Here is a 134,677-nt window from a genome sequence, read left to right as displayed (position 1 = left end):
ACAAATTTTCGTTGAAAATGGCAGATTTATATTCTAGGGCATATGAAGAAACTCACGGATTTAGTCAACTTGCATGGAAAAAAAACCTGAAAAACCAAAGGGGAAAAAAATCCTGCTGCAAGCAGTATTAGCTGCCAAAGCCATAATTGTTCAAAGCTGGAAATCTCTTGCTCAGCTGAACCTAGCACATTGGTATAGCATCTTAAGTGAATTAGCTGGCATTGGAAAGCTAGCGTTTCTTATAAATAATAAACCAAATGTTTTTTTCAAGTCACCCTGACAGTTTTCTTGGAAATCTGAAAATACAATACTTTTATGTTAACCAGCTGTGTCATCTGGATCAGCATTTCATTTTTCAATGGGAATTATAAAAGGTAACATCTGTAAAGCAGCACAATTCATATAGATTATGAAGTACTGCCTCTAATGCAGAAATACATCAGCTATGAAGTGCTAATTTAAAAATCATTATCCCTGTAATTTATTAATATGTTCACATTACATAGTAATTTATGCTGTTATTTTGTCACTTGTTGTCGTTTGGCTTTTATTTTTATATGTTGATCTTGTATGCACAGACAGGCTACTCAGCTGTCTGCCCAAAACACTCATGCATGCTGCAGGTGGGACTCCCTGGTCTGTGCTTTGGGATGATCCCAATTGCTCCTGCAGGCTTGGGTGCATTCATAAATGTTAAGATCAGACCAAAAAAGGAGGCAGGGCAGTGTGATCGTTGTGTTTACTGAAGGAAAGATTCTTGCTTATCTTGTTCTGAGTGTTTTGAGACTGCGAGGAGTGAGGCTGTTTTGCCAGCATGATCTTTCTTAAGAGAGATCTTTCTGCTTCTACCAACCAGACCCTTGGTACCATCAGATCCCTTCTGCAGTCACTGAGACTTTCAAATTTTGCCACACTGGGTAGGGACAAACTGCCCTAACCCCTTCCTTGTCTGAGACTTACAAAAGCCAGAGAAGGGTCTCTGTGATGAGAACTGCTGGTGGTTTATTTCCCCTTCTCTGTCTGGTAGAACTGTTCTCCAGCACATGCCCATCCTGAGTAACTCCAAAAACCCATCTCTCATGTCTGTGTGTCTCAAACCTCAGATAACAGGACTGAAGAAATAGGCACAGAGGAAAGATGTCAAAAAGGCCCACAGTGTAGCTCAGTCAAGCACTCTGATGTCTCATTTTGTCACCAAGAGCAGTCCCATGGCCAGATGAAGTCCCAGGGTGATATGTATGACTCTGGTTTCCAGAGTCTGGCTAGAAGAACTGGCATTGAGACTCCTTTTAAATCTTGAGATAGGAAAATGGCCCTGGAGAGGGAGGCCCCAGAGCAAAGCATCAGGGTTATCCTGTGCACGGTGGTGATGACAGCTGTTAGCAACCATGGAAGATTTAAATTTATTTCCATGCCCACATACATTGTCACCACTCAAATTAGAAAAGCTATCCCACAGCAACGTGAGAAATCACAGGGCTTTAAAAATACATGGTAATTAAAACTATTAGAAAAATTAAACATTTTTATACCCTCATTTTCTCAGTCCCCAGTGGGATTGTGGTACTGGTAATTTAAGATTAGGGGAGGGAAAGGAGAAGATGCACCTATCTTTGGAAGTTAATTTGGGTCTGAAGTGAAGGAGTCCATCATGTGCTACAAAAATTATCAGCAACTGCAGCTGAAGGAAGCAGAAACCACTCTATCCCACTTTTCATACAATTGTCCATATGGAAACACTTATTCGAGAAGGAGTAATTGAGAGCCTTAATATGAAAATCATTTCAGATTTGCCTCTAAACCAAAAGGTCTTTCTCCTTCAAGATGAAAACTTTGCATTAAATATTAACAAAAGAATGAAAGCAATTTCTGCTGAGCATTCCTGGTGTGCTTGTGAAGCCATGAGGAAAGAGTTCACATGGGGTTGCAGCTATGGGCTGCCCAGGGCAGGGCATTCCAGCCTCATGGAAGGCAACTGGACCCTGGCAGGGCTGAGATCACAGCCCAGAGTCAGCCTGCTCACATAATTTGAAAATGAAAAATGAGTTTCTGTTGTAATTTAGATGTATTGAGATGGTATGTCCCTTGACTCCTGTGACCCCTGTAATACCTATGGACTGGCCTTATCTCCTCTGCCTTGTCCTATTGGCAAGGTGCCAATTCCCCCTGCTTTTTCCTGACCCTAGAAAAGACCCCTGTCTTACAAGTTTCCAGAGCACAGAATGAAAGAAAAGCAGTTCCCCTCTTAGGAGGCTTACAGTTGAAACAAAGCATTTTGGGGTTGAGCTCTTTGCTGAAAACCTCTGTGTGCCCTTGGTTTTGCACAGGGTCACTGCAGCATTGTCAGGATTCAGTCTTCTCCCTTCCTCCTCCTTCTCCCACTTTGACAAACAGCAATTGTAAATAATTCAAGTCTGTAAATTGTCCAAGTCAGTGGCTACCCTTTTGAGACAGAGTTTTTAAGTGCTCTAATGTAATTTGTACAGTAGTTTGAAGTTCAGGATTACAGACACTAGGTTTTCTTTTAGGATGTTTCTGGCTACAGTAGCCTGGTTATTGGAGAAAGTTTTTAAAAAGCATATTTTCATCTCTGTCTACTTTTAGGAATGGCTGGATCTAGGTTCAGTCCATCTTCCTCTCCACATGCTTTTTGACTATAAAATTGGAAGGCTGTTGAGACATTTGAGCGCGTCCAGAGGTGGCAACAAGGCTGGTGAGGGTTTTGGAACACAAACCCTGTGAGGAGTAGCTGAGGGAGCTGGGGTTGTTGAGCCTGGAGAAAAGGAGACTCAGAGGTGACCTTATCACTCTCTACAACTTCCTGAGAGGTGGCTGTGGTCAGGTGGGGGTTGTTCTCTTTCTCCAGGCAGCAGCTGATAGAACAAGAGGACACAGTCTCAAACTGAGCCAAGGGAAGTATAGGTTGGATATTAGGAAAAGGTTTTATATGGAAGGAGTGATAAAGTACTGGAATGGTCTGCCTGAGGAGGTGCTAGAGTCACCATCCCTGGATGTGTTAGAAAAAGACTGGATGTGGCACTTGGTGCCATGGTTTAGTTGAGATGTTAGGGCTTGGGTTGGACTCAATAATCTCGAAGGTCTCTTCCAGCCTTGTGATTCTGTGATTCTGTGGTTCTCCCTGTGCAAAGGTCACGGGTGCTGGAACAATGCCCTAGATGGTCCCACCACCTTCCCCCTCTGCCCTTAAACTAAGCATTGGAAGAGAGGATGATGAGCTCCAAAAAAATGAAGATAAAGGCAAAAACTCCAAGCACATTGTCTGTCTAATTCCTGGCACAGAGCCAGGCTTCCATGCATTTAGAGCAAAGGATACAAGAAAGTATTTATTTATTGATTGAGAAATGGTGCAGGTTTCTTTGACCCGCTATCGGTTTCCAAATCTGATTTAAATAAACTCTTCCAGTGCATAAATCCAGGCAAAATGTCATTCACCATATGTTTATTACTAAAACTTGGCGCTTGCTTGCATCAAAGTAGTTTTCACACGCAGGCTGTTTGTTACAAAACCTCAGTGAGGCAGGTATAATTAGCACTAGCGCTTGAGGGGGAAAACTGGGGCTGAGAGCAGAGAAAATAATTTCCTTGCTGCTGCAGAGGGAGTCGGCGTGGGGATTTGGATTAGAAACAGCCTCTCCTACCTTCCTATTTTCTTCATGCAGATGACTAGATTTGCATCTTTTATTAATTTATAACAATTGGGCAACTGTACCAATTGTACCCATTTTAACAATTTTACCTTGCTCATTTCTTAAAGAAAGAGCTTAAAATGCTTGTAGGACTAGCTTAGAAATATCCAAAAACATGGGCTTCCTACCCAAATGGCCACAACTGCCTCAAAAGAAAGAGGTATGATTAGGTGCTGTATGCCATTTTGCATACAATTAAAGCTTATCTAGTGAAACACAAAATGCTCTCTGAATACATCTTTCATGTGCGCTTTATAAATGATCCACTCTCATAAAGCTGGCATAACTCATTCTGACAAAGCCACACAAAGAGCCTCAAAAAAACAAGTAGCTAAAGCAAGATCATTTTGTGTGAAACTCCTCCAACCCTTTACGTATCACCACTAGGATTCTTATCAAGTGCTCTGAGATGCTGAAGTTTCAGATTAAGTTTGTGAGCTCTAAGGAGGCAAAATTACAGATCTTTTTCCTTTATTTTAACTTTAGTGTTCATATGTGAGCAAACAAAATGATAGGCTGATTTTTGATATTTTCTTGTTGGCAAAACAGACCAATTAAAAGATTAAATTAATGTCCAGTTGTCCCCTTAGAGGTAAGTTCCTAATAAATATGAATCCTAACCCCTAACTGTTTGGAGGCACTTAAGTTATAAGAAAATGTTATCTGCTGCACATACTGTAGGTGTCCTTCAGCATGTGCTCAGGTAATTAGAGCTCCTGGTTTGTGGCTTCAAAACAGGCACCTGTGTGTGGTGTAGTGCCTAGCTTGCAATATACATCATGTCTTTCAGAGTTCCCATCATGTCTTGGCTGCTCCTATTCAATCTAGCAGGGTGGCATTTTGGATCATGCTTAGATGGAGGAAAGGTGTTGCAGCCCAGGGTTAATTGGTAGCAATTGCAAGTGCAGAAGGATGGTGCAGTTGGTGTGAAACATATGATCTACACAATGTCACTCAGGCTTTTCCCTGGGTCTTAGTGCAGTATCAAAGTTAAATTAATCTAGTTCCTGTTCCCAAGAAGAACTGGAGGCTGCAAAGTTATCAGTAAATTTAAGGAATATTACACTTGATGCTACTGTAATTTGGTTATAGAGCATACTATTTTAAAAGCCCTTATGCTACTATTTTACAAAAGCATTTTTAGTGCATCCAAAGAGCTACTTGTGCCTTTACAGAAAGGATGTTACCTGTCTTGTTTTCATCATTGTGCAAGAAAGAAATAAGAGCTAGATAAATTATATTTTCAAAGGATTTGTTTCCCACCTTTGGCATATTGAATTTTCTGCAGCCTGGAAGTGAACCTGCTGGAAGGGCTAAAAACCAAGCAGTATGTCGGGCTCATGGCAAATGGCTCTGATGTTTTGGGCTTATCCCACTGCCAACACTGATTTCCACACAGCACCTGCTGGGCTTGCTTATCTGCTTTTGGCTGATACTGCAGTCACAGGGGGAAAAGCCTGGAGCCAGCCATGAAGTGCAGGGGGAACACCCCAAATATTCCAGCAGACGGAAGACGGGCACGGAGAGTGGGTTATGTCTGGGTGTGCAGCTGGGCAGGTGGTGCCCCTCTGATACACTTCTGCAGGGGCAGCTGAGGTTATTCATCAACCCCATTTCCTTCTTTCCAACTTCTTTACTGCTGTTTTGTTTTGTTACAGGGGCTTTTTTCCCTTGAGGTGTTGCAAGTGGCAAAGCTTTCGCTGGTACATTGGTGGTCAGCAGGTTAGGAAGAGCCAAGTGCAGGAGAAGGCACCTGGAGTGCAGGTTGTGCTGTCAGCACGAGGGCAGGCAATGCAAGAACAGAGGGGAAAAATCATTTACCTCCTTCCTCTGCATGGGGAGGGCGCAAAGGGCTGCTCCTGCTCTACCTGTGCAGCCGCCTCTGGCTGAGCTGCCTTGGCATCTCCAGCAGAAGCAGCCTGTGGAGGGCACAGCTCCAGTGGGTTTGTACCTCCTGCCCACAGCTGTAGCACAGGACCCAGCCCTCACCCATCCACTGTCCTCATGTGCAGCAGGGATGGGGAAGTGGGAAAGAGAGAAAATGCAAAAAACCCCAAAATTCTGACAGAGGTATCAGTTTAAATATTGTATCTTTTAGAATCACTTTAAAAATCACAGCTCAGAAATGAACCACAGACTAAAACCCTGATCCAGAAAACAATTATCTCCCCATATCAGCCCACTGGGACTATTACAGAAGATGGGTTGATTTCAGAACAGCACTCTATGGAAATTAGACTTTTATAAAGTCTCAAAGGGGAGGAATCAAAAGATGTGGAAAATGTTTTTTAAAAGTGTATCTTGTGATAAGAACTGGAAATTTTGGAGCAAGGCAATTGATTTTTCTTGAGGAATTGGTTACTATTTTGGTAGGGGAAACTGAAACTGAGGAGAGGATGCCAGATTCTGACAGCATGGATGAGGCTGTAGCGTGTCCTCTCTTGGATGTCTTTCTTTTCCTGGCTGCTGTCAGCATGGCTGAGATGGTGGGTCATCTTCACACGGGCTTTAGCTGGGTGTTTTCACTTCTTGGAAGCTCTGTTTTGATTATTCATCAAGATACAGGGAGGGGGAGGAGTTAAGTAAATCCTGCCACCTTAGGACAACATTTCCCTAAGCAACAAGGTTGTTTGGAAAGGAAAATAAAATAAGCCCATGTTAGATGATGCACTGAAATGCAAATAGTTGTTGACTCAAACGTGCAGGGATGAAATAACAAATTTTACATCAGCATGGTCAAAAAAAAAGAAGGTTGCAAACAGAATAAAAACAGGGTTGGGCAGAGGACAAAGAGGATAAAGGCCTTGGAAATGATCAGAGAAGGTGAAATGCTCCCCCAAGTAAGCTATGCTGGAAGAGTGGTAACAATGGATGAGGAGAAGGCTGTGGTACTCAAGAACTTTTTGTCTCAGTATTCAGTGGCAACCTCTCTTCCCACACCTCTTGAGTGGATGGACAGCAGGATGGGGACTGGGGAGCAAAGTCCCTCCCACGGTGAGTAAAGATCTGGCTCACGACAGCCTGAGGAACCTGAATGTGCTTAAGTCTATGGGATCCAATGGGATGCATCCCAGAGTCCTGAGGGAACTGGCTGATGTAGTTGCCAAATTACTCCATGACATTTGAAAAGTTATGGAAGTCAGATGAAGTCCCAGGTGACTGGAAAAAAGGAAATCATGTACCCATCTTAAAAAGGGTAGAAAAGAGGAGCTTGGGAACTACTGGCCTGTTAGCTTCACCTCTTTGTCTGGAGAGATCACGGAACAGATCCTTCTAGAAGGTGTGCTAAAGTACATGGAGAACAGGGAGGTGATTTGGGATAGCCAGCACAGCTTCACCAAGGGAAAGTCCTGCCTGACCAATCCAGTGGCTTTCTACGATGGAGTGACTGCATCAGCAGACAAGGGAAGGGTTGCAGATGCCATCTATCTGATCTTGTGTAAAGCCCACAACATCCTTCTCTAAATTGGAGAGAGGGGGATTTGACATGTTAGATGGATATGAAAGTGGTTGGATGGTCACATCCAGAGGTCAGTGGTCCATGGCAGGTGTCTCTACTGGGACCAGTGTTATTTAATATCTTCATTAATGGCACAGACAGGGAGATTGAGTGCACCCTCAGCATATCTGCAGATGACACCAGGCTGAGTGGTGCTGCTGACACACCTGAAGGATGGGGTACCATCCAGAGGGATCTGGACAAGCTGTAGAAGTGGGTCAATGGGAATCTCATGTGATTTAACAAGACCAAGTGTGAGGTGCTGCACCTGAGTCAGAGCAACCTCTGCTATCAACACAGACTGGGGATGAACAGATCAAGGGCAGCCCTGCTGAGAAGGACTTGGGCGTGCTGGTGGGTGAGAGGATGGACAGATCACAAGAAAGGTGGAGGGGTCTTTTTACAGGAGCCTGTAGTGACAGGACAAGGGCAAATGGATTCAACCCAGAAGAAAATAGGTTTAGATCAGGCATAAGAGAAAAAATCTTTACTGTGAGTGTGATGAGGCACTGGACCAGGCTGCCCAGAGGAGCTGTGGATGCCCCATCCCTGGCAGTGTTCAAACCAGGCTGGCTGGAGCTCTGAGTAACCTTGTCCAGTGAAAGGTGTCGCTGCCCATGGGCAAAAGGGTTGGAACTGGATGATCTTTAAGGTTCCTGTCAACCCAAACCATTCCATGATTCTATAAAAATAAGGTTTCACAACAGCCCTGTAGTAGGCAAATATGAATGGAGATGATGGGAAACTGAATTAGGTTAATTAGGAAGGTAATTTTGCAGACAATTACATTATTTGTTTGAAATGCTGGATACACGCATTTAAGCTTATTTCAGTTGCCATAACAACCCAATACAAGCATCATATAATCTTTTATCACATTATCTTGGATATGATTACATTATTTTACAACTTTGGTTGCTAGGAGAGCACAGTACCTTCCTGCATGCTCCAAACAATTCTCACTTTGCAGAGACATCAGCTTCTGGCAGCTGGCCTCTGAGATAGCTTATAGAATCATTAGCAAGGCAAGAAACTGAGTTATATATGTAGGTGTGAGTTGAACTGGGAAAACTCTCTGAGAGAGGATGGATGGGATTTTCTTCTGCCATGGGGCTGGCAGGGGAGGCTCTTTTTGAAGAGCTGGGAACCAAGGAGGCAGAAGTCTGGGAGGGCAGCCTTGGAGGGAGTTCTGAGCTGATGAGCTCCCTGTGCTCTTGTTTTGATGAGTTTGTGTTATAGGATACAAGTTGCATTTCATGCTATCAGTTTCCTTCGATGAAAAGGCCAATAAACGTGTAGTTGTGCTTCCCCAGTTGCTTCTGACATGACAGCAGAACCCAACCCCCTACCAGCAATGCTTCTCTACCTCTGATATCTCTGGAGGTTTTGCAGATTCTGGACTTTTCTGCCTTATTAGGTCTGTGTGTGGATGGTGGTTACAAGAGGTAATATGGAGGTCTGAAATTAATAAGAACATGAGAAGAACACTGAAATATTTTTAAATGTGTTTAAAATCCAGGAGTGTTAGCAGGAGCATAACTTTTATTCTCTTGTCCCTTTTAGATTTATTTATGATTACAGAAGCTCTCTGGGAAGACTTTGTTCTTAAACCACACTTAATAGCAAAAAAGGGAAGAAAATAAGTTGAGGTTTTCTTTTTCCCCCTTTGATTTCCCTCCATCCTGTGCCTTAAATTGAGATTGCAATTAAAATGAAACCCCAACTGCCCAAGAAACAAACCAGAAATTCACAAGGCAGCCTAAACATCAACCTCATCTTGTTTTCCTTTAGCCTTCTGCTTTGAGAGTTACAGCAGCTGGGGAATACAGGCAGCAGTGTGAAGACAGGGATTTGAATAACAGCGCGCACATCTTCAAAGAAAACATGGAAACACCGTGTTCACTGGTCCTTGTGACTGCTGCACCTCCCAGAGCTGCGGAGAGGCAGAGATTATGGGCAGGGACCTGCAGGAAGAAGGTTTTGATCTCCCAGACCACAGTGTGCTTGACAAAGCTGCCGAACTAAAGTCTCAGCAGCGTGGGACCTTCCTCCCTCTGCACAAAAATGTCAGACTTTGGCACCTGCAGGGGACCTTGCTTCTTTGGAATGAGAGCACAGCTCTCCAAAGTGTCACCAATGGCCCAGTCCTCAGTTAACAGCATGGCTTTGTGGGATTCTGACACTATTCTTAAAGCTCCTGTGGGCTGCTGCAGCCTACAAGCCAAGGATCATTTCTGCTTTGCAAGACTCAAAGGAGAGGAAGGGAAAAGAGCTGGGAAGGGAAAGCTATGGTTTCATTATTCCATGCTAGCAGGATAACAGAATACATTTCCTTTATTACTAAAATGTGTCATTTGAGAAAAGATCCTGCTGTCTGATCAAGCTCTCCATTAGTTATTTTTGCATGTGCATGCACAAATCCAGCAGCTAAGCCTAGAGCACTGCTGTATATTGGAAACCAGAAAATGCTGCAGGGTGTTTCTAAAGAATAGCAATTTGGAGGCTGTGGGTGGTTTGTGGGTGTAATCAAAAAGGCTGCATACCGAGGCATCTGAATTAGGCTTCTCTTTAGACTGCTTACAGCCTCTATCAAGATTGTTAAGAACCTCATTCTGCCACTCTTACCCTCACCTAGTAGAATTTTCTCCTGTGAGCAGTTTTGCTGTCGTACCACCCATTGTATGAAGGGGCCTAACACAGAAGCTGAGCTCCAGCGTGGCTGAACACAAGTGGAAAAACACTGAACTTTCCCATGCATGCTGCTACTCCCCATATTTTAGCAACTGCTGAGAGCTGAGATCAGCTGGTGAGCAAACCATGGTGCACTGGTGACACACTGTGTGTGTCACCCTTGTGAGCAGCATCCTGGAGGCTGCAAGGCCACCACAGTCAGCATCAACAGAGGGTGAAAACCGTGCAATTGCTTTCTGCTCTTCTGACTTGTGTTAACCCCTACCCACCATGTCACAGCAGTGGCTCCATGTCCTGCTGCCCTGGCAGGCTTCCCCCCACTCCCACCCATGGCGATCTGCCACAGCCACCACCACCTCAACATCCTCCACAGCTCTTATCTTCCTGGCTGATTTGTTGTTGTTGCTGTTCTATATTGGGTGTTTTCCTGGTTGTGTTGGAGAGATTTTTTTGCAGAAGTGTCCCCTCCTCTTCCCACCGAGGATCCTTGCTCTTGTTTGTCTTGAAGGGACCCAGCGGAATGTCACCTGAGAATCCTGCACCTCGTGCCCTGTGGCAGCCAGCCCACAGCACAGCAGCTGACTCCAGCCCTGCCTAACCTGGCTGATCAGTTACTGTGGAGCTAAAAGGGACTAAAGAGTCTCCAGGCTCTCTCTCAAGTTTCTCCTGGCTGTTCCCTGCACTACCAGCACGCTCCCTGGGCTGCACGCTCCCACCACTCATCAGCGCCGGAGCAGCGCATGAACCAGCTCAGCCCAAACCAGGAGGGCAAGAGCACGTCCAGCAAGCTCCCTCCATAATTTACAGCCCTGGTTTTGCTAATGGAAAGTTAATAATTGGTTTGAAACATTAAAACGTTAAGGGAGAAAATCACAAGATCACAGGAAGAACTCCAATGTGTTTCCTAGTATGTCGCTTTCATTTGCCTCCACAGATCGTAGTTCTAAATACCTTGGGGAGAAATGTGTCTGAGCATTTCAACACCTGGCAAATATTAACCACCTCAGAACTGGCTCAGACAAGCAGGTTTGGGGGATGCTGAGGTCTGTGGAAACAGCCACTTTCAAATTCTGCCCTTCATTTCAGTATTTTTCTGAACGACCACTGCAGGACAAAGTAAAGCCACAAAAGCGCTTACAATATTCCAAGATCCTTCAGATCCTTCAGTGCTTAAAAAATATATTACTTCTTTAAGCTTTTTAATACCCTTCCAAGGTAATTATGGCATTGTTATCTCTTCCTGCTTTTAGAAATAGAGAAATTAAGTATTCTCAGAGAGTAATGCAGAGTGAAACTCAGTAAAATTGGCTTGTGATGTCCTGATAGTTCTTTGCAGGTCTTCTCACTGCTACCCAGCACTCCTGACCTGTGGTGCAGAGAAGCCCACCTGTGTCCTCTAGCTAAGAAAGGTAAAGACCCTGCTAGATGAGCTCTTTTCTTGCAAAAAGGGGTTGGGGGAAGAGGGAGGAAGTCTGCTGAACTATTTTCTTTCTGAATCTGCTTTTCCTGCTTAGAAGTGGTATGGAATTGACTGCCCATTGGAAGCAAACAGTAACGTGAACAGCAACCCATGTATGAGGAAGTTGAACATGTAGGGTTTCTTAAAGGTATGCTCTTTCTTATTTCCTAATATTCGTTGCTGTCCTTCCCAGGGAATAGTGGATAGTGGGCTGGATGGACTTCATCAATATGTATCAATTTTCGTGACCTATTTGGTCAAAGGAAATATGAAAACAAATCTGTAAAGTCTTGAAATGTCCTTCTTGGTTGACTGGGGGTACTAGCCCTGTCAACCACACCTGATAATGTCTTTCTCCGTCAATAAAAAGCAAATTCTCTTTGTACCTTCTTTTTTTTCCCCATGAAATGTCTTCTAAACCAGGAATGATATACAGCTGATTAAAAATGCATATGGCAGAGAGAAAAATAAAATTCTGCTGTTTATGCAGAACAAGCAAACAGAGAATGTGAAGTGCTTACATGCCTATTGGTATTTTTTTGTGAGGTTAGGGTGTTTTTTGGATGTTTTTAGAGAATATAGTCTGGCCACCCATAGAGAGCAAACTTGAGCCCTGGTGGGTGGGTGTGTTTGCCTGGCAGCAATGCAGCTGTGCTCTTTAAGGAGCAGCATCCCAGAGAAATACAGCCACAAAAAGGCTGGCCTTTTTCTTTCCTCAGATTTGAACCACTTGAACAAGCAGGGGGGAAAAAACTATGGAAAGAAGGAAGTGAGGCCGAGACAGGATATTGCACACCTGGATCCACAGGATGGCAGACATCCCAGACTCCGTGGTGGTGCTCAGGATTTTTGTAGCCATGTCCCTCCCCAGAGCTCCCCTTGGTACATGTCCAGTGAGATGTTTGCCAGGGAAACAGCACAGCTGTGGTGGCCTTGACAGCTGTCCCTCCCTCAAGCACCCAGTTTTCTCTCTGCAGCAACGTGCATGGTGGAAGTGTGGCTTTGGCATGTTTGCATTTTAGCTCGCTTGCTTTAGTGATTTAGTATAAATTACTATGATTTCTAGCAAACCTGAATGCTTATAAACTTAATGAGGCAAGAGAAGAGCACTTTAGGTAAATGCCAGGGAGCAACCTGTACTTCTGTCTTTTATGGTTGTATTTTTCACTTTATTCTGAAAGCTCCCATTGAGGTACAAACTTCTCCATGCTGTAAAAATTTTAAGACCTTAATAAAAATAAGATTGAATACAATGGCCAAGAACTAGACACTTAAACAACACTTAAATACCCTGAAACCAGGCACCGACTCACAAAAGAGTAATTATCCTCTCTGTACTGCTGTGCTCCTTTCTCTCTGGTGAGTCACACGAGGTGGCAGGAGAGCAATCATCTTACTCTCTGGCTGGATTTCATGACAGCCCTCCTAGACAGAAGGGGCGATTGATTGATTGTTTCAAAGAAATGATTAAGGGGAAGCTTGTCCCTGAGAAGGCTTTATTTGCTGCTGTGCACTGGCCACTGTCACTGCACCACGGTTGATGGTGACAGTCCCAGGGCACTGATGTGCTTGGGGGCGGCACACAGTGTGTCCTGAGCCAATAAAAATGGAGCCAGCTGCAATTCAGAAACTGTACTAACTTAGGTTCCCACAAGAGCTGCTCCTGGAGAACTTAATTGTCTTTGTGTGACTCCTCATTTCTGTTGTTCAGGCACTGATGAAGGGGATGTCTACAGTCCCACCTGCCTGTACAGAACACTGGTAAATACCTGCTGGTTCATTCCTTCAGGCAGCAGCCTCCTCCTGCAAGGGAGCAGGCTAACCAGCACTGACTGCATGATGTACTCTCTCCATAGCTCACAAGCTATTTTTTCAAGGGAGCTTTTGTCTTAGACCCAAACAGAAAGTCAGTAGATTTTCCCTCACCTGTATGACCATCACAAAGTCACAATCACGAGTCCAGAAGTAATTTCTTTGACACATGACAAAATCTACAAGTGGAACAAATGCATGACACCATGTCACACAAAGTTCCTAAGCAGGCAGCCCAGATATGCTGGCCCTGGGTGTGACCAGTCAAGAAGGTACCTCACACTGGGAAAATATTTCCTTGTTTATAACTTTATCTCATATTTTTTTCCAGCTGCTGTGGTGCTGGCTGAAGCTGCTGTCCCTTGCATGCTGTGACTGCTGCCTCCAATGTGACAGTGTGGGGGATGAGGTAGGTTCCCTCAAACCTCTTTCCATCCAAAGGAACAGAGAAAAGAGATGCAGCTGATGGCAACTGAGATATGGTAAGAGGCTACTGATCTGAGAGGACTGCAGCATCTGGCAGAGATCAGTGGGGAGCACAGCTGTTGTAGGGGAGATCCCAAACTATGCGGATGCCTGAGGTAAAACTCTGGTTGGGACTGTGGTTTTCAGTGTGCCTCACCCAAGGTAGCTCTTCATTCTTTTCTTCAGTTTTGGCAAAACAGCCTCTTGGATCAAGTAAGGCTTGAATCTAAAGAAACTTGATTTGGACAAACCATAGCTGCTATTTCATTACATCTTCTTAGTGTGACCTTCTAGAGATTTGTGTCTTTTATTTTATGGTAGGGTGTTAATATTGCTGTGCAGTTAGTGCACCTACTTCTGAATTTAATTTAATCCTCTGAGATGCTCATAATTGCATCCCAGAGGAAATGATAAGTGTACTGTAGACAAACACAGGAGTACAGTTGCTCTTCCAGGTCTGCCATATGCCCTGGCAAAAAGAGGCCTCTGTGGATGCTCAGTCGCTCCCAGAGCCTAAACTGTCCCTCTGATGTGATCACAGTTCCCAGACCTTCTGCTTGAAGACCCCAGACTGTATTTCTGGCCCATGCCAGACAGGTACTTTAGATTAAGGTTAGGTAGTTACACTCCACAGGTGTATGAGCTACTTAAATAGTGTCAGAGGTTTGTTGCAGGCTTTTTACTAACACCTGACTTGTTGCCTGGATTCAGTCAGATGATGTTTACCAGTGTGGGTGGTGGTCCTTGATTCAGGGCCCTTGGATTTAGATAATGACTGGAGATGTTCAGCTCTTCTAGTGCATCTGTGTCCAGGTGTCAATCTGAAGCAGAGAACAATTAATTGCTCAGCTGGAGAGGTGTTAATTGCTGTGTTGTTACAGCTACAGCTGATGAGCTGAGGCAGTAAGCAAACTGTGCCACAGTACCTTCCACCCCCAAGATGGCTCCTGGTGTCCATGTGGATTTCTGCAGCACAGAAACCTTTGCCATGACAGAAGATCCACTGAAAGTACAGATAGGATAGAAGGGGAGTGAGTGCCCCTCCAGCTTGCTGGACTGGCTTTGACAAGAGGTGTTCAGGCAGCCAGAAGGGGGGTGAGCTGCAGGGGTGCCTGCTGAGCCTCTGAACCACAGGCTAGAGGACGTATCTCATGTCCTGTTATTTTAGTGTTGTGTTTTAAAGACGCTTCAGTTATTGAGCTCTGGGGGTTTCCATGCTGTTGGAAATTTGTGCTGTCCTGTGCAGGCATCATATTTGCTTTGGGGAGACAGCAGCACACAGGGCTTGCTGCTCATGCAGCTCCACAGCCCCAGCCAGCAAAATTACCTGCAAGTGCTGCCTGTGGCTTGTTCCCTTTCCCCTCTGCTGTATCACAGTGCAGAGCTGTAGCAAGCAGTGTGTATCTGAAGTGTTCCCTTTGTCCTAATGGTTTCTTAATCTGGAGCAGGGGTGGTGTGCTGACACTGTATGAGCAGCAGACAGCTCTGTCCTCAATACCTCAAGGTACTCTAAATTAATGCTGATAAAGCTGGCAGCCTATGCTAATCCTCAAGCAAATGCATGAAAACTGATTAATAAAACAAAGCTTTAAGCCCCGGCAACTCCTGCATTCAGGTCACCGACCCTATTTTAAGAAACAGGCTTTTGTGCTTGTCCATGGCTCCCATTCCTGGGGTGGGAAGGCAGAAGTGACAGCCAGGGCCACATGCTGGTGTCTGGTCTGGCTTCACACAGGTGGTTCTTAGCTGGATAGAAAAGAATTGCCATTACATGCTCTTTTTACTAAATCCTTCTCCTAGTCCGATAAAATGTTTCCTGATGTTTTGAACTAATGTTCTCATTATTTAGTAGTGACAAAAGAATATATTTTGTTTCCAGGAGAGCAAAAGCCTTATTTTCTAACTGTGTTTATCTCACTTGGAAATTTATTCTGAATGCAATGCTATTAAGACTGCATAAATTTAAGCCAGGAGTGGTTTATGGCATGCTTAAAGTGTATCTTAATTTGTTTATGGTGGTAAACTGGGCAGGAGGTAAAATGTGTATTACTTCTGGACACAATCTGAGGGCTTAGCTATATCCAATTCAGCCAAAGCTAATGAAAAATTTCAGTTCAAGAAGGCTCTGACTTAAGGAGCTGCCCTCAGTGGGGAGGGAGGGGGCAATGGGAATCTTTCCATTTATGCTTTCAAAATGTCAGATTTGAGGAGCGGGGGCAGCAGCAAGATGCTGCTGCCACCATGGTCTCTTGCCTGCAGAACGGCCAGGAAATAATAAAGAGGTGTAGGTTTGCTGTATTTCAAGGCCAGCACATTTGTCACATACCCCTTAAGAACTAACCTCATGGTTGACTGCTTTGCTGTGATTAAGCTGCAAAGAATTTAGAGATCCCACCAATCTCAGCACTGGGATTTGCCTTTATCCTTAAAGAGGGCTGTTATTATTATTATCATGTTCTTTGGCAGGACAAATTTGGTCAGAAAATACAGATTGCCATCCCGTCCCAAACTATCCAAACTTGTAAGCCATCACATGGACTGCCTCTGTCTAACCTTTGGATCTCGCTCAGAGCCAACTGGAGCTTGCCAGCAGGCATGACACAGGGGACTCTCCAAGGATTAAATACAGAAATTTTCTGGCCAAAGTTTATATCAGCTGAAGGCTGAGCCTGCCTTTGTGAGCTGTTGTCTCAGCAGAGATCTCTACTTCTATGAAATGTTTAAAGGCACACATTATTCCTGAGCATGGGAATTCATGGCCATTTTCTTCAACCTCTGCAGGGAACTATAAGCTGCAATTTGGAATCTCTGCAAAGCCCTCTGAGTACAAAGCTTTGCACCAGTGGCTAATGTTTGCTCCTGCTGCAGACTGAAGAGTGCATTTGCAAGCAACAGGGGCCCAGAAAACATTCATCTCCTAGGAATTCTATAGATGCTACTTAGCATCCCAGGTTCTGACTTCCAAGTTCATTCTTTCTTCAGTGAGACATTTGTGACAGAAAATTTGATTTCACTGAAGTATGAGGGGTTCAAAACTCTCATTGCTCCTGTCTCACTTGAAAAACAGCTCTCTCTCAGCCCCTAATATATTACAGTAATTTCACGAATACAAGCCGCACCAATTTGACTAAGATTTTGCTCCTAAACCGGAAATGCGGCTAATAATCAGGAGTGGCTAATACAACCTCAGAAGTGCCTGCCAGAGTGCTGAGCCGAGCAGCTGCAAAGTCGGCATTTTGCGATTGTTACAAATCGCTACTCTGTTGCACCGCGGGTGGAGCCTGGCTCCCTGCAGGCAGCACAGGGGGCGGGGAGAGAGGCGGGAGAGCTCTCTTTCCTCCTCTGCCACAGCCCAGGGGAGAGACGGGGGGGGGCCCGGTGCCGCCATTGCCGCGGCCCGGGGAGGAGAGGGGGGACCCGGGCCGCCCCTACCGCGGCCCGGGGAGGAGAGGGGGACCCGGGCCGCCCCTACCGCGGCCCGGGGGGGCGGGGGGGAAGCCCGCGCCACCATTGCTGCAGCTCGGGGAGCCGACGGGAGCCCCGCGCTGCCATTGCTGCGGCTCGGGGAGCCGACGGGAGCCCCGCGCTGCCATTGCTGCGGCCCAAGGAGGGGGGGGGAAGCGTGCGCAGCCATTGCTGCGGCTCGGGGAGCCGACGGGAGCCCCGCGCAGCCATTGCCGCGGCCCGGGGAGGGAGGGGGAAGCCCGCGCCGCCATTGCCGTGGCCCGGGGAGGGGGGGGAAGCGCGTGCCGCCATTGCTGCGGCTCGGGGAGCCGACAGGAGCCCCGTGCAAGCCATTGCTGTGGCCCGGGGAGCCGACGGGAGCCCCGCGCAGCCATTGCCGCGGCTCGGGGAGCCGACGGGGTGCTTTGTCCCCGCCCACCGCCGCCGCGGCAGGAGCGGGGAAACTCCGTCTCTGCCCGCCGCCGGTGCCACGGGCGCGGGAAAGCTCCGTCCCTGCCCGCCGCCAGCGCCACGGGCGCGGGAAAGCTCCGTCCCCGCCCGCCGCCGCTGCCGTAGGAGCGGGGGAAGCTCCGTCCCTGCCTGCCACCGCGGGGCAGCGCCGACCCGGGGTGACCGAGCCCAGTGGCAGCGGCGGCCGGCCCCGAGCGGCAGCACCGGGCTGGGCCACCTGGCCCCGTCAGTGGCCCCTAGCGGGCCGAGCCTGCACAGCCTTAGCTCAGCCAGTAAACCCCGCCCTGCCGCGGTTCTGTTACTAATTGCACGCGGGTCCTCGCTGCGAACGACAAAGCGGCTTATATTCGGGTGCGGCTTATCTATGGACAAAAACCGAAATGTTTGCCAACACCCAGAGATGCGGCTTATACTCAGTGCGGCTTGTATTCGTGAATTTACTGTAATATCCTTCCCCTGTCACTTCCCCCAAGTTCAGGTACAATAGGAATGAAATTCAGTGGAAGTTGCAAGTATTGGATTACGTTTGGCAAGTGATGCTCCATGATGATTTGCTGCCAAGTTGCATTTAATCAGCATTTTTCGGAGACTCACAGACTCAGACTGTTTTTTCCTCCCCTCTACCTTCTCTCACTAAAGTAAAATTAAGTTAATTCCAGGACTGGATGAACCTTCTGTGTTTGCTTAGTCTAGTTTTGACAGGGAAGTCTAAGTTAAATGAAATCTGCGCTGGTCCTGAACTTGAACCAAGGAAATTGAGAGGCCCAGGGGGTCTGTGCAAAGGAGAGAGCACATCTCCATCCGATGTGGCATAGAGCTCATCCCTCACTCTCCTTGGGCCCTGGAGATTTCACTCTGTGCTGCTTTTCATGGGGACCAGCATGCAGGCCCTTGAGGAAGCTGCGGTGCGACTCATATTGCTGTTAGAAGCAAAATCTAAATTAAGATGGTGGAGGTGGTGGGTTTCCAGCCGAGGAGAGGAACAGAAAGACTTGCCTCCAAGAGGAATATAACCAGCCAGGCTCTGTAGAAGGATTTTAGGACTTGCTAGACATTTCTTTTTTAAACCTACAAAATCTGAAAAGCAAATTAATAGGCTCTTTGAGTCATTCTGTGAAACCCATAAAAAGGTGTGAAATTTCACTCAACAGCTAAACTTCTGTGTAGATTGTTTGGGCTATTTTTCCCCCATAGAGAAAGGAAAAGTGAGAGCTGGAAGTTACCAACTGGGAAGGACTAATGCCAAAAGAGACCTTATTTCAGAATTTAATTTCATTCCTCTCCATCATTTCAGTGGAAAACCCATGAACAGCTTTAGTCCCAGAAGGCTCAAGTGGAGGACCATATGTGATACAGCACTTTTGCACTGGACAGGCACATGGAATGGTGAAAGGCAGCTTACAAAGCTGACCCCTGACAAGGGGTGTATAATGATAAGACATATGTGTGTGACAAGGCATACATGTGTGCTGCATCCTCTGGAAAAACTGGGGCAGTGATAAAGGCGCTTTGTGTAAAGGACAATGAGCGTGGGTTGTCTCTGTTTCATGCTACTTTAGATCAAACCACCACTGTATCATTTTGGTTTTTTTATCAGACCAAAACTTTGAGCACTGTATGTCATCCATCATTTTATTCACATGCCAAAACTTTTGCTAGAGTGAGAAATAATGAGACATAGTACTGTGTCCTGGTGAAAGATGTCCTGGTGTTTTCTTAGGATACTGGAGCACAAACAGGCACTAGGCCCTTTTGCTCTGATGGTTCCTTATGGCGCCTTTGCCTCCATGCCCTTCTTTTCTTACAAGAAACCCAGCTTATCTGAGGGTCACCCAAGCATCTGCAGGTAGAACTGTCACAGCTAACAACCTTCCCCCATGTAATAATGTTTTTCCTTTCCCTGGCTCCTTCTACGTTAAATTCACTGCAGGGTCAAAGAAACCTCATGTTCTTCAGAAACACATTGTGTGGTATTTTACGGTCTAGCATTGACAGAAAGTCTGTGCTCTTCAGAACCTCCTGAGGGGACTGGATGCTGTTGCATGGGAGATCTGTATTACTCAGGCTCCAAAACATCCCAACCCCACATCTCCGCATTTTTTGAGGAAATGCAACTGTCTTCAGAAAGAAAAGAATTTTCTTCTACTGAAGGACAAAGTAATATCTTCTGTGCTCAGGGCAAAGTTCTGCTCTCAGCATGACAAATTGTATCTTGGGATAGGAGCAGCTTAGACATATGGGGAATGGGATGAGGAGCTGTTTTCCATGCAGCGCGCCTGGAGCCCAACAAGCCTCGTGTCAGCCTGGCGAGCCAGTAGTCATCCCCTTGAAGTTTAAGCTGAATAAAAATTCAGCAGCTCTAGTCATTATTTGAAATTCTTGAACTGGCAAGATTATTCTGGTATTTCAACCTCCAGACCCCCAAGTTCAATCCCCTAGGATTTCTGATACTTGTTATGTCCTGTACTGATGGAGCACAGCAAATGGACAAAGCCAGGCATTCTGCTGACACAAGGTCACATCATTCCAAGATGAAACAAGATCTGTTCCATGCTTTTACATAAGTAAAATTCAAATTTAGGTTTAAAAAAATAGCAAGGATTGGAGAATCCTCTGTTCTTTTTCTCTCTCTTGCTCATCCCATTACGCTCATTATTCTGCTTTCCTGCATGACATCTGTAGGAGTCCAGCCACTATCCCAGGGGTGCAGCAAATCTTTCCTGTCATGATACAGAAACACAGTACTGGAGAATTCTTTAATGCAGATGGAACTGGTTCAGTTTTAAATAAGTCTGAGGAATAATGCTGCCCAGTTATTATAGAAAAACTGAAGTCCTTTGCTATCAGTATCTTTGTCCCGTTCTATATAACATTATAGCATTTCTATGCTGTATGTAAAGGCTCACCCTTACACACATGTAAAAACATTGTTTGGGTGAAAAAATTGATTTTATTCCCCTTGTATCCTTCAGCTTACTCTAATGAGAAGTATGAAAGTCATTAACATTCCATCCTGTGGTGTTTAAGCAGTCAGTGTGAAAAGCCACCTGAGCATAGGTAATGGGGCCCAGGTCACTGACACCCACACTGTGGCTGCTGAGAATCTGAGGCTGGAGGATGCTTTTCCCCCAAGACTTACTCCTTCTGGAGGTCCCCTCGTGCTGCACAGGGGACAGAAAGGAGAAGGGTTCCTGTGTTTATTAGAATAAGAACCTGCAGTTCAGGGCCTGTGATTTCCGCCCAAGGTTTTACCAGAACCTGTAGCAGATTTCCCTTCAGCACCTTCTGTTTCTCTGCCCCTACTGTGCTCCTCTCCCAGGGGTGAGGGGAAGAAAATGTTCTGACGTTTCAGAAACTGAGAACACAGTGTGAAACCACTGATCACTGCTCTGCATCACAGTAAGACTATGAACCAGGGTGACTAAAGGATGGTCACACAGCTTGGTCTCCTGCCTTCCCTGCAAGAAAAATAATGCTTCCTGGCATGCTGCTGAGAGTGGGAATATGTTGAGGCCTTGCATCTAAATCTTTCAGACTTTGGCTTAATCATTCCTCCAAGCAGCTGAGTAGGAAGTTAAAACAGCTGGAGCCACAATTTCAGGGTATTCCTGAAGGTGATTAGTCTTTTGCAGGATTTTTTAAAGGGTATAAATATATCCTGTGAAAATTTTAAAATCTTGCCATGGTGTCTGTTACAGACAAGGGAAAACACTTTTTTCCCCCCAAAAGCCCATCTGAGCCCTAAATCAGAGCAAGCATGGTGACATGTTTACATTTGGGGGGGTGGTGGTGGTGGAGGAGGAAGCATAATTAATGCAAGAGAAGATTGCCTTGGCACTGCTCTATTCTGCTGGGAAACTCAGCACCTGAAAAGCCTTGGAGTCACTCTCATGCAGGAGAAGAGATGCTGCCATGCTGATGAGCTATGACTTGTGGGGAAACAAGTCCAAGAGAGAAGTCTTCAAATCACCCTGAGTTTGAATCTGGTGTTAAGAAAAACAAAAGCAGCCTCAGGTATTTCTGCTAAAAAAAAATGGAAATGTAGTTATAGGGAATATGGGAGTTGGGGGAGATGAGAGCTATGAAATGCATTTATTTCAATCTTGTGGAGTACCATAGCATATTGAAGCACTTCAGTGAAAATCAGGAGAGATGGATTTTGACACAAATGTGTCTTCTAAATCAGCTAGATGCACGTCTCCCTGCCAAGATTATGCATAGGTGAACTTTGAAAAGTGCTAGCCTCATCAAAATGAAAAAACCAGATCTCTCCTTCCCATCTCCAGACAAGCTAAGCTCTGAAGGAAAGTATATTGTTAGCTGCAGGAATACGAACTTTGATGAGCATATAGGGCTGGATGGACCTCTGGAGATCAGCTACTGATTTTTTTTTCCCCAGAGTGTCTGAGTAGCTTTACAAGGAAAAGGTAATTTTGTGTTACTGAAATAAAATCAATTTCTCATTTCTTCCTACTTTACACAGGCCCTAACTTTACCAGCTACTGTTGCAAAAATAACTGGAGTGTTCATAACTGAGAATTTAAATGGAATATAAGGTGCTACAATCTGTCAGCACACTCAGCTTTTCTCACACATGGTGCAACAGCATTATCTGGAGTAGAGGCAGAACCTCTCTTCTAACACCACCAGGATCCACTGTGCTGTTGTAAGCCAAATTACTCAAACAAACTACAGGGGTCCTACTGGTGCCAGGAAAAACTTTCAGCTTCTTATCTTTTCCCCTCCAGTTGTCCAGGTGGGTATTTTCAGTGGAGTCACTACCAAACATAAGGCACAACCACACTGGTTAAAATGCTGCTGAAAATGCTGCTGTGCTGCTCAAGCAGCAGAGAGCTGTGTAAGGGGTGTGCAGGAGGATTAGGGAGGAACTGAGGAAGTGGACACCAAATCATCAGGAGCTTGAACACCATCGACAGCTGCTCTGGTCTGATTAGGATTGCCGTGTAGATGAGCAGAAACCATGGCCTGTCTTTGCCTTTCTGTATTGTGTTGTGATGCTGGCAAGATTTGTGTTTGTCTGCACATCCAACACATTCTTTTACTTTTTGGATGTTTTTGTGGTTGAATTATAATAGAAAGAGATAAATTATGAATTAGAATATTTTCTTTTAAATTTAGACCTCAGATCAATGAAAGAATGTATTTGAAAATTATATAAGTAGATTTTGAGTCTGCAGAATAATTTATTTTGCCATGAAAATGACGAGTAATGTTTCCCAAATACTTAATTTTGGTTCAAAACTCACAAAATCGTGCTCTGATGTGGTGCAGAGGAAGGTTTGTAAGATGATCTTCTGTGATGTTCACACCAAGAGTGGACCCATAATTAGCTAATGTTCGCATGAACACTCCTTCTTCTTGTCTTGCTGTTGCCCACTGGGCATGCTCCAATCTCTAGTGCACAGGTTTCCAGCCAAGACTGCACCCTAAGTCTGAAATTTAGGAAACTTCAGGCTTTTCAAAGAAAAGCCACATTAATTGTTGGTTACCAGTGACCCTGTGCTTCCTCAAGATTGTGCCTGGGAGCAATGACCCATCACCCCTGTCTTTGCTGACACGTGGTAAAAAAGAAAAACATTTTTCTGTTGACTTCAGTGAGGCAAGGAGTGGGCCCAGCTTCATTCACACCCACACTCTATGTTTAATTAGAAACTATTTTCCTCTGAGAGCAGGCATTTGAATTTCTTGAGATGTTGCAAAGAGCTTGAAGTAGGAGCTGCCGAGAGGTGGGGGTGTTTCATGTAGGAGGAGGCAAATAACTGTTGGAGAAAAAAAAATAATTAGGGTCTTGGATCAGTGTAGTTTTGTAATGTTCCATAATTAAAGGCTGTTTGCATGTTCTTCATGTAACAGAAGAAGTGTTTTCCATCCCTTTCAGTATAAATTTGACCATTATCTGGCTACATCTATTTTCAGTTACTGTGGGCTAGGATCGCCCTGCACCAGGGAAGGTACCACATCTATGAGGAACAGCCACCTTGAGCTGAAACTTGCTTTTCTTTAGATGTCCCTTCCTGGCCTGCCAGGACATTTTTGCATTGTGTGCCTTCAGTCTTGTCCCAAAGGGTAATAGTTATTTATTAGTGTTATAAAGAGAAGGTTTGTGCTTGACTAAATTTGCAGAGGCTGTGTCCATAGCCTCCTTACTGCTCGACCATCAGGATTTAGGAAGGAGCCATTAACCATTTGCCTTGTGTGTGCAGTTATGTATGGAATCACTGCAGGTTACAGCCCCTGTGTGGCAGCAGTAAAACACAGCTGAAGTCAGAGTTTTCACCAGAGTCATTCTAATTTGTGCCCTAGAGACATCCTTGGAAGTTTGCATTCGTAAATACCCTTGTGGCTTGCACAGTGTGCAAAACACAGAACTGGGGATTGGAAGTCGATCTCTGACCACAGGGGTATAAAAAAGTACCCTCCTTACTATGGCCAGCAATATCCAATCCCTACAATGGGAAGGTTGCAACTGAGATGACATTTGAGACAAAAGCTTTGAAAGCAGATGGTAATATTTAGAGAAGTGCAAACATGGAGTGAAGTGTCTCCAAGGCTGCTCCTTTCCTTGGGATGTCTAAAGGAGAAATTGCCTTTGGCCTACCAATTGAACCTTTCTACCCAACATGAAACCCAGTGTGTCTGTTCTCAGCAGGTGGAACTCAGGAGGGATGGTGAGTGCTGACCAAGAGCAAGCACTGCTCTCAGTTAAAGATGTGAGTGGGGCTTGCTGGGAGTTCATAGCAGTTCCAAGCCTTCTTATTAGGCTCTTCAAAGCAGATAAAGATAGGCAGGCATGTGTGTGGAACCATCCCACAGAGGCAAGCTGGACTGACAGCTCTTTCTGGAACCTGGTGATGGGAGTGGCTGGATGTGCTGGTTTCCTGGTGTTCTGGAGCTGCTCAGAGATGCTGTCTGATGGCAGCGGATGGGAACCCAGGGGATGATGATAAGAGGGAGATGTGCAGTGACTCCCTGAAGCACTCCAGTGCCCACTGCTTTATTGGATCCTGGCACAGCCCTTCCCTCTGCTGCTTAATTCGTTCTGATTACTTGATAGCTGACTAAAATTGAGTAAAACTGTCACTACCAGCAGTGAAAATTGAGATGTGCTGTGCTGCTTGTATTTATTTTCCTTTCATTTGGAGGACAATGTGGTGCTGAGGCACAGTGGTGCTGTGCCTGTACTGCAGCCTCCCTGTTTTGCTCTGGGGGTCCCTTGGGAGTGAGGAGGAGGAGGAGGAGGAGGAGGAGGAGGAGGAGAAGGAGGAGGAACTGGTGGTGCAGTACAAGGAGTTACCCTCTGAGCATCTCTCTGCTGAGGAACAGGGTGTTTAAACAAGCTGCTGTAGGCAATGCACTGTGTGCAGCTTGTAAAGTGGAAAATTACTGCTTCACACTGCAGGGTGGAGGCTACCTTAGAAAAGATGATGGTGTTATTTATCCTCAGCATGCCAGCTGTGAGGTCTTTTGTAAGAGGAACCAGGGAGTGGGATGACACTGAGGATATCAGGGAGGGTTTAAGGAGCATGAGTATTTCAAGGGAATGGCCAAAAAAAAGAAATAAATTACTGAAAGGAGACTAGGAAACAGTGCCACCTCACTCTGCAGTTTGCCAGCTATTAAACCCTCTTGCACTTGATATTAATGCTCCAATTATGAAAAAAATTTAATCTGTTACTGGATATTTTAATAGCTGAGTAGCCCCTGTTAGTCTCATTGCAGTCCTGTCATTTGCTTGTAAATATCATTCATTAGGAATTTCACATTAAATGTAGCTCTTCCACAATCAAACTTTTACAAAGGAAGAGTTTTGGTTTTGTAGAAAGGAAAATGCAAATTAAATTTTTCATTTACTGTAGGGTTAGCACTGACTGATATTTCATGTTTGTGGCATAGAAACAAAATCTAATTTCAGATTTTTGCCCAGGTACACTGTAATCACTGATGATTAGTTTGGGACACTAGGTTCTGACAATCACTGTTTTTCTGTATCAATGGGTAAGTAAAATATGTTTGCTACAAATAGCAGCAAACTCACTTGTGGGGAGATAACCTTTAAATGAGTAGAGATTTTTTAGTGCCATTTTCTAGCAGAAAATAGGGACCAGGGTACAAGTTAACTTTGGCTTTCTGATCTGCTCTAATGTTTTCTTCTGGCTTGACCCAGAATTGTTCTTTTCCTCCTTTTGTATTATTATATTGTAATTTTTTAAAATTATGTTTTTGTGTAATTACTACTCAATAAAGGGCCCTGTCCCTCTATTGTAGAGCTTCTGGTACAAGGGGAAACTAAGCATAATTGCAGCTTAAATATGTGATCATATTATAACAAGGATTTTATAATCAGGAACCCATTATAGATAGAGGTGGAGTTTTATCAAGATACAGTTAAAATTGTCCTGGTTTCAAGAAAAGCTTAAAAAGCAGTGTGAAGTTGATCTGCTAGAATTTTATTTTGGATAATACTAATTTCCAATACCCCACAGCCAAGATCTACAGGCTCTTTTCATTTTGGGGAACTATATAATAGAGGTTGTAGCAGTGAGTTATGTGTCCTCTGTGGTAGCAGACTGTGATTAAGGGGAGCTGGATTTCCTCCTCACACAACTGAGAGACCAGGAAAAAGGCCATGCTTCTCTCATGGAGCAATCTGGTTACTTGCTGCACAGCACAATCATGACTAAGTAACCATTCCTGCTGATGCTGCAGTCACATGGGAAACCCAAAATGAAACCCCAGCCAGCAATCAATGTAGCTAATTTTCTTTTTACTGTTTCTTACCTTTTTTTTTTTTTTTTCCGCTTTTGTGCAGTGGAAACAAATATGCCATGGACAGTAGATTGCTCCAAGAGCTGTATTTTCTTCCTCCCAATAAAAATCACAGTGTATCCTCTCCTTTTTAAAAAATCTTTTATTGAGCTGCTCAGTGGGAAGTTATGAATCCTTCATGCAATATTAGGGAATTTATTCAAGTGGAAAATTTACCATTCCTAAGGACCAGAAGTGTGGCATTGACAATCACTAAAGCAGTTTTGTTCACTCAGGACAATGAGTGTAGCCAAGTTTTACCTTCTTCAGATGATGAGCAAATTCACACAGAGAAGATAAGGAGCTTGTCTAGGGAGTCTCAGCGGGGGAGCAAAGCCCCAATTAATTTCCCAAAAATTATGTTGCTCTCTGAAGATATTAATAAACAGGGAGAAGTTCCTCATTCTGTTGAGGTTTATTTTATTTTGCTACTGCTGCTTACTGTGAAAACCTCAATTCAAAGGTTTAGTGCCATTCTAGACAAGGGAAAAAGTTAATAAATGCTTCTAAATTGACTCAACATTTGGTTAAGGCTGACATGTCAACCAACAACCTGCCAATTTTTGATAGGTCATTATCAAGTGATTCTAAAACTGATTTACAGTCTTGGCTTCTTCAGTGCTTGGAGAACTGGAAAATTCAGAAGTAGAAGTTTGCTGCTGAATCTGGCCTGCTGAGTCAGTGAACTTTGAGGAAGGTGGCAGTGGAGACTGTATTGCTTATTGTCTTCTCATTCGATGAGTTATGAAGAGAATTTTATAATAAAAGTCAAAATTACATGTGGGAGTTTAAAATTAGGCATGAAAATGCAAATATATTATAAAAATGCAAAATTTGAGGTAATAACCTGAGTGTAGGTTGGACAGATTCTTCAATCAAAAAAAAACCTTAACATTTTTAGACTGTTAAGGGTCCTTCAAAATATAATATCTGAAAAATAGCAGAAAGAATGAGGATGGGATAAGAAAGGAGGATGGCAGTAAAGCTCAGAGAAAAGGGCAATTTAAGCAGCATTTATGGTTTTATATCAGATAAGGTACAGAAGATTCATGAGAAGAAAATTCCTCCCTTTATATGATTTTTCCAAACTCAGAGAATAGAGATGAACGTGATGCTCGTCCCACTCAAGTCGCAGAGAACAGACTCCAGCCAGCTGTCCCAGCTGAGGAACCCAACAGTACTGTTTCCAAAAAGGAAATGAAAAAGGAAGTCTGAGGCATTATGGGAAATTTTTATCTGGCAGTTAATTCTTTCATATATGGCTCAAAAGTTGTTTTCCATAAGACAATATCCCAGACATGAGAATTTCAAACCTATTTTTATTTAAGAGGCAGTGAACTGGTCTGTTTGTGGGGTTTTGTAAAATCTTCTGTCCGTCAGAATGGAGGTCTGATGACAGAACACCAGGATAGTATTCATATAGGATGTGGATAATTAGAAGTGTGAATGGGAGCATATCCTGTATCTTGGCTGAATGCTCTTCCAACTGGCAATTGCACCTCCGTGGTTTGCCTCTCCCCTTCTTGAATGTCATATAATTTCTGTTCTAGACTTAAGCAGTGCTGCCAGTGAGTTTCATCAAAACCAATATGTTTCTGCAAAAAGGGTCAGTTTTGACTTGTAATGTTGGGGGTTTTTATGAAAAGCTTTTGCTAGAAAATTCTCAAACCAGCTCTTATCTCAAATGTCAGTGTCATTTTCATAAAGGAAAAGCTCTGTGGAAGGATTAAGTTTTTGTTTTACCTATTTCCTCCAGATATGCATTCCCAGAAACAGATCCCTTCAAAAGAAAATGCTTATTGTGAGCCATCACAAACTTTATCCTATATTTTTTTATGGCTGCCTTGTTTTGGAAACACACAGCAGTTGCTGGTAGTAATACATTAAAGTTCAGATTTTGGCACAGCTGAACCCTGAGTCTGAAGTCTGAACCACATTAAGGTAAAACTAAGAAATATAAGTGCTTCAGGACAAATCACTTGTGTTCCTCTAGACAGAGAGAAGGCAAAGAAGTGAGCAACTCTGTACCCTAGCTGGTAGCCTCACACACTCTTCCCATGCAGCACCAGGTGAAGAGCATGTTTACAGATGAGTCACACGGATCAGAGTCAGTGTGGGTAAGTTCTCAAATGAGAGCTTGATCAGGGTTTCAAGACACAGAAAGAAAGCTGCCTGGTCATCCAGACTTTGCTGGGTCAAATAGAAAATGTGCATTGCAAGACAGCCGTGTGGAGAGGTCAAATGAATATCTTCAGTGGTTCTCCAGTTTTCTCCTCCTCTTCCTTTGATGACTGGCTTGTCAGCAAACCCACTTGAGCCCAGTGCTTTTCATTTCAAAGCTGACTTTTTGCAACCATCTTGACTTGTGAAGAATGGGATGGGACTTAGGCTACAGACCGCTAAAAAGTTCATTTCTCTTATGAAATATCCTTTATTCTGGCAGAAAGCCCTTGAACTGCTAGTGAAAACAAACCTGAGAGCGTTGACTGTACAAATGCCCTGCTTTAGAGAGATCCTTGATATGCAAACACTGTCACTCAGATCTGTAATGATAGTGAACTACTGAGGGGAGAGGGGGACAAAAGAACATTTATTAAAGTCAGCAATAAAGATTGTTCTGTGTGGCTATCACAGATGGAAACCTGAATTATTTTCCCACTGAGTTCTATAGAATCAGGTGTCTGATAGAGCACAGGAAGTAGATCTCCATGTAGTCCTTACATGGAAAACCCACCATGACTTTCAGCAGATTTTCATGTTTAATATAAAAAACCCTAAACAGCACATGGCCTTAATATTTGTAATTTACAGCAAATCCAGACAACAACAGCCCTAGCAGTTCCACCAATTCCAAGGACAGTGCTCGGCTCACAGACACTGCTGCAGGTGCACTCTCAGATATGAAGGTGCCAGTTCTATTTTAGGAACAGCTTGGGCAGAAATGGGAACCTGTTGTTGCAATCAGCATAGGTCTGTCAGTGAATGCTGAAGTTCTGCATGCCAAAACACAATGTTTTAGTTATGTATCCTCTTTCTGCTCCATCCTCAGCAATGAATCTGTCCTTAAGAGTGGTGTGTCTGTTTAGCATTCACTGAATAGGGTTTGATGAGTTTGGGTTTTTAGAATTTGTAATGTGGAGAAGAGAAATATAAAGCTTGGTAAATATTAAAAAATTAAAATGTACTGATGAATGTTCAATTGTTTTGAATTATGAAATGTATCAGTCAGCAGGGTATATAACCAGTTGTTTAAGCTTACTTCTTACAAGGGGGCAGAAATACCGACTGGAAGAGGAGGAGAATAGATTAAAGAATATTTTAGATAAGATGAATGCACTCCAGTCAGCAGGGCCTGATGAAATTCACCCCAGAGTACTTAGAGGTGCTGTCTGAAGCAATTGCTGAGCTATTAGTGATTATCTTTAAGAACTCACAGAGGAGAGAGGAGGTCCCTGAAGACAAGAGAAGGGCAAACACAGTGTATTATATTTTAAAGAGAGAGAAGAGGAGGACCCAGGGAATTACAGACCTGTCAATCTAACTTAAGTCCTTGAAAGATTCAGGAACAAATCATTAAACAATCAATTTTGAAGTAGCCAGCTGATACAGGAAAACATAGGCTTGTCAAGAACGTTTGATGTCAAATCAATCTAGTTTCCTTCTTTGTCACAGTAGCATGTCTACGAATAAAGAGGAAGCAGCAAATGCACTGGTGCTTGATTTTTAGTAACACTTTTTTACATATATGACAGACTAAAGAATATGGTGTAGATATAATTACGATGGGGTAGGTGCAAAGCCTGTTGAAAAATAGGTCCTCAGCAACAGCTATCACTGGATCACTGTCAGGGAAGATACTTCAAGAAGGTAATTCAGCAATTTCCTTATACTCAGTTCTTTTAAATAGTTTTTTTTTATTGACAACTGAACAACAAGCAAACAAAGTCAATCTGTGGATGTCAAAATTGGGAGGTCAAGTTCTAGGAGGTCAAGATCTGAATTTGAAATTATCTTCACAGATTGGAGAAACTACTCCCAAATATTTAAATTACAGTAATTTCACGACCATAAGGCGCACCAGAATATAAGGCGCACTCCCCGGATTCGGCAAAATTCGCAACTTTGTAGATCATATAAGGTGCACCGGACTATAAGGCGCACTTCCGGGTTCGAGGGAAAATTTTAGTCAAAAGGGTGCGCCTTATAGTCGTGAAATTACTGTAAATTCCTTCAGGAGCAGTCCAAAGTTCTGTGGTTGGGAAAGAGAGATGTAGATAAGTAGGGGTAGGTGAAAGGTGGGGAAATAACCAGGCAGTGGAGTATTTGTAGAAGACTTGAGTATTGAAGGGAATAATGAATTAAATGTTCTGGGTTATGGTTCAGGATCATCATCCTCGAGATACAAACAATATTTATTTTCCTCTCTCCACCGGGGTACTGCAACCACATTCTCTCTTTCCCTGCAGATGAAGAGAAGGACAAAAAAATTCCAGGTAAATCAGACAGAACACAGGGCACTGAGAAGCACAAACTGTGAAGAGATACCAAGGGAATGGGGTTTGTTCACTTTAGAAAAGGGAAGACTGACAGTAACTTGGCAGCAGATGTCCTGTGTAGAGGTGGGGGCTATCAACAAAACAGTGAGCAATTGTTCTCTTTGGTTGTGGAGAGGACAGCAAGTAGAAATTGTCTGGATTTACCAGTTAATGTCAGGGTGAGAAGGGCTGGTGCAGTCATGCAAGGATGCTCCTTGCTGCTGTTTTTTTCATTTTTCTTAGGACAAGTCAGACAGTCCCTGCTGGGAACTCCTGCCTTTGTGTCAGTGTGGGGAACTCATGCCATGTGGTTTCTCCTACAGCTGCACATTTCTACTCAGAAAAAAAATATGTAAAAATGTTCTTAGCGCTCAAATTTCCATTTAAATGTTGCTTTGACTATATGTCATAAATTGTTTGATTTGATGGTCTTGCATTGCTCACCATGAAAATGTCAACATTTATTCCCCATTACCATCCTCTGTATTGAAGATACTGCAGTATTTTAGTTCATAATAAGCCAGCTGGTCCATTACACATACCCTCTTTGTGAACATCAATTACTGCCTGCTTTAGACTCTCCTTCCTTCTCCATGGCAGCATCACTCCAAACCTTATTCCGTGGAAGAGACAAAACAGGCTGATATTAATTGACAATATTGTGAAAAAGATTATCTGAGATTCTGTTCCCTGGAAAGAGCAGCAGAGTAGGCTGTTGCATTAAGGACATCTCAATGCAGCTCTCCAGCAGAACACAGACAACCCTAATGCCACCACCTATTGCAACCCAGACAGTCCCTTCTTAAAATGATACATGGGCTGTGAGAAGTCCTTGATTATAGGGTACGTGAGTAATAACCCCACAGTTAATGTCTACTGGTTTGTTAGAGTGGCAAACACCCTCAGCTTTGCTTTCAGCTATTAATTAACCAACCAGTCATTAACTGCTGTTAACAATTGATTTACAGGGAATTATTGTTTAAATAGCAGGAGGTATTTAAGAGGAAAATAAATTAAAACAAAGAACTGTTGGATCCTTGGGCACAAAAAGGACTCCCTGTAATATAGAGCATGGCTGCTTACAGCCCTGTAATTACAGAGTGATAAACAGTGATTGGGAAGTACGTTCCTTTCCAGAGACAATGACATTATGTCTCCTGGAAAGAGCCCTTTTGTCTACACTAATTGAATGATCTGAAATGAATGATGTTATCAGAAACCTAACTGAGGCAACTAATGTTATATTTATGGGTTATCAAAAATGTTTAATCACAGCTGCGGTCTCTCCAAGATGTGTCATGGACACTGCAGGCAGCATCCAAAAGTATGATTGAGGGTTGGTGTGGCACATTATCTTAATTAGAGAAGAGAATTACAAGTTCTTCCATTGGTTCTGCCTCCCTCCACACTGGCAGAACAAATGAGACCTATTAACCTAAGCACAAGAAAACACTGCCTCCTAATACATTTTTTCCTCTCCATGGACAGGGAGTTAACAAGTGGTTGCATAATTTTTTTCCTAGGAAGTAGTGACCCAATTCAATTTCCAGAGCTTGTGACACGTGAAACCCCACTCACGACTCCTCCTGTTGAATTTGCCCGTGTTTGTACTGCCAAGGTCAGTGTTTGGGTTGACTGAGCAGGCGCTGCTTGAGCAGTTCATGGTGCATTTGCCCTTTCCTGGACAAGTTCAACCGTATTTCACTGCCCTCTCCTGGAGTGAGAGGCTGCCTGCTTCGCTGCTTCTAGGCCTTTTTGGTACCCCAGCACCAGCAGAAATGCATTTAGTACTGGGGGCACAGGGGACTGCTGCTTTTTCAGACCTGAGACTGCCATTTATCTTGCTGTGAGGCTCTGAGTGGGACAGATGGGAAAGGAAAGGGAAGTATCGCCGACAAAATAGATCCTGTGCTTCAGTTTTTAGGAATGTTTGCTTTCATTGGATATATGCTTCCCCTTCACCTGCATTTTTGGGAGTTGATTCCTTGTAAATAGGCTGGTAAAAGTGTGACCAGTCCCATGGGGGCTCTGAGAAATAAAGATTACTGAAGTAGATAAGAGCTAAGGAAAACATCTGACTTGCTGAGGTAAGAAAAGTCACATCTTGGTCATTTTTAGGAAGTAAATTGGCAAAGCCCTGAGTAGAGTCCTGTTCTGCTGCCCCCTGCCAGCACCTGTGTCCTAATCTGTAGTCTTGCCTCTCTCACTTTCATTTGCCTGGATAAATCAGTGGAAATTCTGTACCTAAGATGTGGAGACATGGAATCCCCCCAGGTTTCAAATCTTCAGTCAAAATCATGGGGTTTGTATCCAAGGTCCATAAATGCTGCAAGAATTATTTCCTCAGTCCTGAAATGAATGCAGACATTACTGAATAAAACTTTGAATGCACAAGCTTTCTCTTGTTCAGCTTCAGCTGGTTTGATAAGCACATATATACACATTTTTTTGGGTTTAACTTTGTCACAGATATCCTGGAAAGTAAAATCCATGGCAACCTCTTGCCTTTGAGAGCTCCCCTGCCCTTTCATTCAATACATACAGCTACAAAAGTATTTAACTTTTTGATTGCCTATGGAATACATATCTGTTTATAAAAGGCTGTAGAGAACAACTATTCAGCAGGAAGACAGTGGTGAGGTATTTTGTGTTCCTTAATCCTACCATTCCTGAGTGGCTGGATCTCAGTATGTATCTGTACCAGGAGGTGGCATTGATAATTGCAGGGATCTGCAGCAGACCCAAACAGAAAACTGGAGGTTAAAAACCCTCTCTTGATAAAAAGTCTGACTACAGTTGTGTAAATCTGCAAAAAGGAAGTATATGTGTGTGTGTGTCTTAGCTCTTTTTAGCTGCTTGCAGAAGAATGGGAGACAGCCTGTCTCTAGCCAAAATTCTCTATTCAGTCTCAAAATGGCAGTGCAGGAGTTTTATGAGTTGTCATAGGATGTGCAAAAATGAGTAGCTGCTGGCATGGAGAGTATCAGTAGCAGAGTCCCCTAATGCATTTATAATATTTTGAAACGCCATCAAACTTATTCAGTCAGACATTCCTTCCAAAATATGCCTGAGAAAGTCCTGGTGCTTCTGGGAGTGGCAGAAATAAAAACCACTGGTGTGGTTTTTGGGCTGAAAACTCTTCCATGGTGGTTCTAGAATTAGAGCCAAAACTATCCTAAATCCATTCAGTCGTTGCAATGCATGACTCCTAGATAACTGGGACAGGGTAAGTGCTTTGCATCTTGGAATGAATAAACAGATATCAGAGTAGGGAATCCTACTCAAGGTGTTTCTCAGACTTTGATCCATGGATGGTGGTATTCTGTAAGATATCAGGCATCCTGTTTAAAAATTGCAAAATTACTTTAAAACTCTTATACAAGCAAGGAAAGGAACAAATTGAAGAATTAAAGTAAGAAGTGAACAGTCAGATGTCAGCATGCCCGAGTTTTGGTTCTGATTGAAAGTATTATGGTAACACTGCACAGAGTAGTCCTTGGGAAAAACAAATGTTTGGTTTTAATATCTATTATCACTCTTGCTTCCATGGTGTCTTCTCAGGACTGAGAGGAGCAAAGCAGCTGCCTGCCTCTCCTGAAGATGCAACTTCCCCCACCCCAGGTCTGTCAGAAAGCAGAAAGGCCATTTCTTGTCTTGGAAAATAGGGAAAGGGCTTGTGGTAACTCCTGCTTGAAGGCATTTTGGATATACTAGAAGTGTGTCACTCAAATCTCCTGTCAGCCTAAGAAATTTTAAAGACAAATTTGTGATCTCCAAAGAGTTTTGTAATATCAAAGCTCTAAGCATGAAAAAGGGATGTCTTCCTCAAAACTCATTCTAGAGCTTCCCTATTTAGTTTCCTAAGCCTGATGGAGGCACAAGCACGAGGTGCTAAAATACAGCAGCTGTGCACATGCCCAGATGTGAACCTTTCCTTGCACAAGGCTTGCTTCCAGTTCCTGGCTCAGCTTCGGCAGAGTGAGCTGGGCATCTCAAGCACAACCCTCTGAAGGCTTACCCCAGCATGCCTTAGGAGTAAGATGCAGCAGGAAAACTAAATAAATTGTGCTCTGTTGGAGGACTCAATATTTTTAGACAGTTGATATGACTGGTTTTGGTGGGCTATAAAACCCAGTTCCTCTTGTTAGACAGCCTATCCAACTTCAGGCTAGGGAGCAGGCAGACTCAGTTTTCCTATTTTAGCTCTGTGTGTGAGTATGAAGGAGCCAATAAAACTAATAAAACAATGATTTAGTTTTTCTAGTGGTGGTTGTCTCTGATTTTATCACCAGCTCCTCTCTAAACAGTTTCCATAGTAATGAGAAATATCTGTAAGGATTTAGAGATTTTTAGGGACAACAAATGCATAATGTAGTCCTAGAAATATCCAAGAAAGAAGTGATTAGGAGCAGATCATACTGGATTACTTCTCTGGATGGTATTTCTCTGTGCACATCAGGACATAGCCACAGTCCCTATCCATTTACACACCTGTCTTTGCTCTTATATCTACATCTCCCAAAATCAACCGAGATTGTTTATTGAACAAATTTGCTTCCTCCTTTAACCAGGCTTAGACAAACTCAGAAGAAAATGCCTTGCCCAAACAGCCAGCAGTTAACTTTTTTTTTTTTTTTTTTTAGGCTGTAGGAATCAACCTGACATTTATTTAATGTCATCTCTCTTTTTTCTCACGTTTAATCAATATTAATTGATCTCTAGTGGTCTTAGTTCAACTTAATGAAGTGTTGCATGTTTGAAACAACCATAAAGCTGATGAAGTAGATACAGTAACTGCTTTGTTGGGTTTTTTTCCTGTTGTTATCTAATTAATGCTTTTTCTTATTTTTCCTAATTTCATCTTTCCCTTGGAATACAAATTCAAGGGACTTAATCCAGGTATGATTATTCCATTGCTCTGATGTTGAACTAAAGTATTAGAAAAGCTGCTAAAATCCTTGCCAGAGCATTAGTAGCAGCATTTGAAGTGAGCTTATTTTATGTTCTCTCCAGTCAAATGGGGTTTTTTTGGTGACTATTGGAGAATTTAGGTCAAACTACTGTAAAAAGAGGATCTGAATAGAGCCTATGAGCAATTTTAAGACTCTGATTAGTTTGTGGGTTTCAGGTTCTTGAATGAGCTTTGTGTGAGGTGTTGCCTGCAGTCATGGATAATTCACGACTAGTCATTATATTATCCCTTCTTCTTTTTAAATTTGAAACACAGAAGAGCATTTATTCACCCTTTCAGTTTTTCTTAAAGGCTTGATGTGTCATTAAGTCCCTATTTAAGAGTTCAAATAGATGTTTCAGGCGTTGAGTGTGAGCAGGAAAGGTCTGCAGCAAGGGCTGTGAGCAGCTCTGAAACTGCCTACAAAGGTTTTCCTTGCTCCAAGCTATGCAAAATATTTGAGCAGAGGAAAGAGGAGAAGGCTGACATTTGGATTAAGGATTGTTGAGCACTGAGTGTTTTTGAGACTGAAGATCTGGCAGCAAATAAGGTGAACTGAAGTGTAGCTTATCTGTTTGGCTGGATTTCCAGGGCTAACAAGTCCCTCATCCAGGAAGTGCACTGACTCCCAAGGGAGGAGTAGGGATAGAAAAATATTTTTTTGTTGAGGGTACTTTCACAGGTGCTCTTCCTTTTTGACAATTATTCCCAAATAGCTTCTTTCCTTCAGCTGTGTACAAGGCTCACCTGCACCTGGGTGTCAGAAATTTGCCCTTGAAGGGCCATTTCTTGATGAAACATCAGTGCAGGGAGCTTCACAATAGCCTTGAGATTGGTCTGTAGCTGTCTGGACCTTTTATCCAGCACATCTCACCAGAAATTAATTCTGTTTCACCCATAACATTTTGTTCAATTTGATTTAATTCAGAACATTTAAGGTATTGACAAATAGTAAAGAATAACAACAAAGCACTGACTGAAAGCTTGAAAAAGAGAAGAGTCTGGGTTGATCTTATGGTGTCCTTTCATGGGGCCTACAGGAAAGCTTGAGATGGACTTCTCACAAGGGCGTTTAGTGATAGGACAAGGGGGAATGGATTCAAACTGACAGAGTAGGTTTAGATTACCCATTAGGAAGAAATTCTTTGCTGCGAGGGTGGTGAGGCACTGGCACAGGTTGCCCAGAACAGTTGCAGGTGCCCCATCCCTGGAAGCATTCGAGGCCAGGCTGGATGGGGCTTTGAGCAGCCTGGTTTAGTGGGAGGTGTCCCTGCCCATGGCAGGGGAGTGGGAACTGGATGGTCTTTAAAGCCTCTTCCAACCCTAACCATTCTATGGTTCTGTGAAAGAGGAAATCTTTCTCTCAGCTGGTTTTATCTGAAACATCTGATGTTATTTTTGTTTAGTGAAATCACTCGAAGAAGTGTCACATGGTGTGAAAAGAAGCTTGCATTTTGTAACCATAATGGAAGGAGGGTATAGATGCAAAATACTAGTCTCTGTAAATTCTTTATAGAATAATGTTCCTTAATTTCCTGGGGAGAGAATGAAAGGCAGAGAGAAATTCAGCTAAGGAGGGTTCAGTAGACTCCAAAATATTTGTAGGAATGATTTCAACCTTTCAATCTTATGGTATTCTGTTATCATGCTTTGATGTTTAGTTTTGGTATGCAAAAAATACCTGTCTTGGGAATGATAATTTGATTTTCGTAGCTTATTTCCACATGGGCTGAGCAGATTTGTAACCAATCTGGCCATACCAGGTGAATTTGATATTTCAGTTTAAATGGCTCCAAGACCACTGAAGCAATGAGGAGGAACACCTCTCACTTCTTGCTTTATATCTGAAAACCATTTCCAAATACAGGAATGACTCCTTGGAGAATTAAATTATTTAACACTGGCTGTTAAATACATAGAGGGAAGGGAGACCTTTTGAACACAATGTTCACGTCTTTGTGCACATTCTTTTCCTGAGATGTTTTTGCCTTGAGTGCAAGAAGCTTCTCCTGTCACTTTATGAGCAAGCTTGAAGTCCACATAAATGAAAATTTACCCTGTGAATGAAATAAAAAATAGAAATATGCAAGTGCAGAAGTGCAGGACCCTGATTCAGGACAGGATCCGGGTACCTGCACTGGGACTTGTCTGAAATTACTTTGCTTTGCTCTAACACAATAGCCTGGGTTTCTGGATGGACCCAGGGAAACTTGAAAGGCATTGTTTTGAAGGGCTACTGGCTTTTCCTACAGTTCATCGCAGATCTTGTTAGGAAATGAAGGAGAGGAAACTGGGCAACTGCACTGCTCAGCCATGAGGAAATGCACAATGAGTGTGATGAGGCCAGCAGCTGCAGGACAATGGGAACAGGCTGGGGCTATTTTTGTTAGATGTGAACAATCAACTGAACGTGTGAGACCTTATCTTCCCTCCTCGCCTTCTCCCTCCCCCCCTTTTTTCAACACTGGAAATTTTCCCAAAGAGAAACAGCTTTCCTTTTCTCTTAGCAGAGTTGATTATCGTAATAATTTTCTCTTTCATCTCAGAGCAGGTTTCTTTTGGAAGCCTTTGAAGGCTTCCTCTGAGCACAGTTATTGTCCTGCTGTGGCTGAGTGACTTGCACCTGGGTCATACCCAGCATTGTGAAATCTGGAAGAGCATTTACAAGTATTTATAAGTGGGTAAGGGTCCTCTCACCTCTCACATACTGGATGTAGAGGCTGGAAGCATTTCTCCCCGAGTTATCCTTAGGGCAGAAATCTGAATTTGAACTGGACATGGCTTTCACAGATGGAAAATAAACAGCAAGTGTTTGCATCCTATCAGATGTAATGAGAAAAAATACATAATTAAGACGGTAATCAGTGCTCCAATAACTGAATTCTCTGTTATTTTTATTACTCTTTTCTCAGAGTGCTCCTTTTAAATGTCACAGCAATATTAGCTCCAACTTACAAATGGAAAAATAGGACATAAACACATGATTTATGGTGTTAAGTGAAAAAGAAAAGAAAAAACATATTTTTGCTCTCTCTGAACAGAATTGTATTCTTACTTTATATTCAGATATAAGTGAACCCTCACAGTATAGTTATGTCTAATTTGTATTATTACAATGTTCTATGTACCAATACCAGATATAGTACCCTAGATTCACATATTTCATAGATGTGAAAGGAATATTAATTTGTAAATGAGTTTTTCCAACATCTTGTGATATTTCAACCATGCACTGAAGCAGCACTTCAGGTTTGCTATTAATTTTTTTAATCTTCAGTTCTTTGCTGTGTAAGTCCTTCTCCCTGTACTAAGCAGCTTATTAGTCACAGAAGATCAATACTTTTTGCACTTCTATCTATTATGTTGGTATCACTGAGATCTGGCCAGAACTTTGCACCACAGTTCTTGCTGCTACTTAAATTTCATTATAATGATATGTTTACATCAGTAACAGTTTGGTCAAAACTGGATGTGTTTATAACACCACAGTTTAGACTAACAGCCTACTTCCACTTTACTACAAGGAAACTGCTAAATTGACTGTAATTCCTAATCAATACAGGTATAATTCTTAGAATTCAAATAGGTTTTTAAGTGTTGCCCATGCTGCTAAAGGTGACATGGATGTCCTGCAATTTGTCATCCAGCTGCTGCAGAATCCATTTCCAAACAGTCGATTGTTTCATTCTAATTCCAGTTACCAAACCCAGCAAGACTTAATTACTAGCTCTTTTTTTTTTTTCCCCACTGCCTTTCCTTCACCTAGGCTTGGTTTAATGAGCAGCAATGTTATATCATGAAAGAATCTCAAAACGTCCAATGACTAAATCCTTCATCATTATAACACATCCATGCGTACTGCAGAGGAGATGCTGCTGGTGGGTACTGCTGTCTGATTCCTTCTTTAACCCCTGAGGATCATAAACTTTCTCTTATCACCCCATTAGAGTGATAACTCAGGGTGATAACAACTCCTCACTTCATTACACTTGTCCAAATATGCTTCTCTCTTCCCAATTTGTGTCTACCAGTTCACCATGATTTTTCTCAAAATCAAACTCAACTTCACTGGGAAGAGCTGCAGCTCAAACTCAGCTCAGTACTTAGAATGAAGATCACAAATTTCTCAGAGTAGTGAGGTTGATGGTCTGCACCTTGAATAATCATTCTTTGTCAGTGTTTGACACTGGGAGGACCCAAGTGTGTTTCTGAGCATGCCTCAGGCATACACTGCTCCTACATTAGAGAGCACCAGTCCCTGCTGAGTATATTCCTCTTTGCTCTCTTGTGGGAAGAACTGATACCAGGACATTTTTGGGATTGGTTGCTCATCGAAACTGCCAGGCAGCTTCTGGGCATACTGTGGGATTTGGTCTCTGCTCAGCCCAAATGCACCCAAAAAAGATTTGCTCAATTTCTCTCCCTCTCACAAACCCTCCCTTGTTGCCTTCACAGCCATCATGTGATAGAGAGCTCTGGACTTGCATGTTTGAGTCAAACCTTGGATAGATAAACACTGTTTCACTGATCAGAGGTAAGATGGCATCCTGCAGGAGACCAGCATTTTATACTAGGCAAAAGCGCTGATTGAAAATATATGCCTAATTCCTAATAACTTAATTTCTCTTGCTGCTCAGCTGGAGTGATGGAAGCCTTAAAGAAGGTGTTGGGTCAAACCCTACCAGAGATATTTTCTTTCTGGCTGTAGTTCTATTGGACCAAACTGATATAACGACTAGGCTATAAGAGCTTCCAGACAAGTAACCCACGTCTAAGGGTTATAGCACTATGCTTTTTATTTCTTGCCTTTTTAATCGCGTGACTCTTTCTGAACAGAATAAAATAAGATTCAGAAAAACCTTTTAACAGCTTTCATACTTCCATAACTTGATTTCCCTGGTTTCCTGGGAAAAAAAAAAAAAAAAAAGGATCTTCAAAACCTCTTTTCTGAAGCAGCTGGAACTCAACTTATCACTTGCCCCTGTGGCCCTTCCCTGGAAAGACTGCCACCCTCTGACTTTGGCTCTGAATTGCACACTGAAATGCTCAGGAACTGGAGCCAGGTTTGGTCAGTGTTCTGAGTATTTAAGAGCTGTCATCAAGATGAGAACTTTCTTTTCAAATCAACTCAGAGGAGAAAAAAATACACAAGAGGAACAGGAAAGATAACCTCTCAGTTCACACAACACAAAGCTTATTTTTTATATCATTGGAGACAGACAGTGTTTTTAATCTAATCCTTACAAGTGAGTCTGAGTTCAGTGAACCTGGGATCCGTTGCCACTCTCTCAGACGTAGCAAATCAAAAGCAGTTTCTTAGCAAATCCTGAATACACTGGGCTCTCCATCTTACTGGAGTTGGCAAGACTGATGGGTCCCCAGCTATGTGACTATCTCCAAATCTGCTTCAGGAGCTCCAGTGGGAGCAGATGGGTCCCTTCAAAAGCACCCACCTCTCTCCACTGCTCTCTGCTTTCACAGACATGGACTGTGTGGGTGTAAACAGTGCTCAGGCTGGGCTGACTGGATTCTGTCCCATCTTCTAAACAGCTTTCCTGTATCTAACGAAGGAAAAAATCTTCCCTATTTCCAGTCCTTGTGCCTGAGATTGTAAATGTGAGTCCTTTTCCCAGTGAAGAAGTTTGACAGGTTAGCAATGGCAGGTTGCTTATACTTAGAGGACTGCAAGTACAATATCAGATCTGTTGCCTGGCTTGGGGTTTGTCTAGACAAGTTGTTTTATTAGATAGCAGATGGTTTGGAAGTGTTTGCAGTGACAGGGCTTAGAAGAATTTGAATTCTCTGTTCCCAGATCAGAAGGAATGGGGTTGGGAAAGTGGAGAGCAAAACCCCCACATTTTCCATTCAGGTTGAAAAATGCATAGATACATTTAGATATAGGTATGTGTGTGTATATTATTGAGAGAAATTAGGTTCACTCTGTTTATCATGGATCCTTAAGCAACTGATCAACCACAGGATGAATTTCCTTAGTACACCCTTAGTGCCAATATTGATATAGTGAATTTACAGCCTTTGAGAGTTCTTCACTTTGAGTCATTCTTCACCTTTCTTACTTGCCCTTCTCTTTCTCAGTCCCCATTCACCCCTCTTTGCCCATCTGTCTCTGCCCATTTCCTTTGCCCTTCACTCCCCTCTGCTCTTCTTCTCTGCCTTTCTTATTTTTCTTCTCTCTTTCTCTGCTTGCCTACTGTCCCTGCCCTTCTTCAGACTTCTCTGACCTTCTCTTTTTTCCTGATCCTTTGTCCTTCTTCCTCCTTCATCTCCACCTCTCTTCTCTACTGTTCTGTTCCATCTGCCCAGCTCTCTCTGACATTCTTTGAACCTCTTTGACCTTCTGTTCACTTCTCTTGTTTTCTCTGGCCTTCTTTAACCTCTGCCCATCTCCACTCTCCTCCACTTTTCTGCCATTCTTCTCTTCCTTTTTCACCCTTCTTTGACAATCTTTTGCCTTTCTTTGCTCTTCTTTGAAGCACTCACCCCAGCTCTGCCCTATTCTGCTCTTTTTTGTCATTCCTTGATTTTATTGCCCTTCTTTCTCCCCTTAACACACCTTTTGACCCCTTGGTCACTGCCTGTCTATCTCTACACACTGGTCTTATCTCTTTTTTGCCCTTCTCTGTCCTTCTTCACCTCCTCTACTCTGCTCTCCCCTATGTTATAAAACCATAACTACAGGCCATACCCCCAAATCCCTTTCCCTTCGTTTCTGCCATCTTCTCTGCTGTTCTCTGCCTTCCTGTGCCCCTCTCCACCCCTTTCTTCCCCTTTTCACCTCCCTGTGTCATTAGGATACCTGGAGTTAACACTGTTAATTTATTTAGTGCTATTTCCAAGGATGAGTAAATGTATTTTTTTCTGTACACTTGAAGCTAATGCTTGATGATAGATGCACATCACCATAGAAACCAGGACAGGTTCTTCTGTAAGTCAAAGGTTAATTTACAATTATTTTTAAAATCATCTTGCTCAGATGCATCAGTATAGACAGGAATTGTCCAAAACTTCCTTCCCTACGAAATAATTTATCTTTCTATTCTAGCTCTTCCAAAAATACATTAACATGGCTCCTGTTTGCTTAAGGCAGAGTCTCCATAAGGTGTTATACAAGATAACTGTCTGGTTCTGAGTGTTTGTAGCTATGTTTGCAACTGACAGAGTTACTGACAGCCCCAGCTCTCTGTGGGATGGCTGTGGACCAGAGCACAGATGACTCATTGTGTATGATGTTGTTTCACGCCAAAGTGTTTGCTCTGTATGCTGAACATGTGTGCGAGTCAATAGCAAAAAGTTCGAGAACAAACACAGCTAAGATGGAAATAAATTCACATTGACTGAAATCATTAAGCCCAAGTCAGAAACAATATAAATGTCTTTTTAAAGCAGAAGGTTTACGTGGGATGGTTCTTGTGTCTTCTACCAATGTTTGAGGGTCAGGCAGTGTGAAAAGAGGTCTTGGCATTTCCTTGCAGCAAAAGTCTTTTCATTCCAGGGATGGGCAGAAGGGAGTTTGGGTTACTGCTCAGATTTCCCCTATGCAGCCGCAATTCCCAATAACTGGGGGCTATTTTTCCTTTGGAAACAGACTTTTGCCAAAAATTGCTTTTCTCCCCCCACCTGTCTCCCCAGCTGCCTTTTGAGAGTTCAGCAGATATCTGAATCACTGGTTTTGTATTAGGAGCTATTTACTTGCCTTGTTGCCAGCTAACCCTTCCCTACAGCCCTTGCACATCTATAAGACATTGTTAAAGTCCTTTTGATCTAGTGATGCTGTTAATATCTTCCTAGGAATAGCCTCAGTCTCAGGCTGGCTCAGTCACATGGAGGTGTCCCCTCAGCCGCCTCCTCTCTCCCCAGCTGAACTAATAAGGATCTCTGAGAACAGCACACCACCTCAGTCCCTCAGAATCCTTGACTGTACCTCTGGGCCACATCTTCTTTTATTAAAAAAAACCTCTGCAATGTATGTTGAGAGATTTCCAATATGTGGGACAATATACACATATAAAGGTGATCTCCTACGGTAGTGTCCCCTTTATGAAGATCTGGTAAAGAAATATAGTAATTTCACGATTATAAGCCGAACCGATTATAAACCGCACTTCTGGGTGTCAGCAACTTTTCATTCTTTGTCCACATATAAACCGCACCTGATTATAAGCCGCACGTTACAATACAGAGTGTGATAAAAGTTATCTATTCTATCACCATCTGTTGAGGGTGGGGGCAGTGATCCTTATCTCTCCGGCAGATATTCTGCTAATGGGCCATCTATTGAAACCAGGCAGGGCATTGTTCTTTATCTTTTCACAACCAATCCTTCCTCCAGTGAGTCATTTTCTGCTAATGGCCCATTGAGTCCCACTGTGTGACTGATAAAATTACTTCATCCCATTGGAAGTTGCTCCAGCCAGGGGGAAGAACCCAACATTTCTTACCGAGATAAAAACAGAGGTTTTGGGACACTAAGGGAGCCCCTTTCTCACTGGACTCCAGAGGAAAACCGGATTTCTCCACATCACCACTGGACCTCCGGAGGGAAACTGCACATTCTGCAGGAGCACTGCTCCAACTGAGCCACATCTGTCACTGCAGGAGTATGCAGCCACCATTTAATGGGATTGCTACCAACACCCTGCCTGACGGGGTGTCAGGTTGTACTCTGACTTTGTCAGGGTTTGGAGTTTGTTTCTTTGTAGTACTGTATTTCTATTTTAATTTCCCTAGAAAATAACTGTTATTCCTAATTCCCATATTTTTGCCTGAAAGCCCCTTGATTTCAAAATTATAATAATTTGGAGGGAGTGGGTTTACATTCTCCATTTCAAAGAGAAGCTCCTGCCTTTCTCAGCAGACACCTGTCCTCCAAACTAAAACAGCAACTTTTCGTTCTTTGTCCATATATAAGCCACACCTGATTATAAGCCACACTTCGGGTTCGGACCAAAATTTTAGTCAAAATGTTGTGGCTTATAATCGTGAAATTACTGTAATCCTCTTTATCTGGTTGGCAAATAGCAAATTGCTGTTGTGCTTCTCATGGAGTATGGGTATAAACCCACAGAGACTTCAGGAATCTTTACTGGGCTTTGAATTGTGTCCATAAGAACCTGTTGTAGGTGACAGACTGGTTCAGACTCTGCTGTCTCATGGGGATCACTAGGATGAGTCACCCGTACTAATGTGGAGGCTTCTATAGGTGATAATGTGCTCAGGGAACTGGGGAGCAAAGGAAATCCTCTCCATCATTCCCCTAAAGTCTCTGGCGATGTCCTTTCTGCAAAGTAATTCCATACCCCAGACCTGCCCTTGCAGCCCGTGTGTGTCTGGAGCCCAGTAGCCAATGAAGGCAATATGTTCACACACCCAAGGAGTGAACATGGAGAGACATGGCTGAGCTCCATCAGCTGCAAGGCTCCAGATGTGGCCAGGCTGAGACAGACAGGGACTTTCCATTTTCTTATGCCCCAGACAAGCCACAAGGCTGCAGTACCATCCCTTTCTTTCCTGTGCTTGCAGAGGCTGAGCTGCAACGTCAGTTCCACTGCAGGCAGGAAGCCACCTCCTGGGACCAGCCTGAGGGACAAATCCAACCTTGAAAAACAGCCAGCAGGATGACATGCAGATCAAAGGGGTATTGCAGAGCTCGGCTGCAAGGGATCGCGTAGAGGCTTCTTAAAGCATTTTAGCTCACCCTTAACTTCCTTGAAATGGAGCACAGGTTCTCTCTAGAAGAAAAAGAAAAGCAGAGTTTGGTACATGCCCTGAAACGCATAGGCACCTCAGGAGTATTGCCACCTTCTGCTCAGTGACTGTGTTGTTTGCAAGAGGTTTATTATTCCTGTTGTGCCTTTAGGAAAATTACCCCACAAAACCCTGAGGCTGGAAAAACTCAGTTTTGATGACATTTAAACATTTTAAGTGTCATCACAAAAATTTTTAATGTGGTGTGTGTGTGTGCATGTATCCTGTGTCCCACAAAATGTGCGCAATTTGTACAGGTGTGAAAGAATTTTCCCAAGAGCAAGAGGTAGACCAGTTATTTCAGTATTTCATATGCCTTGGTAAATATGTTTTTAATGAAAGAAAGAGTGTGGGTTTTGTTCTGTTTTGTTCTCTCTTTTTTTTTTTTTTCTTTTTTTTTTTCTTTTTTTTTTTCCAGTTTCGATGCTCTAGTTTTATCTATCAGTCTGTCAATGGACATAAACAGTGTAAGTGCACGAGAGTATCTGCATGCCAGTGCCGGTTTCCAAAAGCATACAAGCTACAGTGAGCTATCCTATTTTGCAGTTAAATTCCATGTCTCTGATGGATTTCCTCACACTGTTGCTAGGAGATGAAGGTAATGCCTAACAAAAGATATATTGACAAAAAATTTTCCAGAACAAATCTATCTTGTTATGGTAAATAGACACTCACATAAAATGGGTATTGCTGGATTTATTTCCCTAGTGGTGGCACTGGCAAAACTGCATACTACAAGTGAAGGTGAAATTTCCCCATCACAAATGCATTTTTGTTTTGTTTTGTTGATATAAGGACTTTCAGTGTGTTTAATGCCGAAAGCGCTGTTGCCTTCCCATGTGTTTTGTTGCTAGGCTAATAGGATGAACATATCCTACATCAGCGATTTTCCTTCTTCCCTTCTGTGCTACTTCTCCCTTGCAGGAAGAAATCTGGCTTATCGTAGTGGTTCCCCTCTTTTCATGACTCTTCTGGGAAACATGGATTCCCTCTTTTAAAGCAGGGAAGAAATGTGCATGACTTGGGACATGTTGAGTTTTGGCAAAGAAGCAGCTAAATGCAATGGAAAAGTAGATCAGCCTCTTTATAGCTCCAGGTACATCTACATTAAAACAAAACAAAACACAAAGTTAAATGGAAATCTAATAAAGACAGGAACTTTAGAATTCTCATGGAAAGATTAAATTTCTAGAGAATGACAAATTTTCTCCCTTTCTTCTGGTGACATAATAAACACATAAATAGATTTGAACAGCAAAACCCAACATGACTTGAGCCACATAAAATAAAAATTTTGCTGGAGAAAAAGTTTAGTTCTGGTGTGGCATTTACATTTTCTCATCCTCTGCCATCCCAGCAGTTCCTATGCCACCATAGGAGTCTCTGGCTCTAAACACATGCAAGTAAACAACTTGCTGTCCAGAAAAGATGTCAAGGCTGAAAATGAGACTGCCTCTTTCAAGGTAGGAACGGAGTCAGGGAGAAACACAATCCCCTTCATTTTCCTTTATGCATCACTGCAAAGAAGAAACAGAGAATTTGAACTTTTTTGAGTTAAAGCTACTGTGTCCCTGACTCCCAAACTGTGCAAATATTGGGCTGTTTCACCTTGGGTGTGAATCTGCTCACACAGGCAGGGCCATCTGCACAGACCAGCGGCAGATGTGGTCCCCTCCTCCTCTGTTCACAAATGAATGGTGTGGAAAGGAATGAAGGCAGAAATTGTCACTTCTTATCATCTCACTCCTTGGTTGGTCCCCTTTTGGGATGCATGTTTACCTTCTGCCTTGCAGGGCACAGTGAAGGTGAATTCACCAGTTGGCCAGAAAAATGCAAGTGGGAAAGGAGGTGACACATCATGCCTGGAGTCACTGGATACCATCACGGCCATGCCCGGTTTTGCGGGGAGGGAGAGAAGTGCTGTTTCTGTGGTATTGATGAGAAAGATTTTGAGAAGCACTCTTTCCACCACAGTTCTGAATGTCTGTAGCACTGGTAATCACAAACAAAAATTGCCACAAGTCAGAAATCTGCATTAAATTTGTCAATTTGCTTGCACAGGGTTTTAACTAGACATGAATGCACTGAGATATTTTGATGGGCTGGGAAGAGAGGAGAGCTAGGAAGGGCCTTGCAGCTCCTACTGTTACTGCACTTATCCGGTTTTCTGCTGTAATATCCTGTTTTTAGATGCTTACACTTCAGCCAAGCATTAACCATTTAGGATGAGACTGACCATGCTGGGATGGCACAGGCCTGCACCTATGAAATATAAGTATAAAAAAAAAACTGTAATTTTTTTTTCATATCAAAGCCAAGTGAGGGGGTGGGGGACAATATTTTTTTCTACATCAAAAGATCACTGCAATTTCTTTGCTTTGAGATTTGGCCCGGTGGTAGCCATTAGGTGAAAAGGCTGTTTGCTGAACATATGGCAAACCAAGCACACTTAGCCAAAAAAAAAAAAAAAGAAAAGTAACAATAAGCCCATAAAGCACAAGCAGAGCAAGAGCACACTTGCATTCAGCAGAGACTTGGTCTGAATCCTGGAGCACAATGTAGGAGGCACGTCTTGGTTATGTGCAGAGGTCCATCCAGAGAATAGAAAATAGAGCAGAACTGGGAGCTTGGGCAACCTCAACCAGAGCTGAAATATAATTGCTCTCTGCTAGGTAGCAATGCCTTCTCTGGGCTGGGGCTGACTGCAGTGGGATGACAGACTGCAAACAAAGCACAGCACCAGTACAATACACACAGCAACCTGGAGTGGGAGGTTTGGGAAACAATCTGTTTGATGGGGAAGAGATGGAGAAAAGATAGCAAAGATGACAAAGGAGATTTTGCAAGGAAGAGAGATTTGCTGGTAAAATCTGAAGGCAGATTGTGAAAATCAGGAGCTCTGAGAAGGGAAAAAATTTGCATATTAAAAATAGGGCCTTGGCACAGGGGCAATGACTACCAGGACACAGTGAAGTAACAACATCAAGAAATTAACAGAACATTAAAGGAAAACCACAGGAGAGAGAGCTTTTCCTTCTTCTTTTACATTTATACCAAGTGCTTATCTTCTTTTTCCAGCTCAGTGTAGTTCATATCCAAAGGTCATTCGTGGGGATGGTTAAAAATCAGAATAAAGTTTTCTTCAGCACTTTCCAGCTTTAGGCTGGACACAGGAGCCACTCTCTTTGCTAGACGCACTGCCTTTTGCAATCTTTGTGGCACTGGTGACTTCTTTTCAGAAAGATCAATAGGTAGGGAGTTATTAAACTCCCATTTTCTACTGCCTGTTGTAGAACAGGAACTTGCAGCTGCTCCTGAAAGCCATAATCATACCATTGCTCAGATTCACAGAGCTCCCAGTGTTGTGAAAGGCAGCACTCTTTGTGACTTTTGGCTGACACCCCAAAGTTGAACAGGAACTTTCAAAGCACTTGAGTCCCTGTTAGTTTAAACAGAACTTAGACCATCAGGTGTGATGGCCACAAAGTTTTGTGAAAATGTTGGTGACCAGGGTGCACTCACAATGGAAAATTTTTGACTACCAAAAAATTAATCTGAAAAGTGCTCTTATATGACATTGACTCTGCATCACTGTCATTTGTCAGGTATTTACTGACTTCAACAAATTGTCTTCAGCAGGCTTGAATCAGCATTCAATAGGTTGGTCAAATGTGACTGAACTCTGTGACCTCTTAACTGTGAGCTAAGTGTATTTTTTGTTCCACTGTTTTTTGAAAAAAAAAATAAATCTTCCAGCATGTCCCCAGTATTATAGGGACTGCCATTGCCCATGTATTCATTTAACTCATACACTGGCAAATCAAAATGAAAAAAGCCTTTTCACAGAAGCTGCAGATTGAAGAAAATCTTAGCTGTATACAAAATTCTATTTATTCTGTGGTCCTGCCGCTACAAGGAGCAGCTACAACTCTTTTTCTATCCATCCAAATTAGATATTTTTCAGTACTTGAACATAATATTCATCTGCCTTGAGTGGCTCCTGGCTTTGTGAGGAGCAGATGGCCTGTGATAGCAGTGGGCTGCTGCACTGAGTGTCTCAAAGCTCACCAGAGTAACTTTAACTGCTTTAGTTTCTCCTAAATTCCAATGCTGTTCTTCCAACATCTTAGTTTATTAAGTGTGCCTTGGACTGTAATCTTGTCTCCTTCTCTTCTATTTCACTCTCTCCTCTGCTCATCTGCAAAGAGTATTATTAATTCAAATATATTTCAGATACCTCTGTTCACTGAAACCATATATATTTTCTGGAGCTGGCTTCAGTTTTGCACTCTGCTCTCAGAGAGCTGGTATTAAATTTTCTGTGGTCTGTTCAGGTGTGTTGACATAAGAAAAGATTCCATAAATTTTATGGAATAATAAAGAATATATAAAGTATAAGGCAGGAAAACTCTGGAAATATAAACAATAGTTTACAGTTATCTGAAAAACTGTGAAATACCAGATTATTTCCTCATTCAAGTATGAGCATATACACATTGCATGGTAGTCTTCTTACAAATGATATTGAACACTTAAAAACCACTACAATGTCCTACAAATTTTTTTTTTTTTTGAGAAAAAAGTATCTCTATTAAGGTAACTTTGTTTTCCCTAACAGACAGTATAAGTTAATGGCATTAAAAGGAAAATATTTTCTAGTGCTCCTGCTTCACTCTGCTTGAGAGACCAAAATGTTAATAATGGTTAATGACTCAAAACAATCAACCATTTGTGGAGGTGAGTAATTGGCTCACGAAGGTGTATCTGAGAGGAAGCTGTCGTGTCTTAGAAGGGGTCATAAACCATCAAAGTCCCCCAAAGTGCCCGCAGACTCTTTCCTGGGGCTTGTCATCCCCACCCCTGATGAATCAGGACTCCAATCACCACCTTGATCAACAGCTCATCGCAGGATCCATATGTGGATCTTTCTACTCTTATCCTTTCTTTCTCTTTCTTTCCTTTTTTTACACATTTTCTTATTCCTTTTATGTTTTTATATTGTATTCCTACAGATAATAACCAAAAGAACTCCATATCTCCTTTCCATTGCAACCAAATTGTTCTAAAATAAACCCTACATATATATATATATTTATGAACACTGATGTTCAATGTTCAGTGTTGTTTCAGTCTAATCCACCCCAAGGGATCTGTTAAGGAGAACCTGACTTACCCTCGCCTTCAGGGGTAGGTCATAATGCTAAGATATGGGCTCTTTTTGAAGAAAAAATTACTTATGAGGCAGTAATTAGTTCTTAATTCTCCATGGCAATGACTTCAGTCAATCTATTAGCATGAGCTTCATCATGTATGAAACCTACCCTGTTTTTCAAAGCACAAAGTCTAAAGACAAAAGTCTAAAAGTTCCTTTTGAAAGAAATATTGGCTGTGTTCAGTCACTAAAAAGGTTTCTTTATTTTTTCCTCTTCTACATTCTGAATTTCTTAGAAACTGCAATTGCACAGTCATTATTTAATGTAAAAAGTAATTTCTCATAGTAGAACCTTTATGAAAGTCTTCCAAGAGAAGAATAAAAAGTTAACCAGATTGTGGGATATGTATTCCAAGTAGATGGAATGGGATGTCAAATGTAATTCCAGAATTTCTTTGACAACTGAGAAAAGATATTCAAAATCTTAGCAGAACATTTCATTCTTATCGAGAAATAACTGTGAGAGCACTGTTGTGGTCTCATTCCAAATGGGGTATTATAACTAATTACAAAGTCATGAAGATTGCAACATTTATTATTATCATAATTATTATGATATTATGATCATCCTTTTTGCCTTGCATTTGTGTCCTGATGATGTGGTTGTCCTTCTATACAATTGCTGTTTAAGTCATAAAATATACAGGATAAAGTCTTGTTTGTATCCAAGTGTGGCATGCAGAGCAATCTAGCTGCAGTGCTTTTAATTAGACTACAGCTATTTTGCATATCAAATATATCTGTCTGAATTTCAGCAGGAGGTGGTGTAATTTAGATACAAAGACTGTAGGCATGTGGAGGCCTTTGTGTGTAAAGATCCTGCTTAAATGTAAACCACTGTGCTTTGATACCAAGTACATGAGGTTTGATCAACAAAGGGGGCTGGGGAGCACCAGCAGCTCTCAGTGGAGATGAAGCCACTTGGATCCTCACTGAGGGGGAAGCATCTCCTCTCCTTTCTTCCCCAAGACTTTGCTCAGGGTGCCGGGCTCAGGTTACTCAGATCCATGAGCAATCCGGCAGAAGGACTTAAGGAACAATCAAGTGATTTTTAAAAAATTAATTTTCTACGTTCCTCTCTTTACTTCACACGCAGACTCTGCTGTAACAGAAAGAAAACTGGCTTTCTAGCACACTTCCAAGTCCAGCCTTGGACATGTCTCTTACTGGGCCCTTGCACAAAGCCCCTGCTCCTGTGGCTGTGTTGCAAGCACTTGCTGTTTATATAAGTATCAACCATGAGAAGTTGTATTTCTCATTTGATATTTCCTTGCCAGGTTTTCAAGTGCAATGACAAAAGGTCTGGGGACTACACTGTTTTTAAACTCGCAAAAACTCAGAGGAGGAAAACATCCACGATTCCAGGTGCACGCTTCAGTAGAGCAATGTGAAGGGAGAAGGTTTTTCTTTCTCACTTGCTTTTCAATTTGTTTAATTTTTCCAAATAGTTTAATTAGTTCAGTTGATTCAATTAACAATTACACTGCTTGATTTTGCTCTGAAAAGGTTCGACTGAATCAAGTCTTACCCTTCCTATTGCATCACACTAGCAGTATAAGAATGGTTACACAACAGGGAGTAAGAGCAGTAGGTTCACAGAAAATGAAGCGTGGAATCAGAGTCTGGTCACCAGAGCTGCTGGTTTTGGCTCCCTTCACATTGCAAGGGAGAAGGCAACATGTAGTTTAAAAAGCCAAGGAGGATTTTCAGCTATAGGCAAGGAATTTCCGGGGGTTTTATTTTGTTTTGGCTTTTTTTCATATTACATTCGCTTCAGAAGGCCTCATCGTGGGGCTCAGTGCGCAGCGCCGGCTGCCCGGAGCAGCCCGGCTGGAATCCCGGCTGAATCCCGGCTGGAATCCCAGCTGAATCTCGGCTGGAATCCCGGCTGAATCCCGGCTGGAATCCCAGCTGAATCTCGGCTGGAATCCCGGCTGGAATCCCGGCTAGAATCCTGGCTGAATGCTGGTGCCACCTGGTGAGGGCCGGGGAAGTGGCAGGGATCTTCTTGAGGGCAGCACTGTTCCCGTGCGATCTGCCGTGAGGAGCCGGGAGCATCACCTATCACCTGCAGTGTGGCAGCCACCGTGTGTCACCCCCCAGGGTGGCCAGGGACACTGGGCGGGACAGGAACAGGAACAGGGGAGCAGCCCCAGCCTCAGGCTCCTGGGACGGCTGGGCAGGCAGCGAGGCCTGGGCACTTCTGGTTGTTCACAACTTCCACCGCTGCTCAGGAAAGCTTGAGCGCTGTTGGTATTTATTAACAAGAGACATTGTCCATGACACTGTGGCTATTTTGTGGTTTTGTTTCCTGAGGAGATGCTGAAGGCACTGGCCACAGAGCCCTCCCCACCTCACAGTGCCTGGGATAGTCACCCACACCCAGCAGCAAGAGCAGAGGCCTCAGAGAGATGAAGAATTAAATGAAAACTGGTACCCGGAGAGAGGAGGGAGATCCCCAAGTGGTGCCTCCGGTAAGGGAGATTAGCACTGCTGAGCTGTGCTTTGCCTTCCCCGTGTGTTTGGAAGCTGGACTGAGGAGAGTTGCCCAGACAGAAGGCAGTGCTGGTACAAGGGATGTCTGCTGGGAGTACCTGGGGAAGGGTCAGAATTGGGAAAATGAGAGCGTTTTAAGAGTGGGGAAGAGGAGAGAGAGGAGCTGCTCAAGCCCCTGGAGGACCAGGCTTTGCTGACACATCTCACAGTGTGGTGTGTTGGCTTCTCAGATCTACACCATCTTCCCCTCTTGCTTGCCTAAATCGAGCACGGCTAAATTCCTGCAGCTGCAAACATGTGGCTATTACTCAATAACACTCAAGATCCTTTTCCTCTTGACCTCTGTTTGTCTTCTCTCTGAAAGTTTACTGGTATATCCACACATTACAGATTTTTGTTTGTTCTTGGGAATTATCTTTATCATCCAGACAATTTGGGGTGTACCAGGAAGGCAGGGAGCGGCATTGCTTTTAGTTTGCTGACAGTTGTCATGATGGGTGGTGATAGCAGAGTTTCCATCCACTGTGTGCATGGGTTAGTTATTTGAATGTGACATGACCTTCAGATTAGGTAATCGTAGGCTGCTGCTTTTATCAGATCTGCCAAGAAAAAAGATTACTTCCTTCAAAACCAAATTAGAATTCATGATTTTTCCCAAGGAAACTTTGTACTTTTGGGATATAATAGGGAGATGACTTTTTTTTTTTTTGGTGACCAAAATCCTCTTGTATGTATGAAGGAAGCAGAGTAAAATATGACCTTGCCATTTCTTAATGATGCTCTGCACGTGTGATGCTGTGCAAGACACTGATTCCTGGGATCCTGGAGCTTTAGATAATGTAGGCACAGGCTTGTACTTAATTTGATTTTTAATTCACTGGGCAGTTTTACACAGGAAAAATATTTATTCCACAAAATAACCAAAGACCTGCTGTTATTCAGGGATTATTGCAATTCATTCATATGCAAAGAAAATATTCCAATAGTTGCTGTTCAGTGTTTTTTGGAACAAAGTCTGAAGTCTGTTTAGGTTGTGTGCCTAAGCCTTCTCCCTTCTGTGTTGAACATTTTGGTGTGAGATTTGTCAAAAAAAAAAAAAAAAAAAAAAAAAAAAGAGCTTAGGCAGCTTGTCTTAACACAGAAATCCCTTGCACATTGGGTTCAAACTGTGGCAGGGTTTTTGTCGGGGAGTATATGTTAACTGCTGCCAAATATTATATTTACATCAGGAAGTGAGATTTCCGCCACTGGAAACATGCACTGCCAAGTACAGCATTCCTAAGTAAATATGGAAGCACAGATCATTGTTTGTGGTCCACCTATTCACCCATCTGAACCTCTGTACTCTGGTGTCTGAAAGCAAAAGCGAGTTTCAAAATTACACAAGACCACTTTTCTCCTCAGCTGACCTAGGCCCTGACCAGACTTCTTGTGAAATCAATGGGCAGAGGTGCTACCCCTCTGTGGCAGAAACCCCTTTCAGAAACTTCATTCCTTATTTGGAAGTTTGGTGCAATTTAGCACCAGTCTCAGGGTGACTGACCTGAATCAGAGGCAATTTTTACATTATCCTAACTAATTCCACCAATTTGAGGCATGCCAAGGCTGACCACCTGAAAATTCTCACTGTCATAGTTTTTTTTGTCTGAGTTTTTATGAAAGGTGAACTGTGACAAAATTACTTGCAATTTTTACATGCATCTGTTTGTGTATGCAGTGTAAAAACCTTATTAATATAAGATTAATATTAATGTGATATAACCTGAAACAAAGGAGTGCTTAACTGACTTAGCACTCAACTCAGTTCTCGCCCTGGGAGAAACTCCCACTAGCATTGCTTGAGTAAAGAATGAGAAAGAAAAAAAGGGAAAAGCCTGTGGAAGGTAACACACCTCTAGTTAAACAAATAACAGCTTCACTGACCATATGTCCAATCTGAGACTATGTATTCTAGATTTATTCAGGCATTGGTCCACCTGCCTCAATTGCCATAAAAACTTCCATTTAAATATGGAAAGAGCTTAGCATAAAGAAGCCTATTGATTATATGCAGGGTAATGATTACACCTGTGTGGGTGCTGGGGGATGTATTTGCTTTATTGATTCAGATGGACCTGTTCCTGGTTATACCTGCCAAGGAGTCCTGTGTTAAAATCTAGTGAAAAGAAAGAGGATTTTTGATATCCAGATGGTTTCTCCTCACTGTTCTGGCCCAGGAGGGCAGTGGGCATTCAGCATGGTGCAGGGTAATGTCACCATCACTCATGCTACTGCCAGCCAGCTCTGAAAGAAGGAAACTGTCTTACTGCCAGATCTCCTTGCTTTTCCCACTGTGATATGCACTCAGCACAGCTCAACTGCTCTAAGAGGTCTGGGACATTATTTCAGTTTCTATCAGTCTCTCACAATTGCTAGCCCACGTCATTTGTTTGTTTGAGGAGATAGAGCATTGTGGCTGCTATGTTGTTTATATCCTATTCAGGGATGTTGCAGAATGTCTTTAAACAAAAAGTGTTGATGCTTTGTTTTTCAATTCTTTGGGCAAATTAATCTGTTGTATGTTTAAACCTTGCACTCAACAATGCTGCTTTTGCATCCACATATTCATATGTTTCTGTAGAAAGAGTTTTTCATCCTATGCCTATTTTAACATGTTTAAATAGCAGTGTTTCTATTATATACTTATTGCACCTAAACACATATATACATAAATATGTAAAGCTATTAAGGCCCCTTTCCTTTGGGGGCTGTTACAGTCTGCTTTACAGTAGATATTTAATACATTTTAAAGGTCTAATTAGCCATCTGTAACAGTCCTGGAACTCCACTATGCAGTTATGCCACACTTTCTGTGCAAAGGTTTGTGAGGGTAGCTATTGTTGCATTGTGTGACTTGTTAAGTGTAGTTGGGAGTGGTGGGAACCAGGGAGGCTGCATTTTGGTCATTAAATTTAATAGTGTCTGCACTTTTTTTTTTTCTTTTTTTTTGGTGGAACTCAGATATTTGCAGTCCCTTCTACTATACATCACGTACCACTGTAGTCTGAGCTTTGGCTAACATGTTTAAATCTCCAGTCTGTGCTTAATGACAGGATGAAGAATGGTGTTTTACTGTCTGTCCTAGCATATCAAAAGTATTACTTGTGGTGGCAGCATGCTTACTATAGACACTATCTTAGAAATGACTTGAGATAATTATTAACTGTGATTTATACTTGTATGACTGGAAAGAAAGAAAATCAATTAGTGTTGGCCATTACATAGCTGTGAGCTAGTAATATATAGGCAACAGATCCTATCTGTTCTTTGGGGATTGCCAATTATCTAGTTTAGACAATACTAATACCATTAGTATTTGGAATAAAATTCTGTTAAGAAAATTCCTTCAGGACAGCTTGGCACCTCTGACTTTGGAATTGACAGGGTTGCAACAAGAAAAGTGAGTGAAAAAGAGTGAAGCTTAACCAGCATTTTAACTAAAAAAAAATTGCCTTTGAAACAGAAAAAAATTACAATTTTTTGTATTTAAACATTAGTTTAATTAAAAAGTAGTTAACACTATTACAACAATGATGCACATCCTCTCTACATGTGTTACAACATCCTAGAGAAGACAGCTAGCTTTGACTATGAGTGAGAACTAAAGTGTGACTCATGACTTGCACCAGTAGGGATAGATAGTGTTGGTGCTGGTTTGTTGGACAAGTTTTCAGAGGCTGGTTGTGTGAGTCTGAAATAAGAACAGAGCAAGGCATTCCTTCCCAGAAGCGAGGGATTGCAGCATGTGAAGTTCTGCAGCGCAGCTGGGGCTGTGTGCCCCCTTCCACAGCTCCAATAGCATTGCCATAAACCCTGCTGCCCTGCTGGATCTTTGATGGACAGCAAGTCAGTTGTGAATCTTAGCAGTGGCTCCAGTGTCCTGTGGATGTTGTGTAAAATCCAAGGGTAAATGGTTCTTCCTTATGTCCTATCCTCCTGTTCAGGCCAGGGCTATAGCTGCTCTTTAACTTTCACAGCCATAAAGACACCCTCTCATGTGTAGGTAATTCAGTATCCAGGATATTGATTTGGAGAGAAATATGAGGAAATAATGCTTGACAATTTTGTGTGATATGAAATCCACAGAATTACAGAGGACCAGAGACAAAACTCCTGTATCCTGGCTTAGCAGTTCCCGTCTTACTCACAGCATCATTCCTGAGACCTCTGTTTGCAGAACATTATGCCAAATATTTTTTTTCTCATTCACCCTTTTGTTGCTCTGTCTAAAGAACCTTGAAGAGGTGCAGAGAAAAAAATCACTTTATCAGTTTTGTTTTGAAAGATTTGGAAGGAAAAGCAGAGCAAATTCCTGAGCGCCTGCAGGAATTCAAGGCTAAAGAGCAGAGGGGCTGTAGAGGAAACCTCAGAGTTATGAACCTGTGTCTGATTCAGCTTGCAGGCATCTCAATGGAAATGATTTACTGATTTTGCTGAGAGCTGAGCCAAGTCCTTTTACAAGATAGGGTGGCATTATGCCACTGCAAACTGGGCGATAAGACTCTGAAATTGAATGTATAGAACTTTGATCTAGAGAAAAGTCTGGTGATGAAATCCTGTTTGAGAGAGGGAAAGTAGAGCAGCTGAATCATTCTTGCAATGAAAACAGAGGATGTAGGAACCTAATGGCAGCTCTAGCTAGCATTAAAATCTATAGCTGTTTTGCCATGGCTCTTAGTAGGGCATTACAGGCATTAGAGATCAGGTTTTGCCCCATTCCACATTACTGAGAAAACTCCAGTTGACTTTATGAAGTGGGGAATTATGCCACTCAGTTTGTAACACATAGAATATGTTTAGTCTATTTGTTTTGTGCAAAAGTTGCTACAAGAAAAGAGTCAAAATATATGAGGAAGGCGAGTTGAAACATCAATTCAGTGAAACAGTGGAGCTGCTTTTAGCATTTTTATGTTAAAACTTCCTTTTGAAATAGTCCCACTGATCTTATGTAGGTTGTTTGAAGATAAAAAGAAGACTAAGCGTGGCGTTTTCAACAGGGATTTCCTTCTCAAGTCAATTGGATTTTTACACTGGCAGGTCAGGGAAATGCTTTATAGAGAGAACATAACCATAATCAAAGCCCACTTACAACCCCTAGTGCAGTGGAAGTCCTTCCCCAATGTCAATTCCTAATGGAAAAAAAAATTAAGAAGCTTAGCATTTCTATGTATTTTCTATAGTTGACTGCAGTGATATATCTAATTACTGCTGTTAGTCTGGCCAGTAATAAAAACACACTGCTAGTTATGGCTTTGTGTACAAGAATCTTGGTAAAAGTCATTCCTGCCACCTTGAAAGGATCTTGATCTTCTTTGTTGGAGTTATCCTATAAATAATCAAGGAATTCCGAAAACATAGATCAAAACACAATTCAATTCCCTGCACACAGCTGGACTATCCACCTGGGACATGAGGATCCTGGTGTGTTTCATGGTCATGAAATAGGCAAACATAACCTTGATTGTTTTTTGGGGTGTTTTTTTAAGAAGCATCGGGGTACAGTTGGAGAAATCAGTTTATTGCAGGACCTTTGCAGGACACTTTGGAACACGGTTTCCTTTATACCCCTGCAGACATCACAAGCTCATTTGAACCATGCACACATTTGAGATGCTCTGGATTAAATTACTTATATTTTTATTTTTAATTTAAAGAAAAAAATCAGGACTCAAGATCTAATGCTAGTACATAATGACACCCTACCAGATATCTCTGATCTCACTGAAATACCCAGGTCTCTGTGGGAAAGTTTTATCCTGTTTATCTGAATTAGTGCAGCAAAGAGATGCTTTGCAGAAATCCTGTATGGCAGCTGAGGAAAAAAAGTGCCTTCACATTTATTTAAAATTTATGTTCTCTTATTTCACAATTTGCTTTTGTGGGAGATAGTCTGAGCTGGTAATCAATCCCCTTGTTTCTCAGGCACACAGAATGGCGAGGTCTGTCAGGACACAAAAGCAAGACAAGGCTGGTGGCTGCAGGCATGGTTGCCTGCTGCAGGGTTCACTGAAGGGGACTGCAGAGTACCCCTGGAAGTGAGAACTGTTTCTCAAAAAGCCCAGTGGGTCACCTGGAGGCACTGGGGGTGTTTGTGGGATGGTGCTGGTGCTGCCATTGCTCTCCCATGGAAGGCCAGTGAGGAGGCTGGTGGGTCTCTAGCACTGGGCATTACTGCAGAACCACGCTCGTTACTGTGCAGACTTGTCCAGTAAAATAGTAGCTGGGGATGGAAGGAAGGAAGTCAATGAATCACCAGGAATCTGTGCACAGCCCTTCCTGCTTTCTTTTGAGAGATTTTGTTAAGCCTTTGACTAATGATAGAGCTGAAAATGCATAAGGCCCTGTAAATTACTGTGGGGCTATGCTTTAAGCAAATCATAGGTGGGATAGTTTCATAATTGTAATGTTTGCATTTATAGCTTCTTTTTCTACAATATTGAATCACTCTTCAATCATAACCAAATCAGACACATTAGGAAAGAACAAATCCAATTTTGCATTTCAGTTACATAAAGCAAGGATTTTGCCATTTCTGAATTAATGATATGAGTCTTGCACACATGACAATGCTCCAAGTGGAAGCCCTTAAAAATTGCCCTGAAAAGTTTCTTAACGTTGTACTTGAGCACTAAAATCCTTTAAACAGCTGTGCCTGCGTGAGCGCTTGAAAGTACAGCTTCAACAGGGCACTGCAATTGTTCACTTAATGTTATCTCCCACTGTCAGAGAGTCAGAATGGTTTGAGTTAGAAGTGATCTCAAAGATCATCCACACCTTCCACTAGACCAGTTTGCTCAAAACTCCGTCCAACCTGGCCTTAAATCCATCCCAGGGATAGGAGGCAACCTTTTCTAGTGTCTCACTACCCTCACAGTAAAGAACTTCTTCCTAACATGAAATCTAAACCTATCCTCATTCACTTTAAAGCCATCCCACCTTGTCCTATCCATCCTTATTTAGTTTTTCAGTCTGCTTTCTGCCCTTTTTCAGAGGGCAAGCAGTTTCAGGAGATAACCCCAAATTCATTCCACAGAGTTGGAGATCCTGTAAAGGGATCTCCTGCAAAAATTTTTTCTTCTTTTTTCCAGGGAATATTTAAAGGTTTAAACTCATCAAATTCACATTACTTACCTTTCTGATTTTTGTTTTCTTGGTCCTGTCAGTAAAAACATTTGCCACCTTGCTCTACCCACTGATTAGTGTCTTCAGTTTTAAGAAAGCTTCTTTTCTTCATGCTATTTTTAGTGCCTCTTTGGATTAATTCCCTACTTGTATATGACCAGTCCACACTATAGTTTTACAATCTGCATTGCAGTCCTGCAGAGGATGACTTCGGTGAATTTATCTTACACTAAATTTAATTAAGGTATTCAGAAAGATTTTTACTCTGTGTAAAAATTATTCAAATGTACTCGCTAAAAAGAATTCCAGACAGAAGATGTGTAGTATGTGCACTCTGAGGATGTCAGAGACAAAAGCTGCCCTGGTCTGTAAGGAATAAATTAAGACAAATCAGTGCAAGGTGTTCTAAGGATAGCCAAAAGAATATAAAGGGGTTGTACTAATTAAAATAAAAATCAGTTTCTAAAATGGGTTAGAAAAATGGTTACAGCTTTTGTGTATAGGCGAGACATGACAAACAAAGAATGTAATTACATTTTTATTTGAAAAGAAGACTTTCTAGGAATAGAGCAACACATTTGGTTTTGATTTGTGCTTCTGGTTTGGCTTTGGCTTCGGCTTCAGTTTAGCCTTGGTTTTGATTTCAAGCATACTCTGGAGTTACGCTTTTTGTGTTCTGGAGGGTTGTGACAAGGAATACAGAATTTCTTTAAAATTAGCCAATCAAAATAGCTTATTTTTGGTTTTTCCTTCCAACTCCTCGTAGAGAATCCTGTTACCAGTTGCATAGCAGAGGCAAATCCACTTCTTCAGTAGAAAAAGGCAGGTCATTTCAGCTGCTGGAGTGTAGAAGGTCCTTGGGACCTCAGGGGTCCCTTGTCTTGCAGAATGTGGGAATCGTGCCACTGCATGGGCTGAAAGCTACATGAGAGCCTGTGTAGCCCTGCTGGAGCCCTGGCAGATAAGCTGTGAGTGCCTTTTGCACAGACTAACGAGAGGAAAGGAAGGAAGCAACTGAGGCAAATACAGCAAGACCTGAGACCCCTTCACAAGAAGCCAGAAGGAGGAAAGGAAGCAAGGCTGTGGCACCAGAGTTGTTCTGGTGCTCAGTCTTCCTGCTATCATTTCTCTTGTCCACCTACAGAATATTATGGCAATGGTGACATTTGGAGGTGTATCTAAAGTGGAAGTAGAAAATTAGGGCCCTTCTGATTTTGTGTCTGACCTGAAAGTGAAACTCTATTAGTAACTGAAAATCCTGGTGCTCTTATTTTAGAAGCCAAAATTAGGTTCCTAAACCTGACATTTAGGTGCCTAAATGAGCTACTTTCCCAGAATCTCCTGGGTAATTACCAGTAGCAAAGATCAAGCTACTAATCCTGGTGGCTAAGAAGGATTTAGGAGCCTAACATTAGACATTCATTTTGGAGCATGCTGACACTGAGTTTTAGCTCATTCCTGATTTATGTATTTTTATTTCTGTGAAGTTTTTTCTAAATACAAGAAACTCCTCTTAATGTCTTGTGTTACTAGATAGTGTTGGCAATATGTTTGACCAAACCCATCCCAAAGACCATCACTGAATATTACAGGAGCTCAGATTTACTGACTGAAGTCTGTCAATAGTTCTCCCTGCTTTACAGACCAAGGAAAAGCATTTGGCAAAAAGTGAAAACTGCGTTGAACTGAAGGAGGTTGTTAGCAGTAAAAGTAGCCACAGCTTTTCCACATCTGATATAATTCTCCATAGTAACTTAAGTAGGAATATCAGCCAGCTGCAGAGGTGTGAGCTCTATCTTCATTTTTTTCTCTTCTGGCCAATTATTTATCATATTTTCATGATCCCCAAGAGGATGATTTGGCTAGCAAGACCTTAGTTGTGTCAGCCTGCCAGGCAGTCATGTGGCCATAACCCACTCCAGCTGAGTAGGAACTGTATTGCCTGTTGTGTAAGCATGGAAAAATGCTGGTACAAGGGGGAGAAGGATATACAGAGGTGCAACAGAGGGGGAAAAAGCTAACAGAAGTAATATTTGTTAAAGGGAAATGGGAAGCATGTCAAAACTGTTGAAAACTGTGAAACAAAATGTTAGAAGTCTTGCAAAAGTCAAAGCAAGAAAAAAGAGATGTTCAGCCAAGCTTTTAGCTCCATGTTGTTATGGTAGGTATAGAGACCAGAACTGCCCACTTGGAGTGCGTTCTTTATTACCATGACAAGTCTGTATGCAGGGGGGTACATTTGGTAGCAGCTGGGCACTCAGGTATCTGCAGGTCATATCAGCAAGGTCAATGCAGTTATGAAAGAGAGCTGATTTCTTTACAAGGAGCAGCTGAGTTGCAGAAGGGCAGTATCAGGTGCTTTATTGACATATAGATCATATCTGGCTCACCTTTCAAAGTGAATGTGATGTATGCTTCTCGTTCCATGCCCTGATACTTAGAATTGCATATGCTTGCTTGTTTTCATGCTCAGTGAATGTCACAGGCTAAAGGTTCATCGAGTTCACAACTAACTCAGCTCTAGATCTGATGTGATAGAAAATTCCTGCTATAGAAAATTCCTGTTGTTGTTGGTATTGTTTCTAACTTGCAGGTTCCTTTCTGTCACATAAACTGGACTGATGCCCAATGGAAATAAAGATTATCCCTATTCAATATAGTCCTCACCCTGAATGAGGCAAACATAGTAATGTGTATGGGAAAGCAATATGAGACTGGAGTAGGATTCTAAAGATTTGCAGAAAATAGTAATACAGGACTGCTATTTGCATGCCACTGTTCCTTCTCCAGGGCCTGTTTCTATGAACACTTGAATGTATAACTCTCGGTATTAAGATGTCCAGCCGAAATTAATAGGAATAATGATTATGCATTCAAAATATGGATTTGTTAACTTGTCAATAAAGTAAATATTGAATAGGTATGAGCAGAATTTTCCAAAGTAATCAGACCTATTGCTGCTCACTGAAATTGTTGAAAGATTGCTTCTGGATTTTTTTCACTGGCTTCACTGAGAGTACAGTTAGACTGGCCTGGAAGGATCTGATGAATCTTTCCAGTAACTTTCTCTAGTGACCAGATCTGGCCTGGCTTGAGCACAGATCTGGTCTGTCTGGAGTTAAATTCCTCAGCAAATACTGCTATTTACTCCCCAAAACACGCATTGAAAGCATATCTATCACCAGCTGTGAAGATGATCAATATTTAAACAATTCTTTATCAAACAGGTATTTTAACAAAACATAGAAAAACTATATTTTAAGCTTGCTAAATAGTATTCCATCACAGCTGTACTGTTTGAAAGATTTGTGAAAAAAATCCATTTTAGAAGAGAGAATAAAATAAAAATATGGCCTGAAAGAAGCATATTTCTAATGCAATTGCAACGGTTGTCGGCAACCAGCAATCTAGCCTGGATGAAGACACCTCCCAGACATTTTTGAAGAATTTTGTGACTCTTCCTGTTGTTTTGCAGTTGGTGGCTCAGTGACTCAACCCAGAGCCTCCCAGCTGAACAACAGGATCCCATGGAAATGAAAGTACTTCTAACACTAATTGCTACCAAGAGATCAAAGTGCAGGAGCTCTCCTTTCCCCTTCCCCCTCAAACAAAACCCCAAACCAAAAAACCCCAACCAAACAGGAGGAAGGTATGATTGCTATAAAGATGTACTCAGTCAATGTAGGGAATCCACAGAGGGGAGGCTGGCTGTGGCTGCAGTGAGGTGTTGCTCCTCTTGCCCCTCGCTCACTGGTGTTCTGCTGCAGCAGCTCTAATGTCTAGATGTTACTTCTGTAACACAAGTACTTTCCAATGCTTCTTTGCTTTCAAGTACTGAGCTGATCCAGTTCTAGTTGCAAATGATCCAAGTACCAGTTTATATGGTGATTTTCAGCAGCTATAAGCTAGGTTGAAACAGTCTCTTCTCATAAAATTCTGTCATGAAGTAAGGATGACAGAAAATGGTGATACCAATTAAATGAAATAAAAATCTTAGGTTTCCTCAAGGAGTACTGAACAAGTGCCAATACTTTACGGTTCTCCTAATGCAGATAAAGGTACTCTGCAAAAGTGAACTTTCTGTCAGTACAGTAATACTCCTGCAGAGGAGAAGTTTTGTGCAGACATTATACCCACTTCAGTAAACATGACAATACAGGATGTCATGTCACAGGTCTGGGCTGTTTCTACCCATCTTTGGCTAACAAATGGGTTTGACAGGCCATGTTGAGGAATTGACACCTAGGGCAGCCTTTGGAAAGGCAGGCTTTGCACTTCATCTTGTTACTCTGATGGACTAACCCCCCAGGATCCCCAGCTAAGATCTGCACATGCAGGCTGAAAATGGCTCTGCATATCTGTGGGTGATGACAGAAGTTAGATAAGTAGTGGATTAATACATTGATAAATTACACATTTTCCAGACTGAAATTCTACCTCAAGACTTTCAGAATAGTAAGGGCTCTACAGAAATACAAGTCAATTTCTGCTTCAAACCATGGTGCTTTATCTGAGATAGACCTGTTTTTACATGCTGCCAGTGATGGCAATTCTCCATCTTCGGCCAAACTATTCAGACAGTAAAAAGTCAGATGAAAACAATATGCTTACTTTATTGAGTGCTTACTTCCTTCATTAACATGATGAGAGTACTCAGCCTGAAATGATGGTTCTGTGAACAGCACTGTCGCAGCCTTGACATTGTTCCTCCTTTCTTTGCCCATCCCTCAAGGAACAAAAATAACTGATCTGCAGAAGTAATTGTTGTCCATCTGCTACTCCTAGCACTGAACAAAAATGAAAACTAAGTATAAACTTCAGTGTCTAAAGTGCTGAACTTCTGAGTGTAACTCCTCTTGATTTACCAGAATTCACTGGGGTTTTGCATTCTAGATGAACCATGGGAATTAACAGTCTCCCAATCTAATCCACCTGTAAAGGAAAATAAATTTTCTTAACTGGCTGGAGCATAACATGTAGGTTGTATGTGCTCCTGTTCTTCAAGGAGAGATGTAGGAGAGAAGCAATTTTTAAAAACTGTTCTTTGCCTAGCCATCTTCTCATGGTACCCCAAACTAATTTGTATAGGCTTTGACTATAAATCAGCACTTTTTAATGTTAAACCGAGATAGGGTGTTGTTGCTGCAAAGACCCATGGTGTTAATGTCCCTGAGTATAGTTTTATAACTCCAAATATCTGATACTGTATACCATAAAGCTCATTTTAAAAGGTGATTGGCATACTATGTAGTGGTTTATTAACAGCTTTTTGTTACTACAGGCAGTTTTCATTGCTACTGGACAGCCTGAAGAGCAGTATGTGGAAGCACAGAATGCTGGTAGTTAATTTTTTTCTGTTGTTTGGTGTGGAGTTTTTTTCCTTTAAAAAGTTGTATTCTTATCCCAGCTGTCTGGTACAAAAGTTCAGATGAATGTAAGCACAGATGAATGTCAGTCAGCGCATACCTGATGGCAAACTGCCCACAATATAAGAGATTGCCAAAAGCATGGATGTGTGAAATAATTTTTGTGTGTTTTCCAGCTATTTGTGGATAATCTAAAATACCTGCTTCTAGCAAGTGCCTGAGATACTTTTAGTTGGCTACTTACTGCCTAACTCTTACATGCTGTGGAAAGCATTTATTACCATCTGGATTGCTGAATAAATTGGAAACTAGAAATGCAGAGAACAGGAAAATGTTTGATATCTGTTAAGGGGAAGATACGCAGTCTTCTAGGAAGCTGGAATGCTGGGGATATATTTTGGCACAGGGATTTTACCTACTTTTCTTGGCAATGTTGTTTCCTTATCAGACCAGACATGCATTGTATTTTGCATGTGTCAAAAAGTGCTTGCCAGCAGGACTCATTCTGATAGCGACAACAGGAAGTCTGAAATACACCAAAGGAATGAAGGCTTGGGAAGCCAGACACAGAGGAGCAGCACTAATAGCTGCTCTGGATAAGGAAGTTAAGCCACAAGGAGTTCAAGCCTATCAAAGCTGGAAGTTGGATTGCAGGAGATTGTAGGTAAAAAAATGCACAAGGGAAAAAAATGCACAAGCAGAGAAGAGCTGTCTTAAGTTTGAGAGGCTCTGTTCAAAAAAATGTCTAATAGATATTGTCTTGGAGTATAACTCAGTCTCAGATTCATGATATGTGAATTCTGGCTTTTTGCTGTAAGTTCTGGAAGAAGCTGTTAATTATGAAACATCTCTTTACTTTGCTTTTTTGTAGGAGATGCAGGAAATGAGCATGCTGGCCTGGCTGTTCCTGCATGCTATACGCCCAACATTAAATTCTCTGCAGCTGCCAAATCTCCTGCAACTCTCCTTTTTCCAGCCCCATGACCTGCAACTCAGAAGCTCACAGGGTCTTCTAAGTAGCCCAAGCCCTCCAAATCACACAGCATTTATGAACAGAAACAAAACTGAGCAATGAGGAATCTAGACACATTTTTATAAGTGACTCCTTTAATGAGTGTATGGAAATTCAGGTTTATAATACATGCTGGAATACTAGCATAGTAATAGTGTCGGCTACTAGGAAAGCTACAAAATGCTTGTATTCAAGTACAATAGGCCCTTTATTATCAGATATTTTATAATGTTCTAAGATGGTTCTGATACTAGTGGCCTAAAACAAAGCTGACACTGTTAGAACCTCTAGCTTAGACAGACCAACGCACAGAGTATCCCCTCCTAAGACTGCTGAGAAATCTGATACATTTTTCCATTGCTTGTGCAGAGGAAACCAAATGGAAAAGAGAAACCGCAGAAACTCAGTTCAGCAGCTTGATGTCTAACAACATCTTGCACAGTAAAAATGACAAATACAGTTGGAACGGAAAACACATCTTGCTCTTCAATTCTGTGGTCCACTGCAGTCTCATACCACTACCTGTTTCTTAACCAGGCCCGAAAAGAATGAGCTCATTGCAGTTTACCACAAAAAAGATGTGCTCAATCTCTGGATAGATAGCAGTTGGATTTATCCATCCTTTTGGAATATTAAGGCACGATTGAAACACATATTTGTGCTTTGTTTCTTCTGAGACCGCCAGCCATAATAATCATTCCATGCTTTTCAAATAACATGAGAATCTGAGACTGACTCACTGTTTCCCATTTCATTAGTTCAGGACAGGATGCAGATCCTATAAACACATTCCGTGTGAGTCTTTACATGACAAGAATTTCCTTGCTCTAAGTTTGCAAACCCGCTGTTTTTTATATTCCTAGAACAACTGTTTATGGTCTCTCTCTTCCAGCTCTTCTGACTGCCCATATCTAAGCATGAAATATGACTTAGGGCTGCAGTATGTTTCCCTTCATAACTTTCTTCTTTTGGCCACTGTAGTTCTGCTTAAGCTTCTCTCTGACTAACAGAATCAAAATATCTACTCATCAGTAGCTTACCAATAGTGAAAGAATAGACCTAGGATACTGCCCTTGGAAGGACCTTGGCTGTTAAGCTGCACATTGCAACTCAATTTCTACAAATATGGGGCTGATTTGCAAGTGAATAAACAATGAGCCAGATCCTTCAAACATGTTTTGAGTCCCTGTGGTGTATCAGTAGGGTTTCAGGTAAGAGTGGGAAAGACATGTAGTAGGAAAGAGCAGGAAAAACATGCTCTGTGGTAACAGTTATCATTACAGAGTGTTTGGTAGAGCAAATAAGTAATCCTCTGATAGCCAGAGATGCAGTAATTCTATTGGCCTTGAAAAAATATTTTGTATTAAAAAAAACCCCCACAGACTAAATGTGTTTTGGTGTTTAGTTGCCTACATAAAGGCGCTTAGAGATTTAGTGGAATTTTTCACATTTGCAACTGTCTCTAAATCAAGTCAATGAGATTGAAGCAGTTCCATCCTACAAAGAAAAGATGACTGTCTTGGGTTTTTAAGCACTTAAATATATTTATGAGCCTGGTCTTTCATATTCTTAATATTATTTTGTGCAGAAGAACTTGGATACATACATTTCTAGTCCATGAAATATTCCAATGTTTCCATTAAAAAATTCAGAACAAATTGTCTACATTTTAATATGTCCCATAGCATGAATTTTTAGAGAAATTTCTACACATAGACATTAAAATATCTTGGTTTTCTACTGCTAAATTCAAGTTCTTTGAAGTTCAACTTCATATAAAAATTTTAATAAATGTAATAACACCCAGGTAGTTTTAAAAACAACTTTTAAAATATTTCTGCACTGTTACAACTTCATTTTTCAATGCAAATTTACCCAGTTTATGGAAGTAAGTATAATGAAATATACAAGTAGGTCATAGGTAATTTCTGGTGTAATAATTGCTTTAGGTGTGTTTGCTAAAATATAGATGGAACAAAACAATAGAGTTTGAGGTTAGTTTGCTCTTTTTTCAGCATTTTGCTAAAAGAGTTAAAATAACCATCAATGGAAAGGATAGCAAGCATCAGTGGAAAAGGCTGAAAAATTTTGTCAGTGTGTTTGTTTCTTCACTTTAGTAAAACACCAAAAACTGTGTATTTTTTGTACCTTTTTATTTTTGCTTTTGTCAAAACTTTGACAAATTGACTCTTCACACCCACACTGCAAATTGTCAGCAGCCCATAGCAAGGTGGCATTTTGCTGTCCATATTATTACCTGTTTTATGCAGTGGCGCTTCAAGGATATTGAACAATATGTAAAATTTTTACATTCTCTAAATCTGAAGGGGATTATTTGTACCTCATAGGAAAACTGTGCATGAAAAGGCAATGTTATGCTGCAAGCAATGTGAACTAAGAAAGAATATATAAATACAGCCAGAGACCAGTAAAGCTGTAACTGCAAATCCACTGTGGCTGTAAATGGGTTCCCTTTAATAATGAAATACCACACTGGCAAAAATGAATATATAACTCATGCTACCCCAACCCTTACTGGACTACAAAATAATGGTATTTTAAAACAGAGAGTCCTTTCATTCTCTAGAGTGCTCTTTGGTCATGTTTCAAGTTTTCTTCTGCAACTAGGAGGGCTAAAATCTTATTTTATAAAAAAGTAAAAAGATGTGGAAACTGAGTCACGCAGGCACTTGTTCTAGGGCTTGAAGTGAAACTCCAGATATCCCAACACTGGCAGTAGCACCACACTTGACAGGAGTACTGATGACCAAATTTCTCTGTAAAACAAAGCACACGTTGGCACTGAAGCTAAGTTTCTTGGTTTGAAGAAAAAAAGAAAAATATTAGTTCAAAACTTATTTGCTGGTAGGAAGGGGGAAAAAATTATTTTCAGTGAACACATAGAAGAATAGCCTTTTGCTGCAAAGATCTCTAGAAGCTTTTGAAATGTTAAATTATTTCTTGTTAAATAAAAAAACTGTTTCCATTGACAAGAGTTGTGAGGATCTCTTCTGCAGCTCAGATAATCCAAGCCAGAAGCTAAAACTCAGCTTTACCCAGAATTTTTCTTTCAGGAAGTTATTTGAGCTGTCCCTTTTCTGTTCCTAATAATTCTTACGTACATGCTGCTGTTTCTGCCCAAGTTTGATCTAGCAGAAATTAGCTACCTTTGAGATTGACACGAGTATCTGAGAGGGACATAATTCTCTTGTTTCAGGGAGCAGAACATTGTGTTAGGGCTCTCTGACACAGAACATGAGTTGCATGACATAGTGTAAGGCAAATACATTTGCTCGTTCTCTTTCTTTCCCTCCCAACCTCTTGTGTGAGGCTGGGGAGGCTTTTCCACACTTGTACCTGCAATATGGGTGGCTACTGCAGGGCTGCAACACTTTATGCCCTTTCTGCCTTCAGTGAGTTGCAGGGAACCATCACAGTCATCATCTTCAGCTGCAGCAACTCCTTGAGGTGCTGCTGTTCAGATGAACAGCAAACCATTACTCATTTGGGCATTCAGGTAGTTTCTCTACCAAGAAAGGTATCCCAAGGAAGATCCTGAATCCCAAGGAAGGGATTCAATCCTCGTGCCTACATGCCTCTCAGATCTCGCAGAGATTTCATTTCAGTCAATAAAATAATATCCCTTTCTGTATCCTTCTTCAGTATTAACATTTCAGGTGTTGTCCTTATTACATTAGGAACAGTACTAACCTGGGATGAATTCACCCTCTGTGTTCACATTTGTCATCTTTATTGAAGGTTTTCTGCTGCAGCACTTACTGCTTTCCTAGCCCATTCTAACTTTCAGTCCCACGTCAGCAGAAAATGAGCATAAAAACAGAGCATTGGCGCAGCTCCTTGCCATATGCTCCAATGAACTTGGCTTTCAAAAGTGTCATTGTGTGGCCCACCACTGTCAGAGTCAAGTTTTTATTTCTGCAGAATCCTTTTCAATAATGCTGAGAACACAGTCCAGCTGTGGAGAACTTACATGTTTGCATCTCTCATGGGTGTAAATATCCATGTTTGTCCAAATGGAGTGCCAGAATTTCATTGTCTACCATCAGATTTCTGTTGAGCACCAGCTTCTATCACCTGCAGAGGATGTGTCACAGTCTTAAGATGTAGCAATGTAATTTCTTTAAACAAAAGTTGTGTCAGTCTTCTCCCAATTAACAAGCAATAGGACAAGAGGAAGTGGCCTCAAGTTGTATCAGGGGAGGTTCAGGCTGGATATAAGAAAGATTTCTTCACAGAAAGGGTTGTGAAGCATTGGAACAGGCTGCCCAGGAAAGCAGTTGATTCATCATTCCTGGAGATATTTAAAAGATGTGTAGATGTGGCACTTTGGGACAGAGTTTAGTGTTGGACTTGGCACTCTTGGGTTAGTGGTTGGGCGCAATGATCTTGAAGGTCTTTTCCAACCTAAACAATTCTATAATTCCACACATAATGCCAAGCTGCTACCATTTTCCTCATCCCATGGATAAAACAGCACTGTGGCTGTAAGCACTGTGGGGTTAGCTCTTGGGAGTTCCTCCATGTGAAGCCATTCCAAAATTTCCCCTTATAGCTAGAATCTGTCATGAAGGAAAAAAATGTTAATTACTAAGTAGAGTTGACTATTTAATTAGTCAAGCTGTTTATGAGGTCAGTTTTTCCACAGTTTTTCCTGAGAGCTGACAAAGAAGGAGAAGAGCAAACATACTGCATTAACTCTCAGTGGTTGAAGGTTTGTGATTAATTGCCATCAGCTGCCTTGAATCGTTAAGGTGCAGAGCACAAGACTAGTACAAGATGATATTTTGATAGCCTTTCACTCTGGAGCTCTGCTTAGGTTTCTGGCACAGAAGTTGGAGAAATTGCTGTGAGGGGGAGGGATACCAAAATTTTGCAGTGTGTCCTGAGGAAGAGTGAGAATCTGTGCTGGCTGATTATACGGCTCAGGTGAGAGGCTTGCTCTGAGGTCTGTACTCCCATCCCATGGCACAGCAAGTACCTAAACAGAAGAATAAAAAACCTTTCCATTACTAATGGAGCAGATACAGTTAAAGCTAGTTGAAACTTTTCAGATTTAAAAATAAAAAATAAAAAGAGGACCCATTTTCATCATTTTCATGGAAAGGAGAAACCCCCACCCCAACTCTAACTCTGCATCCCAGAGCCTTTTGCTGCTGGGGCTCCTTGTTGGAGCCACTTCCTCTCCCTATTCTGGTGGCCCTTGCATCCTGTTGGTAGCAGGATGGCAGCTCTCTCAGGGAGGCTCTCTACCTTTGACATGAGATGGCTGTAATTTTCAGTAGGGCCACTTTACACAGCCCAGAAAAGAGCCAGATGAGGGCTCTTGTTGCTTGTTTTGCTCCTCTGTTCCTGGCTGTCTTATCCCACACTACCTGCACTCACTCACTGCTCACAAACATGTGCTTTAAAAGTATCCCAAGCTCCAGTATGGAAGCTGGTGATGTGTAGCATATCCTAAGGAAAGATTTGCCTCTGTTCAGAAACCTTCCTGACCTCATGACTGAAGAAGAACAAAATAATGTATTAACAAAAACATGGTTCACTGCCAAAGAAAAGGAGTTCCTGTAAGGATTGAAACAATAAATCTCCTCTGTACTGAACTCCCAGAGGGAGTATGTTGTGTTTCCTCCTGTTCTTTATCAAAGTCCCCAAAATAAGCAGGAATGGGCAGTGACCAGGCACAGTCACCACACACCTTTTTCCACGGAGTAATTAAGGCCTGCCTCAGAGTGAGAGAGCACTCCCTGCCCAGCTGCATAAGGGAAAGCTGACTGAACTACCACCACTGCCACCAAGCATGAAATTCCTGGGGACTGCCTTCTTTTTCCTTGCTGTACTCTGTGTTTGCACTGTAGGAGGTAAGTTCTTTGACTTTTTTGGATAGACTTGTCACATCTCTTGAGTGGTTTGTGAACAAAAGCTTAGCTGTCAGTCGCTGGGTGCTTTTTTTCATTTCTACTGCAGTGACTGAAAGACTGTGTGTTGGAGGAGAAGGCACTAACTGGCAGTAGAGTTACGTGTGTTCTGTGAAGAACTTTCCTGTCATTGTATTTTTGTGACGGCTTTCTTTCTAGGTGTGATGAAGCTCCTAAATCTGAGAGGAGTCAAAAGCAGAGGTGTATTTACAAAAGTTTTCAGTTCTGTTTTTCTTCTACATATTAAAACATTTTTTGCAAAGATGGCTTTAAGGGGGGAATTGAAATGTCTGAAAGATTTTGCAATTTTTGCTCTTGCAAATTAGATCCATCCTGATAGATTTCCCTGGCACACGCCAGCAATAAGTTTGGCCAAGAATGTCTCTCAGAAATTATCTTCGTTTTGGCCCCAAAGATATGAGGGCTTCAACATTTATCAAGTGTCAGATAATGAGGGGTGTAAGCCTAAGGGTCATATTGGTTACTGGGTAAAATATCTTTTAAACATGATTCTTAAATCCACTGTTTTAGTACAACTTTTGGTGTTCAGGTAGTCACTGAACTGATGTTTTCATTATTCTTCAACTTGAAAGATCATGCTTTTAAAACAGAATTTACTAGTAAAACCTGTAAGGGTGAAAGAAACTGCAACAAGGGCCAGAGTCTGTCATCATCTTTGTCAAAAGATACATTTGAAATAAAATCTGCCTTTTATTTGTACTTTCACTTCCCATCTCTCTGGGCTAAAACTTCCACAAATGCCTATAGATTTCCTGAAAAAGATCTATTTACCAGAACTTTAAAAATTGATAATACTAGATTAAACAAAGTTAATCAACTTTTGCTCAGGTTGGGTGTTGAAATCTAATATTTTATGGTGTATCTTGTTCTATTGTTTGAGCTCATTGCTGTTAGGAAAACAGATCAATAAAGGAGATATAAAAATAAGCCTGTGCCACAGAAAGAACTGCTTTTAAAATTATGTTAAGTACAAGCCCCAAAAGTCTGTGTTGAAGTACTATTTATTCTCTGTCTGCTACTCCTAGTAAAAATAGTCTTCCTGTCATTGTCAAAGCTTTAATTTCACCATTTCTGAAAAGCAAAGTGGAGTTGCATCAAAAAGAGCATATTTAACACAACAGTCCGTAAAGCTTACCAGAAAGCAACATGCAAAGGTGGGAGGAATCCTGCTAATTTTGTACAGTCCTTTCTTAAAAAAGGATTTTCCCTCCTCTGCATGGTATGAACGTGGCAGAACCAATGACAGTGAATAAGCAGATCTTCATATATGATACATTTGTCCTGAACAATTTTGGTTCTGCAAAAACAGGGAAAAAAAGGTGATTTTTAACACCTACTTGCAGCTACTGAAATTCTGTTGGTAAATTCACATTAGAAAATTAGAAAACTTATGGGGAGATTTGGAGCGTGTCTTTATCTACCTTGTGAAAGTAAAGTTACATACTCTGGTCAAGCTTGCTTCAGGAAGCCCCATGCATCAACCTGTTAAGACAGAAGTGGCTTTATTGTCTGTTGTGCAAAGCCGGACCAAAGCATTTGGATTTCCACTTTTTGTGATCCCTGAAGTGCTCTGGTCATCTGGGCTATAACAGCAGAATTTTGTAATCTGAAGCTGGGAAGTGATGGTGAAGAGATTCACACCAGTCTCCCTTTTTTGAGCATTGGCGATAGCAACAAGACTTTTCTCCAGCTCTGTTAGTATTTTAAAATTATTATCAGTAATCTTTAGAGAAGGTCAGATCACTCCCTGATGTTTTAATACTCCCTCCCCCAGGTTTTGGAGTAGTTTGCCTTCAAAGCTCACAAAGACAAATGTAAGGATTTCCAGCTTTTTCATGTGCTACACACAAGGTGCTTGTCTGTGCATCTTTTGTGTATAATAAAGAAGTGGACCAGGACATTTCCACTGTGGTTAGTAAAGAACATACCTGGTCTCCTGTGGGGCTTCCAAATTCCATGCTTTGTCTTCAGCTGTGTGCTCACAGTGTTTTTCTATGCAGTTTTCTAACTTGTCTTAGGATCTTTCATCTTCAAAAGCTCCTACTGTTTTGGTGGAGTCTGCCCTCTGTCAGCACATTACTAGAGGCTCTGTTATGCACAGATGTGAAGGCTGGTAGCCCCCTGACAACTTCTTCCTCCTACCTAGACTTTTCTCAACCCTCTGGGAGTTACATGGTGTGCTTAAAACAGGAGTTCCTTCATGCTCATCTCAAGGTGTTCAGTTCTCCTGGCATATTGCCCTTTATTATTACCAGTTCCAAAATGTTGCTCAATTAAAAATGCTTTCTAGGTTGGTTCATAGCATTTCCAGTTTTAAACAGGCAGCACTGGAATGTGTCAAAAAATACAATGTCAGATTATAGTAATCAAATATGTATGGTCTTGAGTCTGCCTTAGGATTAATTACTTTAAAAATGTGTAAAAGTGAACTTTTTTCTTCTGAAAGATGAGATGAGAATCCTTGGCATGTGCTTATAATGTAAGTGCTTGGATGTTGCATCTTCCCATGCCTTCGTCTTGGAATACAGTGTGGCTGTGGCTGCACAGGACAGCAGACATCCTCCACTGGGTGCTGGTAGCACAGCACTGCATCCTTCTCACTCAGGCACCCAGGCTGGTTTCTTGCAGAAATGATGGCAGAGCACAGTGGGCTGTGCTCCTCCTGCCTTGGGCTGGACATGTCCAGGTTGTGCACCCGAGCAGAGGAGCTGGAATGTGTCACCTTGACTTGGACACATCCAGGGGTGGGGAATGAACACCTGATTGCTGATGTCTGTTGACATCCAGAAGTAGCTTTATCCAAGTGCTCTGTCAAAGTTGATGGCACTACAAAAAAGCAAGGATGTTTTTTCTTTTTTGAAAGGTAGGAGCAAATCTTTGCATTGAGCATTAGGTCCAAATGCCCCTGAAGTAATTTGGAGCTGTTCCATTACACTGTGGATCAGCCCTAAAATACGAGTTGCCCAGCCCCCTTCCTCATTAAAGGGATGCTGTGTAGCATTTCACAGTGACCAATTTCAACTCCCAACCTGATAGCTTGAGAAAAGTTCAACTAAGCCAAGGTTCCTGTAGTGATAACACACATTTGCAGCTGTCTGAAGGCTGCTCTTGTTGATGGAAATTTGAGGAGATGGATAGCCTTTTCCATCTCCCGTGCTCTCCCCTCACAAGCCTTCAAGTATTTTAAAAATTAATTTTTAAAATTAATTACTAACTAAACTGTTTTGAGCAGTGAAAGTTTTTGAGAATGGTCTCACCTCACTTTGGGTTATTATTCATGTTTGTTACCTGGACAGCCAGCAAGGCCCAGACCATTAAAGTTGAATCATTGTCTCATTTTTGAAAATCTGAGAAATGTGAATAGGCTTTGGATACTACTTTCTTACACCTTTACTTGCTTGAACCAAAACTTTGGATGTCTTGAGAATCTGTCCATTGTGGAAAAAAAAAAAACTTATTTGGTGTTTTCACTGTTCCTAGCAGTTTGCCAAGACTAGTTTTTCAAAAATCAAATTGTAGTGCTGGAGCTTATGAGAGCCTTTAATGGAATATTGAATTTTTATTCCTGTGCAGATTTTTTTTTGTTTTTATTTTCTCCCTGCTGCCACATTCCTTTCTTTCATTAGATCCTTTGCATATTGGGGCAGTTTTTGCCTAATGGATTTTAAAGGTGTATTGATGGACAGAACTAAACTGGACAGAAGAAAGCTGCATGTTGTGTCCCCAGATCTGAAAGCAAGTTTACTGTGTTTACTGAGGATAGAAGCAGATGGCTTGATACCTGCTTGGTTATGATTTACGGCCAAAATAAATGGAAACTGAATGTGAAGGGCAAGTTGCCTGCAGCTCCAAACTAGGGAATACATAATGCTGTGTAACATGCCCAAAAATTGTTTACCTCTTATAAAAATTTGTCAGAATGTTTTGTCTTTTCTTTAGCTGACTGTTTTTATCTGTATTCAAACCTAGAGTTCTTATTAATCTTTATTAGTTTATAAATTAGGAAAACAGATCTGCTAAGGTTTGGTTTGGTTTTGTGGGGTTTTTTCCCTAAATAGAAAAGTACCTCGCATTTGATTCGTTTATACATCTGAGTCCTATGTGAAAAAGCCTGCTAAAGTACTTGAACATTTTTTGTTTTGATACTGGAATTTGTACTGCAAAAGTATAAATTGTCTTTAGGAATCTCTTAACCTTGGGATTGAGTACTTTTAACTAGTACTGTTTGATAGCCAGACTAAGTTCAACATGTAAAATCTCATTGAAAACTATAATTTTTATTTGTGGCCCTTATGAACCGGGGCAGGGGGAAAGGGTGGTGTTTTTTGTAATTTTTGCTGCAGCAGCTCAGGGAAGAATCCTTAATGGGTTTATTTTGCAATTCTGTAAACAGAGAGACAAAGTTGGAGTTGTGTGTAGCAGATGTTATTTCCAAATACAAGTCAAGAATTAAAGACCTGGCTCCTTTAGAAGACAAACATCTACTTTTGTTTTCAGCTAGCACTCTAAAAATTAGTTTCTCTAGTAAAATAGTTTTCCCTTCCAAACAGAAGAGTCAAAACCCTGATTTTCACCATGTCCTGCCCTGCAAGTCACTGTCATTTCTCCAGCAACTGATGTATCAGGTAGTGATACCTTGGCACTCCTCTTGTGAAAATGGATCCTTGGATGCCTTAACAGTGGTAACAGCCAGACCTACCTGTGATAGGAAAAGGGGTTTGACACAATTTAATATGGTGTTATCTCCACATTCTGCCTTCATGGCCCTACCATGTAAGAAGTACTGAGCTGATGATCACTTACTGATAGGATGACTTGGAATAAAATTCAGCAACTGTGATCTGCTGAGGTGTTGTAGGAAGGGGTAGGGAGCCCTCTGCTGCCACCCACACATGTGCTAGAGGCTGGTCTGGAAGGGTCCAAATTAATTTCAAAATACTTTTTTTCTCAGCACTCAGAGTAGGCAACAACCCCTTTCAGGACAAACTAACTAGCTGATGCTCCAAAAGTTATGTTTCAAACTAGGAATAGGGCAAGGATTTTCTTGTTTTTGTGTGGGAAGTGGATGCTTGCCTTTGGTACAAGTGCAAATCCTATCCTCTTTATCAGTAGATCAGTAGAGTAGTTTTACAACAACTTTGAATCCCTTTTGTTTTCCAATGGCAGTGCTTCTGGGTGTTAGCTTAGAGAGCAATGCATCTCGAGTTTCTGCAACTACAGAGCAAGTGCCACATAATTTTGCATCACAATTATCTGCTGTAAGTACTCTGCCTCTGACAAAATTATGTATTTTACTGGGATGGGAGCACTACGCCAGCCTTTCTGTCTGAAGATTTCTACAAGATAAGTAATCATTCTAAAAAGCACATTCAGCTTGTCTTAATGGTGTGATTTCTCAGTGTGGTACTTGGTTTGAGGAGTGTCAGTGTAACTTTAGGGTTAAATCAATTAACATGATGATATAAATGAGATGTTTATGCTTCCTGCAGATTTCTTCTTTCAAAATCTTTAGCAGGAGATTAATGTTGGTTTTGGGCTTGAGAAATTTGGCAATTGAAGTAACAACTGATAAGAATGACAAAAGCTTTGGATTTTAGTTGGTCTGAGGAAAACAGTGACAGAAGATTTATTAACCTCCCTGGCCAATTTGCATTATTTTCCTCTGTAAAATACTCATTTGTTGAGATGTCTTTCCATTGCATATTAATTACTTGAAGTAATCAGAACCCCATGCTCAACACTGAGTCTAAGGTTTTATTTGAAATGCAGAGTTGATAATTATTATATGGGTGCTATCTATCCCATTGTGAAGAGAGCCTGAAATCATCTTTCCTAGACAGATGAATTACTTCTCATCTCAGCATGGGTTACATATCACAGCAATATAGATGATGTAAATATAGGTGTTTGCAAACCCATTCAAAGGTTATAGAAACAAAAATATCACCAAATATTTCTAGAAAAAATGGCAAAAATAGGTGATGATTACTCTGCAAAGAAATATGAAATTTAAATCCTTTCCACCCAAATTCCTGGTCTCATGTGCAGTGGAGAGGGGCAGCTTTGGCCATGATACATGGCTAATGCTTCTATGGCCATTCAAAGTCCACCAAAGCAAAAATCTGGGGGTTTTCTTTACCCAGGAATTCAAGACACACTGGAACTCTTGCCAAGTTGTGAAACCTCATTTGCCCCTAACTCCTACAGATGTTCATAAAGTCAGAAATCTGTGGTGTACTGAAAGAAGTGTTTGGGACCAGTGTGCAACTCCATTGTTGTTACTCATTCTTGCAGAGGACTGTTAAAATCTCTTTCTGGAAACTACCGAATTCTTTGAAATTATGGAGCTTTCTGGACATCCTATGGCATCCAGATGGAGTCTGGACATCCTCTTTTTTGGCTCAGATCACATAACCCTTGGAAGTTGTAGCTACACCAAAGGCTGGCTGCCCAGAAAGGCTCTTCCAGCAGAGCAATTTTAGGTTCTCTTTAGGAATGTTTTTTCTTATTAGAGTAGTTCATAAATGTTATTTGCTGTTATTCAGAAGATAGCAAATGTATTTAAGAAACTGTTGGGCTTGCAACAGCTCACTAGTTTCCAATATGCAACAACAACAACAAAAAGGACTTATTCGAGATCTGTGCCAAATAACCCAGTCCCTGAGATGTGCAAAGGACACAGCACACGTACTAGAGGCAAAAAGGATCCTCCCAGTGCACGGTGGTTTTTTTGTTTCTCTGCACATTTTATCCTGTCTAGTTCAAATGGCTCCAGAGGATTCCACTACTTTTGCAAGCCATTCCCAGTGCTAATGGAGTCATGTGGCTGGCATGTCTTAATGCTCTTGAATTTAGGTGAACAATTTATCTTACTGGCTTAGAGATGCTTTCTTGTAGTGCACTGTCTGCTTCTTCCCTAATTGCTTTCACCTTGAATTTCCAAGAGCTGGCAGAAACTGCTGTTTCCAGATGCAAAATGGAAAGTAGGGATTGGTCATTCATGGGAAGAAAGGCTAGTGTCAGAATGGAACAGTTTATTCACAATTGTAATTGTAACAGTTGTAATTGTCATGGGGAATATAGTTGCTCTAATTGCCAGTAAAGGTACAAGGGATGTCTGTAGCTGTTCACCAGCATGATGGGATCAGCTCCCAGCTCACCATGATTTCCCAGTGCACTGACTGGGAGCTGGGATTTTGACAGGCATCCTGAATGTGGGCCACTCTGTTCCACTAGGAAGCTTCTTTTCAGTATGGGAGCCAGTGTGCAGCAGCTCCCACTGCTCTTTGATAGCCTAAGTCCTCTGTTTCAAGTGCTCTTTGTAGAGCAGCTTTGTTTTTAAATAGGAATACTTTATTACATGAAGCTTGTAAGAAAAGAGTTTCAGTTTGGCATCTGATCTTAGCAATTGTATCAGATTGGTAGAAATTCAGAATAACGTGAGTATTCAATCAGCTTGGTAAGGTAGAGTCGAGGAGGTCTTCATCAGCTGTATGTGCCAATTAGAGAAATGAGATATTTTCGAAGTAAACCCTTCATCCTTGCATATAAAGTAACTCCAGTGAGACTGCACTGCACTCGGGGCTTTCAAACCCATTTGGGGCCTTCCCTTTGGAATATTCTGTACCATTTAACCTTTGTTCTAAAAAGTGTGAAAAAGATGAAGAAGTCTCAATGGACCATTGAGCATGGAATTACATTAATTATAGAAGCAATTTGCAGTGTTTCCACAGACTTTTCTGACAGGAACTGCTTTTTGATGTTCCAGAGGCTTTCAGAGCTTTGTCAGGAACAGAGTGGCATGGGCGGGTGTGGCTAAAATGGGAGTCTAGGCTGATCCGGGATTTTCTAAAAATAAACACATCACAGCAGACACTGCAGTGACCCTTTCCTGAATTATACAATTAGTCATGCTGCTGGAGATGCACTTGGGTCACAAACATAGCACAGAGCTATATGACTTTCCCAACTTCTGCAGCACATTGAAAAGGAGAGGTTCTGACTGACCCAGGCTCAGCTTCTGCTCTGGCTGCTTTACATCTGCCCTACCCAAACGTGCTCTTTTGCAGGAAACAAAAACAGGCTTGCAAATAGCATGTTAAGGAAAAAGCATTGTAAGCATTAGTTTTCTCTCTGCCTTGTGGGTGGGGGTGACTTGTACCAACACTCATTCCTTCCTGTTGCAAGGGAAGGGGCTCTCCTTTATTTCTTCTTCTGCTCAGCAATGCATAACATGTATAAAGCTTTTTATATAAAATTGCACCAAGGACATTTTTTCAAATTTATTTAACCTGATTAATAAAAAGGTGAGGGGGGTGGCACTTTATTTTTTGTGCTATAATATAGTCCTTAGAAACTCCTACCTTTTATCTTACACATGGACAAACAAATATATCACAATCAAAGGGTGGCAATCTGGTGGTTTAAATAGCTTTAACGGGTTTAATTAAAACCTATGAAATAGTTTTAACAGGTTTAAATAAGGAGAAGTGCAGAGCTTGGAGCCTTCATTCAAGCCAGGCTGGAGTGCTGATGAGCATGCTGAGCACATTTATTGTTCTATGGCATGCAAACAATGTACTCATCCCTCTGTAGTACACAGTAATAGACATATCCACCAAGCTTCATGTGAGCAGAAGGCTCACTGAGAAAACTTGTGATTTAAGACCTTTGATAGGGAGTTTGCATTTCTTCTAAGGCAATTTTTAAAACCCCCTTAAAACTGGCTATTTAAGTACCCAGATTTCTATGTCCACAAATGCAGAGAGGCAAATCATGCTGTGCTTGAGTTGTTTCAAATACTCAGTAACACAGGGACAATCATCCAACACTTCTCATTAATCTTTCGAGGAGGGGAGCCCTCACCAACCTACAGGCACGTTGGCTGAGGCTGGTCCTTGGCATCTGCCTTGTCGATATTTCTCTGTGCAGCAGGTCCCTAAGCAGGAGCTGTTTCCTGGGTGCTGTGAGCAGGCTTTGTGGGAGCCTTTTGCCTGGGGATTGGTAATTCCGAGGAGCTCTCTGTTAGTGCTCAGTTGGGTCGTGCTAGCCCCACACCTGGGTGAGCAGGAGGAGCTCTCGGGCAATGCTGGCACCAAAGCTGCATTTCCTGCCTTCTCTCTGGTCCCTGCTGGAAAAATTGTGGCAGCTACCTCCCTTTCCTTCCTCCCTTCAGCTCTTGCTGCTGGCTGCCTCCAGTCCACCCAGTTTATGTTTCCTCTGCAGAAACCAAATCCCACATTGCCCCAGTTGCTGCTACCTGTTCTTATGCCGTGCAGAAGTCCTGTCCCTGTCTCCTTTTCCAGCCTTTACATTTATGCTCTTTTCCCTGATAGCCATCTCTTTCAGCTGTTTTCAGCTGCTTTTGCCTTTTGTGGGGAGAGTGTTATGTGTCTCTGGCCCAGGAGCTGCATCTCCCTGCCTTTTTTTCTTCCCCTATGCTCATGCCTGTAAGTTTTCCCCACTCTTCTGCAGCAGGTGCCTCTGTCAACCAGCCTGCACACCACGACCAGCAGCTACAGAGAAGAAGTAGAAAGTTGACCTTAAATGTAAGATCTCCACATGCAGGATTTGTGTAGTATGTTTTTGGTTTGCTGCTGAAGAGAGACGTGACTGAAAGGAAGGTAACAGCTTGGCAAACTGGAGGTGGTTTCCCACCTCCCTAGGCAGCAGGAATCACAGGCTTCCAGCTGGTTGGCATCAGGCAGCAAAAGATGTGGTCTTTCTCCCTGCCTTACTGTTTTAACATTGCCTCTGGAGTATTTAAATACACCTTACAGGGATTCACCTTTAACATGGCCAGTATAACTTTGTTCAGGGCCTGCGTTGTCCTTCGAGCTGCCAAGGTAAGAATTTCACGGCAGAGAAAATCCTGAGGTGGAAAATGGCTTATGTTGCAGGAGGCGGCATTAACAGCTTTTGCAGCAGTGCCAAACCATTGTGAGACCAGGCTGGAAAAGTACTTTGCAATTCTGACTTTTGATGATAGTGAAGTGGCAGTGACTCAGCACGGGCTGTTGCTGGAGGCACAGCTTTCCTTTCACCAGGGGCTGTCACTGCCTGAGTTGTGTGCAGGTCCTGTTACAGGCACCTCTGAATGCGTGTGTGAGGCATGCCACACTTTGAGTATCACTTTGCATACTAAAGAAATACAAAAACATGAAGGTTGTGGGGGTTTTTGAGTTTGCTTCAAATTAATGAAGTTTGCAAATGGCTTTGTTTAATTTCATATCCTTCACTACACACTTATCTGCTGTGTCAGCTCTTATCAGCTTCGGCCATTCACAGGATTACATCAGAACCTTGGTTCCCATTTAAAATCTAGTTTATGCAACTATAGAAGGAAAATCTTAAGTACGAGTCCTTAAGGATTAAATGCTAGAAACTATTAAATACTAGAAACAGTACTACTTCTATAAGATTAATTCTTTCAGAAAAAAATATCTGTCGGGGGGGTATTCCATTTTTTCTAAAAATCCATTTCTGGAGCGTTTTGTTAATAGATTTTTTTTTTTTTTTTTAATTTTTGATCTTCAAATAGCAATAAAGGAGTTGATGGTTTCAAACCAACGCTGTTAAAATTGTGCTTACACCATTTCTAACAGTACATCTATATTTTTGCTATGTATGATAATGTATGAACCTTTACACAAAATGCACTTCAAAAGAAAAAAACGTTTTTAGGGTAAATGGTCATGTACTGGAAAGAAAGACAAATGAGCAGTGAAAACAGAAATAGGATAAGTGCAAAGACTGTACTGGGCCTGGGGAAAGATCAGATAAGAAAATGTAGAGATGAAGCATCATTAAGGAAAGAGAAAACATAACAGACAACAGAGCTCCAAGGTAAGAGTAAACAATTTGTGTACATGGTCAGGCAGCAGATATTTCTTGGGAAGTCTGAGTTCCCAGATCAGTACCAGATTTTTTTACAAGGACAGCTATCACTTTCTCAAGAAAGGACAATTTTTTTTTTTTTTTTTAATGAACTATACAGTATTTACATAGGTACCGGTGGAACAGTGGTTACAGGAGGCTCTTTCTTGGTTATGAGGGCAGGCTAGAAAGAGATCACTAATCCCGTGGTGTGGAAAAACAGAAATCAAAAAAGCTGCTTTGACTTTTCCTTGATTTACATGTAGTTGCAAAGGTCCAGAGTCACACGAAAAAACATAATTTCCTGAAAGAGAGTAGGTTTAGATTAGATATTAGGTATAAATTTTTTACTAGAATTAGACTAGAATTTATTAGGGTGGTGAGGTACTGGAAAAGGTCTCCCAGGGAAGCTGTGGATGCTTTTTCCTGGAAGTGTTCAAGACCAGATTGGATGAGCTCTGAGCAAACTGGTCAAGTGGAAGATGTCCCTACCAACAGCAGGGAGGTTGGACCTAGATGATCTTTAAGATCCTTTCCAACCCAAATCATTCTGTGATTCTATAATACATAATAGACAAACATAATATAAACACCTGTAGATTCTGCTTTATAACCTTGAAACAAGGAATTATTATGTGCAGGTTTTCCCAGGACACCTCTTTGGTAATTGTCCCAGGTACAGCCTATAGTGCACTGGTCAGGTTTTGAGAGGGAATATATTGCATCCTCATCAACAAAATGGTTAAAACATCAACTTCTGGTTCTTATGCCAAGAGTTTGACGCAGACACCGAAGTACCTGAAGAGTTTAAACTTCACTTGTCCATTACCTCTCATTCAAACTTCAGTGGACATAAGTTTTGTCTTGGCTGCAGCTCCTCACCTACTGATTGCTGTTGTTGTGCCTTCCATTAATCCTTCCCTCTCTAGGCAAATGCAATTTTTGCAATCTTTCCTGAGAAGTCATTTTTCTCTAGACTCTTGATGATTTTTATGGTTCTCTGCTAACTCCCCACCTCCAAGAATCCACATCCTTCTTAACACGCTTCTGAAGCTGGACCAAGTACTTCATATGAATGAAAGGATTTTAACCATATGGTTTTGTCTATCTAGAGCAATGCCAAGTGAAAGAAATGTCAAACAGACCATTCCACTTGTTACCTGTAACAACAGTGACTTTTCCATAAAAATAATTTCTTTTCAAAGTTAGATATTGATGCCAAACCATACAGCACTTAAATTTGGTAATTAGTGTAATGAATGTAATCAATATGTACTTTGAACAATCTATTAATCTTTAAAAATGTTTTTACTTTGCCATTCAGTTTTGTACTATCTATTTGATGTGGTGTTTTAAATTTTATGGTTTGTGACCTGTGGTGTCCTGTAGGGTATAAACAGAAGAACTGATACAATAACATGCAATCATTCCTTTTTTTTTCTGTCCTGAATGAAGCAGTAACAGGCACTTGATTAAAATGCGGTCAGAACCTGTTTATCTTTCCAGCATAAAGGTAAAAATAATGAGAGAGAGTGAGAAAAGATTATCAGAACTCCAAGGTCAGATATTAGAGACTGAAACCTACCTTAAAAGCTGCAGTCTGAGGACAACTGTGGCCATTGGTCAGTCCTGTCTGAATTCAAGGACTCCTGAATTTAAAAGACCAATGCTTTTATTTTAGAACAAATATACCATTTAAATCCAACCTAGAAAAGACAATAAATGGAAAATCTGTGAACCTGGGGGAAAAAAGCCAAAACCATAGAAGCCACAACAGTTACTCCCTTTTCAGTTTGGTCTTGTGACCATGTGTCACATATTCTTGGATCTCTTCTTAATTCCTTCATTTTCCCCTGTTTCCCTGTGACCCTGCCTTAGTATCTCTAGATTTTTCTGCCCTTTTTTTCTTTCTCTTCTGTTATGCTTCTCCCAGTCTGGATTTCTTCTTGCCTTATTATCTGCTTTAAGACATGTTGAGTTTTTTCCTTCTTCTCTTTTTCCAGCATTCCCCGTTGCTCAGTGCAGTGTTTTCTCTGAGCCTTTTACCTCCACATGTGTTCTCCTGACGAAAGGGTGCTGCATCACGGGCCTCCCATGCTCTTTTAGCTGGGTTTATTGCCAGCAAACATGGCAAATAGCAGTGGTTTCTGTGTGGGAACAATTGCTGAGTAGATTTTTGCTACTTCTACATCAGAGTACATCCATGTGCTCTCATATTGAAGGGATCTCTGCATTCAAATTTGCTGAAAAAACAGGCAATTGTAACTTTACTTAGTTGTCCATCATCTGAGGCTGCCGCTAACCTGATATGTGCAGAAAACTAAAGGTTTCTGTCCCTCTCTTTGTCTGTCAGCAGTCTCTAATGGTGAAAGTTCTTTTCTCTGTAATTTTTTGATCTCTTGCTTTTATCCCCCATGGGATTCTCCTTAGTTACAATTTAACATTGCAAATAAGAGCATAATAAGCCACAAGTTCAATCATATCTTTTAATCTAACAGTTCCCCCCTACAATTCTGTCAAGTTTTAAACATTTTTGCATAATGTTTTCAACTTATTTTTAAAGTATACTTAATTATTCACCCTTTTAAGAAAACAATTAATTCATAAAACTCTATTGTACGCTGTTAATTGAATTCACCTTAGTTTATCTCTAACCTGTGATAAAATCAACAAATAGTGAGTCATAACAAAACTGTGACTTATATTCACATCTTTTTTTAGTTTTGAGGAAACTTTGGCCTATCAACATGGTTATTAAATGGAACACCTTTAAAGGATGAATAATCTAAGTATTGTAATGAGCTTCCTACAAAGTCGTGCTGAGTTAGAGGAAGAGTTTTGGGAAGAGTGAGTTTGGGAATTAGCTGATTGGCCAGCTAGTACGTTTAGCTGGCATTACAGACATGGTAGCTACTGAGATATGTTAAAACAAAACCATATGAAATGTAGGCACTGTTGAAAAAACATTCTGTTCCAGTACTGTGGCCTTGTGGTGAGGGGGATTACAGGAGTTTTTTCAGCAGCACATAATGAGAATGAAAAGATGGGAAAATGCTCACCGTTTAGGGAAACAAGATTGCCTTTAGGGTTCTCTGGATAAAATTTGTTTTCCAAGTATTTCAAATGTGGGCTATGAAGCATTACTCTGACTGGGTAACCAAATGTCAGGAAAACCTGTATTTTAAATTCAGCGTGCACGAGTCTGTGCGTGATGTGACTGTCCATGTGTTCTGGGGAGTAGAGCTGGGACAGCAGCAGGCCTATAGGGGACTCATTTAATTTTATATAGGCTATGCCCATGTCAAACTGGGCCAGCATGTGCTGTGACAAGGCATTATGGAGGCAACAGCATATCTAGAAAAGATGCCCAAGAAAGTGGGGCTCAGTGGGAAGAGAATGAGACCCATAGAAACATGCAGGTGCCAAGAGGGCTGATAACACACTGCTTGGAGAGGAATTGTAAGGGCTCATCTGATTAGACCTTAATACATTTCTGCAGAGTCCTTACCATTGTATTATGTTGCCTTTTTTTTCCCAGGTTAGCTCTATGGCTCTTGCAGGCTTCGGGTGGTGCTCGTGAAATGCTAATCGGAGCACAGTACACTGAGCAAAGGGAACAAAACTGACTGTTCTGCCCTGTAGCCAAAAAAAGAGAGAATGCCAGCAGATATTACCATGAATGGAGTCACACTAGAATACTGACATGCTGTCCTGACTCAGTTTAGCATGTCTGTATTACAGCATGCTAATGCTGCCTGACAGGATGTCACGCTTCAAACCTGACAGCACATGGGGATTAGCCTGTGCCATTTTCCTCTCCCATTCAGTTAGAGTTGATCTATTCCTCCACAAATGTACCCATACTTGTCTCACAGCAGTCTAAAATGGTTGAGAAATGCCTGTTTCTGAGTCAGTGCAGCTTTTTCACCCCCTTCAACACCTCCTAATTTCTAGAATTTTTAGAAAATTTTTAGAAAAAAAATGAATTGCAACAATAAGACTGAAAATTTTTTTTGAAACCAAGACAGTTTTTGAGTTATGATGTTACAACCTTGAAGCACAGTAAGAAGAGACAGAAATTATTTTGCTTTTTGTTTGTTTTTGTATTATTTATTTGCTTTGTAATATTGAAGAGCCACCTACTAATGACCTTTTAAGGTATCATTTATGGCTGTAAAATCCCAATAGCTGGAGCACTGCATTGAGGGCAGTGAGGAAAGTCAGTCTTTCAATGTGGTGCTTCTCAAGCCATGTTCTAGGAATTCTTCTCTTCCTCTGACATTTAGAGATCGGGGTGATGATGAAAAGCCCTCCTAAAGTTCTTGTGCTAACCAGGGGATAGTACAGCCTTGCTATTTTGAGGCAGGAGAAGGGCTGCTTACTCCTGTGGCCAGTTATTTTAGTTAATCCTTCACCCTGAAGACTCAGAGCAGCCATGGCTGTATTCCAGGAGAGAAGAAGATAGCAAAAACCACCTTAACTGTCTCCATTTCTTCCCTCCCAACTAGTCTGGGAGACACCAGTGGGAAAAGAGCATACAGTCCAAGGTGGGAGGCAGTAGTAGATGCTCCCCATTATAGCAGTCAGGGCAAAGTGAAGAGATTCAGGCTATAGCTTGAAAATGTTGGTAGCAAAGTTATGTGATTTGGTTACTTCTGCTAATAAGCTTCTGAACTTGATATTCCAGGAAGGTCCACACGGCTCTCTGCCTTTATGACTATGTAGTGCTAAATACATCTGGAAGGTGCAGAAGTGATATGATTCTTTTTGTGTTTCTTTCAGACGATGACGTTTCAACCTCTATTGTCAATTCAATCCCACCACCAACTTCTGCACCGACAAAAGCTGGTAAGACTTCCAATTTGCTGTTATCTGGTGTTCTGAAGATCCTATTGCCTTTCTAGCTTTCAGCTTTTCCAAATTCTGGGAGAAATCAGATGAGTTATTTCATACAGGGTGATCATGCAGCAATGTATTTTCCTGAATCTCATACAAAACTCTGGTGCAAAGAAAGGATTGAAGTATCTTAGTATGGAGACAGTTAATTTGAGCAGGTTACACTTTTTATTTCAGGTGAAAAAGGTTTCCTATGCTCTCAAGGAGTGGTTCGAGTGAGATCAGAGATTTAAAAATTAGCCAAGACTCCCAGTTCAAGAGGATTTAACAGAGAAAATACCTGCCTCGGATGCTAAAAGTCTGTGATTCTGGTCTGCGATTCTGAATCTTCCACTGTCACATTCAGTTCTCTTTATTGTGCAGCTTTGTTATGAAAATGTATAAAAAATCAATATAGACCACTTTTCAATCATGTGAACTCCTTTATTAGTCTAAATGTTGAAGACTGCTGCATCTAATAAGTTATACATGTAAGAGAAGAAAATATGCACACAGTATTCTATTTTTTGATAACTGAGGATACTAATGAGTGCTGTGTAGCTGAAAGCACTGAGATTATGAAGTATGCACTTGAAGTGCTAGTAATGAAGGTGGATAAGATGCAACCAGATGAAATATGCATATATTGTATTGTTTGTTACAGCAGATTTAGACCTATTCAAATTGTGTTGCAGTTCTTTTATGCAGTTCTCAAAAACTCAGATGTTTATGTCTGTTTAAAAGATACTTCATAAACATCCAACACCTCACAGTGAATTAACTCTTTGAATGCTTAACTGAAATTTTTCTTGCAGCTTTTTGTCATAGAAGGGAAAGCAGTGCTGATATTTATGCCACTATGAGAAAAGCATTAGAAACCCAGTATGAGATTAAAGCAATTTGTTAGTGTGGAACAAGAAGGCCGATTCCTTGAGGCATTGCTATTCTAGGTGAACAGCCAGAAAACTGAGAGCATAGAAAGAAAGTATATTTCAAAAGTTCCAGTGTGAACATTACATTTAGAAGTACTTAAGTTGTATGAGATAAAATTGTGTGGGGTATAATGATTTCTTCCTGTTCTTTCACATATGCCATCCATTAAAAATGTTATGTGATATGTAGATAGAGGTAATAGTTGTCAGGTACTTAGTTGGGCCTCTGTAGCTGACAATAGCACTCCTGTTTGCATTAGATCACAGAATTGAAAGCTGGACTCTTAAATTGATTAGTTATAGGGTTTTTTGATCCAGATTTCCTGGCTGTAATTTGCTAAGTCCATTCTTTTGAGCAAGTGCCAGAGTACATGGGACCTGCAGTACACTATCCATGCACAGCAAGACAAGGTGGTTTAAACCTTGCTATTGCTTTAGTGATGTTTGGCCAACTCTGCTCCCATCTCTCCATACCAGCAGAGGCTGGGAAGGGATCCCTGCTGCCTGCAGGAGCCCTTTCCCGTCCATCTAGCCTTCACATCTCACTCTTCTTCAGGACAGAAGTAGGAGTCACCTTACAAAGGGCACCAAGTTCACCCCAAGGAATATAATTTACTAGAGAATACTATTCATATCATCCACAATGTCCTAAACTTTACTATACTCCAAAGAGGAGAGCTTGTTGGATGCTCCCTTTTACCCAGAAATCTGGGTGCAGAGGAAGAAGGTCTGGGAAGTCTCGTCAGTGAAGAAGACACAAATGTCTCTCAAGGTGGGCAAGCACAGGGAAAAGTTGCCCAAAGACTAGTGAAGTCTGTTCCCTTTCAGCTCTTTACCTGTAATCTATAAGCTGTGTTCCCATGTGTCACTCACACTTTTTAACGGAGATTTTACATCCCTCCTCCTCCTAAACAGCTATGCAGCAAAGTGCTGCTTAGAGGGGTAGTCCAGCAGCACAGTGAACCCATACATCCACACCAGGCTCTCTTCCCCTCTTGTCTTCTCTTGGAAGTCAAGCCAAGCACCTCTGCATAACCCCCAAAGATCATGTGTTTCTCCTCTAGGGGCTGGCTGAAAGGTACAATTGCTACCTTTCAGCAGGCAATTGCAGATTGTTCACAGGCCAACCTCCCCTCTGAAACCAACCATATGTACTTTGAATCCTCTTTCAAAATGTGTGTGTAATAAAGCTCTGTGAGGGCCAGCCTTTAAACAGAAATTCACTGCCTTGGTAAGAGAACGTGGCTAGAGGAATGTGATGCTTATTTAGGCATGATAAAATATATTCATAATGATGTGAATGCCTTTCTTGCCATAGTGAAATCTGCGTCTACAACATCTTCACAAATATTGACAGCATCAGTGCTGGCAACAACTACAGTCAGAACTACAGATGAAAACATCACAAACAGTAAGTGAAAATCTCTGAGTTAATTGAAGCTGTTCTAGTGGTCATTGAGGAAATTAGGCAGCAGTGCCTCTTGTTTTGTTTTGGGAATTTGTTTTACATGGAGTGTACTCGTTGGTGAAACCTTTCAGGTATGTGTGCAAGAGCTTCCTTCAGGTCAGGCTTAAAAGAAACCCCAAGCTGCACCTTCCAACTGCGTTATCACAGGCTTCTCTGCAGTGGAATGACCCACTGTGGGACAGGGAGTGGCTTTTCCTGCAGTCAGTGGGGCCCTTCCCCTTGTTGAGCTTGAATTTCAATTAAATATCCTTTTGATAATTTAAAATTAGTCAGCAAGCAGGGCAGTAGTTGTGTGTTATGTAGGTGTACAAAATTAAGGAAATAAACTGAATGTCTTTCCTGTGTTAGGCTCCTCATCTTCTTCACCTAATGCTACATCAAAACCAACACAAGGTACAACAAAACAACCACCAGCAGTGACTACAGCAGCAAATACAAGTCTCAACACAACAAACAGTAAGTGATGATTTCATTGAGCCATTTCTGAGTCAGTCTATGCTACATTTCCATAAAACTCTGCTAAAATGAGGTCAAAAAGAGTAGTTTGGTGGTTTGGGGAAGCAGAGCTATTCATCCTACAATATTATATATTTTTAATGAAGCTTGCCCTGGAATCCAAAGAATATTATACCTTTAATTTGTAATGGAGATGATCTGAAGCCATTACACAAGATGTTGATCTCCCTGGGAGAGAAGTATTGGAAAGGGTCTTAATTTTTTTACTTTCTTCTTTGTTTGTTTTTTCCAATAAGTATGAAATAAAAAGTAAATTATTTTATGTGATCAGAACACCACCCCTTTATTTCTTATTTTATATATATTACAACACTATGCTTATTATGTTTCATATTATTGTGAGACATAGTACTGAAAGAGAGGTGGTACTAATTACTCTGCATCAATATAAGAAGATACTTTTATTTCCTATAAATCTTCAGAATAACATGTGTGTTGACCTGGAATATCAGATTGGATTTTAGGAAAAAAATAATAATGAAAAAACCACAAAAAAACCCCCAAAACACAAACAAACAAAAAAAACCCCCACAAAACCCCAAACAAAAAACCAAACCCACATATCCAGCAAGTAGTTGGGTTAATGTTAAAAAGTGTAATAACATCCCAAAGGAAGTCAGTAAACTTAAGATGAAATTGAGTCTCCCTTGTCTGTGATATGCGCTGTAAATGTTTGCTCCAGTCTTCTGATGAACCAGAGCTCTGGAGCACTCCATATTTTATTTTAATTGACTAAAAAATTGAAATAAATACTCCAGATATTTACCTCAGCAGTTAGTGGTACACCAGTGCACTCAGAATTGATGTTTACAGCATACTGAACTGTTACAAACTATTAGAATGTGACTTCTCTTCCCTTGGCTTATTTGTCTGAAAAGGTACTCCTGTGAAGCAGTTTGCATACTTTTTTTGTGCAAATTTTCCTTTAAAGCCACCCCTCATGGACCCAAGGCTACTAAGTTTCCTGGAGAACTATTCCCCTTTCACTTCATGGTTTCATTTTCTGATGCAGCTTTCCCACTGTGTGTTGTGTAAGGAGTGGTCTAATTGCCAACCCAAAATCTTTGGGGTTTTGGCTTGGCTTTTAAATGCCACTCGCAGTGAGTCACAGAAAACACACAACCTGGCCACTGCACAAGCTACTCAAAGGGATACCAGAGTCCCCAAAGAATCTCTTAAAACTTGCAATTGTTGCCCTGGAGGCCTGTCAGAAGCCCGCAGCAGGGCACATTGCATTACGGATGTGATTCCTGCTCCTTTCAGTTTGGCAGACATTCCTGGCTGGTGGCTACCGAAGCAGCACAACCACCTGGAACTAAACCTTGGTGACAGGTAGAGCTCCCGGCAGGGGAAGGAAAACTAATGAGGAAAGGCTTGCCTGCCAGTGCAGCTTAGCTCCAGCCACTGCTCTGCGCTGAAAAACTGGTGCTGGAGGTGTGATGGGCCTGGGCAAGAAGCTTTCAGCAACGTGCTTCCTTTCCATTCCCCTTGCATTCTCTTCCCACCAACTAGAGTTCAGTCCCTAGCTGCTTGTGTTGTGATTTGGATTTAAAACTCCTCATCTAAGCTAAGCCCTCCTCCCCCCACCCTAAACTTGTAAAAAAATGCTTGGTAAATGAACCTAAAAACAGGGCTTTCCAGCCTCTCAATCCCCTTTCTAAGAAGGAAAACTGAGACAGTTTGTCCAGGAAGTTGGAAATGCCCTGCATTTAAAAATTTGTATCATCTCTTAATGCAAAAGTAGTACAGTAATTTCACAATTACAAGCTGCACTGATTATAAGCCGCACTTCCAGGGTGTCGGCAACGTTTCATTTCTCCTCCATAAATAAGCTGCACTGGATTGTAAGCTGCACTTTTCGTTTGCTGCGAGGATCCCCGTGCAACTTTCACGAAGTTGCCAATTAGTAACAGAATCGTGGGATAGAGGGTTTACTGGCAGGTGCCGACCTTGGAAACATTATTTCCAAGTGAAAAAAGATACAGACAATAGCTGCGGCAGCGTACCCTGCAAGTTTTATTTATGAGCAGAAAAAGAAATTAACAATAGTATGGTTGTTTTACAAGCATTTCCAACGGCTCCGCGTTGCCTTTAAACAGCTGCTCAACTGCTTGGGTGGGTGGAGAGCAGGGCAGCAACTCAGCCGCACAAGACTGAAAACACCGAAAAAAATACAGAGAAATATCACGGGCTCAGATTGGCAGCGCCACCCTGTCGCCAGGGCTGCGTGGGCTCTGGCTTGGCTTGGGGCTGCTGCAGGCTCTCACTTCTGGGTTTGAAAATTTCTGAAAATTGTTCATACATAAGCTGCTCCGGAATTCAAGCCGCACTTCCGGGTACGGACCAAAACTTTAGTCAAAATGGTGCGGCTTATAATCGTGAAATTACTTACTTAGAAATACCTGTGTGTGAAAACCAATTTTAGTGAGTTTTTAAAGACAAAATTCTGGTCTATGTTTCAAGAAAATCATAGCTTTGGCTTCAGCAGAAAGGAGTGGGATGGGACAAAAAATGTTGGTGTTGGGACAGGGCATGGTTCCAGGGCTCTGTGTGTGTGACCAGCCTGCTGTCTCTTTTTCACTAGCACTCGTTTCTCCCTGTTTTTGCACTGGCTGTGTGAAACTGAGGCAGAAATTGGTGGTGACTTTATGACACTTCAAAATTTACTTTTGCTATATCTGATTTTTAATAAAAAGCAGGCACCTCTGTCATTTTGTAATGGAAGTCATCCCTTTCTCTGCTTCAATCCCTCTAAAAGCTTCAGCAAATGATCGCATTCACACAACTGAGATTTGACAGGGCTTCCTGTCTCTGCTGCAATTTCTGTGGCTGCTGTCACCTTTTATTACAGATTCAGGAAAAGCCCCCAGTGCTCCATACACTGAAATCATGCAAACATCCTTGTCCTTTATTTTTTTTCAAGACTTCAGTGTTCCTTTCCTCTGAAGGCCATAAGTACAATCTCTCCTGCTTGCCTTCCTGCCCTGTTTATTGTCTTAGAAACCAACATTAGACTGGTCTCCTTAGATTTTATTTATCAATATAAGGTGTCAAATCCAAGAGTTCACATTTAGTCAATGATCTCACTTGTGCGGTTCAGGCCCTTAAAACAAGATTTGTATGGTGTCACACCACAGAAAATCTGCAATCAGGATTTCATATCCTGGGACACCTGAAATTATCAAAGAGAATGAGAAATGAAATGCAACAAAAATTTCTGTTCTTCCTCCCTTCAATATGGAGCAAGTATCTTATAAAAGATGAGTATTCAAGGTGTTATGTGACAATAAGAGACTGTTGTGTTTCTGAGTTATCTCATGGCACTCTCCTCAATGATGATACATTATGGTGCAGTGGTATATTAAAAAGTGACAAAGGGAAACAGTGGAGGATTTTTTTTTTTTTTTAAATCAAACTACTGGTAATTAAAAAGTAAGTTTTACTTCAGGAATACTACCAGAAAAGCATTCTTGTAACAGATATTGCTCCATTTTCCTCAGTTTGTTAGCCCATTCTATAGATAAATTCTGGGTATAGTTGGCTGCTGAGACATTTTATGCCAAGCGAAGTTTTAAAATATGTATTTTAAAATACTTTGGGGTTTTACTTACCAGAAAACATAAAGCTGCAGACAGCACATGCAGTCAACTATGGATGTAAACATTAAAACTGAGTCTGTTTGGTTACCTCCCTAGACAATTTTCATTCCTCTGAGTGGGCAAAAATGTCATTGGAATTGCTACAATGGGATTTTTCAAAGCTTTTGTGCACTCATTAATGCAAATGGATTTTCAGGCTTTTTTTTTTTATTATGGGGGCAAGGCCTGTATGTGTGTTAATGCTAAAAATATGAGCTCAAGGGAAAAGCTTTAGTCTTCCATTTAAAAAAAAGCTTTTGTGCTGGTATTTTAACGTGGTTTGCATAGAGTTTGTTTTGCTCCTTAAAAGTGTTTCCTTTATTGATTTGCTGATTAAGAAAGGTTTTGACATACATAGAGATGTCTGTATTCTTTGCAGAGCACAGAGTATATGCAGGGTGTTTGTGGGTTACTTGAAGCATCTTACAATGTCAAAGCTAATTAGGTAGCAGCTTACTGTAAAGAAAATTAAAAATATTGTCAGGAAACGCCAGAATGTATGTGGATTATATGTAGGTTAAGTAGAAAACCATGACACCTTGTTCTTCTTTGTCTTTTTTTAATAAGTATGAAATAAAAAATAAATTATTTTATGTGATCAGAATGGTGTCAGATCAAGTGAGGATATGTGTCAAATTTCTGCTGGTTAAGGAAGATGAAGGGTTTTCAAAGCATAGAGAGTAAGGAAATTCCTGAAGCTCAGAAAGCAGCTTTGCAGGGCAGCTTCATGTTCCCTGCTGTTTATTATCCCTTTGCCAAATACGTGTTAACACTCTGCCATTTATCTTATCAAAATATCAGCAGGGAGAGCCGCATCACCACCAGAGAGTTCTGCTGCCGCAGCCATCATCCCCATTTGGACAGCTATTTCACACTCTGTATTGCTTTACCATTTTTATTTATAATCAGCTGTCGACAGCAAACCCATGAACCGATGATGCGAGCGCTTTTGCAGCAGCAGCAGCAGCAGCCGCAGCAGCCGTCCTTGTGCGCTGTGCTGCTTTCCCGCAAGGGCAGGCCTGCCCCTGGCAGCAGCAGGCTCCGTGCTGCAGGGCTGGGGCGAGGCGTGATGAATGACTGCAGCGCTGGGCCGGGTGCGGGGCTGGCAGCGCTGAGTCACCGAGCTCGGGCACCGCAGCGAGGCTTGCGCTGTCTCCTGCCGCCGGCACCGGAACGAAGCATAGGAGCTGCGGGATTTACCGAAAAGGCACATCTCTAGCAGGCGTTCCGTGCTGCTGAGTACATCAGCAGTGGCTGGTTATGGATGCTTCTGTTCCCACAGCCTTTTGGTGCAGAAGCTGTCTTATCCGCTAAATGTGTTGGTGGTAGAGCCTGTGCTTTGCATTAGGCGTGAGGCTTGGATGCTGCTTAAAAGCTGTTTCGAAGCCACAAGTCAGCAGAGAATTGGGTTGCTAGGATTTAATCTTGCAGTGGAATTGAGGGAGCCTTACCCAGTTTTCCATCTTAGAAGTGGTGAAAACTGGCACACGGATTTTTTCCCTGTAGAGCATCTACTTTACCCATTGACACAGGGAGCACTGAGCCTGTTCTGCAGTCTGGTAAAATAAATGCAACAAGCTTTATGCCAAGCCCTAGGTAAAGGTATAAGTCATTCCTGGTGCTACCTGGATCACTAGGAGAATCTCACCCAGGCTAAATTAAAAAAAAAAAAAAAAAAAAAAAAAAAAAAAAAAAAAAAAAAAAAAAAGGAAATGCCATCATTCCTCCCCTCTCCTGCCAAGGCATATCCAGCGCACAGCCTGTGTTCCTGAGAACAATCTGTTCTCACAGCTCCCAAACACTAGAGGAGCACCCGAGGCTGGGTTGCTGCCAGGACAGATAGGATGCGTGGAATGAGTGATCCCCATGGGAAAACAGCCCTCTGTGGGGTAACAGGGTAACTGGCTGCCTCCCTCCTCCTCTCTCCCACACACGTGATTGTTTTGCAGTGTTCACAAAGCATATTTGTGTGTCTCTGCACCGTTATTCTGACTGACTTTTCATTTTCCCATGCAGTCCTTTAGTAACCTATGACAAGGGAGCCACAAGATGGTTGCTGTTACTGCTACAAGCCTGTGCATCTTATAGGGAGAGGGAGGTACCTCAGGTTTGGGGTTTTTTTCCGTTTTTAAAAATTGATCTCAGATAAAAATTCAACATATAAAATTTGAGTCTGAAGCCATGACAATAAGAATGAAATGTGGAAAAAGTTTGCTTCTAAAGATTCATTCAAAGCTTCCATGAAGAGAATGTGGGAATTGTTAACATTCTCAGATCATTGCACTATACCATAATTAAAAATGAGGTCGAGGGGCTTTTACACTCTTCTCTACTGCAGGTTAGACTTGTGTATTGAAGGGGTACAATGCTGAAGTTTCTGAAGGAAGCTGACATGAAATTCTCTTCTCATCACTAGAATCCCAGCGAAAGTTTTAGACACTTGTTTTGCATCATTTTCGTGCTTCAGCCTTGAAAGACATGATCCCTGGCTGCCCAGATTCTCTCAGTTTCCAAAACTATATGAGTCCCATGCCTCCAATGGCTTCAGCTCACTCTTTCTTAGCTTATTGATTTTTGAAGCCTGCCTTTCTAAGTTACTGCACTTAATAAACAAGAGGGGAAGGGAAAGGGCAAGTTAAAGGTGTGTAGTTGTAGAATAGGGAGCTTTGGGATCTTTGAGGGACCAAACTGGTAATGAGTTTCTAGATAAAGTGTGTAATGAAGCATTCCTCAAGATTTACATATTGCATGTGTGTGATGTTTCTTGCTGACTGAAATATGTATGTCTTGAAGTTGTTTTAGTTCTAGTGTTTAAAATTCATATGAAGAGGCACTGAAAACAATTTATGGCTCAGTCGCCTCTCTGATTTATATCAGACAGGAAGTGTAAGGTTACTCTTGGGCACCTCTATGTTTTATTCAGTAGGCATTGTCTTGCCTGTTGTTATTCTAAGGTTTGAGTACAGATGTAGGAATTATGGGCAGTGCTGGAATATCTTAAATTATTTCTGGTCATTCAGTGACCTTCAGTTCCAGGGGCTCAGGTCATGACCTGCACCATTATCTTGGCGTCACCTTAGGCTGCAAACCTTGTGACACAATAGCCTTGATCACCTGTTGACTGAGTGAGAGGAGACATAAGACAGTTTATTTTTCATACATTAATATTCAGGGATATGTTATTTCCTAGGCCTTAACGACACGGAATGAAATAATTACCTCTTTGCTTAATTGCAATCCTTCAACTTTATACATTATCACATTATGTGACAGTTGCAACTGAAGCTTGATTGATTGATTGATTGATTTTAAAATGAAGGAAAATGTAGAGGGCAGTAAGTTGAGCATCTCTCTTCTGCTCATGCTGCTCCTGGTGCAACACTGCTTAACTATTCTAGGGTCCCAATTCAGAGCTCTGAGTTGTCTTCTGTCACAGATATGAGGCTGTTTCTCTTGCTACAATGTTTTTTGAAGGTGCCTTAACTATGTCAGAAGTAACTATTCCCTAGGGATGGTTTGTTCCTTGAGAGGCAGTTACCAGAACACATAGCACTTTCTTACATTAAGTCTTTTCTGTGGTGGTCAGAGCATTTGTCTGAGGGATGGTCCAGGATCTGACAGTGCTTATGCAGGTGCCTCTTACCTGAACATCTCTCTCATTTCCAGCTACAAAACCAAGTGAAACACTATCAGCACAAAATGAGAGTTCGGATGCTGCATCTACTACGGGACAGTCTCATTCTACGGTCTCTCCAGCGAGAAGCACTTCTGCTTCTGGAACCACAGGTAAGTCTTGGAAAGATACAGTTTCTTTCTCTATTCAAGCAGTTTAAAGGATGAAAATAATTTTGAGTCTTTTCTTCATTTGCTATGTATTATTCTAGAACGAGGACCACATCTCCTTATTCATGCAGGGTACACTGTGTCCATGTCACCTAGTCCTCAAGTTGTGTTGAGTGATGGCTGAACTTCCAAACATTCAGTTGAGATACATGGTGTCGTTACAGGAGGATATAAATTACAAGTGATAATAGTAATCTTCACATATACTGTGTGAGGTCATTGTGTAGCATTGACTGTCAGAAGAGGTCAAGATAAATTCCCTGACTGCAAGGCAGAAGAGACAAAGGAGAAAAGAGCTATAATTTTTGCAGTTGTTAAAAAATCTGGAGATAAATTTAATGCGTATTACCAATTAAATGATGTTGTTCAAAGTACAACATGGTCGCATTCAAGGTCAAAAATATATAAATTCTTCCCAATTCTAGTCTGGTCTTACTGTTTTTCTGGTGTGTTTTGGTGTATGTGTTCACTAAGAAACACTGTGGTAAATGCAGATGCCAGGTCATATGAATGATCATTTATTATGCTTCTAGCTGGCTAACTTTCCTAAGTTTTGAAGAACCACTTATTCAGGTTTCCTTAAGGTCTCTTGGACCTTCACTTCATTTAATACTTACTCTTAACCACATGTAAGTAAATCCAAAAAGGACACTGTTTGCATGTCCCTATTATTAATAGTAATGTTTAACATCCCCTAAGGGATACAAGACTCTTTTTGCAACCCCTGGATTGTGTTTGTGGGAGATAAGCATGTGTGTGTACTGTGATTTTTCTTCATAAAGGACAGTGTTGGATATGGAAGTGGAGCAATATCCTATGCTCGCTATGCAGTGAAATACTTAGAAGCATGCAAAAAAATTAAAAGCATTTTAAGGAAGTTAAAGTCAACTCAAGGCCACTGATTCAGAGAGAAGTCTTTGCAATTATTTCAAGGAACCCATTCCCCATAATGCATATACTGTGACCTGTGCTTACTTGACTTTCCTATTAGGTTTCATGTCTTTTGGCAAATATATGCATAGTACAAAAACCTCACCATTGCTATATTGCAATGAAACAGTAAATTACAACATTTTAAATTAAAAGGTCTCTCACTCGGGTAAATTCTCCACGTTAATATTAAATTGTAATGTATATCTGACTATGCATCGTGTGTATTGAATTACCTACTATGCTGCATATACAATTACATTTTACACTTAAAATTTGTCAAGAAAGTTTTACAACCTTACTGGGATCTGTTTGCAAAAGTCATCATCTTACTCAGCTTACTCTGCTGTAAAACCAATAAATCTTCTTGAGCTCAGAGACTACCCAAGATGCCAGAACTAAAATTGCCTGGCTGAGAGAGAAAGAACCCATCTATCTAGGGGCAGTCAGTCGAGGTATCATTGGTACAGCCAGTGCTCTGAGTTCCCATAAAACTGCCATTTCCAAATCACTTCTGCCCACACCAGGATTTCCACACTATCACCTTTCCTGTCTCCTCACAGCACCAGCTCCTTGCTTCTTTCTTGCGGCTTGTATATGCAAGAAACCCCCTTTTTCACCTTGATATGTTAGGTAGCTTATCCCAAATAGCTAAGCCTTAGACCACACTTGCTCCCTTATTCTCTGTATGTGTTGAAGACTCAAATAAAAATGTCTTGGTTTCTTCTAAACAGATTTCTGCTCCTCTGTGCAATTGCTGAGGCCCAGGGGAAGCCATATGCTGCACCCTGATAATTTTAACGCAATGCAAGTGTGAAGCCAATTGTTTCATCCTGTGGTGAGACTAGAGGAAATGCCACCTCTCTCACTGCCATTAGATTATTTATTTCTAGGTCTCCAGCATTTCACATTTAGGAGCTTTTGTTCACCAGAGCAGGGGCTGGTGTATGCCAAAGCTGCAGCCCATGGGGATAGAATAGCTTGCAAGCTGGAGGTAGTTGAGCCATGTCTTCTGCGTGGGAACTCAGAGGAAGACAAATTAATGTGAAATGGATCAAAACCAGAATATTTCTATTTGGTATGCCCAACTAAAATAATCCAGCTGGCTAAATATGTTTCATTTTGAGACCATTTCCCATTTTTAAAAAAAAAAAGCCATTTTGGTGAAAGTTTCCTTTCTTGATGCAGAAAAAGAAGAAAGCACATTTTGCAGAGAAATTTCCAATCAGCCATATCAAAAGATCAGGGTGTGGGAGGAGTGCTAGAGAGAGCTGGAGAGCAACTGAGATGAGTGGGGGAGCCTGGGAAAGAACGTGTGGGAACATCAGAGAACAGTATTGCTGTATTAAAGGAGATTGAAAGCACCAGCCACAGAGGAGGTGCTGCGTAGTGCTCACCCAGGCTAGAGGAGGCAATAAGGATTGTTTTTAGCAAAGAGAGCAACCTGCATACGTGCCATTGACACATGCAGTGCTTTAACTTTGGCTGTCATGTAGAATATACCTCCCACTCCTTCTCCACCTCCACAGAGGATTGCTTGCTAATATTTAATTTTCTCCTTTTGTTTAATTAATGAAAAATTGGGGATTAGAGTCTAAATACATCTGAGAAACTGCAAGTATTGTGGCTTTTTCTTCTGTGATCTAAACAACAAAAAAATCCATAAAGCAGCATGAGTTTAAGTTCACTCAGCAGGGTGGTAAGATTAAATGATCTATTATAATAAACTGTCAGATGAATCAACCTGCTTCATCTATTGATATCTTTATTGCACTCCTCCAATTATAAATCCTACTCACTTGATTCACAGGAGGCATCTCCCTAAGAAAAATTTTTATGAGTAAGGCTAGTAGGTTTGACTCTGTGTACACAAACTGCAGGAACTCTGGATAGTGATATTAGCTAAAAATTACCCACTGTAACTTCAGCTCCTTCACAAAGAGGGAGACACAAACCCAGAAGTTTCTGGGAGATGGAAAACATAGCAAAGCCTCAGTTAACACTGTTACAGATCTATGGTGTGGTCAAGGCAAGAAAGGCTTTTTCAAGTTTTTAATTTTGCTTTGATTTATATTGTGGTATATCCCCTCTGAGTTATCAGCCAAATGTATTCATTTGTTTTGCCAGTGAACACAGTTGGATGTGGCTGCACTCCAAAAAACAGAAGTAGCAAACTGCAGCGTATACAGGCTGCTTAGGTAGCGGCTGTTGCAGAATAAAATGGGGAGAGTTTAGTTACTGGTCTCTCTCTCCATCTGTCGAGCTTCTCACCAGTGCTGAACTGACTAAGGCAGATAATTTCAAATCAAACCATGGTCATGTGCCAAATTTTTTATCCTTGTCCTCCTTACTGCACAAGGAGGAACCCAGCACAGCCAGTGTTGCACATTTCACTTTTCGTGATGAATCTGGAAATCTTCCCAGATTATTTATGCAGAGCATCTTGCTTGCAGCCCCAAAGGAGGTAGCAAGCTCTGTACAGGCAGCTAGAGCAACTACAGTACAGTAATTTCACGAATACAAGCCGCACCAATTTGACTAAGATTTTGCTCCTAAACCGGAAATGCGGCTAATAATCAGGAGCGGCTAATACAACCTCAGAAGTGCCTGCCAGAGTGCTGAGCCGAGCAGCTGCAAAGTCGGCATTTTGCGATTGTTACAAATCGCTACTCTGTTGCACCGCGGGTGGAGCCTGGCTCCCTGTAGGCAGCACGGGGGGCGGGGAGAGAGGCGGGAGAGCTCTCTTTCCTCCTCTGCCACAGCCCAGGGGAGAGACGGGGGGGGGCCCGGCGCCGCCATTGCCGTGGCCTGGGGAGGAGAGGGGGGACCCGGGCCGCCCCTACCGCGGCCCGGGGAGGGGGGGGGAAGCCCGCGCCGCCATTGCTGCGGCCCGGGGAGGAGGGGGGAGACCCGGGCCGCCATTGCCGCGGCCCGGGGAGCGGGGGGGAAGCCGGCGCCGCCATTGCTGCGGCCCGGGGAGGGGGGGGGAAGCGCGCGCCGCCATTGCCGTGGCCCGGGGAGGGGGGGGGAAGCCGGCGCCGCCATTGCTGCGGCTCGGGGAGCCAACGGGAGCCCCGCGGAAGCCATTGCTGTGGCCCGGGGAGCCGACGGGAGCCCCGCGCAGCCATTGCCGCGGCCCAAGGAGGTGGGGGGGAAGCGTGCGCAGCCATTGCTGCGGCTCGAGCCCTGCGCTGCCATTGCTGCGGCCCGGGGAGGGGGGGGGAAGCGCGCGCCGCCATTGCTGTGGCCCGGGGAGCCGACAGGAGCCCCGCGCTGCCATTGCCGCGGCTCGGGGAGCCGACGGGGTGCTTTGTCCCCGCCCGCCGCCGCCGCGGCAGGAGCGGGGAAACTCCGTCCCTGCCCACCGCCGGCGCCACGGGCGCGGGAAAGCTCCGTCCCCACCCACCGCCGCTGCCGTAGGAGCAGGGGAAGCTCCGTCCCTGCCTGCCACCGCAGGGCAGCGCCGACCCGGGGTGACCGAGCCCAGTGGCAGCGGCGGCGGGCCCCGAGCGGCAGCACCGGGCTGGGCCATCTGGCCCTGTCAGCGGCCCCTAGCGGGCCGAGCCTGCACAGCCTTAGCTCAGCCAGTAAACCCCGCCCTCCCGCGGTTCTGTTACTAATTGCACGCGGGTCCTCGCTGCGAACGACAGAGCGGCTTATATTCAGGTGCGGCTTATCTATGGACAAAAACCGAAATGTTTGCCAACACCCAGAGATGCGGCTTATATTCAGTGCGGCTTGTATTCGTGAATTTACTGTAACTGTTACCAAGTGAAATGCTGCTTTTCCTTCTGTCCCTCTCTTTCTGGAGAACAGCAGCATGCGCGCCTACACCAAAAAGGGCACTGGATGGTTATTTAGAAAATGCAAACTGAAAGCACCTGCTGAATCACTCTGATAAGCACAGCTTTGTTTGCGTGGCAGGACTGAGCGATCTCTGAACAGAGGGTGAACCAGTGCTTTGCTTGCATACTGCAGACAGGAAGAGAGAGGAAGGCATGAGATTTTTCCAATTTAATTTTTCATGCTCCATCAAAACCTGAGTTAGATACCTTCCAGAAAGATGCTGGTAGTTTTATTGTGTATAGGTGTGTGCAGTTGTTAAAAAATAACAGAGGCCCAGAAAGAGAGGACAGGCAACTGCTGTGATGTTTCTTCCCTGGGATGATTTCTGCTCTCTGGGTTTATTGAAGAGGCAAGATCTGGCCAGGACAGCTGCATAGTTATGCCAGTGGTACTGAAGCATGTCCCCCAGCCCTTCCTGTTTGCAGAGACTTATGTCACCTGCGCTTATGTCACCTGCATTCAGGTTTGAAAAGCTGTTGAGTCTTTGAGGTGAACTTGGGTATCAGTCTTGGGCTTCATAAGTTTTTCTATGCATTTATTTGTTTTAGTTTGAGCCAAGATACTTCACTTTGTTTTTAAGAGTGAATGTAAAGGAAAATGTTCAATTATATTATAATGTTGGAGCTCTTTCAAAGGAAAGTTCTACAGATTTGAGAGACAAAGTTCAAAGCAACTTCATAGAAAAGTGACCTATTTGTAAGGCTTGACGAAGTCTTCTGCCTTTCTTTAAGAGTATGAACACACCTTAAAGTTTACTAGTTTGCCCACATGATGTGTGATCACATGGTGTCTTTATCATGGGATCCCACACCGTATAGTCTGAAGGAAAGGCAGTATTCTGGTAATAAGCAATCATATCATATTTGGATATTTCCTTAATGCCAGGTATGTGTCCTCCTGCATTCTGTACTGTGTGTTGTTCCCTTGTCAAGTGATTTATTGACTTCCTGAAGGCTTTCACTTGGTTTTGTTGGTAATGTTGCCCAAACATACTATAAACAATGCCTAATGATTCATCACAGAGATCCTCTTAGAGCACAGTGATACTGCTGTTTGCAGATGGTTTGATGAGATGACAAAAAGCTTAGGAAAACAGTCTCCTCTGCATTCTAGGAAGCCAGGGTGAGGTAACTGTATACATTCAGAATACTTAGCATTACAAATATTTAACATGTTCAAGAAGAGCTCTTACTGTTGACTTTTAAGTACTTAGCTTTTCACCCTAAACCTACTTTTCATGAATGTTTGTGATTAAAATGCAGTTTAAGTTTCATCGCATGTACTATTAGCAAAAGCAGTTATTTGCACTCCAGTGGCTGAAGTGATCCATGGTTTTAATTGTGTGTAGAGAGAAGGAAAAACAAGAGCAGCATTCTGGTTTTCAAAGAGTATGTTCACAGCAATAGAACAATGTGTGTTACAAATCTGCTGGTAGGAGCTGTCTTTGTGCAAAGCACCAGTCCACAGCACAGAAAGTGTAGTGAGGGGATAAGAGTGGATTTGTGCTCGCTGGGGAAACTGGTTTAGAGGAGCACTGCAACCTGGGCAGTCAGGGTTCAGGCTTAATGCCTGCCTGGAGTTACAGCTGCCTTCATGATATTGCCTCTGTGATCCCCCACCCTGGCACAACTGGAACACAAAGGACACAACCACTCTAATTTCCAAGCCTGGTACAGCCTAGACAAGCAGGAACAGCAGCATGCTAACAAAACAAAAATATGTTGTGCACCAAAAACTTGTGAAGTAGCTGGGGGAAGCTAACAGTAGAGCCAGTAAGCATTGTGCCCAGTGCTCTGTAAGATCGATTTCTTCCTCATTACTAGTGCCTCTTGCTTCTGCTGCTTGGCAGTCTGCTAACCAAAAGCACCAAGATAATAAACAGATTTCTTTTTAAAGGGTTTTGTGACTCTCAAAGATGTGTCTCAAGGAGTTTCTTTAATAAAACACTTACTTGTCAGTTAAATGTTAGTTATTCACTCCTAGTCACTTTTTTTTTTTTTGTTTTGGAAGGAGAAGTTTTTAAGGAATGTATCAATTAATTCAGGGTTTTCTTCTCTTGGGCAGAATAATAACCTAGCATGGGCTGGGGTTTGGATACTGCTCCCACCTGTAAGGGATGGCTGGAGACTTTTATAGCTCAGGCTTTCTGGGTTTGGGAACAGTATTAGCATGTCACTTCTGGGGCAGCATTTGTTGTGGGGGTTACTGAGAATTTTCCTAGAGTCTGCCAGTTCACATGATGTGAAGACTCTGGGCATCTAAAACAGATACTAACAAACCTGTTCTTTCTGTTTTATTGCAGGCCTTCCCATGAACTCTCCAACAAATTCAACAAGTAAGAGCAATAGAAGAGGTTTCTCTATGCACACTGATGAAAAAGGCTGAAGTGGGAGAAGGACAGCCTGAGGAAAGGAAATGTTCAGGCTGCAAGAAGGATCTAGGGGAATAATACACCTGAAACAGTACAGAGCGAAAGAGTGATATTCAGCTTGTAGCATTGAGTAATTTTGCTGTGATTTCAGCCGAATACCATGCTGGACTAGCAGATACTGGAGAGAAAAACAGGGTGGGACCACAGAAAAAATCAGACCTGGCATATTATGTGATGCAATGGGAAGCTGTTATAAATAGAGTGTTTACCAGGGAGCTTGTTCTTCTCAGTGGCTCTTGTTCCTCGTCCTATAGTGAAAAGCATTAAGTCTCAAAGTAAGGCAAGTTTCCTGTGCTAATGAACCTGAATTGTCCTATTTTCCTTTCTCTGGGCTTATCAGGAAACGGTTTCTTCTGTACTGGTCGCTGCAGTTCTTGCTGCTGCTGCTGTCTGCAAAATCCTGGTCCTCCTGTTACCATGATGGTTGTATTTCTCCAATTCATTTTTATTCTGATCCCAGATTGTTCCATAACTGGAAAATACCTTCCAGATATAGACAAACTAGACAGGAGGGGCTGACTTGTGAGAAACTTTAATGAAAGAAGTGGAGAAATGAGCTTGATGTTTTAGTTCCTTACTCTGTTTCATTCAGTAATGTTTCTTTTCAACTGTCATATTTCTTATTGATGGTCGCAAGTAGTTAAAATGCTAACCTATGGATTTTTCTTTCCTTCATTATTCATACCTTGGTCAATTAACAGATAACCAGGGGAAAAAAAACCCCCCAAAAACAGTGGATTTCATTTCTCAGTTTTTCTCCTGAGGAGAGGCCCACATCTCCTGTGCAAATGCAGGGATACGCATTCCTCTTTTTCAGTGCAGTTTGTTTCTGTTGACGTTTCCAGTCAGTATCCAGGGTAACTCATTGCTGTGATAATTGCCTGCTTGCCATGTATATCATGTACTATACTAGATAAGGTACCAAAAGGCAATAGTATTTCCTTGGGAAGTCTGAAGCAATCACATGGAATTAAGAATGCATAGGAATTATTTTAGTCACTTGATGATGGCTCAGTTTCCACCCTTACATTATCAGCCCTCAGCAGACAGGCACCAAGGGAAAAAGAACTTCTGCTTTAAAGAAACAGTGATTTTTCAGAGATAAAGTCTTGGAAAATGATTGTTTCCTGCACTCTAGCATCAGAATGTCTCAGCTATGACTGTATTGTTTAGGTACCACACAAGCACATAGTAAGTAATTATTTTTCCCCAAGAGGCTTCTGTCTGTGTCCAGACAAATGCAGGTAGAAGGGTGGAGAAGGGGGAAAGAAAAAAAATCACCAAAACATTTTTTAATAGTGGGCATGAGTTTAAAATCAGTTTTTCAAGGAAGAGGAATTCCTACATATTTGGGACAAGCAAACCTTATTTGTTACTTTAACTCCATGGATTAGAGTTACAAGTACTGCCTACATAAAAGTTTCTGTAAAAATAGAGACATGTCTTTCAAAGACTTAGTATAACAAAATTGTATTCTAGACCTCAAAATGGCCATAGGATATTGGTTTTAATGACTTAATTGATTTCATAACTTCCACCCTACAATTTCAGCTCTATTCTGTTCTTGGAAAGAGAAATCATACAATCTTACAGGTGTGGATTGTGAGTAGGTACCTGACCAAAAAAACCTCAGTGGCTGCCACCAGGTTCTTGCTACTTATATATGAGGCTATAACCTCTGCTAGGACCCTTTTTTTAACAGATCACCTTCCCCAGACACCTTTGTTTGAAAGCCACTTCTGATATTTAGCCAGGCAGTGCTTGACCTTGCATCACATCTGTCCAGCTACTCGGCAACTTCAGTGGCAGTGAGCGCTTGTCTACTCCAGCCTCCATCCAATATGGAATGCAATCCCAGATGCTATATAATGTACCTAGGGAAATGCCAATGTTTGCATTTTCTGTTTTCTTTCTGGAAGTTCAGTAATTGTTTTTTCATGGCCTGTATGCAGCAAGGTAATAAATATTTTGTATTGTTGATACCTGACTCAAATTCAGATTAGCACCTGAAGGCAGAAATGCATTCCTGTAAACTCAGCCTTAAAATGTGTCTCAGAGGCTCACAACATTGCTCTCTCCAAATGGGGCAGAGAGCAGGCACATTCCTCTATAACAACACTCAAGAAACTTACTATCTGCTATTATTGCACCTCTTCAGACTTTTTCATCTACTATTAGCACTTCTTTTTTTTTATTTATCAGTGAAATATTTTAGTCTTTCTTCTCTTGGAGACAGGTTTAATTTGTACCATCTTTCTTGTTTATTTACTTATTAAAAATTCACTTTTAATGCTGAACAGTACCATAACTTCCTAAAAGTGAAAAAGTTTGTAGTTCATGACCTGTAAGTGGACAATCAGAGGATCCTAGGGAAATCTACACCCATACAAAGTGCATGTTTCTTTAGGCCACGCTAGATGAACTTTTTCACCTCTCTTGCCAAGTATTATTGAGAAGAAATGTAGATGTGAAGCACCAAGTGAAGCTCCAGAACTGGGGACACAGAAGTTGTTCTGGGAGAGTAATTTTTCAGAGGGAGTTGTTAATGAGATTCTGGCAATACATGTTTATCTGAAAGGCACTATTTCTTTTGCAGAGCCAACTTCTGAAAGTCCTAAAAGCAGTTCTGGAAACCAGACAGGGAGTGATGTCAACTATTCTAGTGAGTATTCTTACTTAATTGTCCAGCTTTTGAGTTTTCAGTTGATCAGTTTTGCTTTTGATGAGTGATTGGAATAGCAGACAAATGAAATTGGCAGTTTTATTTCTAGACTTACCAGACTTAGACCCTATTACAAATCAAATTTAAGTGCTGGTTATAAAACTACAGTAAATTCACGAATACAAGCCGCACTGAGTATAAGCCGCATCTCTGGGTGTTGGCAAACGTTTCGGTTTTTGTCCATAAATAAGCCGCACCTGAATATAAGTCGCTCGTTCACAGCGAGAACCCGCGTGCAACAAAGTTACCAATTAGTAACAGAACCGCGGGAGGGCGGGGTTTACTGGCTGAGCTAAGGCTGTGCAGGCTCAGCCCGCTAGGGGCTGCTGATGGGGCCAGGTGGCGCCAGCTCAGCGCAGCCGCTTGGCGGGCCGCTCGGGGCCGGCCGCCACTGCCACTGGGCTCGGTCACCCCGGCCCGGCGCTGCCCTGCGGTGGCAGGCAGTGACGGAGCCCCCCCGCTCCCACGGCAGCGGCGGCGGGCGGGGACGGAGCTTCCCCGCGACCGTGGCAGCGGCGGCGGGCAGGGACAGAGTTTCCCCACTCCTGCCGCGGCGCCGGTGGGCCGGGACGGAGCCTGCCTGCTCCTGCCGTGGCGGGCGGGGACGGAGTTTCCCCGCTCCTGCTGCGGCGGGCCGGGACGGAACCTGCCTGCTCCTACCATGGCCGGCGGGGACAGAGTTTCCCTGCTCCTACTCCTGTCGTGGCGGGCGGGGACGGAGTTTCCCCGCTCCTGCTGTGGCGGGCCGGGCCGGAGCCTGCTTGCTCCTACCGTGGCGGGCGGGGACGGAGTTTCCCCGCTCCCGGCGCGGCGGCGGCGGCTGGGCACGGAACCCGCGGAGCCCGCACGGCGGTGACGGCCGGACGCGGAGCCCGCTCTCGGCGCGGCGGCGGCAGCGGGCAGCGGCGGAGAGCGGGGGCGGACCCCCTGCCTCTTCCCCGAGCCGTGGGGATAGCAGCACAGAGCCCCCTGCCTCTCCCCCGCCTGAAGTAGGGAACTCCCCTGCCTCCCTCCCTCCCCCCATGCTGCCGGCGCTGAGCTGACCCCACCCACCGCACAACACATTAACCAATTTGTAACAAGCACGAAATCCTGGGTTTTACTGGCAGGCGCTCGGCTCGGCACCCTGGCTGGCACTTCTGGGGTTGTAAATGTCAGAAAATTATTCACATATTAGCCGCTCCTGAATATTGGCCGCATTTCCGGTTTTAGAGCAAAATTTTAGTCAAAATGGTGCGGCTTGTATTTGTGAAATTACTGTACTCTCAAACAGAAACAGAACTCAAAAAGTTGACACCATTCTCACCGAAGAGCAGCACAATTATTCCCAAGGACTGATTCTAAGTGGTAAAATTGAAAAAAAACCAAAAAAACACCAAAAAAAAGTCATCCTCTGTTAGAGAACACACAAGGGCACATATGAAAAAGTTGCTCCTATACATGTTGTACATATTATATGAATGTATTTTGTGAATGTATAATATGAATATATTAATCATATTGTCATGGAAGAGGAGGTCTAGGAGGCAGTCTTCTGCACACTCTTTTAAGCACTTGATATTTGCGTGATGCATGCTACGTAATCTTTCATTTTAATATTATGCATCTCTGGGGCAAGAGTGTTGCTGCAGCTTTGCTATTTCCAACCCAGAATACTGACTAAGCAAAATATGTTTGATGTTTTCCCACTGCAAAGTGTCTCCCTCTAGTTCCATAGATGCACAGACGCATCTATATGAACATTAAATATTAATTGCATCAAGAGCCCTTGAATGCAGCCTCCCCCTGACAGAGGGCTTAGGCCAACAGGCAGGAGAGTGCCTGCTGAATTTGAATGTGGCTGATTGCTGCCAGAGAAATGACAAAAAGGGAGAAGCTGGGCTTATATATTTCCAGGGAAAGCTTCTCTTCATTACATAATTCTTTCCTTTTTTTGCTTCTTGGCTGGGAAACACCTGTCAGGAAATGGCAGATGGTGGGAAATAATAAAAGGAAAGAAATGTCCTCATTTTAAAAAAAGATCTTACATTTTCTATCCCTGGTTGTAAGTGCTGTGGGGAATGTTACTGAATTATGTAATTCCTTGGTGTCTTTTTGGGTGTACAACTTTTAAAGCAAAATAATCACTTCAGTTGCTGCATTTCGGACCGGTCATTTTTTTTCCCCAAAAAAGAGGAAAAAATAAATTACATCTCTAAAAAATTTATTTATAGAACACGACTTTCTCATAAAATCTTTGGAGGCCATCAATACTGGGGTTGAATGATGGGTGTTTTCATCAAAATTATGGTGGGCCCAGCGGAGCAGGTGCTGAAACCTTGTTCGTTTACTGAAAAATGGGTGAAACCAGTTCCACAGGGCAGCATAAGTGTCAGGGAAGGAGTAAGGGTGGAAGAAGAAAGAAACCTAAGTCTTTCCTCCACAAAGCATCCAAGCTTGAGGCTCAGTGGTTGCAGGAAGAATAACAGGAGCCCTAGGTTACCCTCTCCAGAGAAATGGGTGATCTTTGGTGAAGTGGAGCTGGAGATGACTCTCACCTTAGTGTACCTGCAAGTACCTATACACAGAGGCAATGTAAGTCAGAGGCAGCAGCCAAAATTATGTTCTCCCTCTTTTGCAGATATTATCTTGCCAGTTGTCATCACCCTGATAGTCATTACCCTCTCTGTCTTCTCACTGGTGGCTTTGTACAAAATGTGCCAGAAGAAAACTCCAGGTATTTGGTTTGCTTTCTCTGCAGGGGTGGAAATAAATGTGCTTTTTATTAATAAAAGATCTTTTTTGGATTACCTTAACCATCACCGTTGAAGTGGTCTAATGGGAAAGCTTTTTGTATTTTGTGTTTAGTGTAAAGTGGGAAACTAACACTTCATTTTCAAAATCAGTAGGAAGACCAGAGTGAGCAAAAATTATTTTTGGAGAATATAGAATGCTGTAAAGCTTTTTGTTCGTGCTTTTGCAGCTACAAAGAGCTAACAAACACCTGTGCTTACACAAACAATCAGATAAAAATAGACAGTGAAAACTAAATTTGAAGATATTCAACAAAATCACTTTATCTATTTTATCTTTCTTCTAGATACAGGCAAAGAAAGATCAGTGTTTTCTTTGGTGATATACCTGATACATACACACACACATGTACATGATGTATGAGTAGAATTTTACAGTTACAGTATAATCTGCATAGAGCATAATCCCTGAGCAAACAGTATTTTCAGAAATAGTCATTTTGACAGAGCAGCTTAAGTCAGTATCTGTTTCTCTGCTGTCCATTAAATACTTAGGATAATGGGTTATAGTTCCATTAAAGTCCATTTGCCACATGTTTCAGGGCTGCCCAAGTAGGCCACAGGTAAGTGTAAATTTCCATTAAGTGAAAACCCAGATCTGAATCCAGGCTGTGGTTTTTCTGTCCCTGTGAGCTGGCATGAATTGGGAGACCTGTGCAGAACTGTGAAATCACCAGGCCTTGGAAATACAAAATCACAACAGGATGTTGAAGCTGTAAACCAAGACAAACAGTGTGTCACAACCAATTTAGCCAATGACATGGAAAAACAGACCCAGATAAACAGAGGAAGGTGTACTCCTTACTTAGGAAATTACTGAATATTCAGAGTCAAGCGATAAAGACTTGAGATGAAGAACATTTCCTTACCAGCCTCCCCTATGCACAAATATCATCAGGTATTGTATTAGCAAATTCATTTGGAAGATGGATATCTGTAGTGCTTCCTGTAGGATTTGCCCAGATCTATCCTTTGCACTTCCCCTGTGCTTGGTGCTATGGAGTTGGCTCCATGTCTCTGATGTAACCCCCGGCCCCTTCCATGTGCCCACACTGCACATAAGCATAAAATAAATACATTCAGCATATGATTCATTTTGGAGACAAACCTGTTCCTCATGGATGGGGATGACAAACTCTGTTATCAGATGTCATGCCAGGCTGTAGCCCCAGGGGGTACAGTCTCAGGAATACCCTTATTCCCTCAGTCCCCTTACTCTGTGTCTTTTAGCTCAGTTGTTGTGTACTTGAGAGCCATCACATGCTCACATCTTCTATGCCAGCTACTCAGGGATTTGAGAACTGCAAGGGAGAAACCTGCTTCTGTTGTGCTCTTGGACAAGTCAAATGTCATTCTCCCTGCTTTCCAGAAGTGTTAGTACAAGCAACATCAGTTCACTTCCGCAGATGACCAGAAAAATAACAATTATTATTCAAGCCGTTTGATTGTGCTTATGAACTTAATGCAATATTGCAAAATTGCAACTGAGCCTTCTGCCAGCAGCTGCCTTAGCCATGTCTAAATGTTTGGGGTTTGAATTCCAGCAATCAAAATTATATTTAACTTTTTTTCTTCTTCCAGAGAGACAAGAGAATGGTGCTGAACAGTAGGTTGAATCCTTTTCTTTGCTTTGAGATGTATCACAGGGCACTTGTAAATGTAGCAGATTTTGCATAGGATTTTCTTTGATCTTTCTCTGTTTAAATATAGTAATCAGTTGCCACCCCCAAAGAGAAATATCCCATTGAAAGTGCTGCACTTGCAGTTATTGTAGACCTGTATGCATGATAAGCAGCTGTTTCAGAAAGGATAGAAATATGGTGTCTCTCAACTGTTTTGCAATTGAGCCTTTTGGAAGGGATAAATATCTTATGCTCTGCCACAGGACTCATTGCCTGGTCTTTTTTTCTCCCCACTTTTTGCCCCATTGATCCCTGTCTTCTACCCCTGCATCTTTTCCCACCCCCCTTCTTTTGTTCATGTTTTCTCTCTTTTCAATGTGTTTCCTTTTTATTCTGGATTATTTATACGTGTATTTCTCGTGTTCCCCATTATGTCATGTTCCTCTGTTCCATCTTGTTTCCACTAGACCATTTGCATAGGCTCAGTTGAAATAGTAGTGGCATAAGGAGTGTGAGGAGATGGAAACTCAGAAAGAGCCATTGAAAGGTACAAACTAAAGATCATTGGGCCTGGCAGTGGCCACTTGTATGACCAAAAGCAACATTTAGGCTGCTAATTTACTTGGTAGCCCTGACTCCCTGGACATCTGAAGTGGTCCTTCTTTGCAATTCAACATGGCTAAAAGGCTTGCATTGACAGAGAAAGTATTACTCCTTTTCCCCCAGATGTACCTCTTCTGTCAAGTCCTAGATTAAACCTGGAATTATGGAACTTGATTTATTACGTATTTTTAGAGAAAGGTATTTTCAGGGATGTTGGTATATAGTATTTTCTGCCACCTGACCCCATGCAAAGCCCATTTTAAGCCTGTCAGTTTAGACTGGAGTAGATGCTGCCTCCTCAGGACCAAAATTAAGAGTTTTGTTTGGATGACCAGCATGTGTGCTGACTGCTTAAATGTTTTCTGATTTCAACAGAGCCCAGTCAGATAAAGAAGGAGTCAAACTTCTTTCTGTGAAGACAACTTCTCCTGAGACTGGTGAGTGTTTCCTTTGTGGGTATGTCTGTTTCCCTGTCTGAGCTCAGAGAAGAGCAATTTTTGGGATGTTTTTCCAATAGCAAACCCGTTTTCAGTTCATGTCAGGTCAAAGTTACTGCAAACAATTCTTCTACAGAGCAAATCCCCAGACTGGGATCCTGTAGAGCTGCAGTTCAACTGTACCGTGTGTGCTGTCAGTATTTGGAAGTGAAAAGTATGACTGGTTTAGGAAAATATTTTATTTAAATCATTGATGGTAAGCAATCTAGCTAGAGCTGTTCAGGATAGCAGTGATCATGGTGTTTATCAGACGGGTCTGGTTGTACAAGGAAGTTTGAAGACTGGTGATGTCAGAAGCACGGAATATTCTGAATTGGAATAGACCCCCAGGTGAACTTAAGTGAATGGCCCATGTGAAGATCCATCCCAGAGTCTTGGTGTTGTTAGTACCGTGCTCCAACCAACTGAGCTAATATCCCAGGGATGAAGAAGTTTGGGGATCAGTGCTGTATGTAATCAGGCTTTTGTTGGAGCTGGTGTCAGCAGTGTTCAGTCAGCCCATACGCAGTCACCCTTTGCATTCAAAACCCTACTCCCATTGCAAATCCCTGTCCTGTGCTTCAGGGTCTTACAAAGTCTGTGGTAATAAAGCCTAAAGAAACAAAGATTACTGATAATATGCGCAAAAGAAAGAAAAAATCTCAAAGCAAAGAGATGGATGCAGTTACAAGTTCTGCAAAGAAATGGAGGGGCACAAAATAGGACTGAGGCAGAACAGAATTCTGACTAATCAATCAAAACCCCTAAATTTCTCACAGTAGAGCTAGTTGTGGTGAAACTTCACACCTTCACCCAATGCTTTCTCAGTCATTTAGGTCCCACCTCATCTGCAAAAGTCCTTCCAGTAAAAGTCTCTTACTTTCTACTTTTTAGCAATAATACTGTTTTTTTTGTTTTTAAGCTTTTTGGCCCTCTATTTCTCCTACTGACATTTCTGAGGCTGACCAATAGCTGCTCTCTCCTTTTGTCCAAATCCTTGGGAAGTCCTCTGAGATACAGCACTCAATCTGAACTATCCTCTGCTTGCTACAGAGGCACAGTTTGCACTCTCTAGGCTTCTCTGCAACTTCCTGAAGCTTTTGTGCAATTCTACAGACCCACAGGGCATCTCTGGCAACCCTTGCTGCAAACCAGAGTTCTGCAAGGTTCCCATGGCTAAAGAGGGACAGGAAGGGTCTGCTCCATCACAGGACATGTAATTCTGTCCCACTGCTGCTGGGTAAAGGCATACTACACTTTGGCACTTTAGAGGCTGCACTTCAGAATTTTAGGATTTTGGATTTTTTTTTTTTAAGAGTATGTCTTTGGGAATGAACTTCTGGATTTATTTTGAATATGGAGTTGAGCAAATGTTTTCTTAAAATTGTACTCTTTTTTGGAGCTGAATGAAGTTAGAAATTAATTAATGGACATTTTTTATTGATTTTGCCCTCATGCCATTTCAAAACCAAAGTGAATTCATTGACAGTAGCAGAACTGTTTGTGGTTTACAGCAGTGTATATGGGAAAAGACCCAGGCTCACATTTCTTTTCCCCCTACAAGATGAGCTCTGTTGCCTGTTAAATAGCTACTGGTTCAGCAAATATCTGATCATCTTCCATCCAGTTATTCTTTTTTACTGAACTATGATGTGTGAATGCTATAATTAGAAGGTTTGAGTCATAACCACTTAGAAGACAAGATTCTTGCCCTCTTCTCATTAATGCAATTCATATTTAAACCAGCTGCCATTTTCTCTTGAATTCTCACATCGTTACATGTTTCAAAATTAAACATGCTTTCACAGAAATGGAAGTCCTGCTTTTGCCTAGGTTTTTAGAATCACTTCTTAAATTTAAAGCACTCTAGCAGAGGGGTCTGTTTCTTCCAGAAATATTTGTCACTTATACAGGTATTTTAAATATGTTAGGATGTCTCCCCATTTGAATCAGATTTACTTGCTTTATTAAAAGCTCAGGCATAAAGGCAAATGTTTCTCATGGTATAGGCACAAAAACTGCCTGACTCATGGGCCTTCTCAAACTACTGACAACAATTGCCCTGTCTAAAACTTCTTTACAAGTGTTCTTTTTCCTTGGTCCAACTATTTAGAAAGTGTATCTTGTGGCTGTCTCTGCACGTACCAACAAAACTACAAAAAGTTGTGAGTAGAAAGACTGAAACTAGGAAGATCTAAAGAGCAGCTTTAAATTCACGGGCAGGGCTACACCATCCTCTCACTATCAATAGGCAGCTCTTCCCTTAGGTCAAGCATAGCTACAGTGAAGTTCTGCTTTGATATGTATTCAAATTGAGCTTCATGAGAAATATACATTATATTTTGTTTTTTAGTTTTTGCTTTTCATTCCAAACAGAATACTTTGAGTTTGTAAAATTTTGTGAAATACATGCAGGACAAATAACCTACAAACTGTTCAAGCAAGCAACCTAGAAAGACCCTGTGTCATAGATCTTGATCGAAGATTATGGTGAGTTTAATTTTGCCTTCTTTTATCTGTATAAAAACCATGCCAGCTGCACATAGTTGAGAGATATGTATGTGTCCAGAGGGCTGTTTATCCCATCTGCCCTGGACATCTATCTTGAGCTGGAATGGGCTAACATGTGGCAGTCCATTGACTCCTGAAAGATCCTATTTTAGGACTTCTAAAATTAGATTGTGAATTTGAAATGAAAGAAAAAGGAAAGACTCCTTTTTCACAGGTACAGCTGAATTATTTTTAATCAAGAATATTATTTCAAATGCCTACAATTAATGTGAAAGAATACAGGAAAAGAATAATTTTCAATTAAGTCTGGACTAAAGTAATGTTTTTTAATGGAGTATTGTCATCAGGAACACTAGGTAAAATGGAGCTTTAATATTGTAATTTTTTATAACTCTTCTTAGAAAGATGGAATTGCTAGCGGCTTTGAGCTCTAAGGCACAACTGGTGTAGAATGGATGTAAAGTATAAAACCAGGGAAAACTAAACTAGAATCAGTAAATTTTTCATGCGTATTTGTCAGTGAACTGCAACACCTGACGCAAGATAAGTGCCTGTTCTTGCATCTTACTTGAAAACTCAACTTGGATAAAAATTGTCTCAGAAGGTTTACACTAATGTACAAATGCAGGACTTATGGCAGCCATTACATGTTGACAGTACAGGCAAATTTAGAGTGGCTCTCCCTAGGGAGAATAAATGGTCTTTTACAATACAGCATTCTAGAAAATCTACCAGCAAAAATATTAATTTGAGTTTCAACATAGCCCACAGAGCTGCACACTTAACTTGTCAGTGATAGTTATATTTCCTGAGAACATAAGATGAAGGGTTTTACTTGATGACTAAGAGATCAATACCATCAGCCATGAGATTTAAAGTATTGCCTGTCTCGAAAACAGACCTAAGTTCTTCTGTAAGGGTTATTGTGTATTACTGAAAAACAGCAAAGGTATTGATCACCTTTTTAGGACTCATGAAAAATGTTGAGGGATGAAAATTTCTCAGTTACAGAAAGACTGGTGAATAGAAATTTGGGTATGGCTGTTCCATACAGGTGTATGATGTCTGATAGAAGCATTGATACCTGAGTAATGACTTCAGAATTTTCTTTTATGGCCTTTGCCTGGAATAACTATTCTAGAGACGGTAAAATATATGGAAGGCCTTTTAAGTAGAAACACACCAGTTCAATATTCAATGGAAAGTCTTATAGGAATGTGCAGGTGATGTAATATTTCAGACATGTTAGGTATAATCCTGGCGCCTAAGCATAAGCTGATCCAATAAAGCATGATTTATAACCAGATTGAGCTGTTTTGAGGTCAAAGGGTAGGATATGATTTACTTGGCTTGTAGAGACATCGCCTGTTCTGCACTGAATTTGCTGAAAGGGTGTTAAATGTGTCAGAGCTGTGGTAGATCAGATTTTGGTGAGGCACCTGAAATGGAAAGTGACTGGAAAAGGATTTGTGGCACATGTCTGCATTAGTGCTTCCCAAGATGCCCACTGTGGACAAAAAAATGAAAATTCCAGTGATGTTACTAAACAGAGATGGGAAAATGTATCAGGCAAAGATGGATATTTGGGAGACACCTGTTCCATTGGTAACCCCTTTAACTTACTTAACTGGAGAAGGAGATCAGTTAATACCTAGAGGTGCTCTCTGATGGCAATGCAATGCAAAGATAGCATGAACCAAGGAAGCGGGATAACGTTCATTCTCCATATGCTCCACATCTCTTCCAAAAGCTGCTGCTGTTCAACAGTAATGATGGCCTTAGGGCCATTACCTGCTGCTTTAGCTGAATGTACCTCAAGACAACCCACTGCAGTTCTAGGGCTTGCACATGGAAAATCCATGTGAAATAGTGTGGTTAGATGACAGTGAAACAGTGAAACAGTGTGGTCAGATGACAATGTCTTCAGCACTGCTTTCCATAACCCTCCAAGTCCTGAGACTAATTGTTTGGCCTCACTCATCAAACCATAGATGTGGTTTTAGTACTATGGGATAAATCAGGAGCTGGTGCAGACCTTGTTTCCTGTTGTGCTGAGTACGTCTGAGCATGGGCATTTAAGCATTTAAGAAGGTAAGAAAAGAAGTCTTTGGGGTTTACCTCATTAGGAACCCAACTCAGGGAAATTTACCCCTGCAAAGGGGCATGACTCCTTAGTGGGCCATGAGGTTTCTAACATGCATTAAGACTTTGGCTGCTTTCTCACTATGTCTAGGATCTATATGGATGTCTCTAGGAGCAGGTGAAGAATCTGAGTCACTCTGTCAAAGGAAATTCCCTTCCATCTCCCACTTCCTTGCAAGATAAGCAGTGTAGGTCAGTGAAGAGCAGTCCGCTGGCTTAGGAGTTGTAAGAGCGGGTGCTCCTGTTAATGTAGGATATGATATTGATTATTTCTGTTTCCTAGTCTGAGGTGTGGTTTCAGGGTCTTATGTTTTTTCCCCTGCACAAAGAACACCTAGAAGCTGCTTTATAGAAAAGGGTCCCCTTGCAACAGAGAAAGATATCAAGTACCTCCTTCCCTCTCCTTTTCTTTCTCATTTGCTGATGGTCTATTTTTTTAACCTTGTATTGGATAATAGCCTGAAGTTATGTTTCTTTCTTCACAGGAACCGTAGAATAAACTTTCTTAGCTTGTGGTTTGGCTCTGTTTGTGTTTACTCGCACCAAAAAGTTCTGACTGCACACACATCCAGCTGAAACTTTTGGACAAAACTGTTGTCAAAAACATAGTCAGACTGTAGTCAAAATAGCATATGTTTCCTTCTGTATTTCTAATTTGGTTTGAGAGCTGTGCATATATGCAGGGTTTTTTCAAGCAGTCTCTTACATTCAGCCTGCAAAGGGTCAGGTGATGTTTTCCACTGTGAAGCATTTGCTGACTTTCCAGCCTGCAGTTTTCTGAGATGCTCCTCCTGGGGGAGCCACCTCCTGCCCTTTGCTGCCCATTCACCAGCAATTGCCTTCCTGTCCTTCACCTGAATGTTTCCACACACCCTCTCTCTGCCACGGTGGATTGTTCAGATCCTTCTGGCATACTGACAGTGGTGAGGAGCAGTTTGCAGGAAAATGGTGAAGTGTGTGGCCGGGGAGCTGCAGCATATTGCAGGTGCTGGACCCTCTGGCCCACAGCAAACCCAGCCACTGGTTCCCACTTACTGCTGTTCTCCATCATTCTTTCAGTTCAACATGGTAAAAATAGGCATTTTGATTCCTGTGTCTGCAGAGGTAGTTTTATAAAAGATAGGCTTCTGCAATCAGATTTTATTAAAAGCTTGCATTAATTGTTTGCTCCAAATCTGATTGCCACTTAAAAGCAATTTCTCAGCAGCAGATATTACAGTGAAATAACAGCACAACTAATTTTTTCTTGCAATGTAATCTGAGATGCAGTACAACCTATTTTTTATGTGAAGGACTGTTTTTATATCCTTTTTCTTCCTGCTTTCCCAGTAATGTCAGAGGGCTTTAGCCAGGTCAAAGATTTTTTTGTACTCATAGTACTCAGTCTGTACTCCCTTTTGTGTCATGATATTCTGCAGTGTATGTGTATTCTGAATAATATATTCAGATTCTGAATCAAATGTGGAGGGGCAGGAGGAGAGGGAAAATTGCAGTGAGATTAATACAATATTCTTCCACTACGGTGAGACAAAGAAATGTTTGTTTCAGAGCTTCAAAACTGACCTTATTGCAATCTGTAATTTCAACTGATTGTACCCATTACTTATTCACATACATTGGCATCAGAATGCAACATTAATGGTTGGAAATGAGTACATTTTCAAGTGAAAAATCAAAATAAATACTGCACAAGTGAAATTTTAATCAGGAACATTTAGGAGCATCTCCTAACACAATTAGGAGCATCTTCACTGCAGCACTATTTCTTTTCTGGTTATCTTTCAGCTTGGAAGAGCCCTCAGTAGCTGTGTATTAAGTCTTCTTTCCATGCACTTAAAACAAATATGTTGAAGGATGAGGATTTATGAGTACAATTTTTTTTTTCTTGTACATCTTCATTGTCTTTATCCTTTTGAACCATGACCATCTTTTAGAGGAGGAAGAGTGCAGGATCAGGCCCAGTGCCTACACTACCAGTTTCTTTGGGTGGATCAGTGACCAAGGCTCTGGCAGAAGCGTTCAGAGGGTGCCATGTGGAGGCTGTGTGTATGAAGAACCACTGCTGTATTATGGAAGTTGTTAGAGCACCACCTCCTTTAGCATTGAGGCTAAGAAACACTCAGCTGAGCCAGCTGTACTGGCTGGGATCATCCTGGATCTCTGTATCCTCAAATCTAGTTGCAGAGGATTTGTTAGAGGGTGGATCTCATGAGGTGAAAGGAATTGTGACAAACAAGGAAGTAGTGTCCTACACCATGGTCTTCCAGCAGCCTGTGGCTTGGAGGCGTCCTTAACCAGGCTTTTTATCCCTGGTGTTTCATACTTTTCATACTTTTAAGTGGCTTTTAATTCCACAAATTTATCTTGTTTGCTGTGGTATCTGCAGCAATAACCCTGACAATTTAACTACAGATCTGTCTGTTATATGACAGTAATAGTTGGAGACTTTATTATGCCTCTGTCTTTGTTTTTGCATTCCAATTTCAGACAAAAATCAACAAACAGGTGCAACACTGCAGGAAGAGTGGGAGAGTAAAGGCAAGCTTTGCAAGTCAACTAAAACTTCCATGTCAGTATCTGATTTCATTTCCCAAATACTCTGCCCAAGGCCTCTTTCTCAAACTCTGCATAATTTCTTTCAGTTTTTCTAGAAGTGTGTGATATATATGAGGTTGGCTTCTCACTGCCCTCTGCCAATCTATCGGAGCCTACAACTCCTCCTCCATCAGGAAAGGTGTCACATGGCAGGACCACAGGTAAAGGGAGTCATATGCTTGCAGCTGTGCAGTTGGTAGCACTTTAACTGCAACAGAAGCTTTCTTCCAGATCCCTTCATCTCCCATTTTCTGAGGCCACTCACTTACTTTTCAAGGCAGACAAATGTACAATGAATTTTCAACCCATTATCAGAAAGTTATTGCCATAATAGCCATCAAATTGGTTCAATACCTTAAGCAAGATACTTAATACCTATATAGTGAGAAGCTGATGGTTCAAGTTTCTCCTGATACTTTCCATCTCCTGATGCATAACACTAGAATTTGTATGTCATCCTTCTCTAAATGCATAATCCAGAGTAAATAAAATCCCAGTTTTTCACTGATGATGTTGCGCATCAGTTTTGCTCTTGTTGGTATATTTTGTGGAACTATACCCTTTCTCTTTCAAGGATGGCTTCAGGTGGCGCCAAGGGAGTTTAGATTGGATATAAGGGAAAATTTCTTCACAAAAAGGGCTGTTAGGCATTGGAACAGTCTTTCTAGGGCAATTGCAGAGTCATCATTACTGGAAGCATTCAAAAAATGTGTGGATGAGGCACTTGAGGACATGGTTTAGTGGTGAACATGGAGAGGTTGCTGGGCTAACAGTTAGACTTGATGATCTTAAACTATGGGTATTTTCCATACTCAATAGTTCTATGATCCTGTGACAGCCTTCAAAGGATCCAGGTAATGTATCTTGACTGGTTGAGCACTTCCATTGCATCCTTTACTTTCTCAATCAGCAAAAATTCAGTGTGAAATAATTTTTTCAATCTATTAAAATGCCATCTGTTCTGACAAACTACTGAGCACAAGCATTTGTCTTTCATTTCCCTTATGGGAAGCAAGGCTTAGTCCATTTGTTTTGGTGGGTCATGGTTTGGGGACAAGTTTGGGTTTTTGTCAGTCTTGGAACCTATTTGTGTCAGTTAAGGCTGTTTTGAGATCAATATAAATGTCTTCTTACTTGCAGCTAACCTGAATGTTCTTCTTGGTTTGCCCTTTGAGTTGCAATTGCATGTTTAGCAGAATATCAAACAGCTGAACCATTGAACTCCAAAATTGATCTGGACACCTCTCTGTGCAGTCTCCAGGTGTACTGCAGCCCTGTGTCTAAACCTATCCACTACCCTTTTATCTCTTGAACAAAGAGCATCTGTGACCACTTCTATAGTGTATAATCATTGTCTCTTCATCACTGAATTGTTGACTGCCACTAATGATTACAGACCTTACAATGCAAATATCTTCAGGCATATTTGCAGTCATGGAATAGCCATGACTTGCTTTTGTTTCACAAGGCTTGCAGGCTTCTGCCCTCTTGGAAGTGCAGCGGGGAAGCAATGTAGAACGTCCCTGCCTGCATCCATCCCTCGCCAGACACTGATACTGCCCAGGCAATAGCTGGGGGGCAGTTCACTGTTCCAGGGAAAGAGTATAGCACCAGGAAATCTGGATAGGGCATGAGTGCCTGTGTGCTACGGTCTCAGAGTCTGCAGAAAAGCAGAGTCACCCCTCTGGGCTGGCCACCACCACTGTGGGCAGGACCTGCCAAGCACCCTGCCTTCTGCAGCCAGTGCTGCTCCCCCACTCTGTGCTCCATGGTCAGACCATGGTCATCCATGGTCTGTTGGCACAAATGGGATGTTATCCAGGGAGCTACATTACTCTGGAGCCTGCCCTTAGATGTGTTATTTTCCTGGGGTGCTTCCAAGTACATCGATCTGCAGAACAACCAGCTGAGAATGGAACTGATAACAAAGTACTGATATTACTACTATTGGATATTATCTTCAGCATGGCAATATATTTCAAAATTAATTTCTGCAACACCTTCTTTTTTAAACAGTTTTGCCAAGTTCTCTCTTCTGTCCCCTATTTAATCTTCAATTTCTGTATATTAAACAAGGAAAGTAGAAACGTGCAGAAGGAAAAATGAAAATAAACTAAAAAAGAAATGAGAGTTCTTGAAAATTTAATTCCTTTGCTAGTATAAAACTGTTCAGTATTTGAACTGGTTCACTTTATTTTAGCTTTTCAGTACAAGATCTTTATCTAATTAAAACGTTTCACCTACCAAAAATAAGTCTTGTTAAGATGTTCCAGGTTTTTCCTAGCAGAAACTTGTGCTTTCCTTTGCTCTACTTGAAACTTGACATGGTAAGAGCTTCTGAACCCCTATCTTAGCAACACTTCAAAATTATTTTACAATACTTATTTTTCCACAATTGAACACTTGGGAAGTGAACACCTTTCCAGCACACTACTGTTGAACAGTTTTCCGCAGGTACCAAGTCTTCTACTCATCTCCAAAAAGCTGAGTAAATTAGAGAGCCTTTTTCTGCTGTGAAGAAAAGCTATCTGAAAACTATTGATAAGTCTTTTCCATTCTCTTCAGGAGTGCAACTATTTAATTTGACTGCTAATTATTTAAATGTCTAATCAGTGAATTTTTTATAATCCTAATTTGTATTACAATTTGCAGCCCTAGGCCATTGATCATTGGTAGCTTTTTAATACATACTCACTTCTTCTGGAATGTTATACATCACTTCCTTGCCTCTCATGTGGGCATGAGGAATTAAATTGTCTCCTGCAGGTGAGCAGGGAGGCCTGTTTCCAGGTGGCTCTGGATTCTCCAGGGAAGGAATATTGAGGACTGTATGAAGTTCTTAAATGTTCGTCCTTCTACTTTGGAGGAACTGAGCTGATGTTGGTGTTACTGGCAAAAATTAATTTTATAGTTCTGTCTTCTTATTTTTATAATTCAATATTCTAATCATAGCCATAAATTAATTAAAGTCTACTCTTCAACCCCCATGAGAACTGCCTTGGAAAATATTTTGTGGTAGCAACCCATCATTTATGAGCAAATCACAGGGCAAATACTCTATAACAGGAAGAGTGGTAAAAATCTATTGTGTGGACTGTTTTTTCTGTTAAGTAAATCTGACAAGGAGACTAGCTAGTTTGTACTCTGGTCAGTGATGTGTTTCTGCTAGACTCATTTCCATGTTTATCTGTCTTTCCATGTTTATCTGATGCAAATGTATTTTCTGTTTGTTAGGAGAGCACTCATCTCATGGGAAGAATAAAACTCGGCAATTCTTCACATCTCAGCAATAAATATGTAAGTTTATAGCCTTTGTTTTCTATCCTGTAACATTAATGTTTGTTAGTCCCTTTAATACTTTTTAGTCTCGGCATTGTGCCATGTAACTAAAAAAAAGGGTTAAAAATGTAAACCAAAATGAGAAATTACTTTAGTTGGCAGCAGCCTCAAGGAAAAATGGCTTAAACAAAGCTCAGCTGGAGCACCCCATTGTGACCAGATTCACAGGCAAACTGGGGGGCTGAAGAAGCGAAGCTGCCAGCTAACAGAGACAAACAATTATAGAAAAGAGCATGTGACTTTAACTGTTCAGCATTTCCTGCATGTAAACTCCCGGGTGAATTTTCTTTATGTTTGTGTGAGAAATAATAGATTTTTAAGAGCAGATACCTATATAAAAAAAAGAAATTTGGTACCCAGAACTTTTATACTCCTTTTTTTTTTTTTTGGCATGAAAAATCTGAATCTTTTTCACTTCATGCCATCACTTTAATTGAGGTAGTTTATTATGGCTTGAAATCCTTGGTGTTTAATATACATAGCAAATGTTAGGTAGTATTTTTATGTGTGAGAGGGCAGAGACCATCTGAGCATCTCTGAAACCCATTTTTTTAGGTGCTGCATTTTCCTTCATGTATGAAGCTTTCTCAGGCAGAATATCCACTTCCCATGGAGCTGCTTCTCTCATTTGTGGAGAGCTGTGGTCCTTTGCTGAGGATGGGAGAAGGAAGCAGCTCTGGAAGGGCCTTGTGTGACCAGGGTAGAGCAGGAGGCAGGGGACATGGATGTCCTGAGGAACTGGGTGTCACAGCATGCATGGGATGGACTCTGTAACAGAGGCTCTGGCAAAGCCCAGCCTCCCATCAGCACTGTAGAACAAAGCCTCTCTAGAATGGGTCCCATCCCCCTCCACTGAGAAAAATCTGGTTGACCAGAAATGTGAGGAACATCTTTGATGGTTTTGACCCATTCTCATTTCCCCTACGTAGAAACCAAGCTTTCCTGATGCCAATAGTAAGGACAAAATTACCTCCTTTGTTCCTTGAATTAGAGCAGCAGAATACAGTTTTGCCTACATTCCTGAAAACCTAGAGATAGTTCAATTTGTGTGGATCCAGGACAAGGGCCTGGACAATGAATTTAATCCTTATTGTCTATCCCATATTGCATTTATTCTGTCTCTTCCATTTTAGCTTACCCTTATGTTCCTGGACAACCTTACCTGGAATAATAATTTTGAGATACTCTTGTCATTTCAGATGTGAAGCAGCCTGTTTTATCACAATATGCAGGAACATCTCACAAAAGTTGTGTTTCAATGGGAAATGAGGAGAAGTTGAAGCTTTTTACCATCAGGACACTTGTGTTAATGACTAGGCTTTGACTTCTAAATATCAAGCATCTCTTTTCCCTTCTGGAATGACATGTAATTTTTTTGATGGCTTAATTACTTGTATATCATGTATATTTATTATTTTCACATATAGTAAAAGCAGGGAAACAAGGTTGAAGAGAATGTAAAAACAAGAAGGATGAAGATAATGTAAAAACTTGCATTTGATGTTTGCATAGTAGCTACTGAAAATGTTTTCTGCACACACGGGAAGGAATATGTCAGCATATTTTGTTGAATTTATGGTAGCTATGGATCTTTTAATTGTATGTAGCAGAATACAAATGCCTGGACCCTGAAACGGGACTGGGCAAACAGCCACTATGAAAATTAATTCAGTGATTTGCATGAGACTCCTCGCTGTAGCACATGCTTTGCTTGTCACAAATGTTTACAGGGTGGGATACCTAGCTGAGATGCTGAAGTGTGGGCTTCTTTTCTGTGAAGGGAGGAATATACCTTGCACTGAGGCTCTTTGAAATTCTGTAAATTACTGAATATAATCCTTGCAATGTAGCAGGCAATAGTTGGTTTTCACCTTGGCTAATTGCATTATGTGTGCTACAAATATGACTCCCATATAGCCTGGGGCACACAGTGGGAATCGGCAAGGTAAGCAGTTTCAGAGATGAACCTTCTTCCCTGTGGTCTGAGTAAAGCATGAGATTCCTGTGGGTTACTGAATAACTCTGGAAGTTCAAAGAGTGTTTCAAGTGCTAATTACAGACACTCTTAATTTGTACAGAGCTGGCAGTTCCAAAATATCAAGTAGTGCTTCTACCTGCATGTACCCTACATTTCTAGAACTATAAATGTTTGAAAGTTATATTACTGTGAGCATCTGCTCAGTCTCAATCCACTGACTGTAGCATTCCAAGAATTACCTTTTTTTTTTTAATTGTGAAATAGAAAGAAGACAACTGACTAAGTGCAGGACCAAGATCCAGGACAATCATCTAAGTTTTGATACTTACTGATACAATGCTTTTAAGGAACTTTTCAATTTCCTTCTCTGAAATATTATAACTTTGGTGAGAGATTGAGCAGATTTATTAGTTCATGTCTATAGACAATTCTGAAAAGTGTTAATTTCCCTATGCTTGGCCCTTGCTCTTACTTTCATTTTGGTGGGTCTGATGATCTTCTTTCTTGGTGGCACCATGAGAGACTTTTGGTGAAGCTCGACAACAGATGGAAAACAAACAAGTGTCCATGGTGCAGCTGAACTTGTGGTTCATTCAGGTATTTTTGGATCACTTGTGTTCCTCAGGAGCAGAGAAGTCTTGGATGTCTACTTTGGAAAAGTCAGGCCATTTAAAATATGCTAGTTGGCATCTGCAACTATTCTGGTTCCTGATTGATGAGGTTTCCTTCAAAAGAAGTAGTCATTGTGGATTTTCATGTCAATTAAAAACCCAAGGTATTTTGTAGTGTGTTGTATCATAGTGAAAGGACAGTAGAGAAAAGCAGAGAAATATTGTGAAATATCTGTTTGTGTTTTTGTGCAAAATCTGTTCAGAAACTACCATGTTGTATCAAGAAAAAGAAAAATTTACTGCCTATTAAAATTTGTTATCTTTATTAAGTAGCTACTCTTTTCTGTTTGCAGAAATGCAATCCATTGCCCATGTCTAGCACAACTATTGTCCATTACTCCACATTCCTGTTTCCCAGAATGAGGTGGACCCTTTATGACAAGCCTGGAGAGCAGACATTAGATATTCTGGGTGTGGTGGTGTCAGGAGCTCCATGAAACCATGCAGAAGGCATGCTGGAGGGGGCATGTGGAAACTCCTCCTCATTACAGTCAGTGATGGGGAGAGGACAGGCCTCTCTGTAAATCCTGATACTGGAGTGAAAAACAAAACAGGGAAGGTGTTTGGGCTCTTCATGATGAGGGGCATGGCAGACAACCAAGCACTCATTGGAAGGCTGGGAAACATCTCCCGAAGAGACTGCGTGTGTATGAAGTAAAAGAGGTGAGTTTAGTGGACAGCATAAATAAGAACCTGAGATCCTCTTAACCCCTGAAATGGGAAACTTGTGGTCAAGGGAGACATATGAACTTCCATTCTTGTTAAGAATCACAAGGGAATTGATGTTTTTATGAAGGAGAGAAGACAGATTTGCTTGAAGGATATCTATAAAGCGCAGAAAGGATTTGGAAGAATATTTTCAAATATTCTTTGGGCGCTTTTCTTCTGCAGAGTTGGAGGTACTGGCATTGCCTTTAATAGGAGGCAAACTATCTGCAGAGACAACTCAGTATTTAAAGAAGTTACAAGCACTGGCTCAGGTAGATGAAAAAGAAATGAAAAATCAATTCAGGTTGTCTGGCTCAACAGCTCCACTGTAATACATGTCTAAAAGAGCCAATAGACTTTTTCTAGTCACTAGTATGGGAAAAAAAACAACCCCAAAAGTTAAAGCTGGTCCTCCACTATGAGGTTTGTCTATATGAGAACACTAGGAAAATGAATCTACATTTGCAAAAGTCTTCTCACCAAAGTTTGACTAAATCTTCTGTGGACAGTCCCATCTAAATTTAATGTTCTTCAACTTCTGTGTCCTGATTTGCTAAAGAAGTGAATTACATCCACTTCACTGTGGAATGAACATGCCCACAGAAATGTAATTAAACTGGATTTGCGTACAGATTAGTTCAGCTCATGAGTTACTTGTTAAACAAGTTTGTAGGTCAAGTGTATGATTCTGATCTACCACAGCAGAGGCACTTCCCTATCAGGCTGCACTGGGACAGGGACAGAAACCTCTCTGCTGCCACAACCATCTTTATTGCTGGCAGTGCTGGCTGAGCCTGTTGTCGTCCCTGTCTTTGCTTCATCTTGAGGGTTGGACTAGACCTTAAAGGTCACTTCCAACCCAAATTATTCTGTGATCTTCTCCTCCCATGGCTTTGCAGGTAGGCAGGATGAAGACTTGCAAGCAGCCTGCTGGTGGCCTACAAGGGACACCCAGCAGGTCCTTCTGGGCCCTGGGGGCCCTGTACCATGGTGGGTAGGTCTGAGGCTGCTCTTCAGGCATCCATAGGTAGCCCTTCATTCCATGGCTGTGTCACTGTGCTGCGTTGTGCTGGGCCTGTTCCCTGAAACAGTGTCCTGCAATTTCAGGGAGTTAAGCTGCACAGTTTAGTCAGTTATTTGAGGTCAAAGCTACTGAGGTGTCACAGCAGGGCAGACCTATCAAGAGCTCTGTTACCCTCACAGGTGGCAGAATTCCAAAGAGAGGAGCAGCAGTCAGGACCTCTGCCTGGCCGAGGGTGAAGCATAAACCCGCCTGTGGGTAGTGCCTCGCTGCCATGCATGGGAGGTGGGGCTTCTGTAGCAGCAATGCCAGTTTTTGGGGCCACATCACGACACTCAAGGGAACAGCACTAAAAAGCACAGCTACAGAGCTCAAAACCACAAAAAAAGCCCCACTAAATAAAACCGGGAAGAAAGAAAGGGCTATGTGGACAAGGAGCATTTCATCTGTTTTCATCTCTGCTTTCCACAGAGCACTTATTTTCTCCAGATTTGGTGCTTTCTGATAGAAAAGCAACTGTGTTACTGTGTTCTTTATTATTATTAACAACTTTCCCCTTTCTCATTACATCAGTAGGACGCTTCCCTAGTCAGGGCTGCTGTTTTTCTAATGAATGTGGCTCATTTGTCTGTTTCCCTCCCTCCCTGCTCTGCTTTTTGTCTGCTTGCTCTTTGGGTAGTAATTTGATGTATTGAGCTCTCACCACCTCCGCTGCCCCTGGGGCTGAAGTTCTGACGATGCTAAACAGTTAAAATGCAATGCAATTACAGGCAGTACAGAACAGCAGAGAATAAGCCAGCAAAAATTCAGTCGTGCATAACACTGTGGAGACTGTGTGGCTGTCAGTCTCCAACTCCAGGAGATAATTTGGGCTTTTTAAGAAGCAATAATTGAGCCTTTTGCATATGCTGTGGTTATGAACTAGTCAAAAGCCTGTTTGCTCTGCACCCTGGAGCACCAGATGGATTGGATAGTCCCTGCAGGTCTTCAGGGGCTGCCAGCTTTACACTTCAAGACTTTTCTAACTCCTGTACTTGTAAGTTATTCTTTTGACAGCTCTTATGCATACAGGCACCTTGTCTGAATTTAGCTGGCAAAGTGAGGAAAGAAGGAAGGGAGGGTGAAGAAGAGCATACCAAAAAATCCACATACCTTGGGGGAGTTCAGAGCCACAGCTGAACTCTGCTGCTTATATTAACCCAGGAAAAAAACATTTGAGGGAGAAAACCCTATCAGACCTTCAGCCCTCAGAGTATGGTAAGTGCTGTGTGCTGCAGGTCAGGCTGGGGCCAGAGGTGTCCCATACCAACCAGTGTGATCACACTCACTTTCAGCCCTATCTTCACAAATCCCATGTGCACGTCTCCAAAGAAGATTCAGTACTAGGAAACTCAACAAAGAGCTGCTACTAGAAAAAAAAGTAACTGGAGGGAGCCTTTTTCCCCTGGGATTTAGCAGCTGGCCGCATTGGAGCACACACCTGATGGAAAGGGCAGAGAGGAGGTGATTCCAGGTATCTGCAGCTGCTCTGCTGGCCATCAGGTCTTTGCATTGGACATGCAAGTCAAATTTCAAAGGTGAGCTACGGAAATGTCTAAATGTTCCCTCCTCACAGACAGAGCCCCTGCTGATGGAAGGGGCAGCAAGAGATAGGCTGGGAGGCAAAGAACCTACTGAGTACAAACCCCTCATCTGCCCAAGGCTTGTTGGGCTTGCTTACCGCACTCTCCCTACATCCCCCCTCACATCTCAAAATCTGTGGGCATTCTTTGCTGACAGGGACAGAAAAGAGTTAATCCTGCTGCACTACAGTTTAGCTCTGCTAAGTGCTCTGCCCGAAGGGCCTGGCCTGCACCTCTGGGAGATGGAGATAAATGGGGCCAGGATGTGAACCACATTGTGCTTTCATGCTGCTTAAGCCAGGTGTTTTAGGAGCCATGTAAAGCTGTTACGCACCTGTGCCAGACTGTGCATGGCCAAGGGGTTGGGAGAGACTCCAGGTGCCTGCCTGCAAATCACCCCAATAATTTCTTTCAAGTGCCACTACTGTGTAATCAACATGGAGATTTTGCCTCACGTACTGACCTCCCTCTCTCCCAAGTAGGTTTCTTACTGTTGGGGCTGCTATTGCACCCTCCTAAATGCTTCCCTTGGCAAAGGATGGAGGCTTTGGGGCATCTTCCATCCTCCAAAAACCTGGATATATTTGGGTGTCCTTCAGTTGGCCAAGCTTATCTTCCAGCTTAGTAGCAGAAAGGCTGAGCAGTGGAAAGAGAGGTTTGCTGGGGGTCTGTGCAGCAGTTCAGTACATTTCAGTTCCTGGTCCTTGGCATGGAACGATGATGGGTCTCACTGAGGGGGGGAAATTATTATTGTCCTGTAGCCATGTTTCTTCCCTTTTGAGAGGTGCTTTAATCTGCTCCCTCATGCAGTCTGCTTTTGCCTCTTCTAAAAGAAACATGGCATTACAAGGGGGAATATATCCATCTCTCTCCAGGCTGTGTCTGCTGCCCTCACACAGCCAGGAAGGTGTCTGCAGGATGAGAAGAGTCCTTTGTGATGGGCAACACCTGACCTCCTCCACACAGCCAGCATCGAGCTCTGCCCCTAAACACAAAAAATCTCCATTTTGAGCTCAGTATTTAAGGTTGGTGCCCAACATCCTGTTCCCAGTGCCCACCCTTGAAACCTGTACAAGATGCAATCGGGAGTGATGCTTACCCCTTCAAACAGTTCCTCACAGCTCATGTTTAGACTTCTTTTAAACAGCATTTTAGCAGTTCTCAGTAACTTTGCTGGCCCAAAGCAGTAGCATGCACAGGACCATAACATAGCCAAGGTTATGGAATTCTCATCCCTGGATAGAGAAATGTGGAATGAGAAGCATAAACAGGAGCTGGGCAGGTAGGGAGAGGTCAGTCTGCTGTGTTGTGCAGTGTCTTGGGAGCAAAGGTAAGGGGTGATTTTTGATAAATGAAGAGTACCAGTATGCTGCATTTCTGCTTTCTGGGCTTTCAAAGCTTTTTTTTTCCTATGCCTACAGATGCCTACAGTGATGGAATGAGCTGTTTGGGGATTGTCCCCCTTAGTGAGGTGTGCACCGTGTACACCTTGGAAGAACTTTCACAGAAGTCATTCCTGTGCTATCTGTAAAACACATTCCTGCCTTTCTCCACGTGGCTTTTTTAAAAACTACCCTTTTCAAGACAGCGGGCTGGGTCACCTGTGGTAATGCTTTGTGCACACACTCAGTTTTCTATCTCCACACGGGTCTTAAATTCAATCCAAAGGAAAGGAGAAGGAATCCTGACACTGAAAAGGTCAGTGAGGTTCCTGCATCGCTGGGGAAAGCAGGTATGAATTTACGTTTCTGTGCATCCTCTGGGAGAATAAAATTAAAGCATGTCACCCTCTATATTTTCCTGAACTGCACCAGGTGATCTGATAATATTGCAGCTGTCTGTGATGGACTGCAAGACAGAGGTGTGGGTCTGAAGAGGTGAGAATGAGCCTTGTTTTCTTGCACTTGAAAAAAAACTTGTTTGAAAAAACTGCCATTTTCTGAGTCTTGCCATGGATTGCAGAATGCAGGTGACTTCTAGATAGAGAAATGTTTGGTTAAAAATATTCCAGATTTTTTTTTATTTGACTCCTTATTAAATGAGGACACAGAAGGTGCTGGTTTACTGTGCCAGTTTTAGGAACAGAATCATTAGGATTCAGCTGCAGTGCAAAGACATCGTACTAACTTTAGCTGAGCCTCAGTCATTAGGCACACATGGTTTCTATTTCCCATAGCTGTGTCTGACATACTAAATTAGTTATTTTACCCCTGTGTGTTGCAAGCAGCAGGAATTAGTATAGAGTATAAACAACATACCTAGTAGAGCAAAATAAGGAAAAGGTAATGACCACAAGAGAAAACAGGAAGAATTTTAAGTATTTGAGGTGGTGGTCAGGGAAGAAAAATCCCTAACTATTATGGATCATTCTCGTGGCTTTTAGAGAACTTTTTCCAATATACCACATGAATACATAGAGTCTTTGTTTTATAAGAGAAAATGAATGACATTATTCCCATGTTACCAAGGGGGAAAATGAGACTGAAAGAGCTTCAGGTTGCCAAGGCATGGCACATGACTGTGGTGGAGACAGGGACAGCAGCCATCCAGGCTCGCACCTGTTTTGTTCTGCAGGTTCATGTGCAGGAAAATACATTTCAGGCCTGAAGTCCTGCAGGGGAAATAGAAACCAAGGGAAGTTGCAAGAGCCACTCATCTTTTGGAGGCTAATATTGCGATAGAGTTAACCCATCCTGGTTTATTTTTTCTTTTTTATTTAAATTTAATTTAACTTCTTCATAATTCACGCCTCCATGGTTTTGTGGCTTACCTAAAGCTGTACGACAGCAGGTGCAATACCAGAGATATTTAGCAGACCATCTTGTTACATCAGCCTCCAAAACTGCCTCTTGCCAACTCAGAGCATCAATGCCTCATCAACTACTCCTGTGCCATTTACTTTCACCCCCATATGAATCCAAACTGGTCTGCTTTTAGCTAAGTGTACTTGCAATTTCCAGCACACCATAGCTAATTGCTAGAGAAGTACTGAAAACTTCTGGAGCAGGTGTAAAACAAGCAAACAAATCAAAGTAGCGCTTTGGATCTGTCCGAAGAAGTAAAACAACATTTTCCCAAATAGACTACAGTAATTTCACAACTATAAGGCGCACCCTTTTGACTAAAATTTTCCCCCGAACTCGGAAGTGCGCCTTATAGTCCGGTGCGCCTTATATAATGTACAAAGTTGTGAAATTCACCAACCCGAAAGTGTGAGCCTGCAACAGTCCCGAGCCGAGAAGAGCCCACCCGGCGGCGGCATCGGGGCTTTGCCGGCGCGGGGGAAAAGCCCGCGGGTGCACGGGGCTCCCGGAGCTGCACGGGGCTGCCGGAGCGGCGCAGGGAGGGATGGAGTGGGCTACCGCAGAAGGTGTGAGCCCCAGCTGCTCCCAGCCGTGCCCGCTCCGAGCTGCAGCCGCTCCGAGCCGCTGCCGCTCCGTGCCACTGCGAGCCGCGCCCACTCTGTGACACCGCAAGCCCCGACCACTCCGTGCCGCCGCGCTTGCTCCATGCCACCGCTAGCCCCGGCCGCTCCGAGCCGTGGCTCACCGCGCCTACTCTGTGCCGCAGCGACCCCTGACCACTCTGTGCCACGGCAAGCCCCGACTGCTCCACGCCACGGCAAGCCCTGACCGCTCTGCGCCGTAGCGAGCCACAACTGCTCCGTGCTGCGGCACGCTGCGCCTCCTCCG

At 42.1% G+C, this 134,677-nt stretch overlaps 1 protein-coding gene across 1 annotated transcript; it reads left to right on the top strand.

Annotated features, from left to right (window-relative positions):
* The first annotated feature begins 72,589 nt into the window (after nt 1–72,589).
* On the top strand, nt 72,590–127,899 carry EMCN (endomucin). Its single transcript, XM_033061335.2, has 12 exons — nt 72,590–72,751; nt 88,487–88,552; nt 90,830–90,922; nt 91,328–91,435; nt 98,800–98,919; nt 106,055–106,087; nt 108,780–108,845; nt 111,526–111,621; nt 113,279–113,303; nt 114,298–114,359; nt 124,881–124,943; nt 126,185–127,899. Exons 1-11 carry the CDS (start codon nt 72,691–72,693, stop codon nt 124,937–124,939), a joined length of 789 nt encoding a protein of 262 aa, XP_032917226.1. The 5' UTR covers nt 72,590–72,690; the 3' UTR covers nt 124,940–124,943; nt 126,185–127,899.
* The last annotated feature ends 6,778 nt before the right edge of the window (nt 127,900–134,677 follow it).

This window comes from Catharus ustulatus, chromosome 5 (assembly GCF_009819885.2).
Source record: "Catharus ustulatus isolate bCatUst1 chromosome 5, bCatUst1.pri.v2, whole genome shotgun sequence".
Taxonomy (NCBI): Eukaryota; Metazoa; Chordata; class Aves; order Passeriformes; family Turdidae; genus Catharus; species Catharus ustulatus.
Note: the sequence above shows the minus strand (reverse complement) of the source record. Positions and strands in the feature narration are given on the sequence as shown.

What these genes read in the sequence shown, in the direction of transcription:
- EMCN (XM_033061335.2), top strand. Translation starts at nt 72,691, where the DNA reads ATGAAATTCCTGGGGACTGCCTTCTTTTTCCTTGCTGTACTCTGTGTT. An exon ending in TTCTGCTTCTGGAACCACAG is followed by an intron (nt 98,920 to 106,054) that starts GTAAGTCTTGGA and finishes GTTTTATTGCAG; the next exon opens with GCCTTCCCATGAACTCTCCA. An exon ending in CTCTCCAACAAATTCAACAA is followed by an intron (nt 106,088 to 108,779) that starts GTAAGAGCAATA and finishes TTTCTTTTGCAG; the next exon opens with AGCCAACTTCTGAAAGTCCT.